The following is a 144,179-nucleotide window of genomic DNA, read 5'->3' as shown; positions in this document are numbered from 1 at the left end:
TGATGATTCTTCCTTGAGTGTCCACATTTGTTCTCTGCACTCTTATCTTGTAAGATCACATCTTGATGTCAGAATCTAGTCTCCATAGTCTGATTCAGAAGGAGTTATTAGAAAAGACCTGCTTTAAAGACCTGTCTCCTTAGGAATGTTTATACACACAAAAGGCAGCTCTTGGATAATTGAGAGTCTGGGGAGAGAAGTCAACCAGTCTAATGGTTATCAATGTGCAGTCAACGGCAACTGATTTTTTTTTCAGACATTTCAGCGCTCCAGCCAAGCTCAGGCCTTGCATTTGAAGAAGTACAAAACTCATCAACTTCCATCGTTTGGATGTTTATGGTCTAATAAATCATGGATAGTCCTATAGCCTTTCCTTCATATCTGCCTACTCATGACAAAAGAAGAGGACGTTGTTCCATCCTCTGTCAATTTTGTGCAAAAGCAGCAGAGTTGCCAAAGCTGTAAAAAGCTCCCTTTAAAGGCAAGTGATCAAAACTAAGGTGGCAGAGGTCATTGGTGAGAGGGGAGCTATAGCTTTGATGTGCTGAGTTTGAAAGCTCATGACAGATCCTACATTCCATATTGGTGTTACACTTAGGAAAGAAGAGTTTGAGTGATTTATCTGTTACAGGGAGGTTGCAAATAGTTTGATGGAGTCACTGATATAAGTTAAGATATGAGAAAGAGAAAAATGAAAACCAGACAAACTCCAATGATATGTGAGGTATCTGTTGATACATCTGGAAGTCTGTTTCTGTTCCTTCCCCTCATGAACCCAAAGATTGCCATTCTCTGGGAAAATAATTGAAAAGTTGTCTGCAGGAGCAGAAATTGAGATTTAAACAAAATCAAAAAAAAGTTCAAATACAGTTGCTTTGCCCTTCTAGAATTCATGATAATGTACCGATGTCCACAGATTTCAAACAATCCACTCTGCGCTAATGTCCGGGTTACATGAGATGGAGTGGTGAAAATGCTTTCCTCTCCTGAGACTCCTAGCCTAATTGTTTGGCTCCAATTTGTGAATTCTTGGTATGCTAACCAGTTGTTCACCACTGCAAAATACAATTGTAAAGGAGGGAAGGTTTATTTTGGTTTGTGATTTCAAAAGTTATGGTCAGCTGGGATCATTTGTTCTGGTCCACGATGAGACAGAGTGTTGGGGCTGGAGGACTTTGTAAAGCAGAAGTACCCCCACACCATCAGGAAAGGAGAGAAGCAAATCAAGTCCTCAGCAAAAAATCTTTCATGGCTTTTCCTGCCCTCCCATGAGGCCCCACCTCCTACATCCCCCCACCTCCCAGTAAAGTTAAGGAATCCATTAAGGGATTAAATCATTGATGAAATCAGAGCCCTCATGAAATAATCACTTAACAAAAACCCCACTCTGTACACTTGGGAACTAAGACTTCGGTGACAGGAATTTCTGTGGGGACATTCGGTATCTCAGCCTTTACATTTGAAATGAAGGTTTGCCACTCACTTGCATCTGTAATCACTTTTCAGACATTAATTCCCAGAGGTTGGGTGTATTTGTGGATCAGAGGCAACACACATAGTTGCACCTATTGTTATATGCCTAGCTGGTCTTTCTGCAATTGTAAGACTCCAATTCTTGTTAAAGCAGTGCAGTTGTACCTATACAATGGTGACAATTCAGTTACGTGCATTTCTAAAGGTGGGAAGTAGCCCTCAAGAAGCAGATTCAATTCTGAAACTGATTCTCTCATTCTAGCCATTGGGTATGAGCTATGCAATGAATGTTGGATGTGAGAAGTGAACTTCCTTTGCTCTCTGCTCAGTTTACTCTTGTACATCACAGAGATATATTTCACTACACGGAGCAGAACCCTGGGAATTTTATACAATGTGGCCCCTTAATGTCAGCAGCACCTGAAGCTGAGCTGACAAAACAGCAAGCTGCGGGGAAAATGCAGCAATGCTGGAGTTCAGCAAAAGCATGTTAGTCTCCAGCATGATGCCTAAGGGATTTCTGAGGGCAATTTGGATCCCATGTTCTGCCCATCTTATATGCAAACATGAGGGTGACTAAGATGAGATCAAGTTCTGTGTTTCTGTCTGGTGAAAATAAAGTAAGGGTCTACTTTACAGAATCCTTTTATTCTACAAATTGTCAAAGAATTTGGCTGATGTTGACACATGTGGGCTTCTTTTTGTCTCCTCAGAACAAGAGCCTTTCTCATCTGATTGAAATGAAAAGACCAAGAGTAAACTCAGCAGTTTCACTGTGTATCAGCATCTGCTTTCATATTTCAGGAGGAAGAGAGGTAATATCCAATTTTCTCAAACACCATATCCAAGAACCATTTATTTTACTTGTATCTTCGGGTATTTGAAATACAATACTGTTCACTAATTTGCAGGAGTTTCTATAACAAAATATTGCAAAAAGCATGGCTTGAACTATAAAATATCTTTTAACTTTGACAAGTCTGAAAGCTAAAAGTCCAAAGCTTCAGTGTGTCAGGTGATTTACTTCTGATGGCTGTAAGGTGGAATCTATGCAGTGTTTCTTGTCTAATTTTCTCTGGGCTGACTAGTAATCTTTAACATTCCCTCCTTCTTAGACATGGCATCCAGATCTCTGCCTTCCTGTGCAGTCTGACTGTGTCTCAACTTTCTCCTTTTCACAAGGGCATCAGTCATATTAAATTAGAGTTCTATGAAACTCCAATATTGACTTCATCTTCACTAATTATATTTATAATGACAATTTTCAGAGGTTACATTTCAAAGCACCCATGATTAAAATGTTAATATGTAATTTTAAAGGGGACATAACTCAAACCCTGATGATAATTTTTAACATGACTTTATTTTCGATTGTTTATCATTAGTTAATGCTCACATTAAAGTGCAAATACTTAACTTCAAAAGTATATTTTAAAGTAGTTAGCAAGTTTTTTGAATGTTAATTTTTGCATTAAATTTTATTGTTTGTAAGAGATTGGAGAAAAATATAAAAGACTACTTTTCTTTAAGCAAATTTGTTTTTGCACCTAGTAAATTCATGTAGCTACACAAACAACCGCTATGCTTTACACAGAAAACACCCATCAATTACAGAATCAGAAATCTTAGATACATCCACATAATATGATAATCTCATACAACAAGAATTTTGTTATGATTTTTTTCTTATTGGCATATTTTAAATGAATCTTACTTAATCCTATCTCTGAAAATATTAGGATCCATAACATTGAGCCATACTAATGGGCTCATGGTCTGAATTCAAGATGTCAACTAAATGACAAAGGAGTCCTCAGCATTGATAAACCATGGCTTGTGAAGGACTTTGAGAGCCACTATGTCCATTGGTGTGATCATAGACAGTGCCATAACAATGACATCTGCATCAATATCAGGTCAGCATCAGCCTCAGCCTCAGCCTCAGCACTCAGATAGCATGACACCAAATTCTAAAAACAATAGAAGCCAGCAGCATTGTCTACTGGGGGATGGGGAAAATATCCTAGAACCCTCACATGTTCACATTCATCCCTTAGGCAATGTGCACATTGAAAAGTACTTATTTGCTTTCCAACATGTACATAACAAGAAGCACAGGAACAAGAGATTTCCTGAGAAGAATAACTATGTGTCTACACCTGCCTTCTGTAAATATGGGAAAATGTGATTATTCATTGATAATTCTGTTGATGAGTTAGTTGCTTTTTACTTTGTTTTTAATTCATTTTCCTATAAAAACTCTATAGAGAAAATGTTACATATAGCTCTTTTTTTTTCTTTGCAGTTCTGTAGACTTTCCCTGCATGAAGGAAAAAATCAGTTTTTCTAAACCTAATTATATCTTTATTAAAATCATTTTCTGCTTTGGTAATATGTCCTACATGAGTCAGCCCTGAGAAAGTTTAATTTGGACAGTGTGGATCACATTCTCAAGTTTCTCCAGTCCTCTAAGAAATTATGATATCAGGGTTAAAACCAGGACAGAGTACAATCACCATAGATGGTAGTAATTCAAGTAAAGGAAAAATGAACAAAATACATAGAAAAACATCTTTATTCACCTCTCTGTTGCCACAGAACAAGCAGTTAATAGTGACATAATAAAGATAAATACCTTTTCTTTACATGTAAAGAAAAGGAAAACATCATCAAAGAACACTCTACAGGCACTTGCTCTCTACACTGCAACAAATTTTTAACAACTTTTCTATTTGCCTTCCCTAATTAAAGAGCAACTTGGTTCAGTTTCTCTTTTCTGCCTGCAATATGACAATGTATTGATTGTTTAAAACTAGTTTAGAGCAAGATTATCATCAGTTGTGCTAATGAAATAACATCACCATCCACACACCAGAAATTCCTAAATATCAACGTAATTTGTAAGAAATACAAAGAATAAGGGAACCTGATAAATTTTATTATGACCAGTTTTATGAAATTGTGCTGGCCTTTATTACAATATATTCAAGTATTTAAAGATCAAATGACAAGGTGCCAGAGATTTGCTTTAAAATTGGGTCTTGGAAGGAAATGAATAGAATCTTGATGAACTAAGACTTGAGTCAAGAAAAGCACTTAAGACTGTAAAATAGAAAAGGGGTACTCAACAAACTGGTATGTCTACTTTCTATCTGTGTTGGGTAGTTTTATCTCAACTTGATACAAGCTAAAGTCATCTGAGAGGAGGGCCCTAATTAAGACAGTCCCTCCACAAAATTGGTCTGTAGACAGGCCTGTAAGGCATTTCCTTAATTAGTGATTGATAGCAGAGGGCCCTGCCCATTGTGGATGCTGCCATCCCTGTGTTGGTGGTCCTGGGTTCTGTAATAAAGTGGGCTGAGCAAGCTGTGAAGAGAAAGCCAGTAAGCAGCCAGGGAAATGTCTTAGTCAGCTAAGTATCTGTATCTCAATAATAAGGACTTCAGCCCAGATCTCCAGCACCCATATAACAAATTGGAATGACAGTGTGTTACTGTAACGGCAATGCTGGGAGTCAGGTCAAGAGGACATGGGCAGATACACGAAGCTCATTAGCTAGACATCCTAGACAAATCAATGAGCTTAAGGTTCAGTGAGAGACTTTGTCTCACAAGAAAAATAAAGAGTGATCAAAGATGATGCTAACCTTTGTTCTACATGGGTATGTATGCCAACATATGCACACACCAGTACTAACAAGCATATACATATAAGTATACACATACACACAACATACCATCCACCACACACAAATAACACACCATATATGTGTGTGTGTGTGTGTGCAAAAATTAGAAATAAAACAAAATAATAAAAATCTAACGCAAGAACATAGACTGCCAATGAAGCTATGAGCAACCTTGGTCCTTCAAGAAGAACATGGACCAAAATAGAAATCAAAGAGTCACCTCCATGACTTCCACCTCCTCCTAGCAGATACACACCCACTTTAGGAAAGTCCTGAGCCTCACATGGTCTTACATGAACAATGCTGGAGACTGAATGCTAACTCCATTCTGACTCAACTTTCCATTACATTGCAGGCTAAATCTTTCCTCACTGTGTTTGCCTCTATTACAGTAACAAGTATCTTCGATACTCAACTTATAAAGAGAAAACATTGTTTATATCCATGGTTTTGGAGGTTCCCCCCATTCTTATTTGAACTTCATACTTGGAATCCTAAGGAAAGTCAGCAAATAATGGCAAGTAACATTCAGGAGGCTAAGCTACTTGCTTCCTGGCATCTCAGAACTAGAAAGAGAGAAGAGAAAATGACTTTTTTTTTCTTAAAGGGCTCCCCCGGCCCCTGCCCTCAACCTAAAACCTAAGGTGAAGTATGCCATAAGCAGGAGTAGGGCAATGAAGGAAATTAGTGTCAGACACTGGGGTACATGCAAAAGTTGCAATGAAAACTTCTAAGCAAAATCGTCAAAGAATTTCATAGCATGGTTGAATTAGCTCTATAATATAAAGTGCTATCCATGAACTATCTGTGAAGGCAATCCACTTACAAGAAGACACATTTCAGGTTGAGCAGTGCTAAGGGTGTCTCAGCCTCAGCAGCATTCCTCGGGAAATGTCATTTTGCTTTGAGTACCATGGCATGCTTCTGGACAGTGTCCAATCTCTTTCATTTCACTATAAATCTGTGCTAGAATTTCCAAACCCCTGCGGTTGCTCATTTTAGAAAAGTCCAAATTGCATGTAGTGAAATTCGGTTTAGAAAGCGATACAGAAGAGTTATTCTGAGCATCCCAGTCTCCATGGACCTTGAACAAGCTGTTTCTAAAAGGGCACGGGAAGGTTAGCAAATTAAACAGATAATGTTTAAATCACTTTCTCCTTTCTGCTCCAGGTGTTCTAAAATAGGTTAAACAATAACTTAAAAGAAGCATCAGGTTTGGGAGTATGTACTGTGTGACCACTGCCTGCAGAACTTTATCACTGATGTATGCTAAAGAATTAGTGACACTAACTTCACGATTTAATCATAATCTTACCAGAAGCTATGCATTTATGAGTTTGTTTCATCACATACTGAAGTCAGTAACTCCTGCGTGTGAATGGATATGCTTTCTGTGCCACCGACTGCTCTGATGGGTTTGATCCATTACTAACCCACTCCATTTTCTGACTGAATTTGGTTTTTGTTATTGTGGTAAACACCACATGACCGTAAGAAAATCAGGGAAGAAAGGGATTATTTCACCTCACTGGTTCTAGTTACAATTGAGGGGCATCTGATAGGAACTCAAGGCAGGAATTGAAGCAGAGGCCATGGGAGAACATTGCTCACTGGCTTTCTCCCAGACTCACATTCAACTACCTATCTCATACAGTCCAGGCCTACCTGTCTAGAAATCCTACCGCTCACAGTAGGTTACATTAATTAACTTTTAAGAAAATAACACCATGGACCAACCTAATGAAGCCATTTCTTCCGTAGAGATTCACTTTCTCAGGTGTGTTAACTTGATAATCAAGATTAGCCATCACACAATCACGTGCTATGGCAGCAGTTCAGGAAGTGTTTTCTGTAAATGGCCAAAAATAAATATTTTATACTTTGTTTCGCCAGCATTCAATTCTCTGGAAAACAGTCATTGACATTATATGAATGAATGGTTAGGGTTGTGTTCTAATAAAACTTTACTTATAAAAATGATGACAGGCAAGATATAGCAGGGGCTATAGTTTCTAAAGCACCAAACCAAGGAAGAAAATGGATGCATCAGTGTTATCCAACCAAAGAAATTCAGCTCACATTGTTGTTTTATTTAATTAATTAAGCAATCTTCTAGAAAAGAGTATATGTTTCTTGTATTAAGAAACAAACATTATTCTCCATGACCTATGTGACTAGGGGTCAACTTTGGTTTCTTCTGGTCTTTCAAGGACGTTCCCCCATTACCTATGATATACGTGTATTTGAGATATTTTTGTTGATGTTAAGAAGTAACTGGGTTTTCTCCATTTATGAGCATTTAGTGAAACTTATTTAGCACATGAAAATGAAGTAGCAATAACACAACCTGGCATGCTGATGGCTGTGCCCTCCTAGAGGAGGGTGAAGGCACTGTGTCTTAGCCCTTCTGTTTGTTCTATAACAAGTCACAAAGCCCCACAAAATGTTTTCTTGCAATCACTGTCATTTCATAGTCATGTAGCTCAGCTCTGCCCACTGGGATCTTTTAGATATTATTCTGTATCCAGCCCAGATTACCCCTTATTAATCTAAACAGTCTCAACCACATTTCTAAGTAGTAGGAGGAGGATAGCCTATTGCTAAGCAATTTACTGATATGCATTTAGACAAATAATACCCTAACATGTATTTAGCCCTTCTTAGTTTTGTTTCATTCTGCTGTAGAAAGCAACTTTGAATTGCATGAGAAATTGTCACTTGTAGGAATACACCGGATTGTAGCTGGTTAGCAGGCTCTGCAGCTCTCTGCCCATGGAAAGCTTTACTCCTTGAGATCCACTACTTCTGAAAGAGCCCAAGTTGGAACCCCTTCAACAGAAGGGTCTTCACTGAGGGAAGGTAGGTCCCCCACATTCAGAGATTCTCCAAATGCAATGGAAACTATTCTAGTGACATTAGAACTCTGCTTCTCACTTGCTGGGACCACTGGATATCCAAGGGGGCGGGATCAAGGCTGGTTTTGTTGAAAGGTTAATTGTGAGACCACTCAGGGAGACCAATCCAAGACATTGACTTTGTGGAAAATTCTGAAGTCATTAGGGTTCAAGAGACCCACAAGCCCCTTAGTATGATGTAGCCTCAACTTACCTCCAAACATACTATTTCTGGAAAGTCTGTAAAGATGATTTAAATAGCCCTCTGAAATATATACTGGTCATATGAAAAAAATCAAGAAATAGAATATGACATAGCATATAATTACAGGAGATAAAATGGGGCCCCAGACATCCCAGTTGTACACAGTCCCTGTTTTAAGGGAGCAGGGAAAATCCAACCTTACTTCCAGCAAAACATTTAAAGCACTTGTGCTTTTCTAGCACTTCCTATTGATCACCTTGTGTTAACTATTTTAGGACATAGACATTTATCTGTACAGTCCTCATTAAAATCAGTGTTAGCTTTATTAAGTATATATAATAGTCTAAAAGGATTTTATTTTCTTCTGTCACTGTGGTGAACTCTATCTATAGGCTCTCTCTTTACTTCCATTAATAAAACACCATGCATATTCCAGTGACTTCCATTAAGGCTCACATATTAAAATATATGCTCCAATTGAAGCCTTCTATTTCACATCTAGTTTAGCAGTCACTAGTCTCCTGTCAGATTTGACACAACCTCAAGTCCCAGATTACAGAAAGGAAGAGCCCATATGTGGTCATTCCTGCTTCCTTTCTATCCCTCTTCTACTTCTAGTTAGAGCTAACCCAAGACAGAAGAGATTTTTCTGGGCCAATCCAAATATTTTCATTTTGTAAACAGTGCCTCTATGTAGCTCAGCTAGCCTCAAACTCTGGATCCTTCTGCCTCCATCCCCTCAAATCCAGTTCCAGGATTAAAAGCATGTACTGCAACAACTAGCTTTAAGATCTTCTTATTGGTAAAATACTACCATGGCTGTGCACTAACCAGCTTTGCTCTCTTTGCAACAGAATCTCTTACTATATATGTGATCTTACTCAACCCTGATCGGAGAGGCTACACTGTGATCTGGTTGCCCAGCATAAAATATTCTTTAGTTTACTTCCCTCCATGTAGTGTTCCACAGCCCCTTATTTGTTGGCATTTTTCTTTGGGCATCAGAGCTGATTCATTCTGCTCTTATATATAACTTAAAGTGCCTTCACCTTTGCATGTGGCATTTTTGTAATCTCTAAACTGAGTCACTTTAGAGAGAGAAAAGCAGATTGTAATCATGGAGTAGCTTCATATAGGCAATTCCTCCTGTCATTCCTGGCTAAAAAGAGCTAGTAAAGACACCTGGTAGTTCAAGTTGCCATGTGATTTGTTGTAATTTCCTATGTCCTTCCATAGATGTTTACTTTATACATAATATATATTCTTTTGTAATAAAGGACACGTAAATCATATAAGCTTCAAGCCCCCTTCAAATCTAGATTTCCCTCAGAGACAATCCCATGAGACAAGATTATGGTAAGATAACCCAATGTCAGTCTCTAAGTTACCTTTTGAAAGTAATGATTTCATTCATACAAATATAGTCATCATGTGTCAATTTTTTAAAATTCTCAATGAAGGAACCAGCATAATAGTAATGCTAGATCTAAGATAATTAGAGGAAGAATGGATTGACATGAAAAAAGAAATGCTTACACAAGATTTGCTAGGTTAGAGTTAAGAATGATTAGTAATTATGTGAAAAGGCAGAGAAACATGGTGGGAAAGAGCTGTCATATCTGTATAGATGCACATAAACATCAACTTGAAGAACAAATCCACACATGAAAACACCTACATTTGAACAAAGAAGGCAGATAAGACATCAAAGAACCTGATTATTATATAATAATAACAATGAAACATTGACGAGAAACTGTAATCAGGATATATTGTATGAAAAAATATCTCTTAAATAATTAAAAAATAGGGATCTAAAGTCCTCAAGTGAAAATACACAATGAACTAAATGGAGAACATTCATAGTTAGTCAAGCAAAATTGAAATCAAAGACAGATTATTTGAAAATGGTCAAAGGAGAAGAGGTAATAAAAGGGAGTGAAGAACACTGATGGAATTCATGGTTCATACCAAAGAAATAAATGTGTGAGCCACTGGCATTCACATGCAAGTAGAAAACAAAGACTTAAAAGACTTACTTGTGTTTTAGAAGTCCACTCAATAAACTCATTGATACACACACACACACACACACACACACACACCAATGAGGTAGAACCTTACTACAACTAGAATAGCTATTAGCAAAAACACTAAAGATAACACACTAGCAAGCACTTGGAGAAAAGAACATCTGTACCTTGTTACATGCAAAGTAAATTAGTAAATCCCTGTGAAAAATAATCAGTGCAGACCTATTGTGTGATCTAGCAATCCAGCTGCTGATATTTACCCAAGTAAATTAAACCAGTACATTACATAGACATCTGCACTCATACATTCATCACAGTGCGGCTCAGTAAGCAAAATGTTCAACATATGTATCTACCAACTGATTAATGAAGAAAAATATTGTGTATAAATACAGTAGAAAACTAATCTGAAAGGCTGTGTCTCAAGGCCCCACCAACACCCCCAAAACACTATTCAACAATCAGAAAGAACAAAATTCTGTCATTTGTAGCAATGTAAATGATTCTTTTTTTCTTTTAGCATTTTTTACACAGCTAATTTTATTTTATTTTTATTTTTTTATTTGAATTAGAAATATTTTACATGTCAATCCCAGTTCCCTCCCCCCACCCCCCCGGCAACTAAAACCATACCTATCCCATATCCTTTCTGCTTTCCAGGGAGGATGAGGCCTTTCATAGGGGGTCTTCAGCATCTCATACTGTATTTCTATTTATATCACTTTTCTTTTCTTTTAAGGAAACAGCAGGTGTGGTGGTGAGCAATGTAATTCTGGACACTGAGAAGGTAGAGGCAGGAGGATTGGGATTCAAGGCCAGCCTCTGCTACACAGTGAGTTCAATGCCACACTCACCTACTCTGACTCAAAGAAATCAAATTAAAAGACAGAGACAATGTAAACAAAAGGAGCCTCTCAAAGGAAAATTATATGACAGCTGAGATGTTCCTTCTAAATAACAGAGCAAGGAGAAGTCAGTCAAGGGTCAGTTTGTCAAGTCCCCAAGGTGTCACTAATAAATATAAAACATACAGAAGCATGAAGGGAAGGAAAAAAGAGGAAAATGAAAAACATTAGAGGGAGAAAAACTGCAAGAAAAAAACAAAAAAACAAAAAAACAAATATGACAAAACAAAACAAACTCCACCTGAGAACTACCCAGGCCTGGATGATGGCACATACCTATAATTCTCAGAGACTAAGAAGGAGGAGAGCAGTTTGAGGCCAGTGTAAGCTACAATAGTGAGAACCTGTCTGAAAAATAAAAATAAGTGCCAGGTGTAGCAGCTGAAGCCTGTGTAATCCATGTACCTGGGAGGTAGAAGGAAGAGACTGGGAGTTTAGGGTCATCCTTGGCTACATGGCAAGTGCAAGGCCAATGTGGACAACATAAGGCCTCGTTTAAAAGACTGAACAAAACAACCAACCAACAACAAAACCCAACAGCACTAACTGCTACGGGAGCCACTGACACTTGCTTCCTGGCTTGGACAGCAAGGCAGTTTCTCATTCCGGTAGAGTCTTAGACACTTTACAAATCAGAACCAAAGGCTAAAACGCCAAGTACATACTGAATCTGTCGCTCCAAAAAGTCAACTCCAATAGTTTTATTGTAGTCTTTTGTAAAAATGTCTTTGCAATATCGCTGAATCATACTTGATTTTCCAACTGCTCCATTCCCTACGACCACCATCTTGATGGCTACTTCCATATCTTCCTCCATCATTTTGAAACAGAAAGTTTCTGGACTGGCTCTAATTCCAGGCGATCAGATTGTCTCCGCAATAGATTGACAAGGAATTTTGTAGGATATATGATCACATTGTGAACCCCAAGTTTGTATTTGCATTAATTAAATAAAAATCAACCTTGGGCCAGGAGACAGAGCAAACAACTAGTTGACAGAAAGTAATCATAGAGAGTGAGAGAAAATCTGGAAAATGGATACAGAGCTGCACAGGAAATAGCAAGAGGTGAGCGTGGCAGTCCTTTCTGGTTTGGAGTCATAAGAGAGATGCTCTATTTCTGAGATGCTGGCAAAAACAGAAGGTCAGCTAGTTGCTCTTCAACCTCTCTGAGCTAGCAGGTTTTCACCACAGCCTCTGCCTCCTGAGTCTTTATTCGTAAACAGAACCATAGAGATTTAGTTACATTTGGTGGCAGTGGCAGGAGGCAGATGGGAGGAAGGGTTGCGGAAGTCCCACCAAACCACTGCCTGAGAAGCGAGCCAGTTACTGTGGAGCCTTATTTACTGGTTTAAACAGCAGTAGATTCAGGTGCAGCTACAGAATCCGTGATAAAACAACGAAGGAATAAACATAATTTTATAGAGTACCTAAACACCAGCGCCACACACATTCAGTGTGAGACTGTAGCATGAACAAGCTGTCTGAACCTGTCTGAACCTTATGTGACCATAAAACAGGGATGGAGACTTTGAGCTTCTGGGAAAAGAGGAGTGGCATAGGGTGGGCAAAGCTGACAAGAGGACAGAAAGTGTCCCGTCATGAACATGAAATCCTCTAGGTAAATCACTATGTTAACCTCTCTTTCTCTCTCTCTGAACCAATGTCAACCCCTAAACAAGAGGATACAACACAGAAGCTATTCTCATCTCATTTATGGAGAGGTAAACACATAGTCATAAATTTCTTTAACAAAAAGTACAGCATCTAGATATCCATCAACAGATAAAGAGATAAGGAAAATGTGATTCACATGCATAACTTAATTTTGTTCAACCACAAGCAAATGAAAATTTGGAGGAAACAAATGTATTTGAAAGTTATTAAGTGAGGTAGCTCAGATTTATTTATTTTTATTTTTTTGGTAGCTCAGATTTAAAAAAAATATATTGTATGTTTTGTCTTATAATGGGCCCTAGCTTCTAATACATACACACACACACACACACACACACACACACACACACACACACACACACACACGACTATGGTTTGTGTATTTATGTGGGAATGAGTGTGGATATAGGACAAGAAACTAGAAATGGCAGGATGACAAGGGAAAACAAATTGTAAGAAAGGGGTATAGGGAAAGTGTCAAGACGTGGCATTAACGTAGAAAGTGGAATAGTAGGCAGAAGGCTATAAGCAGGCAAGAGGGGAAATGGAAGAGAAGAGATGGAAAGCAAAGTGTGGAAATGCTATTGCTCTGGTGGCAATTTTAAAGGTAAACTTTTAAAGAGCAGGGCAACCTCTCTGAGAAATACCTGTGGCTGTGGATCTCTGCAGCTTCCAAAAGCATGCATTTTTGTGGATGGGATATTTTGAAGATCCCTGTATGTGCAGGAGGAAAATAGCATTGTCATGTTTGTAATTAGAACATACCCTTCTAACAAAAAAACTTTACAATAAAAGAGAGTTCATGATCATGTGTAGTTTTCCTGGAAGTGAGCTACCCAGAATTCTCACTTATATAAAAACTTCAACAAAGAGACAAATTTCAGAGAAATGATAAGACAAGGATGGATGTTGGGTCTGTTGAGGAAGCAAACAATGGGCAGGTGAAGATTGGTTAGGAAAGATGATGCTATGAACACTCTTCTGTTGTCTGCTCAGGCCAAGGGGTTTGAAGCTATCTTCATATAGCCGCTGTCCTTCATTGGGAAGTCTAGCAGGACACCATTTGTCTTGCTAAGTCCATGTTCTTCAGGTGAAGAGAGGGAGGGTGAAGAGCTTCCTGTACCTATTTCTTAAGTGTCTTTAGCTCAACCATTTTGCACGTTCTCATCTCCAAACCATGATGTAAAGCAAAAATACAGAGTCTATTTATGAAAAGAAAAAGGAGAGAGACACAGGCATGTTTTAGCTCTTTATTACTCAGACAAAAATGCAGTAAGATATTATGGTGGTTTGATGCTTTTGCTTATTTGTTTCCCATAATATCCATGTCCGGAAATGGTTTCTATGTAGGGCTGTTGGGTTAAAGTAGTGCATGTTCTTAAGACCACTCATCTTCTCCACCTTTCCTGCCACAGCACTCACTGCTGCATTAAGCATGATGGTGAGCACAAGAGACAGAAACATTAGGAGGTGGAACTTTGTACATTCTTTTGCATATAATCAAATCAGGTTTGTAAAACGCTGAAGAAAGAAGAACCAAATGTGTTTTTTTTCCACTTATGCATTTTCCACTCAATGCATTCTTGGGTTAAAACAACGCAGGTCCCACAATCATCTTTATCTCATTTCTTTCCTTCATCTGGAAGTGCCAGACGTGATGAAAATGGATTGATGTGGGGTCATTCACTCTTACTTGAAGAGAGTGACTGAAGTCATGGGGGTTTTAGTTGCTTATAAAAGTGGATCCCATATTTGGAAAGCATAACTCTTACCAATGTAAGTGTCACAGAGCTCTTGGTAAAGCACAAATGCAGTTTAAATTGATTTTCCAACCACTTTTATCACTGCTTTTTTTGAGTGTGGCAACAAGGACTGAGTATTTGTTTTTGCAGGGCAGAAGGCATTCAGGTTCTCTACAAATCCGTTTCATTAATTCATGCTTACATGTATAGTTATATTTCTATGAGAATAAATAAGATGAAAAGTGGAAGAAGTAGTGTCAGGTATGCCAATGTTTTTAATTCTCCAAGTGTTAGAATTCAAGGTTTGACCAGTGGGGAAAAAAATCACTGTCAAATTCCACACAGTTTTTTATGACGTATTTATGCAGCAAGGTCAAATAAGCAGGGAGGAAAAAAATCTCATCTTCAATTTTCTCTACCCTTAGGTAATAATACATGGAGAACTCATTTACCCTGATTGATCTTTCTGGGCATAGGAGACCTCTGTAGCTTAAATCCCATCTGGACAACATCTTTTTTTTCTTTTTTTTTCTTATAGAATGCTAACAGACCATGGCTCTGGTTCCCCCTCCCCCTCCTGTTCTCTCACTACTCCATCCCCCCTCCTTCTCCCTCCTCCAAAGATCAAATGAAATATGAACTGCTGCTATATTTTCCTGCCCTTCAAAAAACATTTATTAATGGTTTTAGTATAGGGAGATGAGTTAAAGCCTGTTTATTTTCTAACTAGAAGTATTTATTATTATTTTGAATATACATGGCTTACCATTGGCAAGTTGCATTTGTGCATGGGAAAAAATATTTTGACAAATGTGCTAATCACTATGATTTTTTACATATAATTTTAACAGACATACAACTGTTAAAATTGCACAAAGACCTTGGCAAAGTGAAAAGAGAGCAATGCTAAAGCTGGAATAAAGTGAGAAGCATTCACAATCCCTTGGCTTTGGTTTAAAAGAGTTTAAATTTAGGAAGGAAACAGACCATTTTTTAAGAAAATTCATCAATAGACAAGGTTCCCCAGTCTTATGGTCTGTGCCTGGCCCATTTGCTAGTATATCGTGTACCTTAGCAAAATTGCTGAACCTTTTATTCTACGAAAATGAAGGAAAAATTGCTTCCACCTGCCTGTCTAACCTCCAGTGATTTGGAGCCAAATGTTAGAACTTGCTAAAAGCTTGGTGTACGTGGACTACAGGGGCAAACTCCGGAAAATAAATTCAAGTATTATTTATTCTTGTTAAAAGAAAGTAATAACTTCAAAGGCTCATTGTCCAGATGTTAACACCACTAATTACTGCTCACTTAGCAGTGATGAGGGTCTGTCCCTGCTTTACACATGATACACTGCAGGGCTCTAGTGCCTCCTTGTCTGAAAAATGATTTTTGAAATATCTTTCAAAATGGTCTTTAAAATGTGTTAACTCATAAGTATTAATACAGGCAAGATAAAGCATGGTTCTGTTTTCTAATGCAGAAATTTATAGTTCATCGCTAATTAAAAATTTACCTTTGTAAATGAAATGATATGGTAACTGTTTTAAGTAATTCTGACTTGAAAATTGTACATACACACACACACACACACAGAGAGAGAGAGAGAGAGAGAGAGAGAGAGAGAGAGAGAGAGAGAGAGAGAGAGATTATGGCTCCATTGTTACAGTTTAGTCTAGCAATAGTTCTAGAGTCTGCACTCTTACAAAAGCTCTAACCAGTTCTAGAGTTCTGGAGTCTACCTGCACTCTTACATAAGCTCTAGCAGTTCTGGAGTTCTAGTCTGCCTGCATGCTTGCATAAGCTCTAACCAGCTCTGGAGTTCTAGTCTGCCTGCACTCTTGCATAAGCTCTAACCCACTCTGGAGTTCTAGTCTGCCTGCACTCTTGCATAAGCTCTAACCAGTTCTGGATCTCACTTCCAGCATGGGTGTCAAAGAATTTAAGATAGACTTAAATGACTTTACAGGACTCATGAATACGCATTTTCCTTCATTGGGCAATAAAAGATGACAGGGGAGAAATGTTCCAAAGACAAATCAGTAAACTCCCATATACACTCATTCCTGTCTTGAAGCCTCACAGTGTATTTCAGCATCTTAAAGAAGTCTTGTATTTAAAAGCTTAATTTTATTTAGAAGTTTAAGTGTATCTCAACCTCTTCCCCATAAAATACCAATGAGAACATGTTTCTAGGATTGCCTATGAACACAGAACACACTCTCAGAAACTGGATATGAAAAATCTGCCAGATGATAAACACAAGACACAAATAACATTCTCTCTTTGTTGGACACATCCATACTACAACATAGGAAAATATTCTGAGTTCAGTGAGATTTAATACCATGAATCCTTTCTTCAGACATGATTCTACCTGTTATAGGTTTTAACATATATTTCACTCTCTTTTCTCTCCTAGCCTAATATAAAAGTATGGCAAATATAGATTTGATGTAATAAAAAGGACTAGAAGTCATATTGACATAGGAAGTGATTTGGATGCTAGACTTATGAGGTACTCTTACCAGGAATACAAACCTGAGTATTACTTTTCCTTTTGCTCTCTCAAAAATGCTCTGGGCTTTGCTCTTTCTTCTTTATCCAAGCTACTGTCTGATGTGGGAGGGCCTTTTGTATGCTGCAAATATGTGTTGCTCTTATTGGTTGATGAATAAAGCTGTTTTAACCAACAGACAGGCAGAATTTTAGCTAGGTGAGAATTCCAAAGAGGCAGGGAAAAGAAAGACAAAGGAGACATCATGTAGCCACCACAGAAGTAGGACACCTGAGCATTCTCCAGTAAGACACGGCCATGTGGAGATACACATATTAATAATAATGAGTTAATAATTAAACAAGTGCTAGCCAATAAGAAGCCTAAGCCATTGGCTAATCAATTGTAACTGATTTTAAGTCTCAGAGCAGTTACTTCTTAAGCAGCTGTGGGACCCAGTGGGCAGAGAAAAACTGGTCCAGTGAGACCAAAATAGATGTAGAAAATTTCCTTTCTACAACTGTCTACACAGGAAGGCAAATGAAAAGATGTTCTAAACTTTAATGTGAGCCAAAGATGTTTATGACAGATTTGCTGAATGATTTTCCCCCAGGAGGTAAAACTAGACTGAGAGAGGCACATTAGCAAAGCAAGAAAAGGAAAACAATCAGAATTCACTTATGGACGCAGTATAGGGTAAGAGTGAAGGAGACTCACAGCTTAGGTCATCTTGAGTGTGGACAACCAATTGCTCCATCCAGGCATTTCCACAGAACACATGGGGTACTGTTTATGAAGGATACAGACATGGATGGCATGTGGTCTCTATTTTACTTATTTTTCTCCTTACTGTGACCAAACACCTGCCAAAAAAACCAGTTTTTAAAAACAGTTCATTTTGGTTTATAGAAAGATATAATCCATCCAGATGAGCAAGGCATCCCAGCAGAAACAGGAGGGTGGCTGGCTGGTCACATGGACACACTGAAAGTCAGGAAGCAGAGAGTGATGAGGAAGTGGAAACAGATTATAAAACCTCAAGCCTGCCCCCAGTGATCTATTTCATCCATCAAGCTCTGAGATGTTCCACAAATTTCTCAAACAACATCTCCAACTGGGAAGGACGTGCTCAAACACATGACCCTCTGGGAGACAATTCACACTCAAACTCAAATCTCTGAATGAGAGAGAGCATAGAACCAATTGAGACGTCCCCTCCCATAAAGATATGGGAGGGCAGTGGTCAGCCTCACCCTCCCCACTGTGGGATGTGGGCACATGAACCTCCCATGATATTCTTTACACTGGATGTCACCAAGTCTGTTCTAATCCTAAATATTCAGAAATCTAAGGGTCTTGCTACCATTATCATTTATAGTCTAGAAGCGTATTATCTAATTTAAGTATTGAAGACACACATGCTGCTGTGACAGTAAACTGAGAAATATTTTCTCACTTTATAATGTGCACCCGAGTAAATCTAGCACATACTTGGGACAAATTGAAGGGATCTTACCAAGACAGAGCAAATAAAAGCTTTATAGGAAAATAAATCATCATCAAGTTGGAATCAATCTCTGGGATGTTTTCATGGGATAGGTCTTTGATTCTGGGATTGATTATTTTTGTTTGATCATTATTTCAATTTTATTGCTGGTCTGTTTTATAACTCTGTAAGTATAGAAGTTAACTTGTAGAATTTTGTCCAAGAGGAATGAGAATAATTTCTTCCCAATGTAAAAATACACTAAATGCCCTGGTGGACATTAACTAGTTTTCTCTCTAACTCAGCAATGTTGTCTTACTGTTGATGTGAACGTGGTCTTGAATTGATTTTGCTGTACTATTGATGCCCTTATTAGTTACATAGTTAAATAATATCTTGACCTTATCCATGCAATGCTTATAACACAACAGAGTCATGATTCACTAGTATGAAATTATACTTCATCAGAATTATTTTCCACATTACTTTCCCATGGCAGTTTTATATAAAGGAAAGCACATTAGAATGATGAATATCAATGTGAAGAGGAGAGACAAGGTACACTGTCAGCCTTCTTGTCTCAGGAGTGGAAGGAAGGATACCTTTTCTCGGCCAGGAATGCATCCCATCATTCCATAACTTAGTCTCTCGTAGACTGTGGCTAGCTTCATGGACATGAAGTCAGCATGCTTATACAGGGTCATTCACTTTCCAGAAACATCCTGACATTACTACCAATATACTTGAATGTGTCTTTGTAAATGAAGTAAGGTAGAATAATGAAGTGTGTGTTATAGGTTTAGAACCTTGGTTTCTGTTAAACCACATTCTCATCACCACCTGACATCTGCAAGAAAAATATCTGTCTCCTGATTCTCCTCCATTGCCCCATCTACCTGTATCAAGACCCTGGGCAAGGAAGGATACAGGAGGAGTCAGGGTGGGTTTCACATGCCCCACATGCTAAACTCCAAGATAATGCTGTACTTTCATCTTAATGATATCTGCTTTTAGAACAAAATGCACCACAATATTAGTGCATAAGGCAATTTAAAGATCCTATAATAGTTATTGATAGTTACCGTGACCACACAGAACATGATGAGTTTTAGTTAATCAATAGAAGCTGCTAAGAGACTCTCTTTGCATAGAATTTGCAGACACGAGATAAAATAAAACATGTTCATTCTTTCTTTAAGCCCAAATTTATGAAAGTCAGAGTGGGGTGTTCCTTAGTTTTTAATGTTATCAATTTTTATTTCTAAATAAATTTAACAGTGAAATGTTTTAAATATTATTTACTTATGCAAGACTTTCATATGATAAAATTAGCTTTAGATGAAGAAACTTTTGTCTTCAGGCATTACAGTAAATGCACAGAACAAGAACTACTCTGCCTGTCATTTTGCAAGGAAAATGGTAGAACAAATAAGAAACAATAATCCCATATCTCAAAAAGCAAATGGAGATGAGGATGTTATAAAGTGTATCCAGGCGCTAGAGCTTATTGATGCTCCACTGAAAACCCTATCACCATGAATTCCCTTAGTATCATGACGACATAGATGTGTAAGTATTATTGTATATCATACTGTGTTCCTTAATGGCAAGCTCACTTTGAATGCATTGAACCATTAGGTAAAGGCTTCATATGACTTTATGCATCTCCAAGTGCATTTGAGGCATTACAAACCTAGGGTTCACATAGTCCTATCAAGTTCTTGTCCTGTTAGATTCCAAATAAAATATATCAAACTGCCAAGTAAGGCAAAATTCCAATGAAGTTTCTGAACTGCCTACCATGGCTGGCTGGAAACTTGATCATGGTGAACATCATCCTTGATGAGCCCGTCTTGGGGATTTTTTGCACTGAAAGGAAGACTGAAGTTTATCAGGGGTCACCTAGCAGGAGAGATTTTATTAGAGTTTTGAAAATGGTCTGAAGTATTCTGCCATCACCTTTCTAGCCTTGCAGAAAAGAGGACTGCAGATCTCATAGCTAATATTCAAACTGAAATTGGACCACATAGATAGGAGAAATCAACTTGACATCAAAGGTTTTTCCATCCTCCCACACGTGTTCTTCTGACCGCAATCTCAATCCCACAGGTGATTTTTATTTTTAGTTCACTTTCTGGAAGAGGAAAAAATGTTTTTACACATTCACTGCACCACAGCCACGTGTGCTACAGGAACCTGAATATGCAGCTACGATTCATCATGTCAAAAACGTAGACAAGCTCATAAGCAAGACCACGACAAGGAATACTTTGTATGCCCTTAGAAATGTTATGATATGGGCTATTGCTGCCCTTTTGGAAAGCAAAGATCTTTTCAAATCTTTGCATCAATAATATTTTTGGAACACAGTACTTTTCAGAGAATATTTGTAGCTAAAGCAGAGATTGTTATATGAAAATCATCCCAAATAGCGGCCATTAATATAAAAGATAATTATAGATGGTATGTTTTAAAAAATGGGGGGGTCAATTTTATTAACATTGGTTGAAGTAGAAAAACTATGTATCATTATGTAATAGTAGCCCCAGCGTCCATAGAACACCACAATTCCATATAACCTTAAACTACACTACAAAGCCAAGCAAATCAAACACTGTTTGGTAACTTTTCAAACATGCTGCTTAAAAGCTGTGTGATTTTAAATGAGTAAACTTTCAAACACCATTTTTGTCTCTAAGATGATGGCATCTGAATACCACCCTCCACCCAGCTCTAAGAAGCTAAAATAAAATCATATGTGCCTAAATGCTTTACATGATACAGACATGCAAAAATAAGGATGCTTTCTTTTAGAGGCATAAGGTGTTGAAAAAATACTCAAAGCCTTTTTTGATTTGTTCAAGTAGTTTCTATTTACTCATGGGGATTAATTATAGACTTCCTGTCTTCCCAAAAAATGCATGGATTTATTTTGATAGATTTTAAAAGCACGGAAACACAGTAAACTGATCAAAATCCCCCCTCAAAATGATTAAAGGTCTCATTAGATTCACTTGTGTCAAATTCATAGATGTGTGTTTGATACAAATGTTGAGAGAGATAAATTCCTGTGATTGGTGAGAAACAAACAGTATCATCTTTTTTAAAGACACCAGAGTATGCAGTTCTATCAATGGTTTATTTTTATTTTAATTAGAAAGAAAATTATTTTACATGTCAATCCCAGGTTCCTTTTCCTCCCCTCCTCCTCTACCCCCCCAACTAACACCCTACCTATTCCATACCCTTTCTGCTCCCAAGGGAGGGTGAGGCCTTCTGTAGGGGTCTTCAATGTCTGTCTTATTCTTTGGGATGGGGCCTAGGCCAACCCCCTTGTGTCTAGGCTCAGGGATTATCAATCCATGTGGGATGGGCTCCCAAAGTCCATTCCTATGCTAGGGATAAGTACTGATCCACTACAAGAGGTCCCACAGATTTCCAAGGCCTCCTCACTGACACCCACATTCAGGTGGTCTGGATCAGCCCCATGCTGATTTCCCAGCTATCAGTCTGGGGACCAAAAGCTCTCCCTTGTTCAGGTCATCTGTTTCTTTGGGTTTCATCAGCCTAGTATGGACCCCTTTGCTCATCAGTCCTCCTTCTCTGCAACTGGATTCCAGTTCAGTTCAAGGTTTAGCTGTGGGTGTCTGCTTCTACTTCCACCAGCTGCTGGATGAAGGCTATACAATGGCATATGAATTAGTCATCAATCTCATTATCAGGAGAGGGCATTTAAAGTAGCCTCTCCTCTGTTGCTTAGATTATCAGTGTTTTAAAACCATATTATACTGCATTCAGCATCAAAAGCATTACCTCTGTATTTCACATATCTTCCTGCCAGGGAAAAGGCAATAGTAAGAACAGTCCAAACAAATGGCTACCATCATTGATTATTTATGTCCCTAGTTACATGCATTATATCAATTAATCCTTGCAACAATGCTCTGATGTTTGGGGTGTGATTATTTCCACTGTCTGTATTAGTGGCAGAACTAAGGCACAGAAAAGCTAAGTAGTCAACCCAAGATCTCAGAAGAGGTGTCTACCCCTGTTCATACAGATCTTGCCTGAAAAGTTTAAACCTTGGAAAATCCACTTAGCTTTTGCCACACACACACTACTTGGACAGCATGCAAGGACAAGTGTCCATGAAATGGCTTTCACTATTGCTATTATCTGGACAGCTATCGGTTTTCCTGAACGATGCTGAGCAATTCAATTATACAATTGTTTTGATGGACATATGTGAAGATAGACATTTTTTAAAGCTCATCTGTTACAAATAGAGCAACTAAGGTTCCCAAAAGGCAACTCATTTGTTCAAAATCACAGACTAGGTATCAAACACAGCTTAGCTGAGATTTAGTGTGACTCTGTAAGAACCCTACATGATACACCTCTTCAAGGATGGCATGTCATGGTGCTAAATATGCATTATCCATTTTATATGGACATCGTAATGGTCTCCATGTCTCCTGATTCTCAGTTACTCCATCTTTGTAGCTCTATCTAATGAGATTTCAGACACTCCCTTCCTCACATCTGATTTTACAAAGTTACAACACAGATGTCCAGAAACCAAACTATGGTGCTACTCAAGTGACCTATTGAAGTCATCCAAATGAATTCAACTGACAGACATCACTTTTAGTGCCACAAAAGTCTCCCTCAGGCAGAGGCAGGTGGATCTCTGTGAGTTCAAGGCCAGCTTGGTCTACAGAGTGAGTGCTAGGATAGGCTCCAAAGCTATACAGAGAAACCCTGTCTTGAAAAACCAAAAAAAAAAAAATAGTCTCCCTCTGTGTGTATATATACATATATGTACATATGCAAGTGTTCGGACTGAAATATAAAAATGTCTTTACTTGTGAACTAATTTCACACATTGTCACACAATGTTATTATTTACTACATAACCAGTTGTCTCTTAAGAGAGAAATTAGAACAATTATTATTAAGATGCCAGTTAAAGGACGTTGCTCATGAAGATAAATGCATTTTTTTCCATTCTTGAAATGTTCTGTCAAAATCAAAAAGAAACACTTAGAAATAGACTTACAATCCTATGTGAATGTTGTCTATTAGGTTGGGAAATCAGGAAGGTAGAATCTTATATTTGTATGCTTTTACACTGTGCAGCTAGCTGCTACAACAATGACTAAAAGGGGCAGAACCCTTGTCAACCTGATTCTATGGAAAAACAATCCTCTTATCAGTGTGTCTTGTGTATAGAGTGATAATCCTCCCCTATAAGTAGTGAATTTCTAAGTAGGAGGCTCTGGAAAGGGGAAATGGTAGGCATATATCTATATTCCCCAAAACAGTTTATTCTTTTTTTTTACTTTTGAGACTTGGCTTAGTCAGGGTTAATATTGCTATGAAGAAACACTATGACGAAAGCAACTTGGGGAGGAAATGGTTTACACTTCCATATCATTTTTTATCATCAAAGAAGGACAGGAACTCAAACAGGGCAGGAACCTGGAGGCAGGAGCAGATGCAGAGGCCATGGAGGGGTACTGCTTACTGGATTTCTCTTCATGACTTGCTCAGCCTGCTTTCTTATAGAACCCAGGACCCAGGGATGGCACCACCCTCAATGGACTAGGTCCTCATATCAACCACTGATTAAGAAATGTCATATCTTTTTTATTCTTTAATTACTACTCATATTTCCATATCCATCCCCCCATTCCCTCACCCATCCATCCTCCCATGTTCCCAACCAAGCCCCCAACTCACCCCCAACTCCTCTCCAGGGATAGTCAGGCCCCCCACCAAGGACCTTCAAAGTCTGTCAAATCATTTGGGGGAGGGCATAGGCCCTCCTTGCTGTATCCGGGCTACCATAGTATCCCTCCATAGGGAATGGGCTCCCAAAGTCAATTGTGCTCTAGAGATAAAGATGGCTCCATTGTTAGAGGTCCCATAGACTCTCTTGGCCTCCTAGCTGGTACCCACATTCAGAGGGTTTGGTTTGGTCCAATGCTGTTTCCCCAGCTTTATGACAAGGGTCTCCATGCTATCCATAGGTCAGATCCACTGTTTCTGCAGGTCTCTCCAGCCCTGTCTTGACTCCTTTGCTCATCCCTTCTCCCTCTCCACAACTGCATTCCAGTAGTGTGGTTCAGTGCCTAGCTGTGGTGTCTGTTTCTGCTTCAAACAGCAAAAGGATGAAGGCTCTCCTTCTCTACTTCCCTCGGGTTCCCATATGTTCAATGATGTTCATAGCAGCAGTATTTATAATAGCTAGAACCTGGAAGCAACCTAGATGCCCCTCAACTGAGGAATGGATAGAGAAAATGTGGTACATTTACACAATAGAGTACTACTCAGCAGAAAAAAAAAAGCAATGGAAACTTGAAATTCCAAGGCAAATGGATGAAACTAGAAGAAACCATCCTCAGTGAGGTAACCCAATCACAAAAAGATAAACATGGTATGTACTCACTCATTTTTGATTTTTAGACATAGAGCAAAGGATCATTAGTCTACAATCTACACTACCAGAGGAGCTAGGAAACAAGGAGGACCCCAAGAGAAGATTGCATAGTCCCTCAATGAAGGGGATGGTGACAAGAACCCATGACCAAAGTGGGAAATGTCATATCTTATGAAGACATTTATTCAATTGAAGCTCCTTTATCTCCAATGACTCTAGAATGTATCAAGTTGTCATAAAACTAGCCAGTATAAGATTATGCTATAACGGCATCATTTTCCCCATTTACCCTTCCTTGTTCTCTATCAAATTTATGGCTTCTTTTTTTTCAGTTGATGTTAAACACACATGTGCATGCAAGTGTGTGTGCGTGCGTGCATGCGTGCATGCGTGCCTGCGTGCATGTGTGCATGATGTGTGTGTGTGTGTGTGTGTGTGTGTGTGTGTGTGTGTGTGTGTGTGGCCTGAATGCTTTCTCCTTAAGTACTGACTTTTACAGTTATGAGAAGGTGCCATGCAAGCTTCCAAAGGAGGGAAGCAATAGGGGAACTTACCTTTGGCAGCAGCTAACAGCTCTGTTATTGGACACAAGCTGTCTTTTAAAGGCAGCAGATTCTACATGCCCTCAGTAAACAAGTAGAGAAAGCAAAGACCAGATCACTGGAAGAAGCTGATTCATCTCAACAGCAAGAATCTAGGAAGCTAAGTTAAGCAAACATATTCACCATGGTGGAAAGATTGTTTTTGTCTTAGAGCCTGACAGTATCTGTTGGCAAAATATGACAGTAACTTGCTGTTTTCATTTTTCTGTGGCTCCGTCTATCCGAGCCTGAAATTGTCACTTTCTTTGGCTAACTGCTAAATCACAAGCAATAAAGGAGCTGGTTATTGTTTTAATTGTGCTAACAAGCGAAGGCGTATGAGGAAAAAACTCATGTTTCACTCCACTTGCCTTCCATTTGTGGACCTGCCATTCTGATTTATTTGAGACTTATGCCACTCCAGCCTCTGAGCTAAATTATATAGTCAGTTTTCAGCTTCAACAAATCCTCTCCGGGTCCTGCTGTGTTTCTTTAATGGCAAGGACTGGTGCCTTCCATCTGTAAGGGAAGCATGCTTTGCATGTGAACTACCACAGGGCAGAAAGACAACTAGCAGGAAGGAGCTGCTGTTCAATAATTCCTTCCCTTCTGATGTATGCTTGTTTTTATTTCTTGTAAACACTTAGGAGTGGAAATCAGAAAATGATTTAGAAAGAAATGTATTTTTTTAACTATGGAATTGGAAGAGTGAATATTTGTTCTGTATGCAAATATTTGAGAACAGAATGTCATTGCTTCATGAACAAATTCGGCAACAGGCTCTAAGATCTGGTTTGATCACCTTGGGTATAACTGATTGGGAAACCGTAGGTTTCTTTGCCCTTTTGTTTTATGTCCATTTAACCTGATAGAGACACAAGTTCATCCTAGCTATAGGACAGTCCGCTGGGAGTACATAACAATTTCAAATGTATCTCAAATTAAAATAGGGGAAGGAGTCAAAACTCCCACAGGGGGTGGAGAACTGAATTATTATCCTTTATATTGGCCTAAAAGTAGAATTATATTCTCCTTATACTCTATTTTCCCAAAATTTGATTTAATCTTCCTTCCACCGGGCAGAGTAACAAAAACAATAATAACTCACAGCCACCTACAGATGGAATCGTCTTTGCAAATGTCTGCTAGGAACAAGAGAGACCAACCTGGAGTTCACACTAAAGACCCAGAGCACAGAAAACATAAATCTTACAGATGTTCCATGTGAGAATGGATACTTCCTTACCAGCAGCAATTTCATTTTGCTTGGAGTTTATGAGATTTAAATGAAATTAAAACTACTGGAAAGGCAGTTTTTACAATAGTATATTCAAGCTACATTCTTCTCATAAAAGAAAAGATCTCTTCTTCTTCTTCTTCTTCTTCTTCTTCTTCTTCTTCTTCTTCTTCTTCTTCTTCTTCCTCTTCCTCTTCTTCTTCTTCCTAAATGATAGTGAGTCTTCAGTTACCATATTCTTGTTAAGAAGAGAAGAAAGAAATCCATGCCCAAATTTTGTGACAGACATTTGAAATGTCACTTCACCCAGATCTGAAAATGCCATCTTCCAAACCTATGAAGAGGCTACACTAGGAACATAAAGCAGCACTTCCTTGTTAATGTCTCTACTGTATATTTTCATTTGAAAATCTATTTTCATTAAAGAGTTGTCATCAAAGGAATTCTATTGGTTCAAATGTAATCAGTTCTTTTCAGCATTCACAGACCAATCTAAAATATAGAACCAATTTCTAACAGCATCCCACTAAGGACTAACCAGAGAACCAAACAAAATCCTGATTGTAAAATATCCACAATCTCATTAATAATATTTGTCCCTATACCCAAAGATATGTATCGTCCTCAACCCTCATCAAAGAAACGTCTCTTTGTAACAGAGACCATTATAGAAAACTACCAACCAATCAAAATGGACTGTGAGAGCCCAGTTCCAACTGACACATCAGCACCACAATTCCAGAATCTAAAGCTTGGGGATCATTGTGGAAGGGGGTGGAAAGACTGTGAGAACCAGAGGGTCAGAGAGTTTGCTGGAGTTTAGGTCTCCTGGAAACATCAGAGAAGCTATACCCTGAAGTCTCACCAATATGACCTCCTAAACAGCAATTAACAACAATAAAGGAAAAAGAGATCAAGAATATGAAAAAGAGCAAGGGAGGAGGTCACATGGGAGGGTTTCTGGGAGGAAAGAAAAAGGAAATGATAATACCAGAATTTCAAAAAATAAAAGTATAAAAAGTAATATAATATTAATTCAATGTATACTTCCATCATTGGAAGGAGATGTATATGATCCCCTGAGCAACTACCAAACAATAAAGAGAAGTTGTAAGGTTAAAATATCACCAGATAAATCAAAATTATAAACTGCATATTCATCTGTAAACTCTAATAAGGTTAAAGAAAAGCCTCCTAGGAAAGCAGAAATAATATCAATAATGAAACAGAAGTACAATGGACGGCCAAAACTTAACTCTTAAAAGCACATTTAGAAGACGGTTATTGCCAAATATTATACAAATATTCAAGACTTGTTTATATATAGTCTATAAGAGATGACTCAGAAATAAGTGAAGAATAAACACAAAAAGAACAGAAGAAAGCGTATCATACAAACAAGGAATATAAAATAGCTGTGACCAGATCAGTTTCAAGGGTAATAGACTTTCAGATAAGTACTACTAGATAAAGAGCAAAATCTCAGTTATACAAGAGTAAATACATAATAAATATGTAAAGAACTATATATACATATGTATATACCCTATAATATGACTTTAAATGCTACCATAAAGCACCTTGCTCCCAGTCACAATTGAATTTCGAAAACAATATCACAACAATTTGTATCTAGATTTTCCATATGTTTTATTTTCTTATTTAAATTTATTTTGGAATTTCACAAGTGAGTAATATCATTTCTATTCTTCCTTCTATCCTTCTGACTCCTCATATGTCCCTCCCCTCCTTTTCAAGTTTATCACTTTTTCTTTATTATTGCTATATGTATATACATATATCCATGTATTGATAAATGCATAACAAACAATTGAGTTCATTTATTGTTGTTAATATATGCATGTATTTAAAACTTACCACTTAGGATTAGATAGTTTGTCAGGGAGCTTGTCCTGAAGAACACTGATTATCCCTCTCAGCAGACAGTGATCTTCATCTAGAGGTAGAACCTTGTGAGATTTCCCCAATCAATGTTGGCATGTCAACCGGTGCTGTCATTAGGCAGAAGTTGTTTAAGGCAACATATTATTAAGATTTAATGGGCAGAGCTTTCTTGTTGTGTCTAGAAGATACTATCTAGTTTCAGGGGTCCAATGAATCTCAGAATTTTTCTTGCCCCTTTTTTGTGAGTTTCTCCAAGCCTTAGATATTGGGGTTACAGTGCAGATGTGTTATTTGTGCCTGGGTCTGGCATAGTCACTTATTTTATGAATTTTGATCTGTTGTGGATTTCTGTAATCATCTCCATCTATTAAGAAGGAAGCTTATCTATCAGCATAAGGATGAGCATTTAAAATAAAATTAGTAACAATATTGGATTATGAAATGACAGTAATAGATCCTCCTCTATGGTCTGTGATCTCTCCAGCCACAGGTAGTTGGCTAGGTTTGTAGTACATGGCATGAATTACCTGCTATTGAGTGGCCCTTGGGTCTAATTAGACAGCTGTTGTTTACCCCCAAGACAAAAGTGTCATTATTGTTCCATTGGGATATCTTATCAGTCCATGCATTGCTGTGGTTCATAGACTTTACAGCTTGGTAGAACTATTTATTGCTCTCTTGGCAGCTTGCATAATGCCTTCGGGTACATTGAGGGCTAGTCTTTAAGGAGTAGGCTTATGTATCAGTTCCAACTTGATTCCTCCAAATCCCAGGGTATCCAATGTGGGTAGTATCTTCAACAAAAGGGGGCTTATTTCTTAAATCTACATACTAGGGACTCATATCCAAATTGCCCCATATTTCTCTCCCACATCATTTACTGTACACCTTGGCAATTCATTTTGTATGTAGTACAATGATTTTTCAGTCCTTTACTTACTTTTATATTAAAAATAATTCATGTGATTGTGTCTACACTGCTTAGTTTTCTTGCTTTTTTTTCAAAATTCTTTCTAATGTTCACTTAGGAAACATTAACCTAATCTACAGATCTTTTTGAGAACACATTACAGAGTACAATAGTGCTGTGTCTGAACATTGGGATCTCCACTCCAGATATTCACATATTGGAACCTAGTGCTCAACAAGTTCATATTAAGATACAGTGTCCTTGGAAGTTGATTAGGTCATGAGGAATTGATCCCCATGAATTGTCAGCAGGAGTGCTGCCTGGAATAGAGATAGCACTCTAAGCTGTCAGTCCCCTCAGCAGCCTGAAGAGTAGATATCAGAAACTTCTATTTAAGTAAATATCAAGGATTTGCAGCAAAAAAAAATTATTGTCAAGAGATTTAAGTATGTAATGGGAATTGGGTGTAACAAAAAGAGAGGCACTCAGGTCAATGATAAGACATACTCACGTGTGGATGTGTGCTCTGTAAGACAAAGAGTTGTGCTTAAATATTTTCACAAAAATGTGTGTTTTGGTAGATTCTGAAGTTATGTCTCAAAGCCTTGCTTAGAATCACTTGGTAGGGCATCCCCTGGGGGCACAGGATAGGACTATAGTCGGTGAGGAAAATATCCAGATCACAAGGTTTGCATGGGAAGGAAAGATGTTTTTTACTGTGAGTGAAAGTTTGTAGTCTTGTTTGTGAGGTTCCCAGAAAATTGAAGCTTTACCTCTGAGACAGGAATAAAGCCATTCCCAAAGATCATATTCACTTAGGCCTGTAGCACTACTATACTTACATTCTTGCCTGAAAATATCTCCATAAAAAAAGAATCCTGCTGTGTAGGCAACTTTCACAGCAAATGGTAATTATGCAAGAACTCTTGACTCTCAGCTGACAAGAGATGTCAACCAGACTTCAGGATTAATGGACTTTTTCCCATGTTCCCTTATTTTTCTTTATCTTTCTAACCTAAGGTTGGCAAGCAAGAGGAATAGCCGAGAAGCATAGGACTCTACATGATTTGAGCTAAATACCTACCCTTCTTTAATAACACCTCTGGCAGTCTGAGATTCTTACGTGCATACACTATGCACACACCACCCACTGTGACCAATGCACCTAGAAACTTGTTAGCAACCTAGGAACACCATGCCCCATGCATCAAACCACAAAAAAACACCCTGTTTGGAACAATAGAATATTTCTCCTTTCCTAACGAATACTGAACTTGGACAGTTTCTATTCAAACTTATTCCAAGTGTATTTTATCACAAGGGGAAAAGGACCAATCTGTGCTAGGCAGGCTTTGGATACAATCCTATAAAACTGTGCCCCCATGTGAATCTTTAAGCAGCACCATGGTTAAAATCTTGGTATGAGCCATGAACAACAGTTTCTCTGTCAAAACAGAGGACCACCCAAGCCACATCCTCCTCTTGGACTCCACAAATGAAGCCCAAGCAATGAGAGTCGTTGAGTGTTTGCACTCCATGGACCTTGCAATATGTTGTGGCCTGTTCTATGACTTTGCTTTATATAATGTGTCCACAATATGTGGGCTTTTATCTAATTTTTAATTAGAGGCTAAGAACCTGGAAACATTCCATCTAGACCTAGTAGTGTTTACTTTGGAAAACTGGCTTGGGGGAGCCTGGTTGTCCCTACTAGCATCTTTGGTACAGAGGACAACCCTCACCATACAGTCTGTGGGAACCTCACTCTTGGCCTTCCTATCCTCCACAACTGTGAGCAATGAATGGTTGTTATGAATCACCCAATCTAAATCATTTTCTTTCTTTATCACAGCAGATTTCTAAGCAAATATCCTCAACATTAAGATCTTTGTGGTAGGGAAACAGAATTTCTCCTTGAACAATGTATTGAACTTTCTAATATCAAATATTCTATAGTGAGAATTAAATTCTGTGTTCTGTGCAAATTAAAGCACCCCTGAGGGGGAAGGGGATAGGGAGTTAGGAGAAAGAGAAGGGGAGAAGAGAAGGAGTAAAGAGGGCATGAAGGAGCAGGAAGATCTAGTCAGAGAAAGAATAGAGGAGAGCAAGAAAAGAGAAACCATAATAGAGGAAACCATTATAGGCTTAAAGAGAATTATGGCACTAGGGAAATGTCCAGAGATACAAGGTTGACCCCAACTAACAATCTAAGCAATAGTCAAGAGGCTACCTTAAATGCCATTCTCTGATAATGAGATTGATGACTACCTTATATGCCATCCTAGAGCTAATAGAAGCAGAAACAGACACCCACAGCTGATAGAAGCAGAAGCAGACACCCACAGCTAAACACTGAGCTGACCTCAGGAATCTAGTTGCAGAGAGGGAAGAGCAATGAGCAAAGGGGTCAAGACTAGGCTGGAGAAACCCACAGAAAGAGCTGACCTGAACAAGGGGTTACTCATGGACCCCAAATTGATAGCTCAGAAACCAGCATAAGACTGTTACAGACCCCCTGAGTAGTCAGTTTGGAGGTCTGTACAATCTATGGTGCCACTGGTAGTGGATCAGTATTTACTCCTAGTACACAAACGGACTTTGGGAGCCCTCTCCACATAGAGGGATACTGGGGAGGGTTTAGGCCCTGCTCCAAATGATATGACAGACTTTGGAGATCCTACATGGAAGGCCTCACCCTCTCTGGGAACAGAAAGGGGTTGGGATAGGGGGTTGATAGGGGGCAAGAGAGGAGAGGAGGGAGAGGGAACTGGGATTGACATGTAAAAGAAGCTTGTTTCTAATTTAAATAAAATAATAATAAAGCACCCATGAACACTCCCCTCACCAAAGCTCAGTTTTGCAATTTCAGAAATTTTAAACAGAATTTATAGCATTATCTTTTCATCATCTTTCGTCTAAAAGCAGAGAATTCAATGACAGAGCTGAGTGATCAAATCATAAAAATAATTATGCAAAATGGCATGAATTATTCTCACTATCTAGTTGGGCTAAAAACTCAGAAACAAAATGATGGCAATGAAGAAAAAATACACTATAAGTTTTTCAGAACTACAGCTAAGCCTTTTTTCTTATCTCTTCAGTAATGGACCAAGACAGAGACCACTTAAGAAAAGCATAAAGATGGACTAAAAACAGAACCACACCCAGTTAGCTGAAGTTGGATTATGTTATTAAACCTTGTGGTTAGATTTTTTTCTTCTATAAAGTAGAAGTGAGAACATTATGTTCTTGATAAAGTTGCTACCTAATTAAAATGAGTTTTCAAATATAATCTGCTCATAATCATATTTGGACACATGGAAAACATTCCAACAACTGTAAGTTATGCTTTTATGAGTCTCTAATCCAAACCAACAGCATTGATACTGAGAAACGCACGGTCTTGCCTTCCATCCTGCCCACTCTCCTGCCCATGTTTATGAAGATAAACATGCTTGAGAAAGAACATGTTAATAAAAACATCTGGGGCTATTGTTTTGGTTGGTGCTGGGAGTTGAAAAGGGCATTATGTAAACTAACCACACATTCGAGTCACAAAATTTTAATCTTGAGTTTTTGAGAGTTTAATTGCCTCAAGCCATTTCAATAATGTGTTTGCATCTATACCTTAAAATTAGAACGCACCTGTGCAAAACACCATAGAAAATGATTTATCTCTATTGAGTCTAACTCTCATAATAATCATGTAAATAAACTAGATATTAAATATGAAAAAGCCAATGGTTAATATTGATTGACAACTTGACACATCTAGAAATACCTAGGTTCTGGGCCTCAAGACTTTCTTGAGAGAAGCTATTTAGAATATTCATGCCTGTGAGGTAGCTTCTGGTTTGGCTGATTTAGATGAGAAGACGTGCACTAAATATGAGAAGTGCCATTGTCTAGGCTGAGACCCTGGACTTCATCAAAAGGAGAAAGCAAGTCAAGCAATAGCCTCAATCACACTCCCTGACAGCATTAGGTTCCTGCTAACTCATCTTCAGTGCCATGATGGACAGTATTCCCTGAAACTTCGAGCCAAAGTAATCCTTTCCTTCCTTAAATTGTTTTTGCCAGGTATTTTTATAGCAAAGAGACAAGTAATTAGTACCTAATTCATTCCTATGATTTCAGATGCTACATATCTCCCAATTACACCCATTTCTGTCTTATAAACTAAATGCAACTTCCCTTAGAAAATATAGTCTTTCTTATCAGTGTCATCTTTTCCATTAGCCAAGACAGAGCTTAAGAGAATAAAACCAGCAACCCTCTCTCGTCCTCGATGTAATCCAGCAATACAGCTATATCATTCATCCTTTATAACATAACAAAACTCTAGTCTTCTTCACCTGTACTTCCAACAGACAACTCTATGTTCCTCTCTCTCTTACCTCAACAACTACAACAGCTATCTGATCTCCCTGAGTCCCTGCTTTCCCTTACTGCATATCCTCCATTCAAAAGCCCAGTCATCAATAACTGTACTTCTAATAGTAGTCTCCTTCCTTTTGAACATGATTCAGTGGTAAGTATAATAATTACTTAATAATGTCAAAATATCACGTTGCACCCCATAAATATGTCTCATTATCTATTAATTTCAAGAATATAAAAGAACTTTTACAGTTACAAGAAAGGGTTATGTAGATTAACAAGTTTTTAATAATGATGAGAATAATTCACTTTTACGAGAACATTGACAAATTAACTTAATAATAGAAATGGTGTTTCCTTTCTAGCCATGCTGTGGCTTTAAGAATGTAGTTCTGTGTGGTCTGTGAGGAACAGACAACCCATGTTGGCTAATTTAGTGGTTTTTACCAACTTTTTAATGCAATAAACTCCCAGGTTTTTGGGGTGACAGGCATATCCATGAATGGTTATACAGAGATGGCATTGATTGTGTAAAAACATGCAATTGTTGAATTAACTAATAATAGAATACAAAGAGCAATTTTAAAATGCATATGAGATAATAGAGGACACCTAAACTAGTTTACAGACTGGAGTTGACAATATCCTTTAGACAAAGAAGGCATCCAATTGAGCACTAACAGTTTTGGGGGGGGGGTTGTTTGTTTAAGTTTACAAGAACAGCCAAAGAAAGATGGGCAAGTTTGAAAGCATGGAAGGAAAATAGTTTAGAAGGTTTGGAGAATTCTAAGGAAAAATTGGTGTCATAGAACAAAGAGCGCTTATAAAAGAATTAGAGTTGAGCTGGGTGAGTAGTAGCAAACTACAATGATGAGTTGAAAGTCAATGCTTAAGCTGATAAGCAGTAATAGTATGTAAAGCGTAATGATCCTCTCATTGGTCCTTCCCCCTAATGTGACTGCATCTTTCTGTTCCTAAGTTAAAAGAAGTATCCACTGACAAGTCATAGACTGTGTGTATAATTATGGAAGAGCACTAAAGTGTCTAGATACAGAAGAATTGTCTCTATGTTAGGAAAGAATCTAAAGTTAGTTATTAAAACATTTTGCACTGTTACCTCTGGTTTGGAATAAAGTTTACAGAATTTTCTTGGTTGAAAAACTTGGCTAAAATTTGTCTTTTTCGGGGAAAGTGTCTTAAAAGAAAGAGAGAGGGCAAGAGGGTAGAGAAAAATGAGAATGTGCTCTCCTGCTTTGTCTTTTCAAGTGTAAAAACAGAGCATTACTTTCCTTCAGGTTGATTGCTGCTTTGGGGGGGACCTTCTTCCTCATAGTACTTGTCACTAGCTTGCTACTGGAAACAGGTGTCAGAGCGGCTGACATGGTAAAGAGCAGCTACATGACAGAGGAAATGACACGCGGATCATATTTCTGAGAGACAAAGAGATGGAGAAGCATGTTCTCCTCCAGTGCACAAAAGGCAAAGATAAGTGCCCATGCGATGAGGAAGCAATTGAGATGGAGAATTCATCTTCAGGGAGAACAGGGAAGAAAAGGGCATATCCATCTTCACACAATGGCAGCTTCTGCAAAGAAATGACAGAGCACAAGTGTTCTACGAAGCCAAGTATGATTAATAGTGAGACTAGGGGCCTGGAAGCTCTAAGCCCATCTCAAAGACAGACCTTTTCCATTTCCTTTGAGTCTGTGGGTTGTGCACATGTGTTTAACAGGTTCAGTCAGGAGCTTGATGCATTTTGTACCATTTAGTTCAGAGCATTTTAACTCAGGAGTCGTTAGTGCTGGGTCTAATAATCCATCTTAATAAAGCATCAGCCAACTAATGTGTGTGAAGAGAGCACTCTCGGTGAACCGTCCTCAGAAGCCTTGTCACTGAAAACCCTGCAAGACTGGCCTGAATAATGCATAACACATGTCACCAATCCTCAGAATGAAGCCACTGTTTTCTCTTCCAGAATTTAACACAGAATCTCACTTAATCAATTTCATAAAAAATAACAAAATAAAAAAGTTCTTGACATACAGTGAAATCAAAATGAGTATTCATCAAAAGGCTTTCTATTGTTGCTGCTATTATTAGTGTTATTGTTATTGATAATGATGGTGGTGGTAGTGCTGGTGGTGGTGGTGACGATGCTTTGGGGAGTGAACTCAGGTACCACCAGTTCATCACCAACAACCACTCTGCCCCTAGTTATGTTCTCAACGATTTTTCTGTTGTTTAAATTAACAAGCAAAGTAATAGGATTGACTGCAGCATCTTCCTACCTTTCCATTTTAAATCAGAGTCTCGCTAAGCTACCTTGGCTAACCTTGAACTCATTGTATCCCAAGCAAGCATTGAACCTGTGATCCTCCCAAGTAGCTGAGATTATACCTCTACACCACAAGGCCCAGCCCTTGATTGATTTCTTACTATGCTACTGTACTAACATTCTAGCTTGTTTGTTTTTGTTTGTTTTGTTGTGTTGTGGTTTTTTTTGAGACAATGTTTCTCTGTAGGTTGGAGCCTGTCCTGGAACTCATTCTGTTGATCAGGCTGACTTTGAACTCACAGAGATCTGTCTGCCTCTGCCTCCTGAGTGCTGGGATTAAAGGCCTGTGCTACCACTGCCCACTATTTAACATCTTTATCACTAATTTTGATGGTATTCCAGAAAGAGGTAATTACAGTAATATAAAAAGGTAATAGCACAGGACTTTAAATCACATTAAACTCATCTTAGAAAATGTTAGAGCAAGATTCACAGACTGGTCACATACATGTACTTCTAATGGAAATTGCAGATTTCTTTAACAGGAAAAAATCATTTATTCCATAAAAAGAAGCACTTCTCCTTTAAACTATCCATTAAAATACAGAAAATATAGAGTAATAGTAGTAATTTCATATTTCAAAGAAGTAATGTGAGGTTATATAACTCAATTGGTAGAGTGTTTGCAATGCAAAGACAAGCTAAAACAGCACATGCCTAGATTCTTAGCACTTGGGAGCTTGAGGCAGCAAGATCAGAATATCTAGGTCATCCTCAGCTACATAGGGAGTTTGAGATTTGTAACCGGACTTGGATAGAGACTCTGTATCAAAAAAGAAAAGAAAGGCAATAGTAATGTGAAGTAATTTTCAACTTTTGATTATTTTAATGTATTTATTTAACTATCAAAACAATTTATTGAGATAAAGAATTGTTTATTAGTTCCATTTTCAGGTGAGAAAACAAAGATACAAAAAAAGACTGATTACATTTATCAAACTTGCATAAATAAAAAATTTTGAAAGCTGATTTTAATCTTGTTTAACCCCACAGGAAAGCAATCAGCTACTAAAAAACAGTAATTACATTTTGAAATTCTGCTCAGACTCAATACAGTCTCTTCAAAAATATGATGCAGCTATCATCATCCCCATGGTACAAAATGCATGCCTTTCAAAAGTAATACATTTGTATACATGCTCCTTCACGTGTTGATAATAAAAGTAAGTTCAGGCACATACTTGTATGGGATTGAACTAACATTCAATTTGTTTAAGAGCCAAATTAATCTGGTGATGAAACTGGAATACTAGGATTTCCTGCTCTTCTCTCCAGTTACCTCCAAATTCGTTTATATAATTTCACTTCTTTTGATTCATTTGCATATGTCTGCCCTTAAGTCTGCATTATATTTCTTTTCAATGCTCAGGAACTAAGTATATTTGCATGCATGCAATATTTGTGCATAGGTAGTGGAAGTGAGTGTAATGTTCTCAGGTTAGATTAATTGCCTCAATCTTTTATCATTATTAACCTCCCTAAAATTCTAATCTTTAGTTAAAACCACTTACCTACATGGCAAAATCAATTGTTGTTAAACAGCACATCAAATGGTGATTTCCTTACCCGTGGCCACAAACATGAGTTAGGAACATTTTTTTAACTAAGGTTAAATACATACAGTGTTATCTTTCAGTTAATACACAATTTTTGAGTTTTAAAATATAATTAGAATCTTTATCAGCTAACAAACTAAAGCATTCCATCCAATACAATTGATAGACCATGCCAGTCGCCCATGCTCAGGACTAAGGAAAGCAAGAATCCTCATTGTTTCTTCTCTTTCTTGCAAATACAGCAGCTAAGATGATGAACTGCCTTAAAATTTGTAGGAAATTGCTTCTCTTCCAGCTCTTCCTGTTGCTTATTTTTTTAATTCCCAATGTTTTGTCAGATGTAAGGAATAGAACCCCACACAAACTAGCTTAAAACAAAAACAAACAAAAATAACTGTCTCACATTAATAAGTCTAAAGGGAAAGACATGTCTGAAGCTGCTCTGCTCCCTCTGTTTTCCTTCTGCTTTCTCTGTAGCTTCACTCTGAAGATGTTTGTCTAAGCAGCCAGAGATGAAGGCTGTCAGCACTCCAAATAGATGGTCTTCATAGCATGTGCTCCAGGGCAAAGAAACCCCCTCCTTCTACATCCATTTATCAAATCCCATAAAAAGCCACCCACTGAACCTTGCTATGGATGAACAGATAAGATTGGCTATCCTGGGTTGGTTCTCACTAGCTGAAAAGTTGAAGGAAAAAAAGCTCATTCCACCTACCTGTGGATATAGCAGTGATTTTGATGGGTGACTATACAGAGAAAGCAAGAAGCCACAAAGAAATGGGAACACTGCCCTAAAATGAAGCAATGAGGAGCAGTCTGTCATGACAAGTCCATTTCTTCAAAACAAAATTTTGATTTTAATTAAATTTGCATTTTCAGACTGGATTATTTAGAAGTAAAATAAATTGTTTATAATAATAAACTTGTCTTGATTAGTATTTATAATGTTTAAGTTCACAGGTACATAACATTCTAAATTTCATAGATATCTTCATATTCAGGGCTAGGCAAACAGATCTGTGGGTAAAATGTTTGTCATCCAAATCTGAGGGTTTTAATTTGATTCCCCAGCACCCATGTAAAACACCAGGCACATCAGCATGTGTCCATAATTTCGGAGTTGGGAAAGCCAAGAAAGGAGCTTGCTAGCCAGTCTAGGCAATCAATGAGCTCTGGGTTTGCCAAGAGACCCTGTCTCAAAAAATAAGGTGGAGAATCAACTAAAGAAAACACATGATGTCAACCTCTGGCCTCCCCCATACCTGTACATACAAGTACACATACACACTCATACAAATAAAGCAACTTCAAATGTCCAGGCAGAACTTTTCACTTGTTCTAACTCTCACATCGCTTGGCAGTTCTGTACATGACAAAAATCAAACCAACTCTGATTGCAATAATTAAATCTCAGATGTAGGGACACAGCAAAAGGTAGCTACCTAAGTTAAGTGAATCCCATGCTTGATAACATTTCTCCAGAAAGCATGTTTTTAGAGATTCTTGTCTTTCTGTTTTATGAGGAGTGAAAAGTGGCTATATACTGAGTTTGGCTGCAATTTCATATTCAGTGGCATTACTTGGGGAAAAAAAAAACCAAAGCTAGTGAACATATTTCTCACACTGGATGTGGCTTGAACCTATATGAGACCGAAAAGCCCACCTCCACAGTAACACACTTCCTCCGAGGCCTCATCAGTTTCACATCTATTCCTAATAGTGCCTTTCCCTTTGGACCAAGCATCCAAGCAAGTGAGTCTGTGGGAGCCATACCCAATCAAACCACCACATTCCACGCCCTGGTCCCCATAGGCTTATAGACATAAAATAATGCAAGATGCATTTAGTCTGACTTCAAAAGTCCCCATAGTCTATCACAGTCTCAACAATGTATAAAAATCCAAAGTTCAAAGCCTCTTTTGAGATTCAGGCAATCTCTGAACTGTAATCCCCTATAAAATCAACATAGAAAAAAATATCACATACATCCAACATACAATGACACAGGATATATATATTACATTCAAAAATGGAGGAAAGAGAGGATAGTCGGGAAATACTGGACCAAATCAAGACTGAAAACCAGCGAGGCAAACTCTAAAACTTTGCATCTCCATGTCTGATGTCAAAATGCTCTTCAGATCTCTGTCAACTTTGTGGACTGCAACACACTTCATCAGCCTGGTTCCATTCTCTGTTAGCAGCTCTCTTTGCTAACATGGTATCCTATGGCTCTGGCATCTCTAACATCTTGGGGTCTCCAATGCAACCCAGGATTTACCTTCACAGCTTCACACGGTGGCCTCTCTGGACCTCCATGCAGGGACATCCCTGACACATGCCTGGTGTAAGCAGCTTTCCTTAGTCATGGAGAGAGATTTCATAACCCCTCCCTTCTATCCTTGATTCTAAATCCAGAAACATATTACCAGCTGCCAAGTTCTTCTGCTTGCTAGGGCTGGAACATGGAGCATTACATCTTCTCCAAGTTTCTGGTTTTGATGGTTTCCTTCAAAGACTAAGCTTAGCTGTCTTGAAACTGTAAACCAGGCTACCCTTCAAACTCAGAGATTTCCCCAGCCTTTACCTTCTGAATATTGAGATTAAAGGTATGTATCACTACCCCTGGACCTAAACTGTTCTTTAATTCCTTTTCACAATTTAGAAGTTTAACTGGGTGGGGTCTTAACGCTGAGGTCTCCACTCTCTTTATTCCATTTAACATCAGGCTTTCCTTTAATCTGTTTATCTCCTTGAACATAGGATTAGCTCCATTCCACTTCCTGGTGACTCTTTTCTCCTCAGATTGTACAATGTGTATTTTTCCTTGCTCATCTTGCTCCTTTTCATTACAGATCTTCATAAGAGTGAACACAACAGAGTCAATACTAGACTGTTCTGAGATTTCCTCTACCAACAGAATTAATTCAAAACTCTTCACCTTAGCCTCAGGCAGACTTCTTGGACAATGGCAAAAGCAGCCACATTCTTCACCAAAATATCACAAGATTGGCCTCTAGGCCACATACTAACGTTCTTCTCCTCTGAAGACTCTTGAGCCAGCCCCCCACAGTTCAAACCACCTTCTGCACCACTGTCTTCCATGCTCCTACTAGTATGGCTCATTAAGCAGTGCTTAAAGCATTCCATTGCTTTCCTAACCCAAACACTCAAAGTCTAAATTTCTCCAAACCAATAGCATGGTCAAGCCTACCACAGGAATACCACAGTCCCTGGTACCATGCTTTGAAGAGATGTCATGACCACTATGATACTTATAAAGGAAAACATTTAATTGGGGCTAGCTTACAGTTCCAGAAGTTTAATACATTATTGTCATGGTAGGAAACATGGCAATATACAGACAGACATGGTGCTGGAGAAGGACCCGAGAGTTCTACATCTTGATCTGTAGGCAGCAAAAAAAGAGTGTCTCACTATGCGTGGTTTGAGCACAAATGAGACCTCAAAGCCCACAGACATGGTAGCACACTTCCTCCAGCAAGGGCCTACCTCCTAATAATGCCACTCACTATGGACCAAGCATTCAACACATGAATCTCTGGGAGCCATACCATACCTATTCAAGCCACCACATTTGTGGTACCTAATTGTGGTATTACCCAACCCCCATTACACGGTAACTTGTGTGTGTGTGTGTGTGTGTGTGTGTGTGTGTGTGTGTGTGTGTGTGTGTGTGTGTGCCTACCACACCTTTCCCTTCAACTCACAGACAGCACATATAAATCCTCCACAAGCTCAAGTCAAAGTCCCATCATGTGTAAGAGGAGGTGGGCACAAGATCCCATTGCTAGACGAAGATCCATTAGCATTTGAATGCTGATAGAGGAGAGAAAGTCAGTTTTTTCAGTTTGGTATACTGATCACACTCTAATGCAGGTCCATGAGAAGCCAACCAACACCATCTCCTTGGAGTCAAAGGAGAGAGAGAGAATATGAATATGAAGCTGGTTATGAGTTATGGTTATGAATAGGAGGTTGTGAGAGGAATTGGGGTGGAAATAAAAATAATAAATATGTTCTACAAATTTCTCAAAAATTTAATAATAACACAAAAAAACTAAAGGTTGAAGCACTTGCCATCCCTACTAATGTTTTTCCTATTGTTTTCTTGATTTGTTTGTTTTAATCTAAGACACTAAAGGAATTGAGTGGGGGGAAGTTGGTGACTTGAAGGTTTTCACACTGGCTGTGAAAATATCGCCAACTTGGTTTTCCTCCTAATCTCTCTTCTGTAGTGTCCCTTAAAGTGCAACTTTGTATGAGTTTTAGAGATGTTGGGCTTGAAGGGGCTTTTGAAATATTTCATTTCTAAGCTGAGTCAAAAATAGGCATGTTTGTTAAAAAAAAATATCCCTTCACAAAGAAGCTTGTCTGGGAAAAGAATTCCTCAGAACTGCAGACATTTCTTTCAGAGAGCTCCTGTTCCAATTCGTGAGGCTTATTGTTCAGATCTCAGGGCTCAGTCCTCACAGCTTCAATTCCTTTTCAAAATTGTTTAATGGCTTTTAGAATGTGTTCTTTACTAAGTCTTGTGAGCTTCCGGTGTCAGTGTTTGCCTTTTGATTTCTGTTACTCAGTTCACTCTTGTACTATGGGTCTTGATAAAACAAGGGCCAGAGCTGTCCAGCTTTTTTGTAAAATACTGCTCGACCAACGCAGAACCTTGTCTCCATATGGCAACTTCATGATTACCCTTTTCCTTATTGAGCCCCTTTGTTATTCTTGAAAACGGAATCTATGTATCCCATTCATCTGGGTACTATTCTGGATAGAACCAGTATGTTAAGTCATAGGTGATCCTGATCTGACCAGGAAGCCATAGATGATCCTGATGAGAAATTAAAGGGGAAAACTGATATCTATAGTTCAGTCATTTACATATCACATATCCTCTTTCAACCAAGAAGTGTAAGTCACCTTCCAATGTTGCTGTCATGTTTAGCTTTCCTGGATAATTTATTTAAGAAAATATTTTCGAGTGCCAGAGAAATGGTTCTGCAGTTAAAAGAACTTTGCTGCTCTCCAGAGGACCAGGATTCAATTCCCAGCACCTACATGGTAGTAGGAAAGTATCTATAACTCCAGTTCCAAAGGATCCAACGAATTCTTCTGTCCTCCAAGGGCATCAGGCACACACATGGTGCATAGATAGATATGCATGCAGGCAAAACACTATACACATAAATTAAAGCAATTGTGGGTAGTGGGGATATAGCTGCCTGGCATATGTGAGGACCCAGGTTCAATACCTAGTATTGTGAAAAGAAATGGAAAAAAAAAAAGAAGGAATCTTTTTGTTTCCCTCATCATCAAAACAGCTGCCTGGATAGTTGGTCTGAGATAAATGTTTTTACATATTAAAACACGCTTGGTTAGCATGAGTAGTGTAGCAACATCTCTGTTTTCCTAGAAGCTGCAGTGTATTTACTCTTTTAGCATGGTACTCAGAATCCTGCCCTCTTCGGGGACCTGTTATTTTTACTATATTTTGCACACATCAGTCAATTCTGCTCCAGTACTGGCACTTAGATTGAGATTGCATCATCATCACCAATGAAGAAGCAATTCCAAATACACATTCTTCCCAAGGGAGAGAGCAAAGGCTAGCCAGGTACCTATGCCTCATTTCTCTTCTACCTCAAGGCTACTTGTTTAGTAGTACAGAGTTCAGGAACCTAATTCTATTAATCATCCTAAATTATCCAGTTGGCCTAAAGTCTAAATAGGCATAAATGACTGATTGAACAATCAGATTGCTTACTCAGCTTTTTTTCCAGTAAATTTACTTTTATTCTGTTAATTATGTGTATAGGGCTGGGGCAGAACATGCAAGCATAGGTTCCCATGGAGGCCAGATGAAGATCACCTGGAGCTGGAGTTGAATGCATTCATTAGTCACCCAATGAAGTGAGCACAAGAACTTAATTTGGGTCCTCTGCAAGAACAGTAACACACTGTTAACCTCTGAGACATTCCTACTGCTCTACCTCCTCAGGGTTAGGGTTAGGGTTAGGGTTATGTTGCTTGTTTGTTGGCTTTGTTTTATTTTTGTTGTTGTTGCCTGAGACAGAGTCTTATTGAGTAGCGCTGGCTAGTCTGGAACTCACTATGTAGACTAGGATAGCCTCAAACTCATAGATAAGTGCCTGGGTCTGCCACACAAGTTCTGGGATTAAAGGTATATGCCACCAATACTGGAAACCTGAATGGTTTTTTAACAGGAAATGTAATTCCAATTAGATAGTAATGATTTTATCAACCAGTCAATGCATATTTTTCTCCCAATAAGAGTACAGTGAAGTTTGTTAGATCTTGAGTGGTATTTTAACTTGGGCTATAACAAAATACTCTGGGTGATTTATAAACAACAGGACTTTTCTTTCCAACAGTTCTGAAGCTAGCACTATCTAGGTGTCTTCCTGCAGAAAAACAAAAGAGAGTCTAAGGTAGGCCCCTCCCACATTTTATACCCACTCAACAGAGTCTCTGATTTAGTTCTATCTCCCCAAAGGGATCACCTGATAAAGACTATAGAAATTCATTTTCAATGAGGATTTAAGGGGGCATAAAGACCATAGAGACAAGTTGATGAATATGAAAACTCCAAAATGTAAATTAAATTAACCTCTCCAAACTGAAACTTATTTTTCTTTCTCCTCTGTTTTTATTTAAATTAGAAACAATCTTATTTTACATGTCAATCCCAGTTCCCTCTCCCTCGCCTCCTCCCCTGCCCCCCATCAAACCCCTAACCCCTTACTGCAACTCAGGGAGGGTGAGGCCTTCCATGGGGGATCTTCAAAGTCTGTCACATCATTTGGAGCAGGGCCTAGACCCTCCCCCATGTGTCTAGGCTGAGAGAGTATCCCTCTATGTGGAGTGGGCTCCCAAAGTCCAATCATACACTAGGGATAAATACTGATCCACTACCAGAGGCCCCATAGATTGCCCAGGCCTCCTAACTGACACCCACGTTGAGGCTGTCTGGGCTGATCCTATGCTGGTTTCTGAGGTATCAGTCTGGGGTCAATGAGCTCTCCTTTGTTCAGGTCAGCTGTTTCTGTGGGTTTCTCCAGCCTGGTCTTGTCCCCTTTGCTCATCACTCCTTCCTCTCTGCAACTGGATTCCAGGAGCCGAACTGAAATTTATTCCACCTTCCTTGCTTCCATCTGTTTCTAGAAGCTGGTACAGCAAGGGATGTAGTTCAGTCAATAAAGAGCTTCCTTTTCAGGGATCTTTGAATCCCCAGGACTTGAGTAACAGGCAGCTGTGATGATGACATCTGTAATCCCAGTGCTCTTACACTGAGATAAGAAGCAGAGTCAGAGAACCCTGCATACCATGGTACAGCTACTTTGGAGAACACATGAACAGACTTCATATCAAATGGAGTACTGGTCTCCAATCTACACACACACACACCATGGGCTGTGTGCATCTGCACTCACACACACATGAACATTCATACATACACATTACAAACATGCACAACCCCTAAGATTTTTGAAATGATATGTATTAAAGCAGGCACCATTTAAAGTCCACACTTAAGAGCTTAGGTTACTCCATGCCCTTTGATACAGTCAGAATACCATTAGGAGTCATTAAGTGAGGCTTGGCCTTAAGTTGTAGCCTGAGGAATGTGCAGAAATGAATTTGTCCATTCTCAGGCTTTGAAGCAGCCATATCAAAGATTTCTATTCCCAAGAATCTCCCAATCTAGAATCAGGAATAAACTCAGGGACCCACATTGGATTGGAGCCACAGAACCCTTAACCTTTCTTACCTCTTCTTGCTCCTACTTAGCCCATATCAATCAAATCATCAGCTTCACGCTCTTGCCTGCATCCTGCCTCTCCTTAGTCCAAATTGTTGGATATTGATTCCAATGAACATTTCCAAAAGGAAAAGAGTTTGCCCTAACATTGGTATAATTCAAAGACAGTTTAACAAAAGGACTATTTACAAAGATAGGATGAGGGTGAAGAAGAAAGAATAAAAATAAGGCAAATGTCCACTAGGAAGGGCAGAACAATAACAATTCTAAAGCCAAAGAGAGGTAGCCAGGAAGCAACTTCAGACCTAGAAGGGAAGAGTTGTGAAAGGGACAATGAAAAGTTTCAGTGGAATAACACTAAAGAGGCCAAAGAACAACACCTTGACTTCCATTTTGCTTCATTTTGATGTGTCTGTGGAACTCTCCACAGAAAGGCCAAGGAAGCCCAGTCAATGTGGTTCACATGGGTGAATCTTTAATGGTCCAGAGAAAGAATAAAGATTGAGTAGATTGGAAGGTAATATATAAAATAGCCAGCACAATTCCCGTATCACCCAGCAAAATGTTTCTTCTTGTTCATCACCCTGAGGCACAATTCAAAGAACAGTACTAGGTTTTCCTTTTTTATTAAGATAGATTACGGAGTTTGCATCTTGGCAGCATCTGATGTCACTCCAGATGATAACACCCTGATATTACCACCAAGGGCAGTTTCTTATGCCTTGCTCCTACACACAGCAGGATATTTTTAATGTAGGAAGTACATCCGATTTCCTTTTATACTCCCAAAGTTATGTAACACATAATGGTCACTTCCAAATGTCTGTTGGACTGGATGTTGATTCTACTCACTTAACACCATCACCAACACTGTCATAGCTCCCCACTTATGGGCAGTAGCTGAAAGAGCACCGATATGCTTGCCTTAATATTACTTCTTCCCAGTATCCCTGGCAGACTCTCACAAAACCCAGTTACCACTTATTTTGCCATCATTTGCTTTCATTTAACATATCCTCATGACATGTTCCAGTCCCCCAGTTTGCAACTTATTTGCCATTGATTTAATTTTAGATTGCCTTCCTGGTGACACGGAGGAAGACAGATGAATCTCATCAGTAACATGTCTTCCAACTCTATCTTGCACAGTTCACTGTGGGGAAGATTTCCCACAGATTGTTAAGTGATTCAAACACTTGTTGACATTGTTGGTATCAAGTAAGTCTGCCTTTGAATCTACGTTATGGTGGCATAAAGAAAGTGCTAGTTCTGTTGAATACCAAGTGCTTTTTGTTATAAATTTTGCTCTTTAAAGAACCAATTTGAATGTTGTGTAGTGAGGGAAAATGTTTATAATACATGACCTTGATTTTTAAAACCCAGTCCCATCAGTCATTGGTAGTTTTGTGCAGTTTCTGATCCAGTTTTCTCATTTTTTTAAGTTAATGACATGCCTATGTATATTTTGAAATTAATTTGAAACTGAGTATTTGGCACATCACTTAATAAATTTTAACTTTCAATAATCTGAAAAAAAGAAATTGCTAGTTTACATAGATAAATGAAGGAACAAATGAATGAGAAAACGTATTCATTGTTGGCAATCTCAGGACTGTTATCACACAGTCTATGCCTGCACTTTGCCTGTTAACTTCAGCCATGTGTAGGACAAGCAGACATGTGGAAATAGACCAATACACAGGAAACTTGGGACTTTGTGAGGACTTGGCTTCTGGAATACGGGGATGTATATAGACTGTCATAAATGGAGGTCATAGGGAAATACAAGTGATAAAATATAAACAATGTTGGTGTAATAGGCACCAAGCTAGAAGGTACACCTGTGCATCTAAGAAAGGATAGAGATGTTTGGAATCCTGGGGTCAATGAATTCTTAAACAGGCCCACATGTGTGGTTCGGTTAATCATGTTGGCATTCTTTGTCTCTTCACATAATTTTTTTCCCTTCTTGCCATCTTGCAGAGGCAGCTCAGCTCTGGCTCTGCCTTACCAGGACATATTTGACCACTGAAGTGCAATGCTCTTCAAGTCCGCTGATCATTACTTATTTGTTTTTGTTAGATTCCCTGGGCTTTAGCATTGTGGAGAGGAGCTTAGCCTGATGCGATGAGACCAGATTAGAAACAGTTCACTTCATCTGACTTCATTTTCATTAAAATTCCTTAAATAACAACTCAGTAAATAGGGATGGCATGCCCATGGATCTCATCTGACCCACTGGTCTTACCTAGATTAATACAATCACTGTCTTTCTGAGGCTCAATAGAAATCAGACATTCGGTGTTCCAGTCAGAGTGGAATTACTATTAACATTCCCGTGGATTTGGATAAATCATAAGCCCCTCACCCCATGCTTCTGGGACTGGATTATGTTCTAACATAAGCAACTCTTCATTAAAGACTGATGGTTTTGTCAGCACTCACCCTCAAATCCCATTAGTGATCCCTTGGATGTGCTGACCTCCTGGGTAGGTTTTGGTAATTGTGTGTCTGTGTAGCACGCTCAGGAGCTTAGGAGGATGTCATTAAGCTGACTGCACTAATGTGTTGATCCAAGAGCTATCAAACAAGTGGGACTGGATTGTGACTGGAATTGAAGTGTCAGGAGCAAATGTGTCCTTTTAGAGAATGCTCCCTTAACCTTGATAGGAAATCAAGAAGTGAAACATTTGCCATGTTGAGCTAAAATGTTTATAACAAAGTGGGGATCCCTGAGTCTCCCTCAGGATTCCTCTCTCTACAAGCAAATGTTCTGTCAAAAGGTGATGTCTGTGTCTCCTACTTCAAGTCATTTAGTCATTCAGCAAGTGTTTACTGAGTACCTACTATTTGCCTGGGATGGCTAGAACCACTGTGAACACATTGTGATGGAAAATTGAAATAATTGTCAAGTGATTGAATGTCCTGCTTGGGCATGAATCAGACAAGTATAGGAGATTATCCTAGTTCTCCTCTTCTCAGGGAACACAAAGATGAGCCTATAAGTGGCCAGTGAGGCTATATGAGAGAGCACAGAGCTTGTAAGTCAGTAGGAATCTCTTTCTGATATTAACTGCTATTTTACAAGCCAGTGTTTCATAGTCTCTTTAAACTTTCAAAGCATTTCAGACACATGAAGACAATTGTCCTTTGGACAATTGGTCTCTGCACCTTTGGCACCCCCATTCTACAGTTGAGACAAGGAAACAGAGAGGCTGATGCAACTCATTGAAAAATCTGTGCTTTGTGGCTTTGCATTTGACAAAATTAGTAGGAAACAACTATGACTTCAGTCTACAGTGGAAAGACCAATCTGACTGTTGAAAAAAATAAAAGCTCAAGAAATTCATTTTAACTTCCATAGTTCAGAAATTTCCCATTGATTTCACAGAGGAGACATCAAGATCATGAGTAGGAAAAACTATTCTACTGCTATCTTTGTACTAGCTAGCATGACATCCTATGCCAGAACAGGGAGTTAACACAGATAATTTATCGGCTTCTTGCTTAGCTTCTGACTTCTGCTCTGGCTTACAGATTCTAGAGTCTTGAGCTAGACACCCTTCAGCCACCAGCATTAGTCTTTCGACAGGCTGATAAGACATAGGAGTTAATGTTGAGAAGGTTCTGGGCATCCTGGCTACAGAAGGCATACAGAATTTTAAACTGACAAGAGATCTAAGAAATGCTGTCTCTGAAAATAGTTCAACCATAATCAGCCCATGGGGAAAGAAAGGGGGAAACCTAAGTGAAGCCATCTCCAGATCAGCAGAAATGCTAATGGATTTACGGGCATGACTTTTAAACTTCCACGAAGTAAATCTGCAAAGCCTGTCAGGTGTTTTGGCCATGGGTTTTGAAATAATGACTAGCAGATGATCGCCTTCAGTCTGACTTCATGCCAAGTCATCAACTTCATATCAGGGGACCTGAGTTCTGACTTCATTTGTATTTTATCAAGTACAAGAGTAGTAAGGCTGGGACTAAGGCACACTCGTACAGTTTCGTGTATTATTTATTCCTGACGGTAACTGTTAATTTAGTGGTACCACGACCTATTTCTGAAAACTCAAGCTTACATGGTTTGAGGAACTTCCCCAATATCACACAACTAGGAATGTCAGGACAAGCTTAGAAATTGAGTATCTACAATTCCAAAGACAATTGTACTAGTCAAATTGACACGAGAGCCATCAAACTCTCTCACAAAGCTGATAGTAAATGAACTAATACGCATTTCTAAAGGTCTGTGCAGAAACAAACACTCACTGAACACATTTCTATTTTGTGCTTAACTAAGTATTAATAAAATACATGATTTATAGTCTTTACTCAGGCGTTAGTCATTATTATGAGGTCCCCTGAATATATAAATGACAGCAATAAGGAACTTTTCACACATTTATAGTATCCTGTTTCTGTGCATTATAAGCTGAAGTACCACTAAACACAGAACATTCTCCATGACTTAGGATGCAGTCATTACCATCACAGGTCTCAACGCTGCCCCCAAAGCTGCAATTTGGCTCCTAGATCGAGCATCAAAATGCAACACAGGTTCTTGGTCTAGTTCTACTTCTAGTAATCATTTTTAACCATTTGCCATCTCCATCCCTTCACCTTCTGCCTTTAGTATAATAGATAAAGAGTAACCTGCCATTAGCTGCATTGTTCAGGTTCTGCAGCTCTCGGAGACTGGAAACAAGACATGCTGAGCCATTAAATACACTGTGAAAGTCCCAAGTGGCATTTGTTTAACTTTTACATACAGTGTGCTCCGAAATGAGCAACTGCACAGAAAATAAAAATGTTAAGAGCCTTTCCTGCTAGGCCATTATAGTCTAAGAAGAAAAGGCAATTGTTCCTTTGCATGGCTTGTCACACCATGTGGGAAGGAGTGTTTTATTCCATGATATTTTTCTGGAGTGATTGGAAGTTAAGGATCTCACTGACTAGATTAATTCCACAAAAGTACCTAACCATCTTTAAGGGCGAGCATTAAAGGGAACTTTGAAGGATTATTTATCCACTGACAAGGTCAGGATGCTGGGATGATCCATGGGGACAAAGCACAATGACAGGGATCCTGGGAATATGTGAAACCTCTGGACAACAAACTAAAGGTGCTACAATTCTATTTTATACAGAGTCTTATCTATTGCACAGTCCACTTACTTGACTTTAATGTGAAAATTCTTAAAACTGCCTCCTGTTTAGGCCAACAAACTGTACTCACGTATCATTCTCCTTCTTTTCTTTGTTATTTTTGGTGAGCAGGACTCACCAAAATTTTAAACTTTAAAAATTAATAAATTGTGGAGCTCCCATTTGGGCCAGAAACATACTTTTTAGATGTATCTGCCAGTGTTTCTCAGAAACTGTCTCCTAACAGGCAGTGCACACTGGTGAGCATTCATGTCCTTTGTTAATCTCCAGGAATGCCTTCCTCAGTCAGTGGAATTTTCATTTTACAGATAGCAGCTATGAGGCTCAAGGAGATTAAGTTCCCTTGAGTCTAAGACATAAATTTTCACATTCTGAGTATCTGATGCTGTTATCAACACCCAAAATATACACATGGACTATCTTGGCATATGTCCTAAGGACCTCTGCCAAGGTTACTGGGCAGAAATAGGTACCAGATGAAATTTTCACTTCTAAGGCCCCTAGGCAGTCAGTAGCAACATTAACCAAAACTTACGGAAGCTGCCCAAACCTCTTCACATGAATTGTTTATTTCCTATTTTTGCTTTCCTGTTATGGGCCAAAGAGGAAAAGTAGCATAACTAAGAAAATAAATGCCAACCCCAGAGACTGGCATTGTTCATTCTAGTGCAGTCTTACAGTAGAACAGGAGTCATATCATTCTTAAAAGCCTACTAAAACCTACCAATCATCTGATGGTAGCTCCATATTTTAGGTGCCAGTAATCTGTACACCTCTGTACAGGTAAAAGCATTGTCCCCACTCTTTCAAAGATTATCAGACACTGTTAAATAATCAAAAATGAAAAGCAAAGGTGTTGGCATTCCTCCTCCTTCAGCTGCAGCTTGCTGTTATGTAAGGGTCATGGTACCTTGCATTTTCTACCAGGTGCTGCACTAACTGTGGATTAATCTTGTACTCTAAGCAACATATTTTAATCTAAAATCTCAGTTATATTCCTGTTGCATGGTTGAAGCTTGCTGCTTATGCAAGCAAACTTTGGAATTCTCTTCTAGAACGAAGCATGTGTTCTTCCTCATGGAAAGCACTTCAAGGATAGCTGTTTGCATGTAGACTAGAGTAATGGCCTGAATTTTGGCTTATTACAAGGCTAAACTTGAAAATCACTTCACATTTTGGAATTTAGATTATAAGAATTAACATGAAATGAAAACATATGTATTTTTTAAGAATTGATACAATACAGTGAGGTAAACACACTACCACTAAGTTCAAAATAGTATGTTTTAGAACTTTTTGAATTGGATAGATATTATCCATGTAAACTTTGAAACAAAGAAATTTATAAATAGTATTACCTTATTTTTACTACATTATGTTTATTGACCAACCATATTCCAGAAATTTCCATAAATGGCTTAATATTTACTGTCTTACATTACCAACTGAAATCCCTAAGGGAGATAAAAATCCACTGTAGGACCATTTCATTGGCTTTGATTGGAAGTGTTATTTATTATTTTTTTCTAACTAGCGTCTTTAAATAGAGGAATGTGACTATAACTCCAGTGATCTTTACTATAGAGGAAAGACTGCTTCTGGCCCCAAGGATGAGTTTTTCTTACATTCTAACATTGTCTTACTCTTTGCTGCCACCTCGTGTACAGTTTCTAGTATAGCAAGCTGCAAAATGGCCTATTTGCATAAAACATGCACAGAAAGAAATCCTAGTTAGCCTAGCATATGTTTTCATTTCTTTTTGCATCGATACTTGAAAATCATGCTACTTTACTTTCTTTGATTTAAAAAAATGAAACCCAGGCATCGAAATCAAGACTTCGGTGAATATTGTTGTATATCATAAAACACTAAAACTCATCATTACAGCAGCATCCACATTACAGTGTGATAAGTCAAGTTTAGCCAGCGTAGTGTTTATGCCCATTTATAAAATGCTGTGGCACAAACGATCCCCAGGTACCATTCAGTTCTTGATCCTTTTTTTTTTTTTTTTTTTTTTTTCAGATGAAGACTTTGAGGCCTGGGGGATAAATGACTTATTCAAAGTCACAGAAGCAGCTATTTGTCAATGCAGAACCGGAAAGTGGGTCAGCCTGATCCCAATATAGGGCATCCTCCTCATGTCTCCTTTCTGATTAGATGTCAGAGTTAGTATTGTAATGTGACCCATGGTAGATGAACCGAAAAGGCACCTTTTGTCCCCCTATAAAATCACGCTCAAAATTATACTAGATCACAACATTTGACAATTTTTTTTCTACAGTGAACATAATCAGCTCACCTTGTAAAATAACATCTAACAAGGAGGGATGAGAAGTCAAGTATTTTCATTTAAAAATCGCTAAAAATAAATTTTTCTTACAATCCATACCTAATTATCATCTCTCCCCAGGCCTAAAGAAGTCTTAGAAGTAGTTAGCAATCTATGTTACCAGTAATTAAAGCTGCCTTGAGTATTAGGCAGCTTTTCATGCCAACGCAAAATACATGGACTGGGTGGTTAAATGGCTACAACGCGCTCTCTCACAGTTAGGGAAGCCGAACGCCTGATCTCAGGCTTCCCGTACATGGCGTTTGGGAGCCCTCTCTAGCTTGCTGAAGATCACCTTGTATGCCCTTCCTGTCTCCTTCTCTGTTTCTCTTTGAAGGCTACAGTTTCACTTTAGGAGATACCTATTCATTGACCACGTTTGTTTCTCCTTCCTACCCACCCCCACCCCACCCCGGGTCTTTACTAACACTTACTTATCTCATACGTGCCTTTACCGGTATAGGATATATGTCAAGGGGCTGGAGAAGTAACCCAGGGATTAAGAACACTGGATGCTTTTCCAGAGAATTTCAGTTCATTTCCCAGCACACACAGGGCAGCCAGCAACCATCTGTAACTCCAATTCAAGGGGATCTAGCACCCTCTTATGGACTCTATGGGCATTGCGGACCTGTGATGCATGGACAAACATGCCGGCATTTACACATAAAACAAAAATAGTAAAGGAGGGGGAAAAAAAGGTGTATGTTCATTTCATCTGTGAAAACATTCTCCAAGATGTGAAAAACTAATTGTTCTCCATCGTGCTTTAGGATCATGTGCAAATTCTTAGGCAGGAATGGACCGCCTAACACCATCTAGTCGTATTCCAGTATTTCATGCTATAGAGGAGGAAACCAGAATCTACAGACACCCCTAATAACTATACCATTCCTACTGACTCTAAACACACTCTCACATTCTTCCTATGTCTTCAGTTTCACCCTTGAGGAAGAGTAAGTAGATATTACCATTGTGACTTTATCTACAGGGAAGTAAAGTTCATAGAAAACTGTGCCCCACAGTCCCCAGAGTCAGATCCTAAATGCATAAGCACAGGTGTGAACCAACAGAAATGTCTACGGAGTAAATTATCATCCCAGAAACCATACTTCCAGGACATGCACGATCAATTCAAACTAACATGAGACACTGAAGATTTAAAGACATATGGAAACATGTGTCTCTAAAGAGCAGGAGGAAGAAGGGGTTACAAAAGAACGGAGATCGGCAGTTACATGCCCATTTTCTTGGCTTGTGCTTCGTGTCCCCCCTTCTATCCCCCCTCCCACCCTTCTCCCTGTAGTCTCCTGTGTGCTCACAATCACCCAGTGGCTGATGGCCAGCAAAGAGAAGGCGGGACATCAGATGGTGCAGGGCATGTTCCATGCCTCAAAGCAGGCTGAGAACTCCACTCCTTCATCGTGTCAGCTCCAGAAGGATAGAGTCAGAGATCCCTCCTATTCAAATGTGCGACCTTACCTGTTTCCTAAAGGCATGAGAAAATCTTTTTGGAAAGCATTTTTCTTCTATCTGTCTGGAAACAAAATTGAACTCATAGGCCCCAAGAGAGTCCTGGTATTTTGTTTTTAGAGGTGTTGGGATGTCAAGGTAACCAGGAAGTTTATGAGAGCTGTGTGAGACCATCGCCACAGAGGGTTGTTGGTACTCTTCCACCCCCAGGAAAGGGAATTAACAAAGGTGCAGACAGGAGCCTGAGGAGATCTGCCGCTGAGAAGAAGCCTGACTGGAGCTGTTGTCACAGAGCCCTCAGTTCCTTTCAGGGATTTCTCTTTGCTCCAACTTCCAGACTTCTTGCAGGGGTTTCTGGTTAACTAAACCAATCGGAGACTGCCAGCAGGAATGGACCGGCAGAGGTCGGTCTCTGAGACACAGCCCCTGACAGAAACAACTGACCTGAGAGTGGGTGGAGAGGGAAAATAAATCATGCACCACCTATTTTTTAAAGATTTATTTAAAATCTGCATGTGTGCCTGAAGGGCAGAAGAGGGCACCAGATCTCATTATAGATGGTTATGAGCCACCATGTGGTTGCTGGGAATTGAACTCAGAACCTCAGGAAGTGCAGTCGGTGTTCTTAACCTCTGAGCCACCTCCCCAGCCCCAGCACCACCTACTTTTAGCATCTCCTTGTGTTAAAAATGAAATGTTTGTGACGGCTATTTTTCCAGCTTTTGGTAATATCATATTTTGCTAAAGTTAGAAGTGGTTTTTACACATACAAGTTAGATAAGCAAATAACTAGACTTTTCTTCAAATGATTGTTAAAAAAAGGAATAAGACAGAATGCAAGATGGCCAGAGGAGTCTACTAATAAACAATAACATCAAGTTGATGTACCCTCTTGGTACAGTGTCAAGCATCCAAGGATGTGTGAGGATGTGGATAATTGACCACTCGATTCACTTGGAGGTAGCTGTCCCATCACCAGCAGAGCCTTGCTAAATAAAGTCCACAAGGCTGTGGCAGCACACACACAAACATATGGCTAGATCCACAGCTCATTGTGAGGGTAAGTAGAGTACACAGTGCATGCAAGTAGTGAGAGGAAAGTCTGGGGCAGGTGCTGCTGCTGGCTGAGGCATCACGAGTTCCCTCACCTGGGAAATCATCCCAGGACAGAATCCTAACACCACAGACCTAAGTCATTGTACCTCTCCCAGCTTCCCCGAGAGACTTGGCCTGCGATTAAGTATATGTCACATTTTTACAAAATTGCATGCCGCCTGCTCCCCAGACACCCTTGTCTGTCTTTTGACATCAGAAAAATATAGAAAATAAAATAATTAGATATAAATGGAACTACAGATTACACCATTATCCAGCTTGAAAAGTCGTGTGTGTGTGTGTGTGTGTGTGTGTGTGTGTATGTGTTCATATGTGTGTGTGTGTGTTTCAATAAAATCTAAAACAGAATATTTTGATTCTTTGAATTTCAACTAAGCAATCTCCCAGGGAAAACAAAATGCAAGAGAGAGAGAGAGAGAGAGAGAGAGAGAGAGAGAGAGATCTGAGGGAATGGTCAGATACTTGCCATGCAAACCTTAGGACCTGAGTTTAATCCCAAGAATCCACATAAAAAAGCCCACATAGCAACATGCACCTATATATTTCTCTTTCTGGGGAGGCAGACACAGGCACATCCTCGGGCCTTGCTGGCAAGGCAGCCTAGCTGGATTGTCAAGCTCCAGGTTCTATGAGACATGAGCTCTCAAATAATAAAGTGGTGGGTGATGGACAAAGATGTCCATCTTTGACCTCTGACTTCAACATGCATGCACTCACATGTGAATTTGTGCGCCTGCGCGAGTGCGCACGCGCGCGCACACACACACACACACACACACACACACACACACACACACACACACCTAGGAACACAGACATACACACACATCACTTCTGCTCCTTGCTTTCTTCTTCCATCTAAGTCTCTGTACACTTTTCCTGACCACTTCGCTTCCTAGTCCTCCTCTCTAGCATCTCACTAGTATGCCTCGATACTACTGCCACCTTCCTTCAAAATCACCAGGAGTCTAAGCATACTGTCCTGCTCTTTCTCCCCCAAAACATACTCCTTCCCCTACTTCTAGCATTCTTGCACCAAAAAAAATTCTTGCACAAAAAAAAATTTAGGAGACAGGCGAGTCAGTGGGGTGATGGATGCAGTGGAAGAACAACAAACAGGGTATCTTCATAGAGAGCCACTGTGGACCTAGGGAGAAACCTGGTGCTAGGGTAATTCCAAATAATCTACAAGGAGGACCCAGCTAAGACTCCAAGCAATAGTGGAGAGGATGCCCAAAGTGCCTGCCCCTGTAATCAGACTGGTGAATACAGACTGGTGAATATCCCAACTATCATCATAGAACCTTCATCCAGTAATTGATGGAACCAGAGGCAGAGATGCACAACCAAGAACCAGGCCAACATCCAGGAATCCGTTCAAAGACAGGGAGAAGGAAATACATGAGCAAGGGATGTCAAGATCATGATGGAGAGATCTACAGAGACAGCTGAACCAAGCTTGTGGAAACTCATGGTCTCTTGATCAACAGCTGTGGAGAATCCAGGAGACCGAATAGGCCCTCTGTATGTGTGAAACAGTTGTGAAGCTTGCACTATCAGAGGGTCCCTGGCAGTAGGCCCAGGATACAAACCTGGTACATGAGCCAGCTTGTTGGAGCCCATTCCCTATGATGGGATGCCATGCTCAGCCTTAATGCCAGACTATGTTGACTCCTCATGGGAGCCCTTACCGGTGAGGAGTGGACTGGAAGTGGAATGGAGGGTATGAGGGGGGCTGGAGGAGGGGTGGGAGGGAGAACTGTGGTTGCAATGTAAAATGAAATTTAAAAGAATAAATACATTTTTTTAAAAAATGGCCCCAAAGCACAAATTTGAAAAAATTGGCCACCTTAGTTTAAATGCAGTCATAGCCCAGACTACCTGATAGTGGTCATTTTAAGAACAATGCAATTCTGGCCTAAGGTTCTCTATAAATTCAGCTGAAGGTTCTCTGTAAAGTCTTTCCAAAATCAGAGTCTCCGGATTATCCACTGCTAAAAATTCTCCATGACTTGATAAAAGGAATACAGAATACATGCTTTACTTCTCCCTTCCAAAAGCACTTGGAACTGAGAAGCAGAGAAACACTTGTCTGAAGCTTCGAAGCATTCATAATGCATCATGTGTCCTGACCCCTGATGTCATCTCCTTGAAGCCTTTCCTGATCCTGCCGACCTAAGCTAAGCACCCTCCTTGGATTCCTAGCTAGCTGCAGATGAGCCCTCCTCCTTAGTGCAACAAAATATCTCTGGGATATTGTTTGTTTTGTGCTTTAGCAATCAATACAGTGTCTCTATTACATGGTAGAATCTCAACTTTCATCTGTTGAATTAATTGTCAAAGATTGAAAAAAACTAATAAATACGGAGGCTGCATAATATTAGAAATCACAAGCAGTATTTTCATGTTTAAAAAACACCCAGGCTTTTAGGATACCACTTTCCTATTAAGTAGCAACTAACACATTTCAGTCAGGTTGCTTATTCAAATGAATCACAAAATATCAAAGTATTATACAGCACCAGATTGCAAGAAATGGCATACTCCCTGCTGTAAATGTTGTGTGGTAATTGTTATCATCAGCATTAGCTATTCAACAATATTTTATCTGCATTTGCTGTTTAGTTGCCAATATCCCTGCACTGAAGATTGCCTGGAGGTGATTCTGAAACCCCACAGCCTGGAAGAAAGATCCTCTAGTGTAGAAAAAGAACTGTTTGTGTGCTAACTAGATCTCCTGAACAATATGCAAAAATGAGTGTGTGCTGCATTTTGAATGTGTTCTTCGCCAAGTGTCTCTTATCTGGAATAGTACCCAAAACTAACTGCACAGCATGTGCTTTGTTAAGGGTGTCAGAGCTGGCATTTGGAAAGGCAAGCTGGGGAATCTCCTTTCCCTTGTTCCCCACTGATAAGGGTCATTAAAGTAAACAGGAACAAGGCATGCACACCGATGAGAGAATGCATCCCTGGGGCTCTGTCTACACTGAAAATGGACTCCTCATAAAAGTGGTGCAACTCAGCCTTTTGTGAAATCAGCTTTATTGATTTTACCTTTATTGCCTCTCTGATGTCTGTTTTAATTTCAGTTTCAATTTTTACCATTTTCTATTTGGAACAAATGATGATTTTAAAAACATTTACCTACAGTTTCCCTTGGTGTCCATGATAAGTCATGCATTTACCTCAAAAGACTTTTACAATGCCACAGAACTGATGCTGGCGGGGTACAAAAGCTGGAGTTGAGACTGTTGCTCCTTACTCTGCTGCTACTTTTCTTGGCACAGACAGAAGAAAACAGCAAAGCTTTTAGCAGTCTCTGGAACACAGTGTAATTTTCTTAATATATACAGGTTGTTTGCAGTTGGCTGTGGTCTAAGAAATAAGGACTTACCCAGAGTAAAAACGATTATGTAGCTTTATCTCCTTACAATTCTGTGTACCATTCTGCCAACCAGCAACCTCTACCAACCAGTAAATCTGTGCCCAGTCAGACCAATCCCTGACCTTCAGAAAGACAAGCCTGAGAAGGGCAGCAAATGTCTTAGCAGGCTATTTAAATATGTATGTGTGCATGCCTCTCCTACACACACACACACACACACACACACACACACACACACACACACACACCATATTGTATTACACTGTGTTGTATCCAAAATCAGGAATTCCAGTGCATGAAAAACATTTTTTAAATTGCATTCATGAACCTTCAGATAATATGCCCTGACCTCCCAGGTTCACAAGTGTCTTTTCTGAAATATCCTCTGGCTTCTTAGTTCTAAGAGCCAAGACTCACCCACCCACCCCCCAGTGGAGTGCGTGTTTCAAATCCTAGCTTTCTGGTTTTATTCTTGCTGCTGTCTGTGTCTCCTCTCTAATGAACACAGCTCATACCTATGTTTATTTTTCATGCACAAAGGTGTCAAGACTACAGCCCATTCTACAATAGCAAAAATAATCATAAGGGGAAAAAAGCAGACAATTCCTATTTCACCAAAATTAAAAACTTCAGTGTTTTGAAATGAAGAGACAATTCAGAAAGGGGAGGTAAATAAATGCAAATTACACATTTGATAAGGACTTTCTATCTGTCTATCTGTCTAAGTGTGTGTGTGTGTGTGTGTGTATGTGTGTGTGTGTGTGTGTGTGTGTGTGTGTGTGTGGTGTGTCCTTGTACCTTTATGACTCAACCATAAACCTGATTTACCATTTTGGAAGGTTGTAGAATCTTTAGGAGGGAGAACCTCTCTAGGGGAATTTGGTCACAGCAGGTAGGGGCAAGCCTTGAAGTTCCATTTTCCAGCTCCACTTATTGTCTGCTCTCTCCTCCTGACACTGGGTGCACTGTGACCAGCCGTTATGTTTCCAAGGTCATGCCTTCACAACAATATGGATTTATCCCCAGGAACTGTAAGCCATAATAAGCTGCCCTTCCTTCCTTCCTTTCTTCCTTCTTCCCTTAAGTTGCATTTTGGCTGGCATTTTGTCATAGCATTGAGAAAAGTAACCAATACATTAATACTATGGATGGTTCTTTAAAACATAATACTAAGAAAAAATGTCAGTCACAACATGATCACGTGGGGCCAGCGAGACGGCTTAGTAGATAAAGGAGGATAAAGGTGGACAAACTGAATTCATTCCCCAGAATTCACATGCTTAGAATGAGAAAAAAATCACATGCTGTTGTCTGACCTCCATGTGGTATGCATGCAAGTATGCACATGCACGTGCACACACACACACACACACACACACCACACACACACACACACACACACACACACACACACACACACACACACACACACACACACAACTGGAATGTTAAAAATAACTACATGTTGTATTGTTTGATCTGTATGAGATGTCCAAATTAGGCAAATCTGTAGAGAAATTAAACATTACTATTTGCCTAGCAGTGCAGGATAGCAAAAGAGTAGTAGTGGCCATTAATTGGCATGGGATATCATTAGATTGGAGTTTCCAAGGTTTGACTGAAGATATGGCTTAGCAGTAGAACACTTATAGTGTATGTTTGACCCCAATAACTCTCTCTCTCTCTCTCTCTCTCTCTCTCTCTCTCTCTCTCTGCATGTGGTGTGTGTGGTGATACATACACAACACTATGACAACTCTAAAACAATTGATGAATATCAATTCAATTGAAGCATACCTTCAATTAGTGAGATTTGTCTTATACAAATTACTTCTCAATAACGGTGTGTACATTTGTGTACATTATGTATCCTAGTTCACTGTCATTTTTTTCCTCTCTTATAGTAAAATCACATGGACTGGTAAAGAAAGCATAAAAACACCCCAGTATTTGCAAGAATTTAGAAGCTGAAACAACTGAGCCTTCAATAACTTCCACAGAATTGCTTTTTGATTTCCTTTACTGGGTATGAAAAAAAAAAAAGATGACTTTTCCTAGTTCAACCTGCAAAAACTGCTGTCTGACAGACTCTTGGAATTCTTGTCCACACACAAGAAAATATAGATAAAGAGGAGCCTTAGTGAGCTAAATCTGTGCTGTCTTACACAATAGCTACCAGCCTCCACAGCAGCTGAGCATTTTAAATGTACCTAGCTAGAAAAGAGCTGTGCTGCACTTTTACAACACACACTGGATTTTTTTGAAGTACTTAGTCTCATTAGGAAGTGTTATCACATTTACTATATGCAATAATGATATATTGAGTTACACAAAAATACATTATTAAATTCATTTTACTATTTTGATTTTATTTTCATGAAGTTACTTGCAGAATATTCAAAATTCTATATATGGCTTTCATTATTTTTTATAATATGGACTAAATAAATTACATATATTGGATTATGTATTTTTGACTGTGCTTGTCTAGAAACCTGAGGACAAAAATGGGATCATCAGACTATTCCGTATAAACTCCCAAAAGCTTGGAGGCTCTCAGGACAAGAAAAGAATGTTTTCCAATAAAGCTGTTGAAATGGGTGTATAATACTGCAAGAAACAGGGCATCTGGGATTGGAGTTTCTCCCTACCTGCTTTCTCTCCCTCCCTCCTCACTCAAAATCTATAGACAAATCTTAATGCTGGGCTTCCTGGTTCTGCATTAATAACATTGGCAAAAAAATAAGACACATAAACCTTGAGCTTTGGAAATACCTTATGATTGCACTGACCATCGTTATTAGTTTAAATCTATCCCGTCCTCAAGTCAATGAATGATTTGTTTATTTTTATACATACTCAGCATGTAGAGATATTCAGTAAAGCCTCCTCAAAACTTGAGACACATAGTAAAGATCACAGTGAGCCAACCCTCACTGTTTTCTGTATGCTTGTCAGTTTTCCAAATCTGGAGTTGTAAAACCCCATGGTATTACCAATTAGCAGAATGAATAATTAAAACTTTACAAAGAAAAGATAATACTTATATTTAGACTACACGTTTAATTCTGTGGTGGATATCTTTAGATGACAAAAAACAAACACAGTGTGGATCATGGGATCTAAAACTCTTGATACTTGTTTCATTACTCAAGGTTGATCTATTAGGTTCTAAGATATCAAACAAAGGAGTGAATGGAGGACAATGGGAGTCAGACCTGAGCCAAGTCTGATGTCGGTGGGAGTTCTGAATAGAGAGGGAGTTTGTTCTTGGCAGCTAGCCTATGTCAAGCTGTTCACTTATTAGTTTGTTTTTCCTATTTTTAAAAGCAATTTTAATGAGCATAAGGACAGATGTTTATCCTAGAAACTAAGTCGCATCATTGCTGGCGCTACAGACACACAGGCCTCTGGGATGGCTGTGACACTGAATACATTATTTCTGACACTTAAGAAACTGAGCAGCAGGAACCCTGGCTTGATTTTTGTGGGCATCAACCACTAATGGAGCTGATAAAGCTGATGTGTGGGAAAGTGGCTGCGACTGAAATATGTGCTGAAGCATTTACATTAGAGCTTTTTAAAAACGCAGAGCTTCAACCTCGATTTGGTCATTTCTTGCTTTGCTAAGCAATATCATAATGAGAACAGTCAGTTTCAAATCAAACACATTTGCATTACTCTCCCACTGCCTCCACACTGGATTCTGGAAACAGTCAAATAACTTGCCATGAGTAGGAATCATACTGAGAAATAGCTTTTATTTCCTCTTCACCTCAATTTGTTAATGCTGAGCAATTAACAACTTCAAACCTACAATAATTTTCCCATTGTGTCAAGCCAAAAAAAATAAGGCAAATGTTGAAAATAGTAGTGGGAAGCATGATTAATACCCTAAACATAAAAGTATTTTATTTCATTTTCTTGTTTTCAAAAAGGACACACTTGAAATAGAATTATTCCTGACTAAAATATATAAAAGAATGAATTGTTATTCAAACCTATTCCAAAAGTGAGGGCTAGAGTGATAGCTCACCTAGGTTCATTTCTTACCACCCATATCAGACCACTCACAATTGACTGTAACTCCAGTCCCAGGAAATCCAATGGCCTCTTCAGATCTTCGCAGGCACTTTGCCCATGTGGTACACATAAACTCATGCAGGTTCACACATATACTCATAAATTAAATAAATGGGCAAGCCTCCTTTTTAAATCTACATGCCTGGGATTGAGAGAGGGCTTAGGGGTTAAGAGCAATGGCTGCTCTTCCACAGATCCTGAGTTCAATTCCCAACAACCAGATGGCTCACAACCATCTATAATGAGATCTGGTGCCATCTTCTGGCATGCAGGCATACATGCAGGCAGAACACAGTACACATAACAAACAAATCATTTTTTAAAAAAATCTACATTTTAAAAGGGTTTTAGTACTGATAGTAACATAAAACACCTTCTGTAAAATAAGCCTTAAAAAATTACAGTAAATAATCCATAAGACACAGAGCTATAAAAACCGGTGCTACTACACTGAACCAATGAAAAGACCCAAGAAACCATCAGGAGGCATCTGTACCTCTAGAGAGCCAATGTCTTCATTCCTTATGTTTGTGAATGGTTGTTCTTTTCCAGTTGCTTTGTTTCCCTGGGCCACTCTGTATATAGACACTATCATCATAACTTCAACCAGAAATTCCTCTGTGTGATCACAACTGGACTTCAGTGTCCTCCAGTGGAGAAAGTCTTTAACACTAGCCCCAACTTCCTTTCAGTTCCATCAAGAGAGCACTGATGTGCAGTCATCTAGCTTCCAGGTTTCACATTCAGGTTTGAGAAAGTCCTAAAACTTCAGTCGCAGAGAAGGCAGAACATTCCAGGCAAGGCCTGATTCTCTTATGGAGGTGAAATTTCTTTGGTTCACGAATTTTTGCAGTAGTCACTGGTTTTCCTATTGTCAGTCTTCCTCTGAGACAATACTCCTCTTCAGTGTCTCAATGAATCAATTCTTTCCTGCTTTCTCTCTGGCTTACTACGCTTCTACTAATCCTCTGCTTTCTTGGAAAGATTACCGTTCACTTTTACTTTTTAATCACTTGATGACCTTGACTTCTATATCAAGACATCATGTTCTTTACATGTTGTCTATGGTCTTGTTACTACCATGGGCATACATTGCCTGCTAGTAAACATGAGACTGCTATTTGAGATGGCCAGATCACTGAAGGCCATTTGTTATGGAAGAGGAAGAATATGAAAGGTGAACGCTTGATCACTGACAATGCTCACCACGCGGTGGGAGATGAGATGTGAAGAAGTGATGATGAACATTACTGGCCAGCTCACAAAAGTGGGAACTCTACCTGCTGTTTATCAGCTCACTGGAACTCTCTTTCTCTCTCCCCTTCTCTCCTTTCCTCCTTCTCTCTGTCCCCTTACTGTGCTTCCTATGAGAAGGTCTTTGTAATAGAATGTTTCCTTGACACCTGGCCTGTACAACCAAGAGTGTGTCTATTCTCAATCATTGGTTCTCGTTATAATCACATAAAGAAATCTGATTCCCCAATGTCTTCCCTCTCTATCAGCTTAACAAGAATTCTTCCCCGAGCATCAGAATGGTTTACAACTCCCCTGGTTAATTCTGCTGTGCACTACCATTTGAAAGTTGGCATTGGTGCATTAGTTAAAGGTTAATAATTTCAAGCTACAGTTTTGTGTCGAGTAGATCATCAAATTTCTGTATTCCAAAAATATGCTGTGCAATCCCAGCCTGCCCCTGGAAATAACATACTGGTATGTTCAGTTCCTATGATACAATGGCAAAGTTTCTTTAGAAGGAAGTATGAAGACATAGCTGGAACCTTACAAACAGAAATATGGAGAAAAGCAGTACTAGTACTCATTGGCTCTTGGAGCCCTGTTACAAAAACCAGAAGCTTGAACACTGAGCTTCAGGGTATGAAGGAAGGAAGCAAGACTCCAGTTCTCAAACTCTGAAAATCTGAAGATTCATGGTAGTTTATATCATGTGACTTAGAGACTATTCCCCATCCTCAAAGCCTGAGTCTGAACTTATCTATACCAGTCTGTGTCCATATTCTGTATAAACTCAAATGGCTGAACCAAGAGCAAGGTACAGGCTCAAGATACAACCAATAAAAGGGGAAACAGAATAGAATTAATAAAATGCCAGATCCTCTTAATTTCTGGAGTTATTTTTTCTATGCAAGAGACCATCAAGCCCCAGTCTAACTGAAAGTATCACACCACAAGGAGGAAGGAGGAAGGAGCTAGAGGCAGAGTGCCAGAATCCATGTTATGAGCCACTCACACAGACATTTTATGATCTGCTTTCCTGTCAGATGAGTGAATATATACTTTAAGGAGGTGGATTAGCATCCCTCAGGCCGTTGTTCCTATTTCTGTAATGGATTTTCTAGACTACTCTTTTCTCTTTTTTTTTCTTTCAGATTTTTTCTAATTAGAAACAAGATTGTTTACATGATAATCCCAGTTACCTTCTCCCTCCCGTCCTCCCCTACCATCCCTCCCAACTAAAACCCTACCTATCACATATCCTTTCTGCTCCTCCTGGATGGTGAGGCCTTCCATGGGGTGTCATCAGTCTATCATATCCTTTGGGATAGGGCCTAGGTCCACCCCCGTGTTAGATGACTCTTTTCTTCTTGTTCTGTCTTTCAAAGTTCAACATGTACCAGATACCTGTTTATGAAGTCTATGAATGTCTACACAGTGTTTGCAAATAAAAGGAAGATTTTTTGCAATTCTTGAGAACAATTTTCACTTCTTGAGAACAATATCCCTCCCCAGGTGAAAAGAGATGAGATGTATATATGAAACTGATTCTATTATCATATTTCTATTGCCTACATAAGACAGAAAATTTTTCAAAGCTACATATAATTGAAAATTCATGACCTTCAAGTGTAACCTACAGTGTAACATCAGAGCTAAAAGCTTTTCAAAGGTAGTCACTAAGGCTCATCTATACAAGTCTTAATTTCTTGCTCAGTTTTTTTAAATAAATAAATAAGGTCTTACTACACAGCCCTGGATAGGCTGACACTCATTGTGTAGCCCAGGTTGGCCTTGAATTTGCTAGGAATAACCTTTCCTCAGCCCTACCCAGTGTTGGGATTATTGGCATAAATCACTGTGCCCAACTCAGAAACCTTAATTGCCCAGAAAACTAACCAAGCCACCATTTGTGTTCCAAGTGAAAAGGGTGTGTGTTTAAGGGTTTGTGAACAATCTCACTGACTCAGACTCTCCTGACCCTTCATAACAAATTAGATGTTGACAGAATTATGATAGCCCTAGGGAACTGGGCAGATTTTTTTACTTGTAGAGGAAGTGTCATTTTTAAACTATGAAAGCAGTCAAATGAGCTTCAGGTGTTTAGCAAAGCACAGATTAATTTTAAATGCCCTCGTTGAAATCAGGGAAGAGAATTTCTCACCACAACATCCATGAGCAATCTGGTTACTGACACAGATGATAAGGGCAGCCGCTGGGGTCAGACAAAGGGGCCAGCAGTGGAATAAGCAGCAAGCACTAACATTACATCTTAGAGAGGATGTTGGAGTTGAGAAAGGTGATGATTTACTAAGATAACTTGGTTGGAATTATTGTAAATACCAGAAGAAAATGAAACATTCTAATACACCATATTGGGCAATTTAACCCAATGTAATGCCATGATAAGTTCTTTTATAGACATTTTTATAATTGTTTAGGATAAAATGCTTCATTGTGGCATTTTCACATGGCTCTTCAACTATATTCATCCAAAAAACTTTGGCCTTCTGTGACAGTACTCTTCCCAAACAGTGACCCTCTTATTTTCATGTCTTTTTTCAATGTAGATGCCACATATAATCAGAAACATGAAATATTTGTCTTTTGGGGTCTCATTTATTTTGCCCAACATGGTGCTGTCCATGTGCACATACTACTTTTTCAGTATCCATTCATCTGCAAAGTTCTGTTGGGAGCATTTGAGTCAGTCTGTTATATTTTACTCTCAGAATTCTCCTATGATACTGGCTACATCCTCTCTAAAAATAGCCTCTTATTTCAAAGACCTTTCTACATTCACAAAGTACTGGAAATTGAATGACACTAGGTTTTAAAAGAAGAGCCAGATTCAGACCTGAAATGTATATATTGTTTTCCATTTGTATGGAGTAGCCACATTGTTTCCACAGAAGCAGGAGGTACATTAATGATTGTCAAGGGTCAGCTCATTGGGAAGTGAAGAGTGAATGATTCATGCTCAAGTTACTTCCACAGTGACAGAACGCATTCTGGAGCCAGATAGTGTCCACAGTGAATGGACATTTCTGCAAGCAAAGGTAAGACACATGAAAAGGAGTGTGGTAGGGAATGCAGTGAGTACACCAGACAAACAGAGCCTGTAGTTATGGGAAGGCCTCTGGTTTACACAAGCTGAGAGAGGTAAAGATACTGGCTTCACAATGGCTGCCATGCCTGAGCTTGGTTTGCCAACAATCAGGCAAGACTGTTATTAGACAGAGAATTGGCAAAGTGAAAACATTATCTAAGGGTTCCCTTCCCTTTTCATCTCACAAATCACCAATCATATAGCTATCACATCAGACATATTTAGCTCCATAATCCCCATTTTATATTCTGTTATTTCTACTTTTTTGTTCTTGTCATGGTTCATAAATCCATGGATCCCCAAACAAATTATTTGTCACATGTGTAGGAATAGAGTTATTCTTTTCTTATCCATACTCTGCTTAGTTTCCATATCCAGGTTAGATTTCACCCTCAATCAATAGACTCACCTACTGCACATAACCTCAAATCTCATACTTTTCTCTTTTCTACACTGCACAGACACCCATGTGGTTAACCCTGCCTCAATAGAAATGTATGTCAATGGAATGTAGTTGTCCATTAAATGTGTAATAACCAACACCAATAGATGTTATTCCCAATCCCACCCACTCTTCTCTTCCCCTTGGTGTGAACTCCTTCCTCCTGTTGTATCTTTATTCCTCCACTCCTGCTTCATGCTCCAGCTGATGTGAGAACCCCCATGTGTTCTGCCACTAGAGCTCCATGGGCTGTGAACCTCTTTACCCTTTGTGCCTTCTTCTATGCTAAATACTTATTAATATCTCATTCAACTCTGTTAGTTTTGAACCATATCATTTGTGCTATTTTTAGTGATTGCCTAGGAATTGCAATATACTTCTTCAGTCTTTCAGGATCATATTACTATAATTATCACAAAACATTTAAATGTTGCCCTTCTAGGCATTTTTCTTCTATCCCAAACCTTCATGCCATGACTGTCACACGTATTTCTGCTCTACGAAACTATATTGTTCCAGAAAGTGACTACAAGAAGAAAGGATAAAGGCATGGGCCCTTTCATGATTTCCCATGTATTTATTATTGTTGGGGCTTTTTTTCAAGGTCTCACTATGTAGCCCAAACTGGCCTTAAGTCTATAATCTTCCTGCCTCACTCTTTGTAAATCCTACATGTTCTATCATTCTTTCAAAGTCTTTATTTCTTCCTTCAAATTTCATATTATTACTTAAAGCATTCTCTTTCAGCCTAAACAAGACCATTTCATGTTACTACAACTGAGTTTCCTTAGTCTTACTCTACAATGTTTCACTTTGTTCTCATTCATTTTAGTTTTTGTGTTGTTTTCTATTTTATATGTTCATTTTTTTTTCCATGCTTGTGGTTTTACCCAGAGCCTCACACCTACCAAATGCAACACCACCCCTGAGCCCCAGGCCAGCTCACCACCACCATCCTGAAACATTGTTTTACTGTGCACAGAGTGCTTGGTAGACAAATCTGGGCTTCTCAGCAGCATATTTATTCTGCATGCTCTGCTGTGGATTGTCTTTGATGAAGTCTGCTGTTAGTTGGATTATTATGGATCCCTGTCCCCATTAGGTCTAGGTCTAAATAACTTGGAGTTGTTCCCAGTCAAGACTTATTAAACTTCATAGATTTGTAAATTAATATTTTGGTAAATTTTAAGATTTTAGCCATTTTTTCTTCAAAATGCCTCTTCTATTTCTTTTCTTTACCTCATTAATGATTTGTCAGTACAATTTGTATCACCTCACAAACTTCTGAGTTTTAGTCCTACTTTTGTCTTCTTTTTCCTCTGTATTCTTCACATTTGGATAACTTCTTTTTATCTTTTCTTACCTTTTTATTTTTTGTTTTGTTTCTCTGTGCATATTCCTGGCTGTCCTAGAACTCACTCTGTAGACCAGACTAGCCTTAAACTCACAGAGATCCAACTGCCTATGCCTCCCAAGTGCTGTGATTAAAGGTATGCACCATCACAGCCCTGCTATCTTTCTTTTCTTAAAGACTATCCTTAAAAAAGATAAGGCATGCTTTGATGGCTCCCATGGGAGGTCTACACCTTTTTTAATGGAGAAGGAGTGGATGGTGGTAGACAGGAGATAGGGGAGATAACAGGAAGAGAAGAGGAAAGAGAAACTGTGCTTGGAACATAAAAGGAAAAACAACAAAAAGAAAAATTCTTATTAACTTTTAAAGCTAGCATACAAAATAAAAGCAAATTATAGTATATTCACATATATGTGGTACCCTCTCTTCTTTGAACTTTGTGTATCCCTGATAGCACTGCCATTGTCCATCTGTAGCCCCCTCCTGCTGGTCCCCTTCAATGCTCCCAAATAGTCTCCCTTTCTGGCTTCATGTTAGACTTACTCTACTTCTTCCTCTTTATCCCTCTCCCTTACAATTCTTTCCTTTCCTCTCAGGGGTCCCTTTCTACACACACACACACACACACACACACACACACACACACACACACACACAGAGAGAAGAGAGAGAGAGAGAGAGAGAGAGAGAGAGGAGAGAGAGGGGGGGGGGACCTAGATTCCATAGAAAACAGGTGATATTTGTCCTACTAAATATGGCTTATTTGCTTGACAATGACCTCTAGTTCTATCCATTTTCTTGCGGATGTCACAAGCTCATTTTTCTATATTGCTAAATAGAAATCCTTTGGGTGGATGGATTACATTTTCTTTTTCCTTTTTCTGTTGATGGATATAATGTATGGTTCCATTTTTTAGCTATTCTGATTAGAGCAGCAGTAGATATGGATGTGCAAGCATCTCTATGGTAAATCTTTGAGTTCCTTGGGTATATGCCCAGAATCGTCTATCTGGATCATGTGGTAGTTTGCTATGGACCACAGAATTATGCAGTGAGAGTTCAGTGCATACTTCAGGGGTCAACCCATCAGAGATGCATATCTCATGGAGGACAGACCTCATTTAGCAAGGCGATGAGGAATATAGCCACCAGAGATGCACATCTCATTAACCTTATCTATAATATGATAAAGAATACTGCCTTCTGAATGTGTTAGCTGTCCTTATTGCAGACTTCTTGTGTAGGGAGCTCTTTCCCTCACATTACAGCTAGGGGATTCTTTTTCCCACAGCACTACAGTATGATAATTGTTTACTGGGCACAATTTACTCTATGCATTTGTATATTGGATGACTCCCCAGAGCAATGCATGATTCTGGCAAGAAAGTAATCACAGTCAATACCCTTATTCTCTCAACCAGGTCTTTGTATAAACTTAGAAGTCTGGGGGGCTGGAGAGGTGGCTCAGAGGTTAAGAGCACTGGCTGCTCTTTCAGAGATCTGAGTTCAATTCCCAGCAACCATATGGTGGCTCACAACCATCTGCAATGAGATCTGGTGCCCTCTTCTGGCCTGCAGGCATACATGCAGGCAGAACACTGTATACATAATAAATAAATCTCTAAACTTAGAAGTCTGCTCCCCTGTAATTATCTTCTTTGGCAGACAGTTGGTCAGTGTTAGAGTCCAGGTAGCAAAGAGACCTCAATTGAGATATTCACAGACACCCAATGACAAGAATTATGAAGTTGTTGAGCTATATTTCCCAGAGAGATAGAGAACAAGAGTGTCCTGTATTTACTCTGCAAGCAGATAGGGAAATGCTGTCCCAAGCTAACTTCACATTAACCTTAAAGCAAATCTGTAACTCTTTGTACTTAGTTTTACCTTGGTCTATTGTATCAAGAAACTTTCTGCTTGTATTTTACCATGAGAAATAGCATAGGATGTAATCCTTAGAGTCAAAAAGTTCCTTATAGCTAGCTAACATTTGGCAAAAGTACTGACAGGAACCAAACACCATACACTCCCTACTTGTTTACATATATGACATAGCTACCTGACACTCCTTTTGCCACTGGAAAGAAACAGCCCACTGAGGAAAAGATGATTCTTGCCTTGCTCCTGATTTTCACTGATTGTAACCTTTAGTTTATTTACCTAGTTAAATTTAAGATAACACTGAAAGCATGCATAGTCCCTTCTTAGATTTCCTTAATGACTTAATCTCTCTCCTTCCCTCCCTCCCTCCCATTGACCTCCTTTCCCTTTAGGAAGTTCTTGGAGACTCTGGAAACTCCTGTCCTGTGGTCAGCAGGCAGGTCGACTTGGTCCCTGAGGACCAAGCAACCCCAAGTCTGCTGAGATCCTGAGATCGCTGGGCTACTCCCAGCCCACTAAGGACAGAGAGGTGAGCTGCTTGGGCCCAACTTCTGCCTGCCCAACTCCTGTCCTGGTGTCTGAAGGCAGGTCGACTCAGCCCCTGAGGGCCAAGCAATCCTGAGTCTGCTGACATCTCTATGCTAGTCCTGCTCCCATCCACCTGGAGAGCAAGTGCCTCAGACCCACCTCCACCCACCTTTAGACCCATCAGAGTATCAGACCCTCTTGTACCTTGGACCCATATACACCAGGAAAGGAATTGACACCAACTTCACCCACTGGAAGAATAGATAGGAAGACGACAATATAAGAACATATCCAACAACAGAAAAACCAATATGATGCCACCAGAGTCTAGAGAATCTACACCAGCAAGACCTGAACAACCCAACACAGATGAAGCAGAAGAGAACAATCTTAAAAACAACTTCATGCAGATGATAGAGATCCTAAGAGAGGAAATGAGAAAATCCTTCAGAGAAATGGAAGACAAACCAAAAAAAGCAAAAAATCATCAAATCTTTTAAGGAAAGCCAAGAAAATACAAGCAAACAGCTGAAGGAAACAATTCAGACAGTTCAGGACCTGAAAACTGAAATGGAGACAATAAAGAAAACACAAGCTGAGGGAATGCAGGAAATAGAAAGGCTGAGTAAACAATCAGGAACCACAGATGCAAGCATCACCAACAGAATACAGGAGATGGAAGACAGAATCTCAGGCACTGAAGATAAGCTACAGGAAATTGATTCATCAACCAAAGATAATCTTAAATCCAACAAATCCTTAACACAAAATATCCAGGAAATATGGCACACTGTGAAAAGACCAAACCTAAAGATAATAGGTATAGAAGAAGATGAAAAAAACCAACTCAAAGTTGCAGAAAACATATTCAACAAAATCATAGAAGCAAATTTTCCAAACCTAAAGAAAGACATGCCAATGAAAGTACAAGAAGCCTACAGAACACCAAAGAGAGTGGACTACAAAAAGACCCCTTGTCACATAATAATTAACACAACAAACATACAGAATAAAGAAAGACTATAAAGAACAGCAAAGGGAAAAGGTCAAGTAACATATAAAGGCAAACCTATTAGAATTATGCTGGACTTCTCCCTGGAAACTTTGAAAGCCAGAAGGACCTGAATAGATATTCTACCAACTCTAAGAGAACACAGATGCCAGCCTAGACTACTATGCCCAGCAAAGCTTTCAATCATTGTAAATGGAGAAAACAAGATACTCCAAGACAAAACCAGTTTTAAACAATATGTAACCACTAATCCAGCCCTACAGAAAATACTGGAAGGAAACTCCAACCTAAGGAAGTTAACTAGACTCAGAAAAACATAGGCAATAGATAATCCCACTTTAACAAAAGCCAAAAACAAAAGCAGGGTAAATCCACATACAATACCACTACCAACAACAAATCAAAAACAAACAAGAATAAGCATTCAATGGTCCTTAATTTCCCTCAATATTAATGTTCTAAACTCACCTATAAAAAGACACAGGCTAACAGAATGGATACAAAGATAGAATCCATTCGTCTGCTGTATACAAGAAACACACCTCAACTTCAAAGGCAGAATTGCCTCAGAGTAAAGGGTTGGGATAAGATATTCCAATCAAATGGACCCAAAAAACAAGCTGGGGTAGCTATCCTAGTAGCTAACAAATTAGACTTCAAACTAAAATCAAGCAAAAGAGTTGAAGAAGGTCATTTTATATTCATCACAGGAAAAATCCATCAGGAAGAAGTCTCATTGTAAACATCTATGCCCCAAATACAAAGGCACCAACATTCATAAAAGAAACATTATTAAAACTCAAATCATAAATAAGAGCTCACACAGTTACAGTGGGAGACTTTAACACCCCACTCTCACCACTGGACAGGACCACCAGACAGAAACTTAACAAAGAGACAAAAGAACTAATGGTAGTTATGACCCAATTGGGATTAACAGACATCTATAGAACATTCCATCCAAACACGAAAGAATATACCTTCTTTTCGGCACCACATGGAACCTTCTCTAAAATAGACCACATACTCGACAAAATAGCAAACCTCAACAGGTACAAAACAATTGGGATATCCCTGTGTGTCTTATCAGACCACCATGCTTTTAGGTTAGAATTCAAGAACCAAACAAATTGCAGAAAACGTCTCAACTCATGGAAATTGAACAACACGCAATTGTACCATTCCTGTGTCAATGGAGAAAGAAAGAAAGAAAGAAAGAAAGAAAGAAAGAAAGAAAGAAAGAAAGAAAGAAGGAAGGAAGGAAGGAAGGAAGGAAGGAAGGAAGGAAAGAAAGAAAGAAAGAAAGAAAGAAAGAAAGAAAGAAAGAAATTAAAGACTTCCTACAATTCAATGAAAGTGAAGACTCAACATACCCAAACTTATGGGACACTTTCACAGCAGTACTAGGAGAAAAGTTTATAGCTCTAAGAAGAAACTAGAGAATAGTCACAGCAGAGTGTTGACATCACAGCTGAAAGCTCTAGAACAAATGGAAGCAACTTTACCCCGAGGGATAAATACCAAGAAATAATCAAACTGAAGGCAGAAATCAATAAAGTCAAAACAAAGAAAACAATTCAAAGAATCAATGTCAAAAGAGTTGGTTCGTTGAGAAAACCAACAAGATAGACAAACCTTTATCCAAACTAACCAAAAGGCAGAGAGAAAACAGGCAAATTAACAAAATCAGAAATGAAAAGGGGGATATATCAATGGACACCTAGGAAATAAAAAGAATCATCAGGTCATATTTTGAAAATCTGTACTCCACAAAATTGGAAAATTTAAAGGAAATGGACAATTGTCTGGACAGATATCACATACCAAAATTGAATCAAGAACAGATAAGCAACCTAAACAGACCTATATATAACCCCTAAGGAAATAGAAGCAGTCATCAAAAGTCTCCCAACCAAAAAAAGCCCAAGGCCAGATGGCTTCAGTGCAGAATTCTACCAGAAATTCAAAGAAGAGCTAATACCAACACTACTAAAATTGTTCCAAAGACACAAGCAGAAGGTTCACTGCCAAACTCTTTTTACAAGGCTACAATTACCTTGATATCCAAGCCACACAAAGACACAACTAAGAAAGAGAACTACAGACCAATATCCCTCATGAACATTTGATGCAAAAAAATACTCAATAAAATACTGGCAAATTGAATCCAAGAACATATCAGAAAAATCATGATCAAGTAGGCTTCATCCAAGGAATGAAGGGTTGGTTTAACATACTAAAACCCATCAATGTAATCTACCCTATAAACAAACTGAAAAAGAAAAACCACATGTCATCTCACTAGATCCTGAAAAAGCCCTTGACAAAATCCAACAACCCTTCATGAAAAAGGTCCTGGAGAGATCAGGCAGAATAGGAACATATCTGAACATAATAAAAACAATATACAGTAAACCAACAGCCAACATCAAACTAAATGGAGAGAAACACAATGCAATTCCTCTAAAATCAGGGACAAGACAAGGCTGTCACTCTCTCCATATTTTTTCAATATTGTACTTGAAGTTCTAGCTAGAGCCATAAGACAACAAAAGGAGATCAAGGGAATAAAAATTGGAAGGGAAGAAGTCAAACTTTCACTGTTTGCAGATGATATGATAGTTTACATAAGTGACCCAAAAAACTCTACCACGGAGTTCCTAGAGGTGATAAATACATTCAGCAAAGTGGCAAGATACAAGATTAACTAAAAACAAAATCAGTGGTCCTACTATATACAAATGATAAGAGGGCTGAGAAAGAAATCAGAGAAACATTACCCCTTACAATAGCCATAAACAACATAAAATATCTTGGGGTAACATTAATCAAACAAGTGAAAGACCTTTGAGTTTGAGTCTTTAAAGAAAGAAATTAAAGAAGATACCAGAAAATGGAAAGATCCCCCATGATCTTGGATAGGTAGGATCAACATAGTAAAAATGGGAATCTTGGGCCCTGCTCGGAGGCATCTGACGTCAAGGGTTTGCTCAATGGATCCTAGATCAACAGTGGGACCTGACACACGCAGACACTGGCAAGGCCCTGGTGACAGTTCTGCCTCCATCCACAACAACAGGACAGACATCAGAGTATTGGAACTGTTTGCATCTACCAGAAGGGAATCTTGGTCCCATACCCACCAGGAGAGGAAGAGACTCCTGCTACACCTACCAGAAGAAAGAATGAGAAGAGATCAATGTAAAAGCACATTCAACAACAGAAAACCCAATATGACACCACTGGAGATTAGGAGCCATACACCAGCAAGACCTGAATATCACAATGCAGATAAAGGGGAAGAGAATGACTTTAAAAATATCTTCATGAAAATGATAGCAGACCTCAAAGAGGACACAAGATAATCACTTAAAAAAATGGAAGAAAAAACAAACCAAAAAATACAGGATATCAACAAATCTCTCAAGGAAATAGATCAAGACATAAAAACTGAAATCGAGACAATAAAGAAAGCACAATCTGAGGGAATGCTGGAAATAGAAAAGCTGGGTAAAAAAATGATCAGCAACTAGAGACATAAGCATAACCAACAGAATACAAGAGATAGAAGAGAGAATCTCAGGAGTTGAAGACACACTATCTGAAATAGAATCATCAACCAAAGAAAATCTTAAGTCCAACAAATCTCTAACACAAAATATCCAGGAAATATGGGACACCGTGAAAAGACCAAACCTAAGAATAATAGGTATAGAAGAAGATGAAGAAATCCAACTCAAAGGCACAGAAAACATATTCAACAAAATCATAGAAGAAAACTTTCCCAACCTAAAGAAACACATGCCAATGAAAATACAAGAAGCCTACAGAACACCAAATAGACTGAACCAAAAAAAGGTCTCCTCGCCACATAATAATCAAAACACCAAACATACAGAACAAAGAGAAAATATTAAGAGCAGCAAAGGAAAAAGGTCAATAACTTATAAAGGCAAACCTATCAGAATTACACATGACTTTTCCATGGAAACTCTGAAAGCCAGAAGGTTCTGGATAGATATTCTGCCCTCACAAAGAGACCATGGATGCCAGCACAGATTACTATACCCAGCAAAGCTTTTAATCAATATAGATGGAGAAAACAAGATATGCCATGAAAAAACCAGATTCAAACAACACATATCCACCAATCCAGCCCTACAGAAAGTTATGGAAACAAATCTGCAACCCAAGGAAGTTAACTACAACCAAAAAAAAAAAAAATAGGCAGTAGATAATCCCACTTTTCCAACAGCAAAAAGGGAAAAGGGATAGAATCCCACACATAATTTTGCCACCCTCACCAAATCAAAAACAAACAAGAATGAACAATCAATGGCCATTAATATCCCTCAACATTAATGGTTTTAACTCACCTATAAAAAGACACAGATTAGCAGAATGGATAAGAAGACAGAATCCATCCTTCTGCTGCATACAAGAAACACACCTCAAATTCAAAGACAGATGGAACCTAAGAATTAAAGGTTGAGGAAAGATTTTCCAATCAAATGGACCCAAGAAACAAGTGGGACTAGCAAATTGGACCTTAAACTAAAATCAATCAAAAGAGATGAAGGAGGTCACTTCCTACTCATCACAGGAGAAATCCATCAAGACGAAGTCTCAATTCTGAACATGTATGCCCCAAACACAAAGGCATCCATGTTTGTAAAAGAAACATTATTGAAACTCAAATCACACATAAAACTGCACACACTTATAGTGTGTGCACTCTTACCACTGGATAGGAACACTTGACAAAACTTAACAAAGAAACAAATGAACTAATTGAAGTTATGGCGCAATTGGACTTAACAGATATCTATAGAACATTCCACGAAAATACAAAACAATTTACCTTCTTCTCAGCGCCGCATGGAACATTCTCTAAAATCGACCACATACTTGGCAACATAGCAAACCTCAACAAGTACAAAAAACTTGAAATAACCCCCTGTGTCTTATCAGACCACCATGCTTTAAAACTAGAATTCAACAACAACAAGAACTACAGAAAACCTACAAACTCATGGAAATTAAGTAACACCCAATTGCACAATTCATGGGTCCAAGAAGAAATAAAAAAAGAAATTAAAGATTTCCTAGAATTCAATGAGAATGTGGACATAACATATCCAAACCTATGGGATACTCTGAAAGCAGTGCTAAGAGGAAAGTTCATAGCATTAAATGCCCACATGAAGAAACAGAAGAATGATCACACTAGAGAATTAACGACACAACTGAAAGCTTTAGAAAACAAAGAAGCCAATACACCCGGGAGGAGCAGACGCCAGGAAATAATCAAATTGAGGGCTGAAATCAATAAAATGGAAACTAGGAGAACAATACAAAGAAACAATATAATGAAGAGTTGGTTCTAGGAGAAAATCAACAAGATAGACAAACCTTTATCCAAACTTACCAAACAGCAGAGAGTGAACATGCAAATTAATAAAGTCATGAATGAAAGGGGGGGCATAACAACAGACACAGAGGAAATCCAGAGAAACATCAGGTCATACTTTGAAAACCTGTATTCCTCAAAATTCGAAAATCTAAAGGAATGGACAATTGTCTGGACAGATTTCACTTACCAAAATTAAATCAAGAACAGATAAGCAACTTAAATAGACCTATAAGCCCTAATGAAATTGAAGCAGTCATCAGAAGTCTCCCAACCAAAAAAACTCCAGTGCCAGATGGCTTCACTGCAGAATTCTACCAGAAATTCAAGGTACAGCTAATACCAATTCTCCTCAAATAGAGAGCTAATACCAATTCTCCTCTACACAATAGAAGCAGAAGAGTCATTGCCAAACTCTTTTTATTAGGCTTCAATAACCTTGATACCCAAGCCACACAAAGACACAACTAAGAAAGAGAACTGCAGACGAATAACCCTCATGAACATCGATGCAAAAATTCTCAATAAAATATTGGCAAATTGAATCCAAGAACACATTAGAGAAATCATCCATCCTAATCAAGTAGGCTTCATCCCAGGGATGCAAGGATGGTTCAACATATGAAAATCCATCAATGTAATCCACCATATAAACAGACTGAGGAAAAAAAACCACATGATCATCTCACTAGATGCCGAAAAAGCCTTTGACAAAATCCAACACCCCTTCATGATGAAAGTCTTGGAGAAATCAGGGATAACAGGAATATACCTCAACATAATAAAAGCAATATACAGCAAGCCGACAGCCAACATGAAATTAAATGGAGAGAAACTCAATGCAATTCCTCTAAAATCAGGGACAAGTCAAGGCTGTCCACTCTCTCCATACCTCTTCAATATTGTACTTGAAGTTCTAGCTAGAGCAATAAGACAACAAAAGGAGATCAAGGGAATACAAATCGGAAAGGAAGAAGTCAAACACTCATTATTTGCAGACGATATGATAGTCTACGTTAGTGACCCGAAAAACTCTACCAGGGCACTCCTAAAGCTGATAAACACTTCAGCAAAGGGGCAGGATACAAGATTAACTCAAAAAAATCTGTAGCCCTACTATATACTGATGACACATTGGTGGAGAAAGAAATCAGAGAAACATCACCCTTTACAATTGCCACAAACAACATAAAATACCTTGGGTAACACTAAAAAAAGTGAAAGACCTGTACCATAAGAATTTTGACTCTCTAAAGAAAGAAATTAAATAAGATACCATAAAATGGAAAGATCCCCCATGCTCTTGGATAGGTAGCATCAACATGGTAAAAATGGCAATCATGCCAAAAGCAATCTACAGATTCAATGCAATCCCCATCAAAATACCAACACAATTCTTCACAGACCTTGAAAGACCAATTCTCAACTTTATATGGAGAAACAAAAGACCCAGGATAGCCAAAACAACCCTGTACAATAAAGGACCTTCTGGAGGCATCACCATCCCTGACTTCAAGCTCTATTACAGAGCTATAATCCTGAAAACAGCTTGGTACTGGCACAAACATAGACAGGTAGACCAATGGAATAGAGTTGAAAACCCTGATATTAACCCACACACCTACAAACACTTGATTTTTGACAAACATTCCAAATTTATATGCTGGAACAAACAGAACATCTTCAACAAATGGTGTTTGCATAACTTGATGCAAACATGTAGAAGAATACAGATAGACCCAAGCCTTTCACCCTGAACAAAACTTAAGTCAAAATAGATCAAAGACCTCAACATAAACCAAGCCACACTGAACCTATTGGAAGACAAAGTGGGAAATACCCTTGAATTAATTGGTACAGGAGACCACTTCCTGAACATAACACCAGTAGCACAGACACTGAGATCAACAATTAATAAATGGGACCTCCTGAAACTGAGAAGCTTCTGTAAGGCAAAGGACACAGTCAGCAAGACAAAACAGCAGCCCACAGACTGGGAAAAGATATTCACCAACCCCACATCTGACAGAGAGCTGATCTCCAAAATTTACAAAGAACTCAAGAAGCTAGTTTCCAAAACACCAAACAATCCAATTAAAAAATTGGGTACAGAACTAAATAGACAATTCTCAATAGAGGAATCTAAAATGGCTGAAAGACACATAAGAAAGTGTTCAACATCCTTAGGGAAATGCAAATCAAAACAACTCTGAGATACCATCTTTCTCCTGTCAGAATGACCAAAATCAAAAACACCAATGACAGTTTATGCTGGAGAGGATTTGGAGAAAGGGGAACACTTCTCCACTGCTGGTGGGAGTGCCAACTTGTACAGCCACTTTGGAAATCAGTATGGCGACCTCTCAAGAAAATGGGAATCATTCTACCACAAGATCCAGCAATTCCACTCTTAGGCATATACCCAAAAGAAGCAAAATCATACAACAAGGTCATCTGTTCAACGATGTTCATAGCAGCACTATTTGTAATAGCCAGAAACTGGAAGCAGCCTAGATGCGCCTCAATTGAAGAATAGATAGAGAAAATGTGGTACATTTACACAATGGAGTACTACTCAGCGGAAAAAAAAATAGAATCTTGAAATTTGCAGGCAAATGGATGGAACAGGAAGAAACCATTCTGAGCAAGGTAACCCAATCACAAAAAGACAAACATGATATGTACTCACTCATATGTGGATTTCAGACATAGAGTAAGGATTACCAGCCTACAATCCACACTGCCAGAGAAGCTAGTAAACAAGGGGACCCTTAGAGAGACATATTTGGTCCCCTGGAGAAGGGGAAAGGGTCAAGATCCCCTGAGCAAATTGAGAACATGGGAAGAGGGGCGAGGGAGCTATGAGACTGAGAAGGGAAGAAGAGGAAGGATGCAGAGGACATGAGGGAGCAGAAAGGTTGAGTCAGGGGAAGAATAGAAGAAAGGATATGAGATAGGTTGGGTTTTAGTTGAAGGGAGGCAGGGGAGAATGGGAGAGAGAAGGGAACTGGGATTATCATGTAAAACAATCTTGTTTCTAATTCAAATTTTAAGAAATCTGAAAAAAATAGCAATCTTGCCAAAAGCAATGAAATCCCCATCAAAATACCAACACAATTCTTCACAGACCTTGAAAAAACAATACTCAACTTTATATGGAGAAACAAAAGACCTAGGATAGCCAAAACAACCCTGTACAATAAAGGACCTTCTGGAGGCATCACCATCCCTGACTTCAAGAGGTATAGTCCTGAAAACAACTTGGTATTGGCACAAAAATAGACAGGTTGACCAATGGAATTGAATTGAAAACCCTGATATTAACCCATGTACTTACGAACATCTGATTTTTGACAAAGAAGCTAAAGATACACAATGGAATAAAGATAGTATCTTCAACAAATGGTGCTGGCATAGCTGGATGCTGGCATGTAGAAGACTGCAGATAGATCATGTCTATCACCATGCACAAAACTTAAGTCCAAATGGATGAAAGACTTCAATGTAAATCCAGCCACACTGAATCTCTTAGAAGAGAAAGTATAAAGTACCCTTGAATGAATTGGTACAGTAGACAGCTTCCTGAATATTACACCTGTAGCACAGACACTGAAATCAACAATTAATAAATGGGACCTCATGAAACTGAGATGCTTCTTTAAGGCAAAGGACACAGTCAGCGACACAAAACAGCAGCCCACAGACTGGGAAAAGATATTCACCAACCCCACATCTGACAGAGGGCTGATCTCCAAAATTTACAAAGAACTCAAGAAGCTAGTTTCCAAAACACGAAATAATCTAATTAAAAAGTGGGGTACAGAAAAAAAGTGGGGTACAGAACTAAATAGATAATTCTCAACAGAGGAATCTAAAATGACTGAAAGACAAATTAGAAAGTGTTCAACATCCTTAGCCATCAGGGAAATGCAAATCAAAACAACTCTGAGATACCATCTTTCTCCTGTCAGAATGGCGAAAATCAAAAACTCCAATGATAACTTATGCTGGAGAGGATGTGGAGAAAGGGGAACACTCCTCCACTGCTGGTGGGAGTGCAAACTCATACAGCCACTTTGGAAACCAGTATGGCAATTCCTCAGGAAAATAGGAATCAGTTTACCACAAGATCCAGCAATTCCACTCTTAGGCATATACCCAAAAGAAGCACATTCATACAATAAGACATCTGTTCAACTATGTTAATAGCAGCATTATTTGCAATAGCCAGAATCTGGAAGCAACCTAGATGCCCCTCAACTGAAGAATGGATGCAGCAAATGTGGTACATTTACACAATGGAGTAAGACTCAGCAGAAAAAACAACGGAATCTTGAAATTCGCAGGCAAATGGATGGAACTAGAAGAAACCATTCTGAGCAAGGTAACCCAGTCACAAAAAGACAAACATAGTATGAACTCACTCATATATGTATTTTAGACATGAGTAAAGGATTACCAGCCTGCAATCCACACCACTAGAGAAGTTAGGCAACAGGGAGGACATATATGGTCCCTTGTTGAAGGGAAAAGAGACAAGATCACTTGAGCAAATTGGGAGCATGGGGAAGGGGAGAAGGAGCTTGGAGAAGGAGGAGAGAAGAAGAGGGGTGAGGAGGACATAAGGGAGCAAGAAGGTTGTGTAGGGGGAAGAAGAGGAGAGCAAAATAAGAGATACCATAACCGAGGGATCCAGTATAGGTTTAAATAGAAATTAGGCACTAGGAAAATGTCCAGAGATCTACAAAGATGACACCAACTTACATTCCAAGTGACAGTGGAGAGGCTACCTTAAATGCCCTCCCCTGATAATGAGATTGATGACTAACTTATATGACATCCTAGAGCCTACATCCAGCAGCTTATGGAAGTAGAAGCAGACAGCCACAGCTAAACACTGAACCGAACTGGAATTCAGTTGCACAGAAGGAGTGATGAGCAAAGGGGTCAAGACCAGACTGGTGAAACCCACAGAAACAGCTGACCTGAACAACGGGGAGCTCTTTGCCCCCAAACTGAAATAGACCTCATGAACGTGGATGTCAGTGTGGAGGCCTCGGATATATATGGGGCCTCTTGTAGTAGATCAGTACTTATCCCTAGGATAGGAATGGACTTTGGGAGCCCATTTCACACAGAGGGATACTCCCTCAGCCTAGACACATGGGTGAGGGCCTAGGCCTTATCCCAAAGGATATGATAGACTCTGAATACCCTCCATGGAAAACCTCACTCTCCCTAGGGAGCAGAAATAGTATGGGATAGGTAGGGTGTTAGTGGGAGCCTGGGGAGAAGGGGAAGGAGAGGGAACTGGGATTGACATGTAAAACAATCTTGTTTCTAATATAAATAAAAATGGGAAAAAAAGGAAGTTCTTGGAAACTTAAACCACTTCCATTCTGAGCCATAAAGAATGTCTGACAGTTACCACTTGTTGTAAAATTTTTATTTGTTTCTATGACCCTGAAAAACTCTAGCCTTGTGCTTGGCTAGAGCCAGAGAGTTGCTCATTGTGTGTATAAGCTGGAAGCTTTTGCAGCACAGTGGAAGAATAAACAGCACAACAATAAAGAGCACAGAATAGAGAGAATGTGGTGTGAGAAGATTCTTTTTCTACAACCCTCAGACATAGATCCCTTCTCATTGTAGCATCTCTATTGAACCCTGAGTGAAGGGTCTCAAGGTGGGACCTTGAAAGCCTTCAATAGTTTATTGATATATCTTCAAGTTCATTTAGTCCTCTTTCTTGTATTGTATCTTCAGTACCTCATATTCCAATTGATTCTAAAGTTTTATTTGATTCTCTATTTTAAAAACATTTTTACATATTGTATGCATGTATGTGTATGCACAATTATATATAAATACAATTTTATGAGTCCATTTTTGTTGGTGGTGTATATATGGCTTCAAGGCTGACCACTCTGTATTGGTCAACCAATAACAAGGCTCATACCTGGGTGGATGGGTGGGGGCTAATTCTCCACCTCCCAGTGAGAAAGAATTCTATCTCAATTAAAAACACATTAAAAAATAAAGTCCATTAGATATAAAAATAGGCTTCACCTCTGTATCAGAATATTTTTCACCAAAATGATTGTTATCTTATTTTTTCTCTGAATTCTACCTGGCTTTAATTATTTGAACATATTTATAGCAGCATTGTAACTCTTTGTATGCCAAATCCAACACCCAAGAATGTTAGGAAATAATTTCTATTCACTGCTTTTCTTCCCTGATTAGGTTATGCTTTCTTGTTTCTTTGTATGCCTCGTGAATTTGTCAATGCAGGATGGCCTTTCCAGGTAATATGCTGCAACAACTCTGATTCTATTTCCCACCCCAAGATAGCTGCTTTTTTTGTTTTTTAAGGTGCCTAGACTAAAGTTATAAAGACTATCTCTCCCCAGATGTGCAGACACTGATATCCAATTGTTTTTCTACTTGTTTTTAACTCTCCTCCAAATCATCCCTGCCTCTCCTTAGCTTACATCTTCATAGCAAAATATTGCACAGAATTTGTTTTTCAACAAGTCAACAAAGATTCCTTTTTCTATGGGTGGATCTGTCTTAAAAATGGGGGCACATTAAAACCTTACATTAGGATCCCTCATACCTTCTCTGCACCTATGCCCAGGTTCTGACATCCAGTGAAAGTGGGACACTGAGGGCCTCTGACCTCTGTGGTGAATTCGTGTAGTCTCAGACACTAGGATCTGCTTCATATCTGAGCATATGAGAAATCTACGAGCTCCAGAAGTAGTAGAGTTTTCCTATTTTCTACTAAAAATAATTAGGTTTATTTTTCTTATGTTGACCCACCTTGTATGTGTTTGCTGGTAGATAATAAGGCTTATTATAGAGAAAGGGCATTTTACAGCAGGACACCATGGAAAACTGTATATATTTAATATACCAAAAATGTCCATCTACTAATGCATTTTATTGCATTTTATTGTTATTCTGTGCCAAAGAAAAATAAATAAGTAACCCTGAAAGCTGTTCAATGTCATTAAAAACATTATTTTTTAATAACTGTACTAAACAAGAATATTAGCCAGAAAAAAATCCAATCAGGTTTTACTCCTATGATAGTACAAAGCAACCTCTGTAGCTGTGTCAGAATCTTCTCTCATTACAAAGCTAGGGGAAAAGAAAGATGGATGTCAACAACAAAAATAAATGGCCTGGTTCTCTCTGTCTTGGACAAAAAATGACTCTGTCTTATAAATAAATGCTTTATTTATAATGTTCAGCCAAAATGAATAAAAAGGGTCATCCGCTATCCTTTCACTATTGAATATCCTCTTTTACCCCTAAGAAGTTCATTTGTTGGCACAACATGCATTCGTCAAATGTCTACTACGAGGCAAACACTCTACTTGATATACAAAGTAAGTGGGTCTGTCTCTGTCCTAAATGGCCTGACAGGTAAGCAAGGCAGCAGAATGTCTGCCAGGATGAGAATCTCTTGAAATGAATGCTGTGATGTAGAATCCCAGCCAAGGGGGTCAGAGAATACTACCTAAAATAAGTGAAATGAATGAGTCTTATTATGTAAATAGGAACTGTCTAGGTGTTGGAAGAAATGGAGTGTTCTGGGTACAGGCAGAAAAAAGGGCTTGTGGGAAACCTGAAAGTCATTTTCTAGCTGGGGTTTGGAGAGCACTGTGAGCTAGAAAGAAAAAGTCAAAGCCAGAATTACCTTGTCAAGTCATTGATACCTCAAGCCAAGAACTTGGTATCAGCCTCAGCGTTAATAAGAGCTGTTGAGGGATCCTGGAAAGGGGAGTGGCAATGGGGCCCACCCCTCTCTCTGTGCTCTCAGTATCGACCTGTGGGTGCCTTTTCCACGTGCAGTGGAATATAATAGTCTTAGAAATAATACTAGCCACTTGTAGGGGATGCTGTAGCCAGCCCCTAAGCAGGCATAGCTACAGCATCCCGTACACCGCCTGCTTGGGGGCTAGCTACAGCCACTCACCTTGGGGGATGGTAAATATGTTTGTAGATAGCATAAATTGAACAGAGACTCTACACTAGCTTCTCGTTAAAATGATTCTCTGAAAATTAATTAACAATTAATCATTCCAGATCTGTCTACTCTCAAAGAATCAATGTCATGCAAATAAATGTAGCAACCTGCATTTTCTTTTTTATTTTAATTATACTCGGCCTAACTTTTAGGTAGGTCACCACTACTTTTGCTTGGCATTTCATAAAGTTCTTATTATTAGGAATATAAAGCAGGCTGCTGGTGACTCCATGTTTATTTTATTTAAGCAAACTTGCACTTATTCTTCGGGATGATGCATTGGAAATTTAGCTTCAGGTGATCCAATACCCTCTTTTGGACTCTGAGTGTATCCATACACATTTTCTCATACTCAACTCCCCCCACACACACACACACACATGACTAAAACTAAAAAAGTAAATTCATCAACTCTAAAACACATGCTACTGTAGAACATAGACAGTAATAAAGCCTTGAGTGTGAAGAGATGAGATTTTATATATGGAAACTGTACTTGGCACTTAGCTATTTTGTGAACTATTTGAGCTCACCTGTTAGCGGGTCTTTGGACAGACAGACACAGACCACAGCCTAATAATGTGATAAACACCAAGAGCAAAATTAAGTGCTTTTGAGTAGAAGAAACATTTAGCCCAGTTCATGGAAATCTGTCAAATTTATGTAAGGCATCTAAGAAAAATGATGGACCAATCTCATACTTAAAAAGTAAGCAACAATTGTCCATGTAAAGACAAGGAAGGCTTTTAGGGAGGGGTGTGTTAAGCAGAGACACAGCTTACTCAAAACCACTGAGCATAGATGTGTAGGTGCTAGCTAGGAATGCCTCATAGTTCAACATGTCACTGAGAGAAGAATTAAGTGCTTGGCTTGGGTTAACAGAAGATGGGTTTATAAGTTTGCAAAGGCAAGGATAGTGGAGACTGTTCACTTTTTCCTTTAAGCAATGAGTTGGTTGGTGGGTACATCTTATTAATAGATGTTATGTAAACTGGGAACAGAATCTTACTGGGATCAGAAAAAATGTACTTGTTCTAGTTAGGGTTACTATTGCTGTGATAAAACACTATGAACAAAGCAACTTGGGAGGGGAGAATTTATTTGGCTTATACTTCCACGTTGCTGTTCATCGCTGATAGAAATCAGGGCAGTAACCTGCAGAGAGGAGCTAATGCAGAGGCCGCTAAGGAGTGCTGCTTACTGGTTTGCTCTTTATGGTTTGTTCAGCCTGCTTTCTTATAGAATTCAGGACCACCATCCCAGGGTGAGAACCATCCACAATTATCTGGGCCTTCCCTATCAATTACTAATCAAAAATATAACCTACCAGCTTACATACAGCCCAATCTTATTGAGGCATTTTTTTGGTTGAGGCTCCCTTCTCTCTGATTACTCTAGCTTGTGTCAAGTTGACATAAGACTAGCCAGCACAGCAGCATCAATCTTAAAATCATCCAAGAAGTATTTGGATATGTAAGATGATAAAGAGAGGTCAGCTAGTCAGGGCCACTAAGTATGCACTCAAGTTATTGCTTTTATTTTATTACAAGGTCTTACACATAGTTTTTATATATACCGCAGTACTCACGAATCATTTGTTTACAGCTCAGGATTCTTTGTGTTCCTTCAATGTCAGAAAATTATCTCAAGTCACTCACGGAGTTAGATGAATCTCTTCTAACTAGCTGTGATGACATAATAGTCCTCAGCTCCTTCATCTCAAAATTAAAGCAGGTGTTAAGTGATATTTATGTCTCCTAAAATATAAAATGTTGATTTGATAATTATGCCCTGTATTCTCTTGTATCATACAAGAAAAAAGGAGATACAGCTCACACTGTAGCATCTTAATGGGCTTTTGGCTGATTTAACAACAGATGCAAAAGGAAATAACTGAAATTGTGGGAAGAGATGTTTTCTAAATTTTAAAAGGAATAGTTGTTAAATATTTATGAACAGCACCACTGCTCTATTTCCAAAAGCTAACAAAAACACTTTTAACTTCCCTTTGCATAAGGCGCTCTCTGGGTCTACTCTCATATCCATGCTTACACAAAACTGTGAAACTAGACTTAGAAAAAGGTTGTGCATTTACATACTTGAAGTTTATATTAATATCTCAATGGTGTTTATGACTGCAGATGCTGTCTCTCTTGTGGGTCCTTGATCTGTCAATTTGTTTCTAGGTCAGCTGTTTGCTTCTTACTGTAATAAATGAGCCAGACAGTAGTGTCCTGAACTACCTGCCCTGCCAATGTCTGATTTGAAGGAGAATAAGAGCAATTAAGTACTTAATTACATCCCATTAGCAAAATGTAAGAAAACAACCTTTGGTGCCAAGCATAAAAGTTGCCTCACTCTCTGTCCTCACATTTAATTCTCCCAGGCACAGTTTCTTTCCATGGTGATATTCAACACTCTGAAACTCTTGCTACTGAGCTTTTTGCACTTTTGAAAAATGTCAACACTCAATTTTATAGCTTGTGATTTAACACTTTTGGGGACACTTTCAACCTTTCCTAATTTATAGCCATCTCCCAAAAATGTGTGATGGGCATAGTTAAGGTAGCCGTCAGAATAAAAGGTCAGTATATGGATTAGAGTGCTATGAGATATCAATAAAGATAATGGATATATATATATATATATATATATATATATATATATATATATCTGAAGCAGAATCTAACCCCTTTAGTACCTCATCATCTTATTATAATCTTATTACCAAATTCCCTGAAGAGTTTATCATTTGAATATCATTTGAAAATGTGCTATGCTGAAACTAGCCTAACACTCTTACTCCTGTAATCTTCTAGATGCTTAAAATGATCTAAAGGAATAATATCTTTTCGCTCACTATACATATATAGTTTTACTCTTCTCATATAGTCTGTAAAAAACTAAGGCATTCTGAATCACAGGCTAAGTTTTATGTTCTCCAACACAGAAAAATTGGGTTTGATTTGTTTTGCAGATGGTGTTTCTTCAAATGTAACCATAAACTATATCAGTTTTAATCCTGTGAGGTGTACTTGGAAGAAAATATAATATTCTTTGAATGTCAATGTTCCATTTTAAACAAAACAGGTTTAAGACAATCCTGGTGTTATACAGTCAGTAATAACAGATGCCTTCCTGTTGTTCAATATGGAAATCATATTTCATTCAGTATGACAAGAAGCATTGACAACCAGATTTCCCTGTTTACACTGGATTCCTGATGACAACTTCCAAGTTGCTGTGTAGATAAAAATTTACCACCATTTAAGTCACTTGGGCATTCAGACCATGAACTTCAACAGTTAAAGGATCATCATTAATTCATTATTGTTCAACAAATATTTTCGACATAAGCTATCCACTGCTCACAGTAAAAGAACATTCTCCCTGGGACACATCTGTGGCCAATACTTACACCTAAAAATTTTGAAGATGTATAGCCACAGGTAAAGACTTTCTGAACAAGACTCCATTCACTCAGGAATTAGAGGCAAGAAGTGAAAAATGGGACCTTATGAAACTGAAAAGCTTCTGTACAGCAAAGGAAACAGTCAATCAAGAGTTGAAGAAATTCCTCAGCTATTCATCCAGTAAAAGATTGATGTCTAGAACATACAAGTAATTCAAAAAAATCTAGAAAAACAACCCAATCAAAAAAGTGAACTTTAAATCTGAACAAGTACTTAAAAGAAGAAATACATAAGGCAACAAATTTTTTGTTTGTTTTTTGAGACATGGTTTCTCTGCATAACAGTTCTGGATGTCCTGGAACTCACTTTGTAGACCAGGCTGGCCTCAAACTCAGAGATCTGCCTGCCTCTGCCTCCTAAGTGCTGGAATTAAAGGCGTGTACTACCACTGCCCTGTTAAAATATTCCTTTAAATACTTTATTTAACTTTTATTTTATGTGCATTGATGTGAGGATATCAGATCCCCTGGAACTAGAGTTACAGACAGATGTGAGCTGCCATGTGGGTGCTAGGAATAGAACCCGTGTCCTCTGGAAGAGCAGCCACTGCTCTTAACCACTGAGCCATCTCTCCAGCCCGAAACAAAATATTTTTAAAGTACCCTATATCCTTAGCAATCAAGGAAATACAAATCAGAACTACTTTGAGATTTTTTTATAACTTACCCTAATCAAAGTGGTCAAGATTTAAAAAAAAAATGGCAATAGATGCTGGAATACTTGTGGGAAAGGGGAACATTTATTTACTGCTGGTGGCCGTGAAAACTGATGCAGCCACTATGGAAATCAATGTGGAGTATCCCCAGGAAGCTGCAAATAGTTCTACTGAAAGACCCCCGAAGAGGTACTTTCGTAGAGGGAGACCCACACACCCAGGAATCAGCGAGGCCACGAACTGGATGCAAAAAACAAGAGGCTTTATTGGAGACGCGGGTACCCGGGGCGACTTAGCCTTTGTGTGGCTAAGCGCCCCGAGCCAAGGGAAAGGGGTCCTTATATAGGGAAAAAGGCGCAAGCTAGGAGCAGGGATTCGATTGGATAATTCTAATGAGGCATTATACAGAGCTATTCCCATTGGTCAATGTATATGAGGCGCTATACAGGGTTATTCAAATGAGGCAAAGTACAGAGTTATTCAAATGAGGTGAAACACAGAGTCTTTCAAATGAGGCGAAATACAGAATCATTTCCATTGGATGGTTCAAATGAGACACAGAGCCATTCCAGATCAGCATATTCTCAAGGTCTGGTGTCTGGTACAGCAGACTCAATTCCCCCCCCTTTCCTGATGGCTGACCTTGGGGGCGGAGACCTTGGGACGGAGTGTTTCTCTTCGGGCGGGGCGGGGGCTCAGGGGCAGGGCTCCAGGCCGGCTCACTCGGTGTTTGTTCTCGTGCTGACCCACCTGGTGCTCGCCCTCGTGCCGGCCCACCCGGTGCTCGTTCTCGGGCTGGCCCACCTGGTGCTCATTCTCGGGCCGGCCCCACCCGGTGCTTGTTCTCGGGCCGGGCAGGGAAAGGCCACCGGGGGTGGGGATCGGGGAAGCCGCCGACAGGAGGAAGAGGAGACAAACTTGAGAAAGAAAGGGCTAAGGGACAGGGGTCTTTCACTACCACATGATCCAGCTCTATCACTGCAGAGCAAATACCTGAAGAACTTCATCATCTACTACAGAAACACCTACTCAAACCATGTTCCCTGTTGTTCTAGTCACAATAGCCAGAGAGTAGAATCAGCCTACACATCCATTAACTAAATAATAGGTAATGGATACATAATGGAATTCCTTTCAGCTAGAAAGAAAACTAAAATTTGCAGTTAAAGGAATGGTACTGGAAAATATTATGCTGACCACTGTAATACATGTTCTCTTTCATATGTGGATCCTAGCTCCAAATCCTAGATTTGTGTGTTTGACTTGAAACATCTATGGAAGCCACAAAATGAGAGGCTATGGGGACATAAACACAGCCTAAGGGGGGCAGTGAGATTATAAGACACAAATAGCATGATACAATGAAAGTGAAGAATAAAAGGTTTGAGTTGGGAGGGAAATGGAAGGAAGGGAGAGGAAGCATGGGTTAAGGAGGAGGGATAAATAGCACAATGATTGAAAGAACCATAAGGAAACCTATTTTCCCATGCTTCCTGAGAGAGAGAGAGAGAGAGAGAGAGAGAGAGAGAGAGAGAGAGAGAGAAACTCTGTGTGTGTGTGTGTGTGTGTGTGTGTGTGTGTGTGTGTGAGTGTGTGTGTGTGTTAGTTAACTAGGTTAACTAGGGTTTCCCTACAGAGGGATAATGCTCCTCTCAGAAACCATAGGTTATCAAACAAAAGCCCAGTACCAAGTTCGGGGAAGTCCCTGATGAGTTGTTGATCAGAGAGGGTTCCAGAGACCATCAAAAACAATGGGCTTGGTTACCAAGACCAAGCCCTTGCTCTTGGTTACCCTCTAGAACTTGATAGTGAGATCCATTGCTAAATACAGCACACATTTTGATCAAAAGACGTGAAGAAATTAATCTGGTATGTAAATGGAAACACTGCCCTGGAGGCTAACTTTCTTAGTGCCAGAAGGTGTATGTAGGTTACCAGGGGAGAAAAATCCCACAACAATCTTACCCACTTGTGAACTACAATAATCATCAGCCCAGCAATATATGCCTGTTTGTGCAACAGTACATTGAATGCACATTAACATGTGAGAAGAATTTCGAATTTTCCTCTGTAGAAAGTTCAAGCACTAAAGATAGATTCACATGGAAAGCTATAAACAATCAGCATACATTTCTAGACTGGAGAGCATCCAGTTTCTCAAATTATGCACAGAAGCAGCCGGCTGCTTGGCCAGAATTGAGATTCCTCCTAACACTATTGAATTAATCCTAGGCTTTCAGTGTCTAATGAAATAAGAATACTACCACTGCACCACAAAAAAGGTTTAATTACTCCTTATAAAACATGCAATCCCTGATTAAAATATTACAGGATATTAGATTCCCATTTAGAAACTCTACTTAACTTGGGTGCTAATTTGATCATGTAATTTAGCATGATACCCAAATAGAAAGAACAGGCAAGTACAAATTCAATAAAGCAGGAAATGTTCCATATAGCCAGGGTAGTATGTCTCTGCAGGACCAATGTAAGGTCTTTAAAATAAGTCATTGCCATCCTGACTGATAGACTATTTCAAGTTAATATGTAATCACCACTAACAAAAGTCTTTTAACAATGATATATACCTAGGAAGGAAAGGCCATGCCTCTCCAAGAATTTTCACAGTACCAGGTAATTTTTCATTATGTTAATTAGGAATATTTTCTAACTTCAGTGTAAACATGTATTCAAGATGTTCCTTAACATTTCAAAACTAGGCTTTGATGGGCAATCTAAAACTGTAAGTTTGGAATAAGTCTTTTTTTAATTCATAAAACTTACAAAGTGATTAGCATTTTTTAATCACTAAAATACAAACTAGATCAAGTCTTTCTAAAAAATAAAATACAGGGAAGGATACTAATCCCAAGAATTCCATGAGTTTTTACACAGGTATAGACCCATGTAACCACACCCTGATTGAAATACACAACACTCCCAGTGCCCAGGGGGCTCCTGACCTTCCTTGACAGCCACATGCTCGCTCTCAAATTTAGTCTCTACTTAGTCAGGCTGTTAGGTAAAAATAAAGGGGGGAGAAAGGTCCGAGTACAAAAGCTCCTTTTGCAACTTCAAATGTCTTCTGTTCTAGTGGTGGAAAGCTCACCTTAATTCTTTCATATCTGCAACATTTTAAAGAAAGTATTCTCTTTAATATTCATCATTCATGCAATTATTCTTTTCTAAAACCCATCAAGTTTCAGTTATTCCTTTACTACACAGTTGTCAGGTAATACATTCCTGCCATTTTTCCTTCCACACCCTGAGCACACAGCTCTTCACAGCACAGCAGTGATTCTGTTTTTCTGAAGCTGGCATCCTAGGAAGATATAAGAGAGGTAGATAGGTAATCAGATAAGTTAATTTAAAAAAAAAAAGGTAGGAGTAGTTCAAAAGTGACTACGTAAACATGCTCAAGAGGGGAGTAGTGAAGGTTGAGCAGTCAGGAATAGCACTGGGTTGGTGGAGATGCTCTTCTCGAGAGACAAATTTGGGTGGAAATTTAGTGATGCGAGGGCATGAGCTATGCAAAGCCCTGCAAAAGAGGAAAAGGTTTCCAGACAAAGCACAAAGGGTCCAAACAGGAAGCAGACACAGAATAGTCACCATATCCCAAAGCAGAGATTGTAGCACAGGGTTGTGCTCTGGCAACTTGTTTACAGTGATAGTGATGCCAGGGAGCCAGCCCTGGCCTGAACAGGGGGGTAGTGGGACAGGTGAGTGGAGGCAATGAGTTCCTAGAGTCCCGGGGAATTTATTCTGATTGAGTCTTTTGAGACCCATATGGGCAGTCTGCAAGAACCACTCCCCAGAAAATTAAAAGCAGAAGCATTTGTAGCTGGCTTCGAGTCATCACTATTTGAAGATTGCCCCAGGAGGCCTTAATGCTGCCTTTTCAGTTTGCACAAGGTTAGAAGGGATCTGTGAAAACTGACAACAGCCAGGAAAGCTGGTTGTGAAAAGCTATCCAAGTGTGGTATGTGTGAGGTTCTAGCAATGTGACATGGCACACCCGGGTCATGATAAACAGTAGCAAGAGAGTAAAAATGGTGCCACCAAGGGCACCATTGGTCAAGCCTGTGCCTCGTGGGTGTATTGGATGCAGTTCCAAATGTGATAAGGAACCATTACATTAAAATCTAGGGAGAGGTTAGCTTGTAGCTCCGTGGCAGAGTGCTTGCCTAGTATGTGCAAGGACTTGGGTTTAATCTTCACTAAAACACACACACACACACACACACACACACACACACACACACACACACACACACATATCTTGAGACTAATCACTGGCTGAATCAATCCCTTAAACAAAGGAAAAAAAAGATGTCATGATAAACATTTGGGATTTGGGCAAAATATTGCCGTAAGCACAGGGAAATGCCACAGTGATGCTTAAGTAAAATGTATTTTGTTATAAAATCAGAGGCACCCTGTACAATCTAGCCTACTCTCTGGATCTCCTCACCCTTTCTAACCTTGAGATTAAATTCGGCTATCATCTTAAGCCCAGATCGTGTCAGGCTTCCTCTCTTCTTTTGGACGTCATATATGTTGCCCTTGTTTGAAATAGCCCCCTTTCTCCACCTAGCTTCACCTTTATATTTCAGTTCAGCTCAATTATTGAGTCCCAAATATTCTTCCCTGACACCTCTCTTAAAACAGGCCATTTGCTGTGCTCTTTTGGAGCCCATTCAATGCTGGGTCATTTCCTGGCTCAAGGGAAGAAATCCAGTAAATGTTTGCTTAGTGAGTGAATGGATGAAGGAATGGAGATAGAAGCAGACTGGCTCTGATTTGGGCACAGCAGCATGGATCAAGGTCTGGCCACCATGCTCCTCATGGAGTATTAGAGAACATCTCATGGGAATTTCAGCACAGCACACTACAAAGAGACAGCTCTACATTCTGCAAATGATGCATCTATGATAATTATTTGGAAGTCAGTTCTCCTCTTCCACCACATGGATCACAGGAATCAAACCCAAGTCATCAAGCTTGGTGTCAGGCACCTTGGCCCCCTGATCATTCTTGCAGGCCCTATGAGAACTATGAAGATGCTTACTGGAGACCTGAGCAACATTGTTTGTAACAAGTGACCTTTCAATAGTCTGTTGTAAAGTCTGGGCTCTTCCTACTTGAATGTTCCCACAGAGCAGGGACAGTCATTAACAACATTTCTGAGAATAAACAGCTCTTGAACAATGTCTAGGTCATCGAGTCCTTTTTTCCATCATTTTAGAAAGAGATGGCTCAATTTTAGATATCACAAGTTGAAAGTAGCTGTGGGTTCTTTTCAATTAAAAGTCTTAGTGTGATTCTTCTTTCTAGTGCAAGAGGCTAAATCAGGTTAAGAAAAAATGCTGACAGTGTTAAGATAAATTGTGTCTTTGCTTTTAAACTCCTGCAGAAGACGCAACCTTTGCTAGGTTCCAAGGATAATACTGCCTTCTCTGTGTGATTAAACTATCAAACAACTCCTTGTTCCTTGCTCACATTTGCCCCTTGAACTGTATTTTAAAACAACAAAGATAACCCAATATTCTTACACATTTTACACTTTAATGAAGACTTAGAAAGGAAAACTAAACCAAAAATTCAACTCTACATAGCTTACAGAAATATCATCTCCAAGCTGAAGATGAGTATTCTACATATATGTATGTGGGGGGGTGAAAGGGGATTAGCTTTGGGAAATGAATTAAAGAGTTCATTCTACTTATCATTTAACATGGTCTAAAGAAACCATACTTTAATGTGTCCATTAAAAGACAATTTTGAGCTGCTTAAAATTTTTTCAGTGGAACTAAAAAGATTGCAACTCAGATATATATATCCAAAAAGTACAATATTTTAACCAGGAAATAGTTTAAACCCTGAAACAGTACTTCAAACGAGTCTTACAAAGTAAAGGAGAACAAAAAATAAAATAAAATAAAAGTTGACTCTGGCATTCAGAGATCTGCTCGATTGCTCAATACCGTATCTTGTCTCCAAGAGGTTATCCAAGCCCAAAAGGTAATCCCTCCCCAAAGCACTTCTATTTCTGTGCTATAGTGAGCCTAGCAGTTTTGGATTTGTTGAGTAAAGCAATTTAGGAATTGCTTCCTGCAGATGGAGATGCATTTTATAGCGAATCACTGGAGCTTTAAGAATAACAAACTGCTGTAAAGAAAGCTTCCAATGATCCCCTGAATAACGAAATCTTATCTAGCCCATCTGACAGAGCAATTGAGGGGAAACAAAATTGAGAGGGAAACAAACTAATTGAAACTACTGAAACAGCAGGAAAGGTTGACTGGGTTTCTTTTTTCTTTATCCACTTAATGTGAAGGAAAATTGTCACATCTAATAGAGTGTCTAAAAAGGTGTTAACTAGGTAAATGCCTTTTAAAACTGTCCTTTCCCACCCATGAGGCCCTGAGATGTTCACTTCCAACAGAAATACTTGATGAGGACTGGCCATTGTGCATGGTTTTCAAAGAAATAGCACCATCCATTTTAGTGTCTTATCAAGCAATTTCAAGAAAAGATGTAGGGATTTTTTTCCAGTGCAAAGAGTTGCAAACTAAAAGTTTTAATTGAAAAAGCCTGAAGCCACTTTCAACCTCTTATATTTAAAACTCAAATTAGCCCATTCAGGATTAAAAAAGAAAGTAGAAGAAAAAGAAAGTACATTATGTCAAAGGTGGCAACAAAATGATTTATCAGTAGTTATATTTTACACAAATGCTGTTTTAGTTCTCTGAACTTTGCCTCTCAGTTTCATCAACTTAACACAAATATGACTCTGAAATTATGCCCTAAACATACATAAATATGAATGTTAGTGAAATATTTCCTGTTAGTGTTCCAGTTAGAACAGTTAGTGTAATGTACTTTCTACTTGACTTAAGATGTGATCTCTTTATGTTTAAAATACACATTCAGTATAACAATGTAGAAAGGAGAAATAGTACCGCAAGGTTGTCAGTAGATGCATAAAAATGAGTTGCATGACTTGGATTCAATGAGTTCTGCTTTGCAAACATAGCTTTCACCTTCACATCTCTGTTCAAGATGCTAACCAAGTTGTCCTCAGGATAATAACTGTTTCGTATCTATCTCATACATGGCAATGACATTTATAAGATTAAGAGTACATATCCAGGAAACTAAAGAGATAGTTCAGTTGATAAAGTGGTTTCCTTGCCAGCAAAGAGATGTAACTTTAATCCCCAGAGCCCACATGAAAAGTGGTGACTCACCCACAGGTATGCCCCTGAACTTGTTAGTATTGTTCTCCAGGTAGGACACTTCAAACAATGCACTGGGAAGCAGCTCTCACCAGAGAAATGTGCAGTGAAGCAACTGAACCTCCCAGGAATTCTACTTACTGAGCACATGAGAATATCCTGGGAAGGTGGACACAGTATGGGCTGAACTCACACAGCGAGTCCAAGGTGAGCACTTTGAGGTTCCTCATTGCCTCAACAAAGTAAGAAAGGGCAGAGCTATAGAGCCAGGAAATGAATTTCTTCCTTCTTTACTGCCCCCAAGTCCCTCCTACTAGCAAAACTTTAGCAACTTCCCAGCTGACAAAGATTTTCAGTGTCCAGTGTTGCAAAGAAAAATAATGAGTGACTCTGAAGCCCTAAGAGATGGTAAGTGAACCACGGTGCACTTTTGTAGGAGAACCAACTACCAAAAGTTGTCCTCTGACTTCCACATGACTCTATGTCAACTGTGCATGCACACATAGATATCTATGCACTCACACACACGCTCACGCACACACACACACACACACACACACACACACACACATACATTAATCAATTAATCAGCTAATTAATGACTCTATAAGAATATTTGGAATAACTCCAAATGCTGTCTTTTGTGTTTTCAGTGGCAGACACAGTTGTCCTTAAAAGCAAGCCTGATGAATTAGTAGGTTTAGAGGTTAAAAACTGTAATTTTTTTTTACTTTTCCCTGATGGGGGATGTCCTTCAGTATGCTGTGAATATATGTTTCTCTTATCGGTTGATGAATTAAGCTGTTTTGGTCAATGGACAGGCAGGATGTAGCCAAGCAGGAAATATAGTTGGGGCTACTAGACTAGGAGAATTCTGGGAGAAGAACATGGAGAGTAAGTCAAAAGAGAGACACCAAGTAGTTGCCAAGAAAACAAGAGACTTAGGCATGTCTGGTTGGCCAAGACCATGTGGAGAAACACAGATTAATAGAAATGGGTTAATAATTAAGAAAGAGCTAGCCAATAAAAAGCCTGAGCCATAGGCCAAACAGTTTTTTAAGTATGATAAACCTATAGTTGATGTACTGTGTATGTTTATCTTATTGATTGTTAAATAAAATACTGTTTGGCCAATGAGACAGGAAGTTAGACAGGACTAGGAGTCAAAGAGGATTATGGGAAATGTAGTAGAGAAGTGCTGATCCAGGCAGGAGGTGACATAGCAAGGAGACTCATATTTAAGCAAAGGAGAAACAGGAAGGGCCCTTTTTCCCATTCGCCTCCTCCAGCAGCAGGATGTGAGCCACCAGCAAGGAGGGACGCCAATAAGGCGTCCGATAAGATAAGTCTTATAAAATATATAGATGTATGATAATTGAGACTGAGCAGACAGATGAGAATCCTAGTCATTGTCCAAGCAGCATTGTACATAATACAAGTTTCTGTGTATTCATTTGGGCCCTAACTCAGGAGGGTGGCGGGCAAAAAGTGTACACATGGCGGTGGGGCTCGGTGGCTTTTGGCAGAAAGATTTATCGTAATATATAGTACTTAAAAATAGTACTATAAAAATAAGTGTTGCGGGGCGTTGGTTGCACACGCCTTTAATCCCAGCACTGGGGAGGCAGAGGCAGGCAGATCTCTGTGAGTTCGAGGCCAGACTGGTCTCCAGAGCGAGTGCCAGGATAGGCTCCAAAGCTACACAGAGAAACCCTGTCTCGAAAAAAAAAAAAAGTGTTTGTTTAGGCTAGAAGGGCTATGGGACAGAAACTTTCGTCAACATGTGGTGCCCAAACATTTGGCAAGAATTTCCATGTAGAAGTCTTTTGCCATTTTCCCCGTTTTGGTTGGGGTATATAAGAATGTTGAAGAATAAACTTAGGACATTCAGTATTGACTGGATTGCCCTCCCAACTCTATTCTGTGTCTCTTTCTTTTCCTTAGTTATCTTTACTTGCTGTTTCTCAATCCATACTACCCCTTTCAGGTACGAACCCGACACAGTCAGATGGATCTGACTGAAGCTCTACAAAGTTGGGTTACTACGAATCCCCACATCTAAAAGTGGAGTGTTAAAATTTTGACAGAAGAGAAAATATGAAATAACTAAAAAGCAGCAAAAAGTTAAATCTTTCACTGCAGATTCAAAATAATACTGCAGCAATATCCACAAAGAATATGGTGATTCATAAATCTGAACCTTTCTACAGAGTTGCTATTTCATATTCCTTGTGTTTGAAGGAATACAATTTTACCCACAGCAGTATGTAAACAGCTCTTAACTCCAGGAAAGAGAACCATCTACTGTGAGCTGAGTTTCTCTTTCCTGGCAACAGGTGAATGCACTAGGGTAGCAACCAGGTGAAAAATCGAATGTCTGGGAACAGTGGTGAGGTCAAGGGAATGGTGAAAGGGTATTTTACTAACGTAAGTGTTTCTAGAGAATCTTTTCCTTTTTAATAGCAGTTAAAATGTCATTTTAAGATCTTACACTGACTCTTGCAGCCTTAAATAGCCTCCAAATAGCACATTATCTTTTCAAAAAATTATCTGTGAGCTCTGGAGCTCCATAGCTGACCACTCACTGATTCTGCTATAGTAAGTCCTGCCCAAAGTGCCCTTACCATGCATGAGGCTCAAGATGGCTAATGTTGCAGTTAGCATCATGATAAAATTCATTATGAAATTGCTGTTTGAACACAAAATCTAATCTTAAGACCCTGAGATATTTTTTAATTGGGGAGTGACCAATTTATACCCTGAAATAATATAGCCATTCATCAAACGGTGTGTTGTATTTCCCCTATCAATTAATTCCATCCATGTTGTATTTCCCAAACCCATGAGTCTTTGTACCAGATTTCACCATATTGCTCTTGACCCACCACTGATTGAGTCAGACTCAGCCAATTCTGTGTTTCATACCTGCCCATTCCTTCCCTAGCAATGTGAGCAACATGTTTACGCCAGACACCCATTTAAACTTCTTTAAGTATAGGACCTCCTACCCAGCCAGCTCTGCATTTGGACCTTGACATTTCTTGAACTTCTTTTCTCAAAAGCCATGTGTTGACTCCATTTCATAAAGTCAGAAGGCAAAAGTAACAAAGAAGGCATGTTGGCCAGGCAAGGAGAACCAATTGTGCTTCTGGGATGAATATTCCAATCAGATATTTTTCACCAATGAAAGCTTTTGCATGAAGTGAATCTTTGCTTTAAAACCAGGAGGGCAGGATTTCAACAGAAATACAATTTTTCTCCATAAGTTACCCACAAAAACAGATCACAAAATAAAAAGAAGCATAATTTATTTTGTCTGTGCTTTTTATGTTTTATGCATTATTTGTTCTTGCAGGATTATCTAACATATGCCCCTCAACTGTTATGGTTGCTCTTGTTACTGGTTTTCCTCTTTGTTGCATCCTGGAGTTGAATCTTTTCAACTGGCAACTGCAGCTCCTTCAGTAGAACTTTGTCCATACCTGTCTGTTCACAGTACATTAACACAGACAATGTTTCTCCAAGTGCACTTTCTAGGCCACTATAAGTTTTTTTTTCTTTTATTTTCATGCCTGGCTAACTTTTAAAAAAGAAAAAGTGAAAACTGTCAGCCACAATGGTATGCCTTACCTAAGATATAGTATCCACTTAGGCAGCTGGGTTTAGGAAACAAAAACAACTATCTGCCGTGCTAGTGCCTTGACTCTCCACACACAGCTGACATCTCCTTTGACAGGAGTTCAAGAATCAGAAGGAAGATTCCAAGGGAAGGAAAGGGAGGCCCTGTAATTAGCAGATGTGGGAAACTCAGGAAAACAGAGTGAGGTCCCACTGGAAGCAAAGGAACTACAGATCTTGTCTGCCTTCCTTCTAAGCCCTGGCTGTGATGCTATAAATAGAAGAGCCTATACATAGAGATGAGTTGATTCCACTGATAGCAACCTCTTTTTTAGAAATATTTGGAGATGTATTCATAAAGACTCGTCTGCACACTTTCCTGCTGAGAATTCCTCTCTTGACACAGTGGGTGGCCGACTTTCAAACCCGCTAATGATGTGCTAGATACAAAGAGTGCAAGAACAATTATTTATTTTTTAAGCTAATACATGCAGAAATGCTTTTAGTTCTAATAGCCTTTCAGGCATTTGGCTGTGTTACATAAATAGCGAACAACCTTTTATTTAAGCGTAGCCTCTTTATTTTTTTTTTAAACTGGCTAATTTTTTTTCTAAAGATAATTGCAATACCTAGAGGAACTTAATAACTTGATTCCCTAAACATATTGTAGACTTGCAATCTAATATCCTATAGCAATTACAGTGTCAAATATACAGAAATCTATATGTGCTTGGATAAACGGTACTTTTTCAGAAAGTCTCCCCACATACACCACCTTGCATTACACTGGGAAAGGCAAGAGGCTCTAATCTTTGTACCTTCATGTATAGGTATGATTTTTAGACCTTATTTATTATTTGTGTCTATGATGGGGTTGGCATGCTTACAGAAGTCAAAGTTCAAATTTGTAGAGTCAAGTCTTTTCTCCACCTTCATATGGTCTCTGGGGATCACACTCAGGTCACCAAGCTTGCCTGAGGAGGGTCTTTACCTGCTGAGTCGTCTCACTACCCCTACATATGATGGGGTTTTTTTTCAGTAATATGTTGCTGAAATGTCAGAAACGTTCTCCAAATGAGAAAGAATCAAAATATGCTCACATTCAGCTGTAGCATAAGGACAGCTAATATCTGAAGGTTTGTCTCCTTCACCTGCTCTGACAGTTCATAGATAAGATGTATGCTGGGGTGGGCCAACTCAGGGCCCTGGTTCTGGACCTGGGTGGTAGCTGGGTTGATCAGCTTTCTTGCTTTCCCTCATCATCACTACTTGGGTGAGCTCTTCAGCACTGCCTCAGCTAGCTCACCCAATGCAGCCTACACAGGGAACAGGGCCAGTTCTGCTCTCAGGCCCTCAGATTTGAGCCCCCATCTCTCATATCACCAGGGCCAGCTCTACTGTTTTTCCCAGGCAAGGTGCAGCCCCTATCTCCTGGTTGCTGGAGGGAGAATACAAGGGGGTCGTAGGCCAGCTTTCCTGCTTTCCTGCTTTCCTGCTTTCCTGCTTTCCTGCTTTCCTGCTTTCCTGCTTTCCTGCTTTCCTGCTTTCCTGCTTTCCTGCTTTCCTGCTTTCCTGCTTTCCTGCTTTCCTGCCCTCAGAGCTGGCTCACCTGCATGCTGGACAAGAGGATCAGCTCTAGTGTGTTACCTGTTACCCCAGCAGGATGCAGGGCCTGCTCTCCTTTGTGCTGCAGCTGGTAAGGGGCAGGGCTAGTTCTCTCACTCATGTGACCCTGGGGCCAGCTCTTTCACCTGCCACAGGTAGCAAGGGGTGGAAGTAGGGCACCTTTCCCTCACCCATGCCACCAAATGGCAGACTGAGGATGGGGGAGTCAGCCCTTTTGCTCTCAACCCCTCAGGGCTGGCTCACTTGTGTCTCCAACAACAGGGTCAGCTCTAGTGAGTTTCCCAGATGGTGTGCAGCATCTGCTGTTTCTCGTGCACTGCAGAATGTGAGAGTCAGGGCTAGGTCTCCCACTCTTGTGAGGCCAGGGCCAGGTCTCTCACCTGGAATTCGTTAAAATTTTACAGTCAATGTTGTAACTGGACTTGGAGAGATGGCTCGGTGTTTAAGGGTGCATGCTGTTCCTGCAGAGGACCTGACCTGAGTTTGGTTCCCAGCATTCATATGGCAGCTCACAACTATGTGTAACTCTAGCTCCAGGGGATCAGAAACTCCCTCTGGTTTCCGTGGGCACTGCACATGTGTGCCACACAGACATGCATGCAGGCAAAACACTCATACACATTTAAAAAAAAAGATGATTTTAAACATTATTTCCACCCCTAGATGAGGAAGTCAATGGCTGTTAAGCAAATGGTTGCTGGGAGAGAGAGAATCAGATGTCCCCAGGGCTGAATACTCACATAGGGTATTCAATATCAATTGGTCAGTCTCGAGCTCATGCACATTTGAGCAAGGCTAAATGGACACAGTAGGTTATAAATACGTATGTGTGTATGTCTATATGTGTGACATCAATATCTAAAGATAAGACTATGAATTTGAGAAGGGGAGAGGGGAGTTAGATAGGAAGAGGCCAGGACTAGAGTGAAGTAGATGCAGTGCCCATGTATGAAGTTCAAAAAAAAATTTCAAAATGTCATTCGTTGCTTACTTAAAGATGAATTTGGGTTTGTTTGTTTTCTTTTTTATTCTTTTAATTTAAATCACATTTTTTTATTTATTTTACATAGCAACTGTCATTTCCCCTCCTTCCTCTCCTCCCAGTCATGCCTCCCTACCCCCCCACCTCACCCAACTCCCCCACCCCACCCTGCTTCCCATCTACCCCCCCTTCCACTCATCCTCCATCTCCTGTCAGAAAGGGACAGGTTTCCCATGGGCTTGGGCAAAGCATAGCACATCAAGTTGAGTCAGGGCCAAGCCCCTCCCCTTGCATCAAGGCAAAGTAATCCAGCATGGGGAACAGCCTCCCAAAAGCCACTTCACGCACCAGGTACAGGTCCTGATTCCACCACTAGGAGCCCCACAAAGAGACCAAGCAACACAAACTGTCACACGCATGCAGACAGCTTAGGTGGGTCCCATGGAGGCTCCCAAACTGTTGGTCCAGAGTCCATGAGCTCCCACGAGCCCAGATCAGCCACCCCTGTGGTTTAAAGAGGAATTTGTAAAGCAGCTTGTATGTAGTTTATAGTTCTTGTAAAGGACATTTGTAAACTTTCTCAAATCAAAAAAATGAGTATTTATATAAAGACATAAATTATGTAAAGACATAAATCCACATAATTGTTTATACAAAACAGTGCCAAATAAATTCTCAGCTATGTTTCAGTTAAGTAAACTGGGTAAAAGAGAGTAGCATTGTTTGAATCACTATTTCCGAAAGTCAACTCTCATCATAGCATCTGCAAACTTCAAACTCTTTTTTCTGGGGAAAATTCAATTCTGTTGTGAGATACAGAAAGACACTTGAGTGTCTCAAGTGACAGAGAAAACAGTGGACCTGGTAGTTTTTGAATAAATTGGATTTTTTGATGGGAATGTCAAGATGAACATAGAGGAAACCTTCAAATTCAGGTGTGCCACAATCTAAAATAAAGATAGTTTTACAGCTATCCATGAAATATATGACACTCCAGCAAGTATTTTGGAATGACATGATGCAATTTGACATGAGGGACAGAAGTAGCATCATCTGGCAAAATCTCAAGTGTAGAAGATTCACTCTCTAACAAGAGTTAATACTGCAGCTGAAGGGCTGTATGTGTGCCCTTGGTGAGCCAGAAGGTGACTTCCCCTCTGTTAGACAGCTTCCTCTAGAATTTGTACTTCCTTCTCAACTCTTACCTTGCTGCCTGCTAGCATACAGAGGCACAGTTGGTCACCTGCATATGAAACTGCATAACCATCTATCTCACAATGGTTGATAAAAGAAAAAAAAAGAGGAAACTGGGCTTGATGTATCAATGGGACAACATTTCAAGCAATTCTGTGTTTGGTTCTAAACACAGAGGCATCCCTCCTGCATCTCAGATCTGCTTACATCTACAGAATTGAGGTATTCAACATTGGCTTGACTTTCATCTATGTAGTGGTCTCCATTAGCTTTTTGTTTTATTTTGTTTTGAGATTATAATTTCAATATTTTTCCCTCCCTTTCTTCCCTCCAGACTCTCCCATATGCCACTCCTTGCTCTCTTTCAAATTAGTGACCTTTTAATTAATTATGATGAAATTATAACATGCAGATATAGATAAAGATGTGTGTGTATGTATGTATGTATGTGTATACATATATAGTACTAAATATAACTTGCTTGGTCTATATGATATTGCTTGTATGTTTTCAGCGATAACCATTTGGTATTGAATAACTAATTGGTGTGCTCTTCCCTAATGTAGATGGTTTTTCCATTCGTAGCATTATTTATTTGCCTGTAGTTCTTTGTGTAGGGTTGAGGCCTTGTGGGGTTTTCCCCAAACACTTGGCATATCTATTCACAAATCCTTTCCAGTCTGTTTGGGCATGTTGGTGCCTGCAACAGCTTTTAAAAATCTATTGTGTCCCTTCTATAATGTGGCTACCTATCACGAGTCCTAAGCATTATCTGGATACATGTCATGATGATTTATCATTGACTTTTTCCAAACTTTTAAAACCTATGAAGTTATGTATCTACTAGGCACAAAATGTTATGAAGTTTTCGTGAATTCTATGATGAGTAAATTATTAATCACTTTGCAAGGTTAACCTTTTATGCGGGGGAAAAAAATGAGTGTCTGAGAGCCTTACATCCATCAAAACCAGCTTTTCCTACTATCTATACTTCATGCCACTAATATGAAGCTAGTTTTAAATACTGAGATTTTTTTAAAGAGAAAACCCTTTTACATTCAAAACTGGTTAGCTGCTATATGGAGGAAATGGTCCTTTCCTACATGCAAATTTATTTGTACTATAATATGATTAAAAGATGTAAGATTCAAAGGAAATAGGAAAATGCACAGATGAGAAGAGCTGACGGTAAACTCTCTAGTATGGGCTAGTTTCCAGCAGATAAGGAAGATGAGGCCTGAAGCAAATTATGCTGGCTTCCTCCTCAGCTGGTTTGCGTTTCAGGCACCAATCCTGGAGAGTTTCCAAACACATCAAAGATATCATAATATAAACAGGAAGAAAAATAACCTCGACAGTCATATATGCAAATATATAACTGTTCTGGTTACTGTTCCCTGATGGGACAAAGCATATGATAAAAACAACTTGGACAAAGAAAAGGAATATTTTTGGCTACAGGTTTTAGAGGCCCTTGGCCAGGTGGTGCCATCGCTTTGGGCCTGAGGCAAGGTTGAAGATCCTGGATGTGAGAGCACAGAGGAGGCTGCTCAGTTTATAGCAGCCCAGTAAGAGAGATGAATAGGAAGGAGCCTAGGACAGCATAGACCCTTCAAGGCACAGCTCATGACCTACATCCTCTAACCAGGCCCACCGTCCTCATAGCCCATTTTATACATGGATAAACAATTGATAAAGTGAGCACCCTGTTGACACAATCACTTCTCAATGGCACCACTACTGGGGGCCAAGCTGTCACCATTTGAACCTTTGGAAGTGACATGTCATATCCAAATTGTAAAGTAACAAAAAAGAAGACAGACAGAGGAAAGATCTTGACTGTTGTATTCAATTCATTACTTCAAAAAGCAAAAATGAAACTCAAACTGTTTCTAAGACTTAAAAGGGGTAGAGCCGACATTATAGCTCAGGGATAGAGCATTCACCTCGCACATGCAAGGCCCTGAGAAATAATAATAATAATTAGTGTTGATATTATATTAGTATTAGTGTTATAAATGAAAAAGATAGCAATGCCCAAATTCTCAGAACTTGAGAAGCTAAGAGAAGAAGAATACAAATTTGAGGCCAACTTGATCAACGTGTCAAGAACCTGTCTGAAAAGGCCACTATAACAAAAAAAGGAAGTCAAATAGATGGTCTCACATAACTGTAGGATGACAGCTAGACCTGGTAACCAAATGATCTCTTCAGTTATGTCTCTATCCCAGTTGCTTCTATTTTCTTACAAGTTACTAGTATGTTTTCTTAGCCAGACTTAGCCCCCTGATGGGAGGATGCCCTTGACTCTTTCCATTTTATAAGTCCCAGGAGAAAGAATAGACTACCTAGAGTTGTGGCAGAGGTTCTGCATCCATTCCAGTCAGCCTATCCTGTCCCGCCCACACATCAGTCCCATCGTAGGCACTTTGACTGCACAAGTAACCTCGGCTAATCCCACACGAAGTAGGCTTTGAACCTCAAGGTTCAGGTCCACACATAAAACTTCAGCCACTGTTCCTTTAAAGGGGGGAACTGCAGAAAAGGCAGAAATAAGACTTTAAGGCAATTCCCCCTCCTGACTGCCTCCCTGGCAGGTGAGAGAATTTTCCTGAGCTCTGCTTTCATAGACTCTCGCAGCCTGGGGCCACCAAACCATATTTTAAGTCAGAGAGTTATATAGTCATTACAGCTCCCCACTGTGCCTTTTTTCAGAATTGCCACAAGTTCAGCTCTTAGAGGACGTTGCCCTCAATATTGGGAGCCATCAGCAGCTTAAAATTCTCCTCTGAGCTTTGAGCCTAAGATGGCTTTTCCTAATAGACGTTTGAAGCTCTTTATTGAGGCAGCAGCACACATATTTAATGAAGTCCTGAAAAGGCACCCAGAGTGAAGCAAGAGATGAGATAAATCAGAAATAAAAAATAGATATCTAAAAATAGCATCCATGTCTTCAGACAATTTACAGTGCCCCTAATCTGCCTTCAATGTAAAGTACACAGATTAAAAGCACTCAAAAGTTATGGCTCGGGAAGCAAAAGAGAAAAGAAAAATGCTACCTCAGCAAGGCAATTGTGATTTTATTGACGTGTGAGCATGAATACATAGAAAGACTAAACTGCCAAAGGTAACAAGATGCCATAATATAAGGTTACTTTAAGAAAAAAAACTAATAAGTTAATATTAATTTTGATACACAAACTTAACATCTGCAAATGTTTTCAGAAGTAATAAAATATAGTTGATATTAGTATTTCATCAATAAGGGGTTGAGCCGAGGTTGAGCAGGTGTGAGTGCTTGCTCTTCTTTCAGATGATCTGAGCTCCTGTCTCAGAAACCACCTCAGGTGGCTCACAACTTGCTCTAACTCCAGCTCCAGAACTTTCGATGCATCCTTGTGGCATCAATGGGAATCTGAACACAGGTGGCATTCACCCACAGATACTCACAGATGTATACACATAAAAAAAAACTAAAAGTAGATTTTTAAGACATTAATTGACTTGACATCCTGTTTCATCTGATTTTTATCATGGAAATGGAAAACAAAGCTTGCTTTGTTGGCACTAGTAGCAGTGGCATTTAGTACAGAGTTTTAGGAAAATCCTACCAAGTTGAGCATACAGAGTTACATCTCAGTCATATAAAATTAAGCAAAAACATCAATCCCAGACACATTTGAAAGCTGGGTACTATATCCCAATGTGACAAATACAAAAGTTGAGGCTAGCTTGCAAAAGAAAAATTAGATTTTTCCAACGGAGTCTCACTGGATATATTAAGCACAGTTCAGCACAAGCCCATGTCCAGGAGTAATTGGGAAACATAAAACAACTTCAGCAGTTTTTTTGTGGACTTTTTATCACTTTGTTTGGGCACTATTGTATTTTTTTATTTTATTGAAAAAATTTCACACAATGTATTTTAATCATGGTTCCCCTCCCCAATCCCTCAGAGATCCTTCCCACCTTTTTCTGCCCACCCAGATCCACACACACCCCTTTCTTTAAATCTCCATTTAGAAACCAAACAAGCAAATAAACAACAAAATAATCAGAATTTAAAGAAAGAAAAAGATACAAGAAGCAATACATGTCACAATGGTCTTTTGCTTGCTTATTTTTGGTTTCCATTTTTGTGTTTGTGTGTGTGTGTGTGTGTGTGTGTGTGTGTGTGTGTGTGTGTGTGTGTGTAAGTGTGTGTGTTTTTTATTTTTTTGAAGAAGAAGAAAGAAAGGGTATAGAGTTGGGTGGGTGGGGATGATCTGGAAGGATCTTGGGGAAGGGAAAACATGATCAGAATATATTTTATGAAAGATTTTAATTAAAAAATAAGTTAAATATATAAAATTGAAGCTTGAATAAGGAATAAACTGTGACTGAAAAGTACTGATGCTTTGAATATATATACATATATAATCTTTGAAAGGAATTGAGACAATGGATGTTATGTATAGCTGAGGAAGAGAATGAGTTAAAGGGTGAACACCTAAAGTATCTTAGAAAAGTCATTGTCTGTGTGGCATGGTTATATTAGAAGTCATTGGCGTCACTCTGATGAACTGCCAGAGCATCATAAGGTGGGTGGAATTAAAGTCTTGTACTTTCTCATGGAAGCCTTATGCTTCTCAGACATACTCATCCCAATTAGATAAAAGCTATTGAAAATGCAACTGGCTGCAATAAATTTGATTACCAAGAGATGACACATCAGTTTTGTTTTCTTCTTGAGAAATAAAAATTGATCATCTGGAATAGGAAATGAAGGTTTATGAGAACATCTCCAAGCATTCACAGTGAGAAATACTATTGTTTATCCCTATATCCTGGTCTCTTTTGGGGATCTAAAGATGAAGAGTCCTTATGGATTATTAAATATGGAAGAAAAAACACAGTTTCTAAGGCTTTTTTTCCCTGGGGATAAGAAGAATCCCCTGAATGTGTCTGCATAGATGATTTCTCAAGATGAGTATGTTCTACAAAGGTGTCGCACTGAGGGAAAGGCATTAGAAATGTAGTTTTCCAAGCCCAGTAAGAATCCTGACCTCTACACAAAGAAACCCTGTCCAAAACAAAAATAAATAATAATAAATAAATAATAAAGTCCTGACCTCATGGAGTGTACCAACTATTGAAATAAATAAACTAAAAACATTATTTCATTATTTAAGACACAATTTTAGACTTCTGAGGAAAATTGTGAAAGAGTAAATGAAGAATATGACTGGATAGAATGGCATTATTTTAAATGAGTGATCAAGGTGTCAACTCTTAGAGGGGAAGTTATTCGTGTCAGATCCTTTAGAATAGGGAACATGAGACAGGGGAAGTAGGGAAAGGACTATCATGGGGGTGAGTGTGGTTTCAGGACCTGAAAAGGCCTAAGGAAGAATGAGAAGCTGCTGAAGGTGCTATGTGGGCACCTGAGCACAACAAATGTGTGTGTCCTACAAACAACAGAAACTTCTCAATGGCTTGACAGGTGGAAAGTGCCAGAGACAGCATCAGAAGACTCAGCTCTTATGGAGGTTGGTTTCCTGTTCATGAGCAGTCTTCCCGTGTGTCCTCCTATAGTCAGAAAAACTAGCTAACTTTCTGGGGCATCCTTCATTGGAGTATTAATGCTACTCCTTAGGGCTTACCCCATCTAATCAACTCCCAAAGACTGCCCATCTGAGTGCCAGCACATTTCAACAAAGGAAGTTAAGGACACCATCTATAGCAAGAAAGAAAATCATGCTTAATCTAGCAAGACCTGGATGATGAAGGTCTTGGAAACATGGAAAAGTTTTAACCAATATGTCTTTGGAAGCCACTGGGAATCAGTAAGGAGTACCTGGTGAAAGCTAAGCAGAGCTGTGATTTCAGTAATGAGAACAGAATTTAGAAAATTATCCTAGATCTGATAAAAGATGAATATGCTTATGATAAGGGTGGTGGCTGTGCAGGAAAAAACAACTAGATGAGGTAAGTGTCTCCTAAGAATTCTTCACCCACCCACCTTGCCTTGAATCCATAAAATAGCCTTTTTATTTATTAAATTTATTCAATTATTTTATATCCCTCCACAGTTTCCCTCTTCTCCCATTCCCTCCCTCTGCCTCCTCTCTGCCCCTCACCAATCCACTCCTCTGCTTCTATTCTAACGGCAGGCTCCCATAAGCGTCAGCAAAGTACAGCATATCAAGTTGGGGCAGGACTAAGCTCATTCCTTCATATTAAGGTTTGGTAAGGCAATACAGTATGAAGAACAGTTTGCCAAAGCCTACCAAAGAATCAGGGACAGGCCCTACTCCCACTGCTAGGAGTCCCACAAGTAGACCAAGCTATACAACTGTCACACATAAGTAGAGTGCCTAGGTCATTTTCAGGTGGGCTCCTTAGCTTTTGGTCCAGTGTCTGTGAGCTTCTATAAGCCCAGGTTAGTTGCCTCTGTGGGTTCCCTTGTGATGAACTTGACTGTTCTCCTTCTCTTCAACAGGATTCCCAGAGCTCAGCCCAGTGCTTGGCTGTAGATCTCTGCATCTGCTTCCATCAGTTACTGGATGAAAGCAGTAGCGAGCTGCACAGACATGGCAGAGACATCAATCACTGGGATTGGTTGGTTAGAATCCCAGGTCTGTAGAGTGTCTGAGACTTAAGGATAAATATAGAAGTTTAAGATGAAGTAAATAAATCCTGTGAAAGCCTCCAAGATTCCAGTTTTTAGGATCTGGCAGAGGAGATAAAACCACACTAAATCCCAGCACTGTGCCCAGACAAATGCCCCCTTTCTTCTCTCAGAAGTTTGTGTTGCTCCTTTCTTGACACCCTACTGTCTCAATCTGTATTCCCCTCAAAACTGAAATTTGATTTCAAAAATGCATTTTAAGAAGTTTATTTTGTAAATATAACAATGCTCCTGGAATACAGGAATAAAAGCCTACAAGGAATAAAATGGGGAAGGAGAGAAATTCCGTCCATGGCACACATGTTGCTGATCCATAGGCAGCTGTGCTTGGTTCCTCAGGAACCTCAGGAAGAGATGAACAAAAGTCACTCTGCTGCTGTCTGCCCAAGAAGTACAAAAGAGGCATTATCCATTGACCCTTGGTTCTTCTTGACGGGGAGTTGCCCATAAGACATTAATTGCCTCTCACCTTTATCTTACTGTGCAAGACTGGTGAGATTTCTGGCTCTCACTGGCATCTTAGGCAAAGCCAAGGAAGAAGAACTTGCCATATTAATATTCCACTAAATCGACAAAAGTGCACACTCCTGTGTCTGCTCCTTCTCATTTATGAGCCACTTTTATATGAAACATGTCAGTTTTCTCCTTATTAGCTAATCCCATGTGATCTCAAAGCAGTCATTTACTAATCTATCTTCTACAGACTTGTCCAAAACACACTGAATATGCGCATACTCTCTTGGAAAAGCAAAAAGCAAATCAATCACCCCAGTTGTTGCCCAGTTACTCTATATCAGAATAGACACAAAGGAAGATCTATACCAATGCCTGTTTGATTACACCAGAGGATGAAAACTCAGCTGTTTTCCCTTCATCCCTGTTTATGTCTAGTATATTACATTTTCCCTTCAAATTGTGTCCATATCTATCATCCTGTTCTTAGATACAGTGTCTACCTTGTCAATATTTCTACTGGGGAATTCATTCTGGGACAACAGTGGCAGAAACAACTACAGCTAATACCAGCAAACTTGAAAATGGAAAATCTTCAGCTACCTTCCTTTGAAAAGAATGCTGTGACACACTTCTGCTTTCCTGGTGGACACTTTCCATTGTCCAACTCAATACAAGGATGATTTCCTTCTTGCTTTCTCCACTGCATAATTCTAAAGACAAGAGGAGGGAGTGACTTATTTTCTTTCCTATCATCACAAGAAATTTTTTAAACAACTTACCTTATCTCCTAACCTAGATCTCCGAACGGAACATAGACCCTGATGAGGGCTGTGCCACACACTAAGCATGGGATTAAAGTTCCCATTCTTCTTCTGACTTTTGACTCACCAGCCGGAGACCCTAGGCTATTCTTAGTTTCATGGTACTTCACCCTCACTGAATCTAATAGTACAGTATGCCTTATTGGGCTCATGAGATAATGTATATACAATGCCTAAGATATTACTGAATATTGTTTTTTAGGAGTAGTCCAGGCAGAATTGTGTTTCATCCCCACAGGTAATTACTACTGTTGCCACTATTGGAAAAGGCTGGATTCCCCATTCCTGCCAAAGAGGAAACTCTTCAGATGTCCATGGAAATCAAGATTAATTTCCTTTCGAGATATTTCCTAAATTGGCAACACTCTTCATAGTGATCAAAGACACACTGGGGTATTACAAAGCCAAGGAGGAGAGCAGCACTGCAGGGACACAGATAATCACCAGATTGCTTAAAGATATAGTACCTATAAATGTCAGGCTGGCATTTCGTAGTGGTATATTTCAAGTGCATATAATTTTCTGTCACGTAAGCTCATACTTGGATGCCATCCATTCTGATACAACCAGCTCTTCAACCCAACGGTTGTTTGATTGCCCTGGTGTTCAAAACATCTCAGTATGCCTCGTTCCCCACTGCATTAAATCTCTATTTTCCAGCTCCTGGTAGAGAGAGATGTTAAAGATCAAGTCGAATCCCAGAGGGGAGCAAGGCTACAGGGGTCACTGTGACTGCACAAGAAAGTGCTTCGGAAAAGCAAGCATTCTTGCTCTGGTTTAGGCAGCCTTTAGAAGGCTGCATTTTTTCCTTCTTTAAAAACTAAGTAAATTGTCTCTCCTTCCTCAGGGAAAGGCATCTCCTACCTTTGACTTTATCAGTTATTTCAGCATCTATAAAGGGATGAAGTTGGCACCTACAAGAATGTAGCACTTAAATACATAGCTCAGTATACACTAAAAGTAACTTAGGTGGACTGCTATCTAATCTATTGGCTTATTAAATTATTATCTCTTACAAATTTCTAAGATGTTTATATATAATGATACAGCCATTCTCTTAAGACATTGTGCTTCCTACCAGTGATCAAGATTGGCTTTTCCTTTTATACAATTCTATAAACTATTTGTATATCATGAATATACAAATATAAAATGCATAAATTCCCACACGTGTACATAATTTAAGAAAATAATTTATTGGAGAAAATTATATCACTGTGGCAAACCTTGTTTGGAGTCTGGCCAGTGTTATATATATTTTCACTAATACTTTCCAGATTTTATTTGGTGTGCTTATATGTCTATCTAAAATGTCTCTACCTCCCTTAAAGCAGAGTATAACCATGGGTATAAACCAAGATAATCTAATGTCACAGAAGTTCTGGGGTATTATGGTAACATCTGAGAAACCTCCATAAAAGCAATATGGCCCTGCCTGTTTCCTTCCTAAAGCCAAGAATATAGATGCAATTATTTGAATCTCAGAAGCAATCTTGTATCAGGAGGCAACCTTGAAAACAGGAGATAAAGTTAAGATGAAATATGTATTTTTTCCATCTTAGCTTTATGTAAAGACAGAAGTTAATCTGTAATTATATAATACAGTATATAATAATTATATATAACTATTATATAATTATATAATACATATATATAAACAGAAGTATACTTGCTAGTAAGTAAAGGGGTCATCTACTTTGCTCAAACCTCTGTTCTTATATATTATCTGTTACATTCAACTGAACCACACAACAGCTATCGAAGTCAGTGTCAAGAGTTCACAAAACTACATACCCTGGAAAGTTTCCTTCATTCTTTTGTTTGTTTTACTTGTGTTCTTAAACCCACACAGAGAAAAAGAAGTTCCCTGCTATCATCTCTACCTTAGTCAGGGCCTTTTAAAAATCCTAAGTTTATGAAATATATCTGTAACCCAATGAAAGTGTCGCAGTTGTGTGATTTTAGTACAAGTACGCTGAGAACGCAGAAAATGAAAAGCTGTAGCTATCCAAACTAGAAGAATCATTTTTGGAAAGCAAACTTAGGTCTCCCCTTAAAGTACCCCCGCCCCAAGAGGCACTGTCTAATGATCACATTAAATGAATTACCAAATTACTTTGTGGACTTTCACATGTTATTTCCTAGGGAGCTGTGCATCTGTTATTGTCTGCCTTTAGACAGAGGATAAAGACTGTTCACTCTCAGGCTGCCAGTGTCATCCTCCATCAGGGGAACACCATGAGAACACTCATCTGCAAAGTCTGAATATTCCTGTTGTTCATGATAGCACTCTGTCATTGTTTAGCAACCCCTCAGAGGCCAGCCTTCTCACACACACACACCTATCTCTCGCTTATTAAAAAACACCTTCTACAGGGATAGACTGGAGGAAATGGTCTCTCGTGAACACACGTGTGGCAAATGAATTTTGTAAGCTGAGGGCAGAAATGTAAACCTCTGCAGTTTATCCTGAAGCTCACCAGGAGCTTTTCCTTCACAGGTCTGACAGATCAAACCCTTCCATGAAGACTCATTTTGTGGTAACAAATGAATCCTGTCAGATTCTGCCACACCTACTCAGTTATGCTCGGCTGGTTTAAGAACATGAATGTGATGCACCTCACAGCCACCAAGCAATGGAGAGAGCATAGCTGTGACATTTGTTGTGCATGAAAAAACACTCTTCACGATGCAGAGAATTGATTAGTGCTTTAGTAAGTCTACACTGCTGGAAAAGCACGAAGTTGGTATTTTTAAAAGAGACAATAGAATGTACTGGTTGTTAGGAATGAAGTAAACAAGGGGCCAGAGACACTGCCCATAGTATGATTTGCTTGCCGTGTTACTCTGTGACAGCAGCTATTCTACTCAGGTTATCTTTGTTGTGCCTTACGTGATATCCTGTCATTCCATCTGTGTTGGTTAGTTTTATTTCTTCTTGACACAAGCTAAAGAGATACTTGGGAAGAGAGCCTTTCAACTGAGGAAATGGCTCCTTAAGATTGGCCTGTAGACAAGTGTGTCAAGAATTTTTTTTTGATTAGTGATTGATATGAGAGCCCCGCCCACTGTGGGTAAGGCAGATCGTTCTGGGTTCTCTAAGCAGGAAGGCTGAGAAAGCTGTGAGGAGCAAGCCAGTAAGCAGCATTCCTCCATGGCCTCAATTGCTGCTTTGAGCTCCTGACTTGACTTCCCTCAGTGATGGACCATCACCTGAAAGTGGCAGGTGAAATAAACCCTTTCCTCCCCAAGTTTGGTTACAGCCTTTATCACAGTAATAGAAACCCTAATAAAGACACCATCCATTTGAACTGGAAAGTGTTCTCTTCTTTCTCTTAGGATAAAAACTACTTCAAATGATATGCAAGCTGCCTCTGGCAGGCCTCATCTTACCTGATAGCTCTCACATTACTCACCCTCTATGAGAAAACTCTTGAACAAACATTTTCAGTGCTGGTCACAAATGGTATCAGTCCTTCCTTCCAACTGTAAGTCCCATGAAGGCAGATACCATGTCTGCCTTGGGCAACACTATGTCTGCAGAACAGCATACAGCAGGTTCATGGTGTTCCTGTGCTGAAAATAATTTGAAAGTTCTTCAGAATACCACAAGAAATAGTATGGGAAGAAATGGATTTTCATCTCCTGAGTGTACACTATAGTCAGGCTCTGAGCTAAGTACTGTTCTTTAATCTTTTTATATGATCTATGTAATAAGATAGTAAGGCATAATAGTACACCTGTGACACAAATGGAAAAATTTGGGTCTAAAGAATTGAAATAAAGCCTGGCATGGAAAGAGAAGTCATACCTGTAATGCCAGTGCTTGTGAAGTGGAGGTAGGGAGAAGATCAGAAGTCAAAGGTCATTCTTGTGTTTATTCAGTTTGAAGCCAACCTCAGTTACATGAGACTATGACTCCACAAAACAAAAGATTTTAAGTAAAAATAACCAGTAAAAAAGCCAGAGAGTGACAGGAATCAATTGCAGAATTGTGTTGATGGTATACATTGTATGAGGGGGAGAGGGAAGGAACTTACAAGAAATGTTAAAGAACTATACTATTGAGTAAATTGGTGCTTTTATGTACTAAGGTAAATGTCAAGGCTAAAAGTATGTTTTCCATTTCATGTTAGATTTCTCTTTTTGAATCTGGGCTTGTTATTTACTAAGATTCAGATGAAAAGAAAACACTTTGTCTCTGCTGTTCATGAAATATGCCAATGCCCATATGCCTATCAATGTGATTTCACTTGGTATTATAAAAAAAAAGTCCCTTTAAGGTCCAACTGCTCCAGTTCTACTGTCCACGCAAACAACCTCACCAAAGGAAGATGTTAAGAGGGAGGCTGTAGAGGGTTTTCTAAACAGAGTAGTCCTGGACAGCATCCAAATCCATCAAGACAACTTGTTCAGGAGGATGACTGGAATCTTCAAAGCAGGTCTGAACTCCTCACCTTCCTGATTTCACTTCCTATGGTGCTATGGTTACAGGTATGTATCATCACCCCCAGCTGAAGGGTAAGTGGAGTTCTGCGACATCCAAATACACAGTGTTTGTGTCTTTTGTTCAAATTCCCCAGCTTCTGATGATAAGAGTTAGTTTTCATTTTCAGGTGACATATATATTTGTGAAGATGAGAGATGATTGAGGAAAAGTATGTTTTGTGCTTAAATCTTGGACAACTAAGCAGCACCATCAGCACCTATCAAGTGAGCCTATAAGATTCTTGATGATAAGGTCATATGAACCGAAAAAGACAAACATTTTCAGTAGCATCACTTACTATGAAATTTCAAAATACAACACCATTAATTTTTTTACCAACTCAGAAAAAGAAACAAATTCTTAGAGAAGGATAATAATCCAGAAAAGTATTTTTAAGGAGTGCACCAACCATTATAGAACTGTGTAACTGAGATTTAATGGGTGACTATCCTAAGTTCATGGGCAGTCCTTTTTTATCATTTTATTTGAATTAGAAACAAGATTGATTTACATGACAATCCTAGTTCCCTTCTCCCTCCCTTCCTCCCCCACCCCCCAAACTAAAACCCTACCTATCACATATCCTTTCTTCTATTCTTCCCCTGACTCAAGCTTTCTGCTCCCTCATGACCTCTGCATCCTTCCTCTTCTTCCCTTCTCATTCTCCTAGCTCCCTCCCCCCTCTTCCCATGCTCTCAATTTGCTCAGGGGATCGTGACCCTTTCCCCTTCTCCAAGGGACAAAGTTTGTCTCTTTTAGGGTCCTCCTTGTTTGCTAGTTTCTCTGGCAGTAATCCTTTACTCTATGTCTAAAATCCACATATGAGTGAGTACATATCATGTTTGTCTTTTTGTGATTGGGTTACCCCACTCAGAATGGTTTCTTTGAGTTCCATCCATTTTCCTGCAAATTTCAAGATTCCATTGTTGTTGTTTTTTTTTCCACTGAGTAGTACTCCATTGTGTAAATGTACCACATTTTCTCCATCTATTCTTCGGTAGAGGGGCATCTAGGCTGCTTCCAGTTTCTGGCTATTACAAATAGTGCTGCTATGAACATCATTGAACAGATGTCCTTGTTGTATGAATGTGCTTCGTTTGGGTATATGCCTAGGAGTGGAATTGCTGGATCTTGTGGTAGACTGATTCCCATTTTCTTGAGGAGTCGCCATACTGATTTCCAAAGTGGTTGTACAAGTTGGCACTCCCACCAGCAGTGGAGGAGTGTTCGCCTTTCTCCACATCCTCTCCAGCATGAACTGTCATTAGTGTTTTGGATTTTAGCCATTCTGACAGGAATAAGATGGTATCTCAGAGTTGTTTTGATTTATGGGCAGTCCTTAGATATGATAATAAACTGAGTCTCGGGGTCCAATAATTGTACATTTATGAAACAAAGACTAAGGTGGGGAATAATGAGAGAGAAAAACAAGTGGAATAGGAAATAGAAGGGGAGAAAAGGGAAGAAAAGGGGAGGAGACGAAAGAAATAGAAACAGACTGTTTGAAAATTACAGTTTGCAAACAAATCCTGAATATATTGCACTAATTTAATATACTGTAATGAAGAGCTCTTATTTTAAAAATATGTGTTCTCTATGTTATTGAAAATCCCCTGGTCTTATAAGGATGGAGAATTAATCAAAAGCAAAGATGAGCAGTCTTACACAGTAGCCAAGTTAAGATTCCAAAAATGCATTGGGATGATGATGTCATAAACCCTGAATGTGAACATAAACTACAAAAAGGAAGACCCCAAGGTCAAAATACTGTCCATGTCTCAAGAATTGTTTGATGTGAATAATGATTTCTGCAGGCTGTTTCCTACAGACAGAGTGTAATTGGGATTACTAAGATCCAGGCATCCATTCATTTCTGGGATTTTTCAAAAAAAATAAATCTTATTAATTCTAAAGTGTTTCAAACCTGAATGAGAATTCTTAAATTTTCATTTATTGATATATTTTCAATCATGCTAATTTTCCCATGGCTGATCAGTAGACAAATATCGGTGTATTCCTAAGTCCTTGCAGAGATAGCACCTGAGTCCTGAATGAAGGAATGATCCTTCATTCATTAATTCATTGCTGGTAATGAATTAACTTTCTACATGTTTGCCATTCAGGCACAGAAGAGCATCACTGCTGTGTTAGGGGCTTGTGAAGTTAATTCAGTTCGTTAAAAGCCTGCATTTTACTGCCCATTTTTGATTCGCATCCATGACTAAACACCTGGCAGGGAACATCTGATCTTTTCCAGAGGGCAAGTCTAAATGCTGCACCTAATGATTCAGTCTCAAAATTGACACTTTGCAATTCTCTTTACCACTGCAAAGTAGCCAAGGGTATTTCTGAATCTCATCTTCTTTCATTCATATGTATTAAATCAACTTGAAATTGTTAAAATGGGACCCTGTCTGCCCCAAGTCTTTAAACTCTGGAGAAGAAGAGCTGTCATCAAACTGAGATGCTGATACCTCTGCTCACTGGAGTGTATCCCTGTCACTCTCCAGGTAAATGGCTTAACACATACTTTGTTGACAGCAAACAGCAAAGGCAGCTTCCCAGAAGGAATATCACACAGCTGCCCTGCTGAGTTACCTAAGTGCATGTCAGAGATGCTTTCCTCCTTAAGGGCAGCAGGGAAGCTTTTTCCTGAAGTTGCTGTATCCTATCCACTGAATTTTAAATGTGATTGTCTATGGAGGCTTCAATATTGGAATGGTTAAGAGATACTTATTTTAGAGGAGGTTTTGTCTGTGATTTCAAGATCCCTTTGCAGTACTGTTCCTTGCCTCTGTTAAATCTTTCTCCTTTGTCTTGTTATGAAGAAACTTGGACTTCAAGCTTCTGGATTTTGTGTACATCCAGGTAGCAAAGCAGAATGGAAATCTTCAGTAGTCTTTTCACCCGTGTTATGACAGCAAAAGAAATACACCATATCCCATCTTATGAATTAAAGGACCCATGGTGCCTCTCTGCATATATCTAAAGGTTCTTTGTTCTGTTCAACACTTGCTGCTCCTTTGGAACAGATGAATATGAAGACAACTGTGTAACACAGTGAGGCCTGCAAATTCATAGATGTATTAACCAAAGTCTAATTATAACTTGATCTAGAAAAAAAAACAAAAGCCTGTTTCCAGAGAAGCAGCTTCTGTAAGAACAAACTTAGAAGTAACTATATCCCCAAAAGTGCTACTTGGTCAAACTGAAGTCTTACTACAAGTATTCTTGGATACAGGAAGGAAAAGAGTAACACCTCATCTTTTTTGCTCTTGGTTCTGTGGAGCAGATAGAAATGTGATACCACAGCTTAGCCAACTCCTTACTCCCTGAGCATCTGCCTGCTTTTAATTAATGGTCCTCACTGCTTCTGCAAGCTCAAGCAGATATAGTCTTATTTAACAGACTTTAATATCTTGCATCACTTTATAGCTGATGAAGTTAATGGTATAAACTATGCTGTTCATGTTGTCTTCATCAAGTGGGGGCTAGATGAGATGGTTTCATTCTTCAGTGTTTTCATTTATAATTAGGACATGTATGTTCACTGTAGAGACATAAATTATGACTTGTATCTACTGATCAAAATGTGTCTCGATTTGTGTTTACTTTATAATAAAGAATTGTAATTTACTATGAAATGACAATCAACAGTTTACAGGTTTCCAATCTTGTAAAGCAGACACTGTTAGAAGTATTTTACATAGGCGATCTTATTTAATCCCACAAGGAATACAGCTTTTATCTCATTTTACAGATGGAAACACTAATTATTAAAGAAGAGAAGAAATTGGGACAAGCCTTCACCAACCAGTAGCAGACTGTAACTAAAACCCTTCAATTTAACCATGCCAAAAAGAATAATGAAAACTATTTGTTTCAGAAGAATGGGTATAACTGAAGGAAAGTGTAATGAGTAATAAACCAAGCAAAGAAATATCAAATCCACACATCTTCACTCATTTGTGGCAGCTAAATAAATTAATATCAAATATGAGATTAAAACCAAGCCACTGCTAGCAAAGGCTGGGAAGGATACTTGGAGAGTAGAGAGAGGTTGGATAATTGATACCAAAATACAGTTAAACAAGAGGAATAAACTCAAGAGTTCTAAAGGTCAGTAGAGTGACTGTGATTTACAATAAACTATTACATATTTTATGAAGAATTAAAAAAGAAGCTGGGCCGGATAATGGTGGCAGACGCCTTTAATTCCAGCACTCAAGAAGCAAATCTCTCTGAGTTCAAGGGCAGCCTGGTCTACAGAGTGAGTTCCAGGACAGGCTCCAAAGCTACAGAGAAAAACTAAAGAGGGAAAAAAAAAAGAGAAGCTGAACATCTCTAAACAATGAATAACAGAGATGTAAATACTAATTGACACTATTTGATCATTACAGATTGTATGGGTATGTTAAATTAGTATACTGTACCCTGTAAATATGAACTTTTTTCAATTTCAAAATTAATTTTTTTTTTGGTTTTTAGAGACAGGGTTTCTCTGTGGCTTTGGAGGCTGTTCCTGGAACTAGCTCTTGTAGACCAGGCTGGCCTCAAACTCACAAAGATCCACCTGCCTCTGCCTCCCAAGTGCTGGAACTAAAGGCATGTGCCACCACCACCCAGCTTAAATTAATTTTTAAACCTAGCTGTCAAACATGTGCTCTGTTTTTATTATTATCTCCCTAACTATGTTTTAAAGACACAGATCTAGTCATCGTGCATTTAAAGCAAAATCTAGTCATGAAAGGCTTGCTAGTTATTTCAGCAGAAAAAAATTCCTAAATAATAACAACGCATAAAATTATGAGTTGCCCATCAAGTCTTATCATCAGGTGTCTGAGATGTTATCAATAAAAATGGGCTTTGGGAGAGAACTGTTAATTAACTCTGGATTGGCCAATAGTGGAAAAATTTATTAAATTTGATACCAGTATGATTTTCTTAGTACTAGAAATTAGAAAATTATAAGATAATGAATTTTCATTTTAATTATAAGAAAAGTTCTTTTATTGATTTATTTCTTGGTTATAAGCCTGGGTGAAAACAGCAACAGCCATGCCACAACATCAGCACTATCCGGTCTTGAAACTTCTTTTGCCTAACAAATTAATCCATTGCTCCTGTATTCAGCCTTCCTCAAGCACTCAGAGAAATCATAGTTTCCCCTCTCTCCTCTCCTTCGGTTCCCACCACCAATCTCTCTTCTACCCCTCCCCCATCCATTCCTCCTCTGCCTCCATTCAGAAGGGATAAGGCCTCCCATAGGAGCCAACAAAGCATGGCATATCAAGTTGAGGCAGGTCCAAGCTCCCCCGACACCCCCTAGCATCAAGGCTGGACAACACATTCCATCATAGAGAATGTTCCAAAGAGCCAGTTTATGTGTCAGGGACAGGTCCTGGTCCCACTGATAGGGGCCCCACAAACAGACAAAGCTACACAACTGTCACCCAGAGGCAGAGGGCCTATGTCAATCGCATCTGGGCTCCCTAGCTGTAGGTCCAGAGTCTATGAGCTTCCACAAGCACAGGTCAGCTGTCTCTGTGGGTTTCCCTGTTGCGACCCTGATCCCCCATATAATCCTTCCTCCCCCTCTTCAACTGGCCTCCCAGAGCTCAGGTCAGTGCTTGGCTGTAGACCCTGCATCTGCTTCCATCAGTTACTGGATGAAGGCTGTATGATGACAATTAGGATAGTCACCAATCTGATGGTAGGAGAAGGCCAGTTCAGGTATCCACTTCACTATTGCTAGGAGTCTTAGCTGGGGTCATCCCTGTGGGTTTCTGGGAGTTTCCCTGGCACCAAATTTTCCCCTAAGCCCATAATGACCCGTCTGTCAAGATAGCTCTTTCATTAAACTCCACCTCCCTCTTGCCCTCCACCTGAACCATCCCAATCACTCATGGTCCTATCCCCCATCCCTTCCCTTCTACCTGCCCACCAGCCCAGTTTACCCAGGACATCTCATCTATTTCCTCTTTCCAGGGAGATCCATGAGTCACTCTTAGGGTCTTCCTAGTTACCTAGCTTCTCTGGGGCTGTGGATTGTAGCCTGGTTATCCTTTGCTTTACATCTGATATCCACTTATGAGTGAGTACATACTGTGTTTGTCTTTCTGGGTCTGGGTTACCTCACTCACTTTTTTTTCAAGTTCCATTCATTTGCCTGAAAATTTCATAATGTCATTGTGTTTTTGTTGTTGTGGTTGTTTTTGTTGTCGTTTTGTTTTGTATTTTTACCACTGAGTAACATTCCATTGTGTAAATGTACCACATTTTCTTTATACATTTTTAGTTGAATGCCATCTAGGTTGTTTCCAGGTTCTGGCTATTATAAATAATGCTGCTATGAATGTAGTTGAGCAAGTGTCCTAGTGGTATGGTTGAGTATCCTTTGGGTATATTCTCTAGAGTGGTATCGCTGGGTCTTGATGTAGATTGATTCCCAATTTTCTGAGAAACTGGCAGGCAGGATTCTTGACAGAATATCTCACAAATGGCCCTACGATTAAGCTCCGTTTGCAGCATCCTAGGACTTTTCTAGACTCAGGTTCCAAACTCTTCCACATTCCTCTCATAAACAAGTTCAAAAGGCCAATGTATCTATCTCATGGTTGGATTAACCACAGCAATAGCCCCGTTTCTAACTAATTTTCTGTATTAGTTACTTCTCTTGCTGGGACCAATGACATGACAGTGAAAAAAACTAAAAAGAAAGGCTTATTTGTGCTAATAGTTTAAGGAAGTGCTAGTTTTGCTAATAGTTTGAAGGTAGAGTCTACCATGGTATGAAAGGTATATCATCCAGAGGAGGCTAGCCAATTGCAAATGCAGTCAGAAAGCAGACACTGCTGAATGTTAGCGCTCATCTCACTTTTTTTTTATTTATTCAGTCCAGGCTCCCAGTCAATGGAATTATCTTGGCCACATTTAAGTTCTCCCCACCTCAACCCAAGCTCCCTCACAGACATGTGCAGATATTTGTTTCCTACATGATTCTAGAACATGCCAAGCTATCAATCAATATTATCACAGCGGCCATTTTTATGTACTCCTCTGAGTCTTATGTTCACAGTATGCATCCAGTTCCCCTTGAATTAAATGTCTGCTTGAGACAATGTTAACATCCTCCTAAGTGGCACCGTGAAAGTTAACCATAGCTTTAAATAAAGGCTTCCTCGACAAAGCTCGCCAGATCCAATCAGTTTTTTGTTAAAACATTCAAGCTGCAGTACTGCTTGCATGGTTTATCTGTGCCTGGCATTTCTACATAAACTCTTTGTAGTTGGAAAGAATGTGTTTGGTCTCACACATGTTGTGATAAAAAGGATTTTTCCTGCTCGCCTTTGTGTTTTGTAGCCTTATTGAGTTATTCTTTACTACAAAAAAAAAAACTTTTAAAATATGCAGTTCAGCTTAGCCATCACTCCTGCTTCACTTCAGCATACTGTCATCACACCGAAAACAAATCTGTTCCTATTTGCTTTCACTCCCCACTATCCTATCATTTTTGCTCTAAGCAACAACTAACCTTTCTCTTTCTGTAGTTTTGCCTACTTTGGGCACTTAGTAGTAGTCTAGTTATATTTGTTAACTGGCTCCTTAAAACAGCACAACACTTGAAATTTGCCCATGTTCTTGCATCTGTTAGTATTTTGTGAAGTTCTTGAAGAATTATAAACTGGTGTAAACAATGCAAAAGCACTTTGGGAGTTCTATAAAGTGTGAGAATATACAACATGATCCATCAGTCCCACTCTAATCTATATAAACATTAGAACTGAAAATATTTGTATATATAAGAATGTGTACAGGAATGGTCTTAGAAACATTATTCATAATAGCCAAAAATGGGAACAATCCAAATTTATAGTGGCAAAGGCCTTTCTGTATCTACTAAAATGAGCATGCGGTTTCTCTTCTTCAGTACATTTATTAGATGTTTTATATCTTTATTTGCATATGTTGAAGCATCCCTGCATCTTGCAAATAAAAAGTCAACTTGATCATAGTAAAGATGTTTTCTATGTGTTGCTGAATTCAACTTGCAAGTATCTTATTGAGAAATTTTATGTCTATGTTTATCAAAAATATTTGCCTATAATTTTCTTTTTTTCTGTCTCTATATTTTGGTATCAGAGTAATACTGGTTTCACAAAATAAGAGTTTGAATGCATTACTTCCTATTTCTATTTTATGAAAACACATGACAAAGATTAGTCTTGGTTCTTCCTTAAAAAATCTATTGAATTCTGCAGCAAATCCATCTGGACCTGGAATTTTTTTTAGTTGGGAGATTTTTGTATTACTTTTTAATCCCATTGATACAGATTTGGATATGTTCTTTTCTGGTCCTGTCTGTTTGTTGTCCTAAATGTCTCTTAAATCTGGTTGATCATATTTTTCCCTAAATATGGGGGAATCTTAATTTCTCTTCCTTCTATCCCCACAGCTCTTAGTTTTGCTCTTTCAGTGGTGCCCATAGGTCTCGTGCATTATTGTCATACTTTCTTACATTGTCAGTGTCTGAATGTTCTAATTCATCCATCTTGCCCTTCATACCTGATGTTCTCTCTTCCACTTTATCCATTCTGTTTTAGGGCTTTCTGGTTAATGTTTTTATTTGTTACTGTACTTATCACTTCTAAACCATGAGTTCCATTTTTTCAGCTCTCTATCTCTTTATTGAATTATTTTTGTATTTCCTAGATAGACTTACTTCATTCAGTTGTTTACATTATCTTTGAATACAAAGATTAGTTTATCTGCATCCTTTTACGTTTCCTTAATTATCCTTACAACTATCACTTGAATGTTTTTGGCTGGAATTTTATCTAACCCATTCTCATTAGGACTCATTACTGTAGAATTGGTATTTTGGGGACATAATACTGCTTTCATTTTTTCTGTATTGTTGGTTAAAAACAATGTCCTCTTTTTAATTTAAAATTTTTATGAAGGGTTAAAGTAACAAGGAGGGTTACTGAGATGCTGACACTTTGGAGTGGAGAATGAGTTCACACAAAGAGGAGAGGGATTCATAATAGATTAACTGAGAAAAAGATCAAGGGGAGAGAAGGAGATAGGATGCAGAAGCCGGGATGTGGTTAGTATCCATAGAGTTTAAAATCCACCAAAGGTTGTAGTTAAAAAGTAGAAATTATAGGAGACAGAGAAGAGAGAGGTGGGAAATAAGGTAGGAATGAGAGGGAAGGACATGTGCTGTGTGCAAGAATAAAGAACACATGAAAGAATGGGTGCAGAAACATATAGACTGTCGTAAAATCTACTTGAATGCTATGAAAACGAAGGCTAGGCCATTAAAAGGTACTGAAGCATGGCTGAACTCATCACTTAGTGGAAGAAAGAGCTGCAGGCATAGCTTGGCAGTAGAGCATTTGCCTAGAATGTTCATGGTCCTCGGTTCAATCCCCAGTGACAAAAAGAACAGGGTAAGATGTTTCTTAAGACAAAATAAGATTTTCTAAGGGTTAGGACCTCAGTTCATATTTTTTTCTGTGGTAAATTGAGCTTGAATTATTTTCTGTAGCATTTTATGCAAATGAGGGAGGTGTACAATTCACAACTCCAACTCAAACCTATACAACCAGATTTGTGGAATGTGGTACCCAATTGGGTTTAAACTACTCACCTTTGGGGATCAGTTTCTGGCACAACTGCCAAAGTCCAGCAGTTTCATACTCAGTTTCCACTTTATCATACACTGAGGCAATAACAGGACCTGTTAGGATGCCCTGGGGGTCACACTTCAGCTTCCATGACTCCTTGCTAATTCACCTCTTTGTCCTCCTGCTATTTCCAGCCCTTGTTCACACATCCACAACTCATCCCTCACTGGCTGGTTGGACAGTGTTAGTGTGTATGGGAGGGAAGGAGACGCAGATGCCCTTGTGTGCTGGCCCCATGGACCTCAGCTGTAGAAATACAAAGAGAGTTTCTGCTTCGGGGTCTTTAGCACTGGCTGTACCACCTAAATCGGTTTGGCATCACACCACCAACAGTGTATTCAATCTGTGATCAGTCCTGGTAACTGTCTTTGCAGTGCCAATGTGGGAAGCGCTTTCCAGATTCATACTGACCTATGCAGGAGACATATGGCATAACTGGGCCCTGATTCATCACCAACCTCTATCTGCCTCCTTCCAGTCACTTCACCTGACTTAATAAATTCATTTACAACTACTAGATTATCATTTATTAACCCATTTTCTTTCACCAGATCATACCCATGGGACTTATCTGCCATCTGATCTAGAATATTAGTTTCTTGGGGTTTATTTGTTATTTTATTTTATGTATATTTTGATAGCATAGACATGTACTCAGTGAGAGGGATGGGAATCAAGGTTTAAGACAAAGAGAATCTTAGGAATGTTTTACTGTATTTTTTTAGTGTACATACACCATGTGCATACTTGGTTCCTGTGGAGGTCAGAAGAGGGTGTCAAAAACTCTGAAACTGAAGTTACAGATAATTTGAGCTACTATGTAGGTGCTAGAAATCCAACACAAACCCTCTATAAGAAAAATAAGTGCTCTTAATCACTGGACCTACACGCTCACCCCCAGAGTTCTTATTAACTAAAATCAATACAGTTTATCTCTTTAAAGATTAATTTTTTGATGCAGCTAGAGCTTATTTTGGGGATATGAAACCAATTAACAATTTCTCCTTTTTCTCATGATTAACAGTAACATTTATTGTGTAATTCTTTTGTCAGTGATTTTAAAAACTCCTGTAATAGCTTGAATGTGAAACATTCCCAGCAAGTTCATGGTCTGAGCACTTGGATTCCAGAAGGTAGTGGCATTTTCAGAGACTGTGGAAAATTGAATGTGCTTCCTACCTGGAGGAATTAAGTCACTGGGTCCATGTCTTTGAAAGTTGTACAGGATCCCAAGTCCCTACTCCTCTTTCTTCTTCCTGGAACCATTGCCTCTCTACCTTGAGGGCTAAGAACTTGAGAAGCAGCAAGTCAGAATAAACCCTTCCTTCCCTAAGTTATTTATGCAAGATATTTTAGTTACAGCACTAAAAAGAACTCACACAGCCACTCATGACAAATCTTTTCCAGATATATTTGGTGGGGTTTCTTTTGATGTCTTTGATTTTTGTTTGTTTGATGGGTTGGTTTTGGTTTTCTTGTTTCAGGAATCTCTAGACTTTGGTGTATTTCAGTTAGGATACCCCAGGACTGATTAAAAACAATTAGGAAGGATGTAGTAGACAACAGTCATGTACCAAGTGCTGGAATCTCTAGGGTATTCACTGAGAAGAGATGGAGAATACCCTATGTGATGGGCAGTGATAGGAAAACACTATGTTCTGCAGCAAAGAAAGGAAATGTTTTAGAAGTGGAACAGGAAAGTCCAGAGGCCATCTGCAGAGCTCAGCTCCAACTCAGTGAGAGGGGTAGGAATCATGGTTTAAGACAAAGAGAATCTTAGAAATGTTTTACTGTAACAGGTAATTTGATGATGGAGGGAGAGAGGAAAAGAAAGGAGATGAAGGAGGGAGAGGCATAGAAGAAGAGGGGAAACAAGGCTACTCTATTAGCATAAGGAGGAGTAGAGGCCAAAGGAGAAACCAAAGACAAAGACAGGGAGATACTAAAAGGCAGTCAGTCACCAGTGGACACATCCCTGACAGATTTGCAGTCCAGCCTTATCATGAAGCCCATATGCCATAGAGATACCAGGAAAATCCTTTCCTCAGGGCATTCAACTGAGGAAGTGACAGGAACCATTTCAAATAGATCCCTGATGAATTGGCACATTGGTGGCTCTAGAAGCAAATGTCTCTCCATGCATACACCATACTGAGAACCCAGAACAAGTGCCAGGGGATGATTCTCTTGAGTGCTTCTAACTAGAAGAGGAAACTTTGAGTCAGAAACACACACTGTTCACTGAGCCACAGACTAGAGGGAAATTCACTGGCTCCCTGGGAGAGAGAGAAGCAGTAGCAGGATATTCAGTGAGATGATATCTAAAGCTTAATAGTGGAGACCTTGTCACTAAAGCTATCTAGAACTTAGAGATATAAATCCCAGCCTGCAAACCAAACCTCTGGTAGCAGGACAAACAACTCAAAGATCAACATCATCAAAATCTCACAAAGGGTTACCTCATCAGAAGATACCAATCCAGGAAGGAAAATACCAGCCTGAGAAGGAAAGCCAGGGACATGAAGACAGGCTCTGAACTTCTGCCCAGACAGGAGACCACAGAAAGAGAGATGCCACATATGTGCCCACATAGAAATAGTCCCTGAATCCCTCCCCAGATAAAGACTTATTTGCTCAATGATGTCAATTCCCACTTTTTCTCTAGTGAAAATATAGGCACTCTCAGTTCCTCTTAGTAATTATACTTTCTGTTTTTTTATGACTGGAAAATCTATCTACATTACACTTTATATGTTTCCCATCCTTATTTGGGCTCAAGTCAGACAATTTCAAGTCATGAAAAGTGAAAACTAAACTTCTTCCCCTCTCGTTTTTTTTTGCTAAGGGCAGATTCCTGTTTCTGACCTTTCAACCTGTTGATAAATAAGGAAGTCAGTAGAGACTTCTCTCCCACCACTGCCATCTGGATTTGGCAGATGTTCAAAACTGACCTTGGCTTATGGAACACTGACATTGGTTCTCGTCATACCCCATGCTTGACAATCTCTCACCAGCAACTCCCTTTGCCTAGAAAAGGCATCTTTACTCCTGCTGACTATTGGCAATGTCCTCAACCTCTGGCAATCTTGTCATACCTTCAGCCTCATTAATGAGATTTCTTCACCTCTTAAGGTTGTTATTTTATAGGAAGGCAGTACAATGTCTCTATCCTTTACATTGCCCACACCAGACCCCAGGCAAATATGTTCACATCATTTCCAAGTGGCAGATGTAGTACTGGCAAATCCTAGGTGAGAGGTCCAAAGCCTTTATATCCTCAGAGAGGGGGAGGAATTCAGGAACCACCAGCTAAATTCCAGCCTCCTGCTCTGTGAATCACAGTCACGGTGACCTGACTTGGATGAGTCATTTCATACTCCCTTTGTTCTTTAACTGCAATGTCTACTTTAATACTTTGCAACACTTTCAAAACTCACTTCAAAGCAAAAATTAGAAATGTTTCTATTTAAAATTGTGATCATAAAAATACTTAGAATAAATTTAAGTAAAAATCCAAGACATCTATGTAGAAAAATATGAAAACCTTGGTGATAAAAAGTATATGAGTGGTTTAAACTATGTTACATTCTTAAATGAAAAAAATACTATAAAGAATCATTTTACCAAATATACAACAGACAACATGATCTAACAAAACTTCAATTATTTTAAGCCTGATATATAACCACAGGCATCAGGGCAGCACATGATATCTTGTAAAGGTTCAAAAAACAGAAGAAATGTAACACGGAACTAGCCCTGCCAGAGGTCAGAGAGCAAAAGTCACCGCCACACAATCAACATGGCACCGGTGTCTAACACAAAAGAGAACACAACAAAAGATCCACTCTCTCTGAGCATCCAATCCATACTTAATTTGGCGCTTTATTTGGTATTACTGTTTTACATAGTAAATAAAGTCCTCTAGCTGACAAAATGAGGTTGCGATGCTCTTACCTACCAAAATAGAATCCAGAATTATTAAATGCAAGCAACATACAATGAATACTTCAGAACCAAATCTTCAAAGCCTAGTGTGCAATCTAAATGTGAGGAAAAATTATTTAATCTAAAGACAAATTATAGAGCTATAAAAGAAAATGTTTGGATAAAAGTTTTCCTAATTTGATTTAAAAAGGGTATCGAATCTTAATAGAAAAGACTTGGATTTGAAGAAACTATTTGTGATACAACAGATAAATGATTACTATAACAGGCAACAAGATCTTGAGAATTGACAGAATAAGGTAAACGTGAAAGAAATATGAGTAAGGAAGACGAACAAATAGGTCACAGTTGGCAAGTGTGTGAAAGGAAAAGGCTCAAAGTCACTGAGACTCAGAGAAACTGAAATAACAAAGACAAACCACCTCCATTGGGCTGTCAGGAAGTTAGAATGAACAATGACACCTGTTGTTGGAAAGAATCCAAGAAAACTATTGCACATATTTTTTTTTGATGGCAGAAATATAGACTATTTGACAGGTTTAAGTTTGGAACATGTCCAGGTAGTTTGGCTAGAAGAACCTCAGGGCAGACAAGGTCTCCTTGTAGACTGTCCCTCCATATGCATGATCTCAGATGTGCTGTTTTTAATGCAGATTTTCCAATAAAAAGCAACCTAGATTTCTGACTTAGTCCCTAGGCTTAAAGGACAGCAATCAGACACTAGTATCAGGTTGATGGCAATACAGTAGTGACTGAAATTTGCGCTTATTATAAGTGTTTGCTAATAAAATGGTTCTTCTGCCATTTCTAGTGATGGACACAGTCGACGGAATGTAAGTTATTATCCTACATGTTGTTACTTCTAAACAACAGACCAGCTTCAGAGCACAATAAATTAGCAAGGACAGATAGTTGTCCTGTGAGGTTCACCATTCAGAATTTGCTGTTTTATTCCCTGATACTCTGAAAAGAATGCTGAGGGGCTAGAGAGATGGCTCAGCAGTTAGGAGCACTTTCTGCTCTTCCAGAGAACCCAGGTTCAGGTCCCAACATCAGGACCCAGATCCAATTACACAGGATTTGGCACCCTCTCTGAACTCTGTCTATACCAGGCAGTCACACGGCGAACACACATACAGGCCAGCAAAACATTCCAGCACATAAAATTAGAACCAATAGATCTTTTTGAAAGTGTGAAGTTTATAACAAAGCAAACTGTCTCACATACTCTGACAAGACTACCTGAATCACCTTTTAGGGTCCTGTTGCTGTCTTTCAAGATACCATACAAACTCTAAAACTACACCAGCCATACTCTTAGGAACCAAGGGCAGACATTGTTGTGACAATTCCTAAAGATGCCTTCATTTTCTTTCTCTCCAGGCCCCTAAACTCTAATAGTTTAGAGTCTTTTGACACCAAAAATATAAAATCTCTCAAGAGTCCTAGAAACAGCCCTACTGGGTTGTAATCTACAGCCATCTGTGTCATGTTTTCATGAAATTACATAAACAGACACAAAGAGTTAAAATATTGCCCAGAGTGACAAACAGTGGAAGGCACAATAGGGAAAGCAAGATGGACAAGGAGCCTGTCTCTATGCCAGATGCCGTCCCAAGTACTTGAGACTCAGCAGAAAACAAAAATGACAAAGTCCATTCTCTCAGACCTTACACTTCAGAGTGTGAGGAGAGAGACTAGTGGATGCACAGAAGACAGAAAATGCTGTGGGAAAACAAAAGCAAACATAAAATGTCAAGGAAAGGGAGGAAGAGGGAGTGGGAGTGGGAGAAGAGGGAGGGAGGGAGGGAGGGAGGGAGGGAGGAGGGAGGGGGGAGGGAGGGAGGGAGGGAGGGGAAGGACTGAGATGTTTATGGCTTAGGGTTGTTTGGGGTTTTGTTGTTTTTGTTTTGTTGTTGCTGTTGTTGTTCGTTTGTTTGTTTGTTTTGGTGGGAAAACAGAGGGTGCTCAGCTAGACACACCAGAATCTCTCTCAAAGTTTCAAATGAGAGAAGACCAGCACAGCACTTGGGATCACACAAAAAGATGACGGTAGAGTATCCGTATCTATAGCAAGACATGTAGAGTTATTTCAGTGTTGAAGGCTTCTGTTAACTGACTAATCTGAATAATTTTGAAGGCTCTTAGACACTGGGTATCTTCTTGGTTGCCTATTCCTGACTCAGGGCAATAATTCTGAAGGCTCTTGGACACTGAGTATGTTCTTGGTTGCCTATACCTGACTTAAGGCAATCATCCCTGGTGTGTGGTAGACTAGAATCTGAGCATTCTAAAAGGCATAGGCTTGGCACATGGATGTAATTGACTAACAAGAAGAGAAACTGACTGGTCTCTTACCAGGGCTTCTGAACTGATGAAACAGCATTTGTAAGAATCAACATCACATGAGGAAGGTTGCAAGTAGGCAGAGTAGGCAGAATAGGCTGAATAGGCAGGGCAGGGCAGAGTGGATGGGGTGGTCTGAGCCGGCCAGGGTTAGCAGACCTCAGAGAAGAGAAGGAGTCTAGGAAAACACTGAAGGTAAAAGAATTAGCTGGCAAGTGAGGAAAATGTTCTGGTACAAGCCAAGTGAACTGCTAGGTCAAAGCCCTGTCACTACAGCAGATAGCCTACAGCAGAGACTTAAACCCTCCATCACAAATGAGGGCAAAAAAAGAAAAGAAAAGAAAAAAGCCACAGCATTACTATCAGTAGCTGTGATTTTTGTTAGCAAGAAAAGTAAGATCTCATTATGATTGCTATAATCTGCATTAAAATATTTTGTGGCTCCTCACAGTTTGAAATTGCTGTAATTATCACACCTGCTGCTAGACTGTATTTAAATGCATTATTAAAGAAGCATACATTTTCTTTTATGACAAAATTTGTGTTATACTTAATTATGTTTCAAATAAGTAGGTTCGTCTTATAATCTTACATATTTAACTTCAAGAATTTAAAAACATTTTTCTAAGGAGAGTTCCCAGTGCTTCACGAGACTGCTAAAAGGCCCAACACACAGATGTGTGCACACATTCACAGGAATACATATCTGTACACACACACACACACACACACACACACATCCTGAAGGTAAGAGCCTGCCATGAGGAATGACCTCGTACACTCATTGAAAAGATGGGAATGCAGAATCATACGTCTCAGACGGAAGACGCACCATAGACAAGTCTCACAGGAGTAAAGACTTCCCTGATCACAACAGCTATGAAATTCCCAGCTGTGGGGGGTAGCAAAGAACATAAAAGGAAAAATTTACATTTGTTTCTGCTCCATGAAAGGAGAGAGCTTCAAAGCAGAATGTTATAATATCACAGTGACGTTTTCAACACTGTGGGCATAAGAACCACAGCAGTGTGACCTCCCACATATGGTGGTTTTGAAAGAATATGGCCCCCAAAGACAGAGACACTATTAGGAGATGTGTCTTTGTTGGAGTGGGTGTGGCCTTGTTGGAAGAAGTGTATCACTGTGGAGGTAAGCTTTGAGGTCTCATATATGCTCAAGCCACACCCACTGTCTCACAACACTTCCTGTTGCCTGTGAGTCAAGATACAAGAACTCTCAGCTTGTTCTCTAACACCATGTCTGCCTGCATGCTGCCTTGTTTCCCACCATGATGATAATAGACTAAACCTTTGAACTGTAAGCAAGCCACCATGATTAAATGTTTTCCTTTATAAGAGTTTTCACGGACAGGTGTCTCTTCACAGTAATGGAAACCCTAACTCAGACACCCCATCAGAGAGAGTACCAGGCTTTCTCCTGCTTGGTCTGCAATCCATCTCCCAGCCTGTGCAGACTGTATTTTCCTTGCCCAGGAAAGGTGTCAGGAGACATGAAAGTGGGGGAAAAAAAGAGAAGCAAGGACACTGATTTCCCCTCCTTTCCACCACCAGCAGCATCTATTACTAGGTCAGCATCCTGTATCCATCCTTATGAACATCCAGGAAGAAGGCACATCCTCACTGGAGGTCCTGACTTCTGAGCTGTTGTCCTCTAGGCTCAGCTCCTTGGCTGTCACACTGTTCCTTTGTTTTTCCTCCTTTATACTTAGCTTCCTGTGTCAAGTTCCTCCCTTTTTAATATGAGTGGCAAGTTAAATAGTATCAGCTGGAGGTTTGAGAGATGGTTCACTGAAAGAGCACTGGCTACTCTTCCAAAGGACCTGGGTTCAATTCCCAGCATTCACATAGGGATTCAAAATTTGTAACTCCAATCCCAGCAAGTCAGTGCTCTTCTGACTCGTAAGGGCATCAGACACATAGATGGTATACATACATACATACATAATACATACATACATACATACGTACATACATACATACATACATACATGAAGGCAAAACATCCATGCATGTAAAAATTAATTAAAATAGTGTTAGTAATAAATTTTTTCTCACAAGACAAAAAAGTGAGCATTCCATATTATATTAACAGTTGCCATACACTCCCAGGCTTCTGTGAGAATTTTAACACCAAAATTTTCCCATATTAGAACAGAATCATTATATAAACAGGGTGTTAGTGGCCCTTAGGCAAAGATCCTGTATGTGGGAGGAGGAGACACAATAAAAGACTTAAGAAAGGTCCATATGGGAAAAGAAAGGAGCACTGCTTGGGTTAACAGTGGGATTTTATATTATATTATATTATATTATATTATATTATATATTAGAAGGAAGTGTAATTTCAAAATGCAGATATAAGGAAAATACATACTGATACTGGGCAACCAAAGGTTGGTACATGCATCTATTAGATAGTCTTCATCTGGATTTGTGGTTTGGGTTACAAAAGACCTGGACTTCTTTCCTATTTGTACATCTATACATGATTGGGATAGACAAGAAACACTCTCCCAGGATTTGAAGCCTAAGGAATTGACATAAAGATAGGGGTATGTACACAGTTGCTTTGGGTTTCTTTTTTTTTTCTATTTTGCTTTGGTTTTTTTTTGTTTTGTTTTGTTTTGGTGGGTTTTGTGGGATGTTGGGGGTTTGTTTGTTTTGTTTTGTTTTTTGGCAGTGGAAGTGATTGCATAGCTGGCTCCAATTGGAGATGTAGAGAAGTAACAAGGCTGAATCCGGATAATGCTGCTCACCTAGGGAGAAATTGACTGTTTAAGCTGCCCATATGTTTTGGTTAATTTCCCCCACCAGTTCTTCAGACTCCCTAGTGATTACATGAGACAATCTACCTCCTAGCTCTGAATTCTATTTCTGTTTTAGTTAGTCATTGGATGATTCCACAGTGTGCACCCAAAAAACTTAACACAATTTTATTCTTGTTTTCATGCTATGGCAAATGAAATGTGTTGTTTCATTATGCTTTATGATTGCTTGCATACTCTATTATTAACTCATAATTTCTCATACTTTTGTTATATGCCAATATAGGTATATACCAGCACACATATCTGCCCCTGGCTAGTACATGAACTTGTGGCCATTATATATAAAACAGCATTTTTCCCATCAAAACACTCCAGCCTGCAGCTGTTACTCCAAAGTGCAATGCTTATCCAACAGATACAAAATCCTATGATTAACCTTAAGGAGCGTTTTTAAAAATACTCCAATATGTTAACTTTGTAAATGATTTTTCTTGTTTAATTGGAAATTTTTCTAGAATGATCTCTCATGCCATATTTATTGCCTAGAAATAACTTAGAATTTTTTCAATATGAATTCTTTTCAATACACACTGCTTTATTCCAGAAGTTCAATAACAAAACAATGAATGTCTTAGAATTATAGTTCCTGTTGTAGTATTTCCAGTAACAATTTATTTCCTTTTCTCTCTTACAGTAAAAGTGCATGCTGTTCTGCAATAAATTAGTCATGTTATTTTAAGTCTTTGTTACATGTTTACATGTATTAAACTCTTTTATACAATGCCAAACCAAAAGTGAAACTCACAGTCAACCATGTGAAATACACATGTACACATGTAGATGAACATGTGTGCATGTGTCACTAAACAGTGAAACACTTGTAAAGTTTTAAATATATCAACCTTTCAAGAAGAGCCATAGACTATCTAACAATAACCCCAACACCCACCACACATATGATCTCCCCTTTTGAGTTGTTAGCCAGGGGAGTCCAAAAGACTGAGAAAAAACATTGTAAGCTTTAATTATCTCCCAGAGGTGGAAGTCAAGTTCTTATTGCTGAAGATATGATACATTTCAGACACAGGACTCAGAGGACCTGAGCGAGATTTGACCTGAAAGCTTCCTCCCTGAGGACTAGTGTTCATGGTACCAGGAGTTGCCATGCAAGTTTCTAAAGTACAGAAGAAACCAACAATACCACTCAACTATGATGCCTATGAACCAAACAACAACAAGCATGGCACAATAACCATGTAATAGTGGCACACATACCTTGCCAGTTACCAATAGCTCTCTTGTTAGACTTAAAACCTGATCAACAAGAAAGAAATCATGCCTGGAACTGGAAATGGAGGTGTGAGAAGAAATAAAATATATTTATATGACGTTCTGTGTAAATAGTCCAACTATTAGTAATAGACATTTATCAAAGGCATTTACTTTACCAATGCCCTAGATATTGCAGCCATTAGAATGTTTATCAGTGTTTCATCATTGCAACAAAATACCTGACATAAATTATTTATAAAGCAAAGCTTTCTGTGTCTTGAAGTTTCAAAGGGATAAACCCATGGCCCCTGGGCTCCATTATTCTGGCTTATGCTGAACATCTACAGGCGATGCAGTAGAAGCATCTTACCCTGTGGCATCCAGAAGCAGAGATCAAAGAAAAGAGAGCATGAAAGGAAGGGTCAGGCACAAGAGCAATCCTTCAGAGGCCAGGTCCTATTCCCTAATCTCTGTATTGGTGAAGTTAGCACCTTTGTGGTCCAATTACCTCATAAAAGTCCTATCTGTTAGAGATCAAACTTTTAACAGATGATGGAGGGGCACTTCCTATCTAAAACACAGTAGGTACAGAGCAGCATATGAAAAAGAGCCCTGGCATTTCCTATATAAGTGTCTTAATCTCTCTAAGCCAGTGTTTTGTTGGGTTGTATTTATTTTCAGCATGCTTTTATTAAGTACGTGTGTGTGTGTGTGTGTGTGTGTGTGTGTGTGTGTGTGTTTGTGTATTTACACATTTACATGTTCAAGCATACCAGCATAGCATCAAATACCTGTAGAAGTCAGATAACAACCTGCCTAAGTTAGTTCTTTCCTTCCACCATGTAGGCCCCAAGAATCGAACTCAGGATGTCAGGCTTGATGTCTTTATCCACTGAGTCATCTTTCTACCTCCAAAGTTGCATCAATAATGGGAACATGTTGTTCTGCTTCCTGATCCACTGAATACCAAGTACCACACACCTGCACCGTCATAAGCTCTACCCTGATGAAACTGTAGCTCTCTGAAAACAAGAACCCAATGAACCTTTTTTTCTCAAAATCACAGGATTTCTCAAAAATCACAAGAATGTATGTATAAGAACATCTCATCAGAGTTCCATGAGAAACAAGATAATTTAGATGGAGAACCAAACAACTACAACAGTCTGTATTATTATAACTGTGATTTTCATTTCTTTGAAGTGAACTTGCATTTAGATATTAGTGTCTTTTAAATCATAGTTTAAAACGCTTCAAGAAGCATTTCCCTAACCTCCAAGTTATAAGGAGTGAAAATTCATTGCCATTAAAAACTCCTGGATGAAAAGACTGCTCAAAATACACCAGCTCCATATTTTGTAGGTATGACGGCTAGGGATTTTACCACAGGAAGCTATAAGCCACAGGCTTTGGTCTTGTATAAATCAACATAGGTCATGTAACATGAATTGTACAAGTATTGAAGTTGATCACCCTCAGGTCTTGGATCACACAGCTCAATGTAATGTAGATACTTCCTTGTAACTCTGAATGCTGCAAGGATGTTCCTGTCTTTCTTGACATGATTTAGAGTCGGAGCATTTACTTGGAAAAGCCAGAAGATGGCAGTAGTTTCTAAGGACTGTGCAACTAAAAAGCCCCTGCTGTTTGGTCGTGTCTTGCCTCCTTCGCTGGCATAAATGATGAGGCTCCACAGTGCCCTCAATTTTCCTAGCTTAATGTAAAATTCTGTTTGTTCTCAACTTTTCCCTGCAAATTAGAGAAGTAAACCCAGTGAGAATTAAATATCTATGCAGAATGCTTGAATGATTTAATATGAGGAAGAATTGGCAGCAGACATATTTTCATATTTTACTGGTGGATAAACTGAAGGTTGCACAGCCATTTGGACAGAGTTTGGTTTAGTCATGCATGAAGTGCCTTTTTCCTGGTTCAGATGGGAAAGATCCACATATTTTTTTTCTTTGCAAACCACCAGTACCTGTAACTGTTAGCTAAATCTCAGGAAATGCTATCTATCCATTTTAAAGGAAAACTCCACTTTTAAATGACTACTTTTTTATTTCTAAATGATAAAGTTGAACAACATGGAGTCATACTCCAAGGAGCATGTTCAGCAATTGAAAGACAATGAAAACGATTGTGTGTGTGTGTGTGTGTGTGTGTGTGTGTGTGTGTGTGTGTGTGTATCATTTAATTTAATTTGAGCAGGAGTATAGTAAGAAGAAATTACTTCTATATTACTAAAAAGAAGCTAAAAACAAAGAGAGATTCTACATGTTTATATTCGAATCTAAAAACGAAAGCTGGAGAGACCAGCAGTGGCCATGCATTTTTACAAATGTATCCATCTGCTGCAGGGTACATTAATTTTCCTGGCAAAGTTTAATGTATATTTTAAGACGTGATATGCTACTCAACAACCATGCTTGAGAAACTAGCATTCTGGAATCTTTCAAAACCAGCCGCTTCCAGGGGAAGAAAATCTATCTACCATCTGCTTGCTTCATTAAAATACATAATGGGGGAAACAGAATTGGATTTTCACTAGCTCAGCACTCCCCGGTGTCCACTCCACTGCAGTTATTGTATACAGCAGCCCATATAGAAAACAAATCCCAAAGAAACAGTAACCATTGTATTTCACCTCTTATATCTATATACAAGCACAGTAATCAACTTTACTCCAAAAATACATTTAAGTAGAACAAATCACCCTGAAAATATTTAGTATTTTTCTAATATTCTTCTACAAACTAAAGGAGACCTTTTCAGATCCATTGTGAAATCCTAAGATTGGAGAATATCATAACAGCAGCTTATCATGAAAAAGTGAAGATTTCTGTCATAAACCATCAAACAGATATAATTTGTATCTGAGAGTTATGGATGGAGATACATTATTATCAAATACAAAATGGAAACTATTGTTTATAAAATAAACTTTATGAAATCGTAGTTATATTTTTGGATGACTTAATTATGAAAAGCATCTGGTTTGTTGAGGTCATGGTCTTGTGGTTGGCTTTCAGCATTGGTATGTAATAAATTATCCAAATGTTTAAATGCTTTCCTACACTGGAAAAATGATGATTGCAATATAGCAAAAATACAGTAATATTCTTGCTCTTTAAAGACAAACAACTAGAATAATAGTTTCTGTAAAAATCACAGAAGCTCTGGTGATGATGTGGAAATCCCATTTAGAATCTATGTCTGATTAATGACACAGCAAAAAACACACATAGGTAAAGAAGTGTCCCTAAATTTTGTAAGAGCAGAAGAGTGAAGATATTCCAAAGTTATAAACACAGCATAAACAGTGATCACTGTGTCCTGAATGTTATGTTAAACCCTTTGCATATATTCATCCAACTACTTGATAAATACTGTATCCTAAACCCACTGTCCCAAACATTGGTCCCTGTCCTATATACTTCCTGAAGGTCGGCCAGACTCTCAAGCATTATAACGTCTGCAATCTAATGAGAAAAGAAAACGTAAAAGTTTTTAAAAAAAAACTAATCAATACCATATAAGGAATAAGCCATTATAAATAAAGCCTATTCAGCAACTAGAGAGCTGTGGAGGTAAAGGGGATTGGTTGTTTAACATGGTTGTCTTCTGAGCCATTTAATAAAAACAAACAACATTGGATGGAGAAAGGTGATGGTCACTAGTGATCTTAACACAAATTCTAAGAAACAACAGGAAAGATCATCTAAATAAAATGAACAAATGGATAGAAAGATTCTGAAATGGCCCATGCAGGTACTTTAGAGAAGTAGCCTGCTACAACCGTGAGCAAAGCAGCAGCAAGCAACACAAGGAATCACTGTGTTAGGAAAGAATTTCTTTAAGAGGCAAGCATTCCAGGGTATTCAGTTTGGGGAGGGATGTTCCAACAGAGAAGGTTTTGTTGTCTCCCGGAAGGTGAGCAAGAATTTCTGAAGTGCTGTCTTTGAGCAAATGAAGTAATGTCGTGTTTGAGCCAAAGAGAAGACAAAACATGGGTATCAAAATGAAGATGAGGGTGGTAGACTTGGGTGGTAGATGTTGTAGTGTGTCTTTGCTGATATGATAGGGTTTTATTTTCCCTGGTGAAATTAAAAGAGAGTTCATGGGAAGTTAAGAAACGTTTGATTTCAAAATGAAAAGGGGAATATGAAATCGCTGTCTGAGAAAAAAAAATGGAAGCAATATGACAGAGAAATGGAGTTAACATTGCAGCCTAGGCCAAAAGGTTTACCCACTTGAAGCCTGTGCTTAGTCAGCTGTGTGCCTTCTTCGACTGTGTGCCTTTCTCACTCCTCAGACTACTCTGGGAGTTCTTTCTTTCTCGAGTTACAGATAAATAAACTAAAATAGCTATGTTAAATAATGTGTCTAAGTTTCCATAAGGGGTGGGGAATCAGGAGGAACCCTGAGCTGGTTCGTTCGTTTCCATGGCTGTGAGGACACCTGTGTTGCTCCAACCAGCAGGTTTCTTTCTGGAGAACCCCCAACTGCAGAGCTGAGCGATGTCTTGAAGACTGAGCTGTCTACCTCCTGCTTCCCACATTCCAAACACTCATCTCGGCCACTAGTTCAATTATTTTTTTCAGATTTTGGTTTTTCGAGACAGGGTTTCTCTGTGTTGCTTTGGAGCCTGTCCTGGAACTAGCTCTTGTAGACCAGGCTGGCCTTGAACTCACAGAGATCCGCCTGCCTCTGCTTCCCGAGTGCTGGGATTTTAAAGGTATGTGCCACCTCTGCCTGGCCACTAATTCAACTTTAAGAGTGGAAAAACCTATGCAATTGCACTTTTAAAGCAACACCTTATTTCTCTGTACTTAACCAAGGATCAGAAAAACTCACCTTACCAAGACCAGAGAGCAGGATTTTACAAGGTGTTTGGTTGTTGTTATTGTTGCTGTGTAGGATAACTTTGCTAATGTGTGTTGTAAGCTTACGACAAAAGGATTATACATTGAAGCTGGCATGCAGCCCTGCAACACTATATGAAGTGTGACGTTCTCTCTCACCCAGTGTTCTTACATCTTTTAACAGTCTCCGCTGATGGCAAGGGACGGCTCATTAGGTCTTCTCCGAACACTGTCAGCCATTTTGCTACTTTATTCCACATACCAGTTAATAGTCACTTCAAATCACAATATCTGCCTTTCTTCCTCTTGTCCCTCATTCATTGCTATAACTTTAAATGAAGTAAAGAAAATACATAGGGGAAGGGAGCTAGGAGAATGAGAAGGGGAGAAGAAGGGGGATGCCGAGGATATGAGGGAGCAGAAAGTATGAGTCAGGGGAAGAATACAGGATAACAAGAATGGAAATATAATAGAGGGAGACATTTTTGGTTTACAGAGAAATCAGGCACTAGGGAAATGTCTTGAGATCTACAAAGATGACACCGGCGTTAGCAATGACACTATCTTAGCAATGGAGGAGAGGCTACCTTAAATGTTCTCCCCTGATTATGAGATTGATGACTGACTTATATGCCTTCATCCAGCAGCTGGTGGAAGTAGAAGCAGACACCCATAAATAATCACCAAACTGAACCGGAACCCAGATGCAGAGAAGGACCAGTGAAGAGCACAGAGGTCCAGACCAGGCTGGTGAAACCCACAGAAACAGCTGACCTGAACATCTGGGAACTCTTGCTCCCCAGACTGATAGCTGAAATACCAGCATGGAACTGATCCAGCCCCCAGGAACATGGGTTTCTGTGAGGAAACCTCAGAAATCTATGGGACCTCCTGTAGAAGCCCAATATTTATCCCTAGCATAGGTGTGGACTTTGGGAGCCCATTCCATATGGAGGAATACTCCCTGAGCCAAGACACATGGGGGTGAGCCTGGGCCCAATCCCAAAGGATATGAAAGACTCTGATGACACCCTATGGAAGGCCTCACCATCCAGGGGGAGCAGAAAAGATATGTGACAGATAAGGTTTTAGTTGGGGGAGGGGAGAGGACGGGTGAGAGAAGGGAACTGGGATTGTCATGTAAAACAATCCTGTTTCTAATTCAAATAAAAAAGTTGGAAAAAAATAAAATACATAAAATTATTTATAGGAAGCAACTAGAAAAAAAGTATATTTAATAGTCCCTACATATTCCATTATGATGTTTGCTCTCCTGATTAACTAAGTGCACTAAAAAAAATAGGATCATTAAATGGTTTAAAGAATTGGGAGGTCCAGGATGTCTAAGGGCTCCTTTCTCCTAATCTGGATTCTGTGTCCACTCCTGCCTGATCTACCATATTGCTATGGGGAATACATAGGACTCCTAGTGATGGCTGCAGCATCTTTGGACTATCCTACTGACTCTTTGTGTTCCCTGCTACAGGTCCTGTTACATTGTGGGCTAAGAGTTACCAAAAGAGAAAGCTCTCACACTTATGTGATTTTTTTCATAAGACAGTGTCTCTCTAACCCTGCCTATAGCATGATAAGTAAAATACCCAGAGACTGATACTGGAGTTCAGGCTACAAGCTGAAGATCAGAAAAGCTAAGCAAACAGCTGCTAGTACTTACCTCTACCTCAGCTCAGACCAAACGGGCAATCTCAAACTGCTCCCTACTTCACTGCTCCTCAGATTCACT

The 144,179-nt window shown here is 39.2% G+C and overlaps 1 long non-coding RNA gene across 1 annotated transcript; it reads right to left on the bottom strand.

Annotated features, from left to right (window-relative positions):
* Window positions 1-25,507: 25,507 nt before the first annotated feature.
* LOC118239741 lies at window positions 25,508-116,605 on the bottom strand. Its single transcript, XR_004772597.1, has 3 exons — window positions 116,452-116,605; window positions 28,735-28,868; window positions 25,508-27,062 (listed from the first exon to the last, which is right to left on the bottom strand). It is a non-coding gene; the product is annotated as an uncharacterized LOC118239741 (long non-coding RNA).
* Window positions 116,606-144,179: the final 27,574 nt, after the last annotated feature.

The sequence above is a fragment of the Cricetulus griseus genome (assembly GCF_003668045.3).
Source record: "Cricetulus griseus strain 17A/GY chromosome 1 unlocalized genomic scaffold, alternate assembly CriGri-PICRH-1.0 chr1_1, whole genome shotgun sequence".
Classification (NCBI taxonomy): Eukaryota; Metazoa; Chordata; class Mammalia; order Rodentia; family Cricetidae; genus Cricetulus; species Cricetulus griseus.
The sequence above is the reverse complement of the archived record's forward strand: the minus strand, read 5'-3'. Positions and strand labels throughout refer to the sequence as shown.